The following is a 140,150-nucleotide window of genomic DNA, read 5'->3' on the forward strand; positions in this document are numbered from 1 at the left end:
ATAAATGAAACCATTTAGAAATCGATTTTTCTAGAGATCAACACAAAGCTCTTCAAACAGGCCCAACCCACACGGAAAATGCAAGTTGCTTGTGGATCAATAATCAAGCAACATTTTTCAAGGCTGTGCCAGAAAAACAGGGAAATGTCTCGCCTCTCGGATAGTCCCTTGCATCCTTACCTACGGAGGAAGTTTTTTCCACCGTCAGTTACTGATTCACTCAGCCCAGGGAAGGGCTGCTTTCCAGCTTGGTTTGAATGCTTGTCCTCTAATCGGCTGGAGAAAAGCAGTCACATAAGCCAAAGGGAAAGGAAATGCCTCTGTGATACTGCTCACATGAATAACTAGGACTGAGCAGTGGTGGACTCCTGAAGCCCAGCTTCTGCATCTTCTCACCCCGTTTCTTTAGAGCTGCCTTGACTGAGACAAGTGACAATTTGGGAGGCTTTCCTCTTTATTTGTCTGTCTTTTTCAAGGCAGTCCGTGAAGAAAAGCAGAAGGTATGACGCCCTCCTCAGACAAAGAGCTCAACGGGCTAGATAACCCCAGCTTCATGGTGAGTGTGCTCTTCTCTGAAGGTTAATTCTTGCATAAATTGGTGCAAGCCCTGCAAAAGGAAGAGAAAGGGAAAGCCAGGGGGTTTGGACTGACTGCAGGGATGCTTGTGGGCGGTGAACATCTATCTTAGCTCTTATCAGCAGGAATCTGAGGAATAGTTTCCTCACTAAAGCTTGCTAGTGTTACAGACCTGAGGTACTTTCTACTCTTTGGAGCTTATTTTTGCTTCTTTTCTCTCTATTATTTGTAAAAATGAGAGAGTAGATGAACGGCAGTGCAAGTGTATCTGTGTCGAAAAGGAACTGAACTTGTGGTTCCTTGTGGCTGTGTCCCTGGGTGGAGGATTTTATGTCATAATAAGTAAAAATAAAAGTAAAAGTGAAATTTAGACTGATGAGGAATGTGTTTCCTTGTCTTCTGGATCTATTTCTAGTGGGACAAATTGATAGAGAGGTGGACAAAGAAGGGATCTGGGGGTCAGCTGGGGAGAGCACTCTATAGGGTTACAGGATAATAAAAACACCTGCAAATCAATGTTATTGAAGGGCGCATGGTGCATGGGAAATATTGCAAAACACCTGCAAATCAATGTTATTGAGGGGTGCATGGTGCATGGGAAATATTGCACACTGTGCCAGAGCCATAGGGCCGGGAGGGGGGCATGGCGGCCTTGTTCTCATCTCAGGGCAGAGACAACTCTCACAGAAATTAGAAGAGTTGCTTATATGCCCTCAAGAAGGGTGAAAGCGTGGGGTCCTGCAACCCTCCGCCTGCCTCGGTGCAGAACCGGGGCCTTGGAGGAGTCATTTAACCTCTTGGTGCCCAAGTCTCCCATTTCTCCAATAACTCTTGGCCAGCTCGCTGCAAGTGGTGGAGATGGGGGTGCTGGTGTGGGCCAGCTGCAGGCAGAGCCTCCAGAGAAGTGCTCAGAGCAACGCAGAGGTTTTCTGGTGTTGTTATTAGTTGTCTCTGTTTCTGTCTCTTCCACTGTAACTCAGATCAGGTTTGTAACCCCCTCGAGTGGGAATCACCCCTTTATCCCCAATCTGCAGTTCCAGCAGTTCAGTTTCCTGTTGCTCTCATGATGTGCTTATCTAAAATACTGACGAGGGCCCTGATCCTGCGCCTGGCACCTGACAGCAGGCAGGGGACAAGCCGGACACCTGAGCTTGCAGCAATAGCTGGGCTGGGAAAAATCACCACAAGCTGGGTGGCTGCTGGGGGACTCGTCCCTGCCGAGACCAGCTGCTGCAGGGAGGCAGAGGGACGCTTGTCCCAGAAAAAGCGCTTACTGCTGCCTGCCTGACTTCTGATCCAGCCGGTGCGTGGTGGTGTTCAGGAATAGCTTTCCCCCCAAAAAACCTCCATGCATGGGCAAGCTTGAGTACCTTGTTGTGCATTTGCTAATCCACAGCTCAGGCTCTCTTGTTCCCAAATGAAAATGCCTCCACGGGGAGTTATTCAGGAACGCCTGTTACTCTTTAAATTCATTCCTGAGCCCTCTTTGAATTAACTCTGCCCTCACCTATCTGTTTTTAAGTACCTGTAATGCTCCCAGCCTGCCTAGGCTAGGTAAATACACTGTATTTTCAAAGGTATTAGATAGTGGATTTTTAATGGTGTGATCTTAAATGGGACTTTGGAGACTCAGCCATGACAGACACTAGAAAAATGGAGATTTCAGGCAAATGATGCAGTTCTCCAGGATTAATAAACTGTGGCTGCATATTTGCAACTGAATGTAATGTTAATTTTACATCCCTATTTCCTGATTACAGTGTTAGTTTTTGGCTACAGTGATAGGTAGGCTGTGACAGTTACTGCAGACACCTTTCTTTGCTAGGCATTTTGGGGTCTCTAGGTTCCAGTAAGACTGAAGGATAAAGACAAGAAAAAGTTTGGTACTGACAAACTGGTTGGGAAACTGGGAAAGGATTAGGGCAAGACAGGCTTCTGCCACTGCCTGCCAGACCCAGGCATCCCAGCCCAGAAAAGATCCTCTGCTCTGGGTGCGCTGGACACTCACTTGTCCAGTCCTCGGTGCTGCCATTGCAGCAGGACACCTTCCTTGGTGGCAGCTGGCCCTGGCCAAAGGCAGCACCCGCTGCACAGGTGCCCAGCTTGTCCCACTCCTCTGGGGCCACTGTGATCAACGGGCCTCCTGCAGCATGTGCAGGGGTTTCAGCAGGCCCTGCTTTTGCCTGTGTCCTATTTCAAAATGGTCACAGGGTCTCCAAGATCAGTGGTTTCACTGTGTTTCGCCTGGCTCCTCAGTATTTGAGAGGTTTTCTAGCATGACAAAGTGAAGGTGTGTTTATCGAGGTGGAAGATTTTAGTGTTTGATAAGGAGATTAGAAAGAGAAGACTGAAGAGAAGAAAATAAAATATAAAGCATGCTTTTAGTCTGTAATTATTTGCTGCCCACTTGTTTTAGGATATTTTATCAAAAACACTGCTTGTGGGGGACAGCCATAGACAGCAGACAATAGGGGACAATGCAGATTTCATGGATTAACCTGTTGCAAGCTCTTTCTTGCTCCTGGATAGAGTTACTCCATTGTCAGCTAAACATAAATGATACTAATCCATTTTGTCCAGATATGTCTTTGAGGCTAATTGAGACATCATCCAGCATCTCTTCTGGTCTAGATACACATGTGCCAATAAACAATTTCCATAGGCATTTTTACATATGTTTTAATTTCCCCCTCTTGTTCTTTTTTATCCTGGCCTTGTTGAAAGCTACAGATGAGGTGTTCCCACAAGACGTGGAGCACGGTCATGGGAGAGGCAGTGGCTCGGTGCCCACTGGGCCAGGCTCTGGCTAACAAGAGCTCTCTCCTGCTTGCCAGGGTGAAGATGGGAGCCACTACTACGCCTTTCCTGACCTCACTGCCCAGAGACCAAAGGAAGGCAGCGGTGAGGACCACAGCAGCAAGCTGGCGTACACCGTCACAGATGTACCGCCGTGGTATCTGTGCATCTTGCTTGGCATTCAGGTGACAGTGGGAAGAAGGCAGAGGAGGTGGGGTGGATGGGTGTTTAATGGCTTTTCAAACAGTTAATGGGGGTGAAACCTGAATTTGGAAGTGCTTTACATTCTCCAGGCATGACTAGAGCTGTGGGATCAGATCTCCATGAGATCAAGTCCTTCCCACCATCTCCTGAACACTGATCGTTATTCTTGTGCTTACAATTACGCTCTGCCCTTTGAAGTGCAAATGGGAAGGCAGAGTCCCAGGGTCAGAGCCAAATAGTTAATAAGAATAGGTTAGATACCTCTGCTAAAGTTAGCCAAACGTCTAAAGGCTCCAGAATTTCTGTCATCCCTATCTAAGCAGAGACAGCATGAGAAAGGCCCATGCTGCGTTGGTCCGTGTCCATGGCAGTGCTTGTTGAATGACCCAACATTAGCAATGCCATGCAAAGTCACTTGGTGTAGAGCCTCAGTGAAGGGACACCTCAGGATGATTAAGATAATGATGGACTGAGCTTGGTGGACATTTTGTACCTTGTTTCTTTAAATGACGATCTCAGATTTAGACTGTATAAAAAGGAGGTTTTATGAACACATCTCCATCATTATTTTGATAAAACATGCCTATAATGAGTACTGTGAACTATCAAGCACTACCAGTTCCACCGTTGCAACCTTGTGCTACAAGATGACAACTGGAAAGTGACAACTAAAATGACCTTGGATTAATCCACTGTTCACCACAAATAAGGTCAATATTTAAAGCAAAAGTATGTTTGAAAAATTATTTTCACATTTAGTAATTAATTGAAGGTCATTGTAGAAATATGTCTGTGACCCTTCTGAAAAGTACAGGGCCTGATTTTTCCATTACTTGTCATCCATTTTGGGAGTTGTTTATAAATAAATAAGTAAATATATGGTGTGAGAAATGCTACTGATAGCAAAGAATGGGTAGCTCTAGTTTGATAACATTTTACATTTTATTTTCTGGTGCAAAAGAGACGGATTGAAACTCACATTTGCACTCATCTAGTCTGGTAGCTCCCTTCCCTGCCCTGGAACGAGATGTCTCCACTCTGTAGAAGAGTGTCCCAGCCACATTGTTTGCAGGTGCTGGGGATAAAGTGGTCTCTTCTGACAGCAGTTTGGGGAGTCCAGAATGCCACAAAAGGTTTTTGAGCATGAAAAGTGGGGGAAGTTAGTTGGGGGCATTGCAGTTCTCATGGGTACTTTGAAACAGCCTCTAGCAGAGAATCAAAGTTGGCTAAAAAGCAGGAGCATGAATAATACTAGTATCACACAAGCACTGGCCTACGATTTGCTTTTAGATTTTCCTCAGTGACCCAGTAATAATACATGGCCAGTTCTGCATCCTTCCTTACCCAATTTTTCTTTGTGGCTCCTAGCATTTCCTGACAGCCATGGGAGGTCTCGTGGCCGTCCCTCTGATCCTCTCCAAAGAACTGTGCCTCCAACATGACCTCCTCACCCAGAGCCACCTGATCAGCACCATCTTCTTTGTCTCAGGGATTTGCACCCTATTGCAAGTCTTCTTTGGAGTCAGGTAGGCCAAATGCAAGAAACGGGACACGTGAGAAAACTGCTTGTAGATGCAGTTCCTATGTGCTCAGTGACCAGTTTGCTGTAGAGCTTATCTATCAATGAGGGTTATCTGCTACCTTTGGCTTATCAGGGCTAATGCTGAAGCATCCCGAAATCACTGTACATGATACTTTTGCAGGATCAGCTCACTGAGTGCTCTGACTTTTGTGTTTTCTGATGCACCTTTTGTTGTGCTAGTAAGGAATCTATCATACAAAACAGTAAAGCATTAAAACATGCAGTAAACAGTATTTGCTTCTGCTGTATGCCAGGAATCCTCCAGTTGAGGCAGGACCCTTTTGATCTGGGCCCAGGATCGAGGAAACACAGACTCTGTGAGGAACTCTAGGGCAGGGGGTAAATGGGAGTATATCTCAAGCATATACAGTTGTGTGATACCACTTCTCATGCAAGGTATTCATGGCACAATCTGAACTGAACTAAGGTAAATCCTCTTTGTTGCTGAGCTGTTGAAGAGCCAGTCGTGAGAAGATGAGCTTGCAGCTGCCTAGAAAATGAAGTATCTGATAAGAGACATATCTGCAAGCACCCTCCTTCTCCCGAAGATCTAGACTGCCAGTTTCACAAACTGTTTTTTACCCTTCCTGTTTCTTCCTCCACTGCAACTTTTCCATGTCTGTCTGTCATAAGAAATGGCTGTAGACAAACTTCATTTCCAAGAGAGCTCCACTTCTCATAAATTGAAGGTGTGCCATGTGGGCCAGGTCACCCTTCCAGGCTATGAAAGAGAGGAAATCTGGCTCTTCTCTGTTCAATTAAATTCAGGACAGAGTGGGCAACCATGACCTTTAGTATCTGTGACTATTTGGGTGATTCAGTCTGGAATTTCTCCCAGGCACACTCCCAAATGGCTCTGTGAATACCTGAGATCTGTGATGTCTTCTGTTCTCTGTTAGCCAAGGATGAAAGAGTAGGAGGGAGCATTATTTCCTGCAACTGAATAGCTAAATGAGAACAACAGATCCAGTTAAGCTTAGACGGGTTCTGTTGAGTCCAGGATGTGATTGCCTCGCTGCCAGCCCAGATTTTAAAGGTGTGAGGGCATTCCTGCTGGAAAGGTGGGTCTTAGGCTGTGGCCTGGCTAAAGAAGGGAAACCAAGCCTGAGGAAAAAGTTGGAAGTGGATTTTCTTTCTTACTGTTTTCTCAAGCCCTGTAGTAGTTGACAACCATGCGCCACCAACGGTGCAGTCAGGAAAACAATAAATGCAAGGTTGAAGGGATGTTTTTTTTTCCTGGAAAACATCAGTGCTATTGTCCAAGATCTTTGGGAGCCCTCAGCTAAGTACTGTGTACAGTTCATGGTGACCATATGTAAGAAAGACTAATTCAGAGGAGAAAAGGTATGGAGACAAGCCATTAAGGCAGCATGGGGAAAGGAGACAATTCATTTTACAGAGGCAGTCTGAGTGAGACTGGTTTGTTTAGCCTGGCAAAGTGGAGGCTCGGAGGGGTACGGCTGCAGCCAGTAACTAGACTGGAAAAGAAAAGGATGGGATCAGACAGGGAGAAACTATTTCAGCTAAAAGACAATGTTGGCATGTGAACAAATTGATAGGAACTGGCCATGAACGTAGGCATTTGGGAGGTTCCTACCAAAAGCCAGTGCAATTCTGGAGCAGCCCTCCAGAAGCAATAGCCAAGGGAAAAGCCTGACCCACTTTAACCTGCAGCTCGGTCATGTTATACAGCATGAAAAAGCAGTGACGACTCCCAGTCACTGAAGAGCCTGTATCCAAGTGGCTCCTGAGGGAGATACAGCTCGCTTATCATTACAGTGAGGCCCCTTAGCACATGCTGAGATATCATATAATGATGATCATAGCATACCATTTCCTCCTTTAAATCTACAGCATTTTGTCTTGCAAACCCCACGGGAAAGAAGCCAGCATGCCCCTCTACCTGCTACCGCCAGCACCGGCTGCAAAGTAGCTTCAGGGCTAATGCACCAGGAGCTATAAATCTATTGTTAATTCAACAGTGATGTCATCGGACCTTCTGTGTTTCTTTTTATTTTTTGCCTTGATCAGCAAGATTCTTTGAAAGCTGCAACATGTTCGACTGAATGCTATAAAGAAGTGATTCCATGGATGACTGATATTCAAATAAAAATTACTGCTGAAGTCCTGAACAATGGTTCAGATGTACATGGCATGATTAAGTGTAGTAGTATAAATATTTGTTTTAGATGATGGAGAGAGAGTGCTGATAAGGCTATGCCATCTTTTATCTTCTAATGTGTTCCAGGGAATGGTAGAAATGCCCCTAGTTTGGTGAAGTACATTCTCTGCAGAAGTATTCACCTGGGTCACCACGCCACTGGTTTCCTAAGCAGATGCCGTGAGAGTTTCTGGATCAAGGAGAGGTTGCTTTGGGGACTGCTCTCAGGAGTGGTCTCTAAAGAATGAGGATGAGGTGCGCCGACTTGTTCAGAGCTTGCTGTGTCAGCCTGGGCCTTCAGACAGGTTCTGATTTTTAAAGCGCGATAGAGCAATGGCCTCATCAACAAACAGCTCCCACTGAAATGGGGGCTTAGTGCCTTCAGTGGCTTTAAAGAGTCATTCGGGCCTTTTAAATCTCTGTTGCCATTTCTCCGTATGTGAAATAAGAAGTCTGGCTTAGCTCGTAACAGTGAAGGGAGCACTGATCCCCATGTATAAAGCCCTGTACCAAGCCACTTCTGGATGCCACTGAAGGAGCAAGCTCATTGCTAGCTTGGGTTTCAAGAGTGAGAGTTCCTCTAAGCTAGGATATGTGCAACATGTGGGAAGTGCTGAGCTCTTCCCGAGCCAGGGAGCCTGGACCTGCCCTTGCAGGTTTCCCTTCCAGTGTGGGTGGAAATAGAGCAGAGGAATTAGCTTTAAAACCCAGTGTACTAAAGGTAAGTCCCAGTTTCTACCCCCAGTCTGAAGATGGCAGGTCATGAAGAAAACTGAGGCAGATGAAGGGAACAGAGGAAGGGACTGAATCTTGGCAAGATCTGTGCCTAAAAGTCTTATCTGTGCTAAGTTTTTCTTGGCAATTTCACCCTCTTTCTTCCTTGGTCTTCTCTCCTCCTCCAGGTTTTCTTTTCATTGTTGTTTAACTATATGCAGCTCTGTTATCTGATCACACATTAAGACGACTATTTTTTTTTCCTTAAAAAAAAAAGTGTAGCAGAATTTGACTCCAGAAGCAGTGTCTCTTTCGATTTTCAGTGTCTGAACCTGGGCTCTTTCCCTGTGTTGCTCGAGTGCAGTGGGCAACAATTCCCAAGCATTGTCAGTGATGGAGACCTGCCAGAACGTTTCTAAAGACATTGCCAGAGGCCATGAACAGATTGATTTTTCATTTGTTTTCAATTTATTTTACTTTTCTTTCTCTCATTCCTACGGAGCTCAGATCCCAGCATTCACACTCTTCAGCCTTTTCCTCTGGCTTCCTTCCAGGTTGCCTATTATCCAAGGAGGGACTTTTGCGTTCCTGACTCCCACCCTGGCCATGCTGTCTCTTCCCAAGTGGAAGTGCCCTGCCTGGACGCAGAACGCCACCCTAGTGAATGCCTCTTCGTCAGAGTTCATCGAAGTCTGGCAGACACGGATGCGAGAGGTAATCCCTATGGACAGGCTGTGCCAAGACCAGCTCTAGAAGTATGATAAATGGTTCCTGAGCGGACAAGGATCTGGGGAGAAGATCTTCCCAAGAGAGACCACTGAGTCAGGGCAGCCTGAAGGCTGCATTACAAGCAGCTCTGCAGATGTTTGTGACAGGCGATTTGCATAGCTATATTATATTTTCAGTGATACCCGTTCTGCATCAGGACTGCTTGCTTTCACAAAAACTCCTGATCATGGCAGGGCCATAAGTGCTGGAGAACCCTCCACTCCCAGGTGACCCTGGTCCTCAGCCTGCTGCAGCTCCCTTGGCATCTATTCTCCAGTAGAAAAGCAAGTGCTTTGCTGCTTTTAAATGGGGGTCTGTGGGACAGGACGTATAGTCCTTGGGTGATTTATGGTCCCTGCAAAGTCTCCATTGGTCTAGCCAGATCTTTGCGCATGAAGTGTGGTTGGCTTTGAGGAAGGAAGGGAGAGAAGATGTTTCTGAGGAAAGGTCCCTGTCTATGCACAAGAAACCTAGTAAACGGAAGTGAAAGGGCAGAACTTACTGTAGATAGTAAGGAAAAGAGTATTGTTAGGTGGCCAAAGGAGAAGAGGAAGGGTCAGGGATCTTGTTGCCTTATTCTACATCTATTGCCTACTCAGAAAAAGTGGCTGAATTTGCCTCTGTTGATCTGTATGTTGGGGTGCTTTGAAAAGCACTTGAAAAGCATTCTAGGATCCTGAAGGCTTTGCTGTGCAGTGCAGAGTGCCATCCCTGTGGATACATGTAAATACCATTCTGTCACACAGGGACTACTGCCTTTTCTGTTCAGGCTGGGGCTTTATCCCCAGGCTGGGGGTATTTCTCTTCCCTCTAGAGCCAGAGGGAGAGGAAGCTGCTCAGCACCTCAGACAACCCAGGCCGGGACTTATCACTCCATCTGCGATGGCGGAGAGGAGCCTCACTTTCGAGTCTCCTGGCTGGAGGTGATGTGAGCATCAAACCAACTTTCAAGACTAACCACTGGCTACTTAAACAGTGATTGTCAAACACAGGGAAGCTCAGGGTGATAAATGTGTACCCTGGGGGAAACCAATACTCACAAAAAACAGAGGCCTGGCTATAACTGCCCTTCTCTCCTACCAGTGTGCTGCAATGCCCAGTCAGCCACATCCTCCTTTGTGGTTAGTGCTGTACGGGGGACTTAGATACAGCGTTGTGTTCACCTGCTTGATGTCTGCCTGAGCACATACCTCCTAGTGACCCCCAAAAGGCAGTCTGAATAGACAATGGGACATAATCAGTGTGTTTGTCCCCTCACCCCCACCAGCCCACTGCCGTGGTGCTGGTAGGGGTAACACGAGTAAGAGCCTACTAAGATGATTGAGGGACTGGAGCACTTCTCATATGAGGAAAGGCTGAGAGAGCTGGGACTCTTCAGCTTGGAGAAGAGAAGACTGAGGGGGGATCTTATCAATGTATATAAGTATCTGAAGGGAGGGTGTCAAGAGGACGGGTCCAGACTCTTTTCAGTGGTGCCCAGAGACAGGACAAGAGGCAACAGACACAAACTGAAACACAGGAAGTTCCACCTGAACATGAGAAAAAACTTCTTTACTGTGAGGGCGACTGAGCACGGACACAGGTTGCCCAGAGAGGTTGTGGAGTCTCCTTCCTTGGAGATATTCAAAAGCTGCCTAGACACAATTCTGTGCAGCGTGCTCTAGGTGACCCTGCTTGAGAAGTGGGGGTTGGACTAAATGATCTCCAGAGGTCCCTTCCAACCTCAACCATTCCGTGATTCTGCGAGTCTGAGTAACCAGGCACTTGGTTCTGGAGGCCATGCAAACCCATCAGCCACGGGAGAGTTGATGTGCTGGTGCTTTGGTGGCCCTTTTCCACACATGACATTCAGCCAGCTCCTGCTGTCATCAGAGTGAAGCCTCCATGCTCATCCATCACTAGGAGCTGAGCCTGGCTCTCACACTGGTTTTGCACTCACCTATTTAAGAAAAGGCTTAACAGCTGGAGCTCCTTTCAACATCTGCTCTTTTTCTCCATTTTTCCAGGTGCAAGGAGCTATCATTGTTGCTTCCTGCTTTCAAATCTTCATTGGATTTTCTGGCCTGATTGGATTTCTGATGAGATTCATTGGCCCTCTGACAATTGCCCCAACCATCACCTTGGTTGCGCTACCTCTCTTTGACTCGGCTGGAGATGACGCTGGGCAACACTGGGGCATATCTTTCATGTAAGTCTCATTTCTGCTTTGGAAAGCTGTGTGTACACAGACCATCTACCTCTAATATAAAACCAAATATCTGTAACAGGCTTCCCCAGGGATTGAGGAATTATTAGTTGAATACTAACACGTGACAGGCTTGTGCAAGACACCAGTATGGCCTAGTTTATTTTCCAGGAGCTTAGAGCCTTCAGCAACATCAGCAACAAAGCAAAAAACAAAAATGAGGTTAAAAAAATCTGATTTTGTGAAAACCCTGAGTTCACAGGTCAGTAAACAAGTCTTTTCTATGATGATTATCCCTATCATACACATAGTATCTAATACACTCAGAATTTAAGTTAAAAAGACATTCCTAAAATAACAAAGTTGAGTGCTCCAAGTTAGGTACTTCCCAAGTTAAAATAGCAGTGTATATTGTTTTCACATGACTAGGAGGAACTGTTTTCTTCTAGGAGGGCCTCGGGGGTCTGGAAATATCTGCATTGTGCACATGTGGCTTTGCAACATTAAGAGTGCTCTTTCAGAGACGTTTGTGTTGTGTGCCCTTATGATTGGTGGTAGAATTTCCTTGGCACTCCAGAAGCAAATTAAAAAGGTAGAAATGCCACTGCATGGTTCACCTGCAGATTTGACACTGTCAGATCCATCATGTAGACTTGAGCTTGGGATAATGTACAACATTAGTTTATCTGCCCTGTGGACTCTCACTGGTTTGCTAGTGGTGTCTGAGCTGCCTTTGGAGACACAGGGATGGGGTTTGACTCCAGCCCCTGGGAGGCAGTGTGCTTTTTGGGGGTGTGCTCCCTGCCCTGGCTCTGGCCCCAGGCTGGGCCTGTGCTCCTGGCTGTGCTCCTCCTGGTCCAGCTGGTCTGCTCTGCCTCCCGGCACCTCCACTCCAAGGCCCCATCTCTGCTGAAGCAGTCTGTTCTTCTCCTCCACTTCCTCACCTTATTGGTCTCTCCTCTCCCATCCCCTAAGACCCCAAACCCTGTCTGCTCCCCCAGGCTTCCCATCCAACTGTAGTTTCTCCCACAGCATCTCTGGCTTGTTGTCCTAGTCTCCAGCCCCAAAGAACTATCCTGGCCCCTTTCCTTAGCCTTGTCTGGACTATCTCCTCTTTCTGCCTCGCTTTTCCACTCACTGGCTCCTAACCTCAGGCCCTCACTTGACCTCTTTGTCTAACCCTGCTGCTCCATCTGCCATCAACGAGTTCCCCCTCCTCCAACCCAAGTCCTCCACCTGCCCTCAACCCTGGCCACCCTTTCTGTCCTTTTCATTTCTGTCCTATCTCCTGCCTGTGCTAATCTCAGTCCTTTCTTTCATGACTCATATTTCTTTGCCCCGGCCTGATCATTATGCTTTGAGCTATCTGGTTTGTGTCCTCTTTTGCCACGAGGCTGCCCCCTCCATGCTGTGTGAGTGCTAATAAGCAAAGGGGGAAGAGTCATGGTGGAGAAGGGGGAAGACACAAGTCCTGTGGTCTTGGCCCTGCTACCCAGCCCCACCACATTCCACAGCACCCATGGCAGGCAAAACCCGCTGTTGCCTTGAGTACCTGGGCTAGTGTGTGCTCATCTGCTCCCTGATGGTCGTGCATACACAGTTCATCACTGGGCGATGGGAGAGACTTGGACATACTCAAAAAGCCTGGCACCTCTATGGGCTGCAAACGCTAAAGTCAGAGATGGTTCTGCCAAGCACTTGGGACCTAGGATGAATGATCATTTTTACAGATTGATCATACTTGAGCAGATTTTCACGAGAAAGAGCAATATCCCTCACCCCAAAGATCAAGTCTGACTGAATCTTAAGTCTTTGCTCCAGATCGTAGGCAGACCCTCCCACTGTTCAAGGCAAAAATCGCCTCTCAGCACAGGCCATGCTATGTCTATTTCCTGAGTGTTATTATTGGAAATAGGTTTGGGATACATTTTTCCAGAAATATTTGGCCTGAGGCAGATGTTTTCCATGGAAAATTTCATCTTGAATTGTTAGAGTTAGGAAGAATTATAAGCAGCTGAAAATAGCATCTATTAACAGGATGTGTCAGGCAATCTGAATAATAAGCGGTGACACCTACCCAAGATAGAAGACTGCGCCTCAGTGATTCATAAAGCTGCTGAGCCCCTTTGTAAACGCAAATGCACAAAATGTGCACTGACGCAGCTGGCCTGAGCTCTGTTGCTTTAGAAACAAAGAACGCAAAGCAGGTCCTCCTCGAACTTTCTGCGTCCTCATTCAGTGCTTTGATTGATGATTCATAGCCTTTGGCTGTATGTTGTGGTGTATCTTTGCAGAGAGGTGAGGCTAGTGTTTCCTTTGCACTGCTAGCGTTCTTCCTGTCCTTAAAGGAAGAAGAGCCTCCATGTGGTGGAGAGAGCCTGGCTTTTGGAGTCCTCTAGAGTGCTGGGCTCCTCAGGTAGCCAGGCCTTGAATTAATGTGCAGGCAGGTGGGGAGCTGGGCATCCATGTTGTACCTACAGCTCACGTTACCTTTTCACTCATGGAAAACTACCATTTCTTCCCATCAGTGTGCAAAGTTACTAAATGTAATTTGGTGTAATTCACCAAATCCTATTTCAAATAATTCACTCGTATATAATTTATATTTGTTACGGAGCTGAGCAGCTGGGTGGGTGCCTGGTCCTTGGCCTCCCACTAGGTACCACAACCAGCAGCTTAATCTACCATTGGCCCTGGTTGTCCTTTCTGGGGTGAAGCAGCAAGGAGGGAAGAGAGGGCTTGCTGCGAGCACGCGCTCAGCCGTGCACGTAAGGCAAACCTGACACTGTGTGCGTGCAGCCCTGCACTGGGGTTTCCAGGAGGTTCAGCCCCGTGGCCAGGGTGGGAGAGGAGCTGCACCCTGTGGCCACCTCTATGAAAACGAGCCCCGTGGCCTGCTGGGGGCAAACAAGGCCACCGTTACATTGGACAACCCATCTATGGTACAGATGTGGCAGCATGGGCAGCCATGCTCTGCCCTGCGTGTGACCGGGAAAGCCGTGTCCTGCGAGGCGTCACAGGAGGGCTCTCCCTAGGGCCAGCACAGATGCTTCAGGAGCACTTGGGCGCTATTTTGTACCTGCTGAACGAGATCCCAGCATTAGGGAGGAGAGCAGCCCCACTGTCCTGCCACATTTTTTTTCTTCCAAAACAGGAACTTGCATAGGCAAATCCATGTGAGTTCATGCCCCCTTGCAATGTGAAATGAAACCCTGTGACTTCCTCTTTCTTCTCTCCTTGCTGGGTAGAAGCTCTTTGCAAATTAAAAGCAGCATAAGTAAACTTGAAATCAGGAAACCAACAAATCCTGTATTTCTACTACATCTAAATTATATAGAGGGGTTCAAGGACAGCTTCCTATATAGCCTGCCTGGGCCTTGCACATCTCTCATGTCTTTCTTTCACTCAGCATCATTTTTAAACTTCTGACAATGGTATCATCCTCAATGATTTACCATTGCAGTGATGTGGGTCTTGGAACAAAAAGGAGAAAAAAACATTTACAAGCACAACAAAACTCAAGGTAGCATATAATGGGAAGCTTGTTCCCCTTCAGCCTTGCCAGAGTGAGAACCCTTCCTGTAGTGCCGAGAGCCTGATTTTTGGGCGTACTTTCTGTCTCATGATCTACTTTTTCCCTCCCCCTAGGACTATTGCTTTCATAGTTCTGTTCTCTCAGTACCTGAAAAATGTGCCTGTGCCATTGCCGTCTTACCAGAAAGGCAAGAAGTGCCACTTCTCTAAGGTCTACCTCTTCCAGATCTTCCCAGTAAGTTACGGTTTCTGGTGATGGCAGAGGGATTGGGCTAAGCCAGTTCAGGCTGTCTGGGCTCAAATGCTATTTCCACTCACTTTCAGCACAGTAAGAGTTTCCCAGTCTCACCTACGCTGCAGTTTAATTTCATCTTAGTGTTGGAAAGCCAACTTTCTCTCAGAAACGCAGGCTGCTCACCACCTCAGTGTGATGGAGCTGGCTATCTCTGTGACCCCTACTTTCTCTGGGGTCTGTCCTTTTTTTCATTGTCTGGATAATCAGAAACAAGACACTTTCCAAATGCAGCCAGGTCGTCTTCAATTGCCCAGTGCACCTGCCCCCAGGACTGCTCTTTGCAGGGGAGGACACAAAGGGCAAGAAGGTACCACCACCCCATGCGAGGGAGGGAGTCGGTGCCACCGGGACAGGGGAGCACCCTGCTGGCACTCTTCCCCCATGCCACATGCACATGTGCGCGTGGGGAGAGGGCCAGACCAGGAGAGACCCTGCCTCAAATCCTGTACCACCATGCGGTGGCCCTACCGGCTTGCTGGAGATGCGGCCGTGCCCTAACGGGATGCCTCTGTCAAATGTGACGGACAGGTGCTGCTGGGGCTCTCCCTGAGCTGGCTGCTCTGCTACGTGCTCACGGTGACTGACGTGCTCCCCGTGGATCCGGCAGGATACGGCCACCTGGCTCGGACTGACACGCGAGGGGACGTCCTGTCCCAGGCTCCCTGGTTCCGGTTCCCCTACCCAGGTAGCATGGTGCCCGCCTCTGCCTCGCGACCCACTGCTCCTGCTGCTCCTGCTGTTCCTGCTCCTGGGGGCCTCACTGGCTTGTGCCCTCACTCACGGGCACTGTGGGGAGGTGAGGGGACCCTGAGCAGCCCAGCTGGGCTTGGCTGGATGATGACGCAAAACACTTGCAAGTGCCCCTGCTGCCTTGTCCATCAGTAGGTTTCAGAGCAAACCTGATGCCGCTGACCCTGAATCGAGCTCTTTCTTTGCAGGCCAGTGGGGAGTCCCAACCGTCAGCCTGGCTGGGATATTTGGCATCACAGCTGGGGTGATTTCCTCCATGCTGGAGTCGCTGGGAGATTACTACGCGTGCGCCCGCCTGTCAGGTGCCCCGCCACCGCCGAAGCACGCCATCAACCGTGGGATCGGGGTGGAAGGCATTGGCTGCCTTCTGGCCGGGGCCTGGGGGACTGGCAATGGCACCACGTCGTACAGCGAGAACGTGGGTGCCCTGGGCATCACCAAGGTGAGTTTCGCCACAGTGGGGCAGCCCTGTCATGCCACCCGCCGAGGAATGTCATAGCCTGCTCAGAGATATGTCCCGAGGGTGTATTTACAAACACGTTATCCACACTGGATATGTGCTGGACCTGGGAACTGATCTTAGCCCAGCTCTTGCTGGACACACCACTCAAAAAAACCATGTGCTTGCTGCCCATGGGCACTTGGTGACCATCTCAGCCAGACTGTCCAAATTATGTAACATAAGCAGTCATTCCCGCTCTTTCACCACATGTGATTTGAGTACGGGAGAGGTATACAGTGCTGTTACTCATGGCACCCGGTTTATAAGACTAAAGAGAGCACGTTATGCTGTGAGCTAATCTGGGAACTTCCTGAGAACTAAATTTATCAAAGCTGTTTGTCTATCCATCTGTCTTTGTGTCTATTTATCTATATATACCTACTTTCCTAAATATGTATAAGGAGAGGAGAGGGAGAAATATAAGAAATCTTTATTGGGGTTTCAAATTCCACATTTTTATAACCCAAAGCTGGCAATCTTGTGAAAGGTATACTGTTTCTTTGGAATTATAAAACGTGATGGTAAAGGTTTATGTTTTTACCTCTCTATAAAGTTTCAGGAATCCCTTCAGTATCTTATTGCTCTTAAAGGGAATGAAATTTCTAGAGATAAGCTTGACAATCAGATCATAGCTTTTCACTCAGTTTTATAGCCGGGGATGGGTACGTCCAGCAGCCCTCCAGAAAACATTTTTAAATCATTGTCAAATAAGCTGTTGCCATATCAGCAGAAGTGCAAGACAGTAAATAAATGCAGAAATTAACTTATGGCTCCCCCCCCCCCCCCCCATATTGCTTATTTCACAGGATTTTATTAACCTCCCTCACAATAACCATTTTTCACAGGCGGAGCCTTCAGTGTTTGAGTGAGGTGGTTGTTTCCAGCAGCGAAGGTTGTCTGGATGTCTGCGTGGAGGCCAGTTTAGCCTCTCACCCCGCGTACCTTGTTGCTATGTGGTCTGTACATACTGACCACATGCCCATGCTGCTTGTTTCATGACAAGTAGTTTGTGGTGTACGTTGTATGTATAGGATGTAAGCACGGTGGAAAAGTGCCCAGACTCATAATTATCAGATCAGTCCATTCTCCCTGTGTCCTCTAAGTCCTTCAGGGAGACATGCCATCCTTTCTGTTTAAGAGAGGTGTTTCCCTGAGATCCCACCTCTGGAAAAGTTACTCATTCATACTTAAGGGTCCAGAAAATGCAGAACCTCATTTCAGTCAGTCTTAAATCAGTGGAAAGACTCTGGCTGGGATAGATGGGGATGCTGAGAGCACAAGGCAGATTTCATTTCATTTGGGTTTTGCATGGGAAATGCATCTTTCCATAACGAAAGGAAACACAAGGGACTTGTTTCCCTGCTTGAATAGAGGTGTCCAGCACCATTTGAAATGTCTTCAGGTATCTCAAATATCTGCAGGGACTGGCAGACAAAGCAAAGGAGAAGCTGCCAGAAGCTGCCAAGATACAACCGCTTAAGAGGCACCAGACACCTATGCTTAAATTAGTGGGTGAAGTCCAGTATGCCAATACCGAGCTCTGGTTTTCAAGAAAATAAGATGAAAATTGTAAGGAGAGGTAAAGACCTCAAAATTACCATATATATGGTAGTACTCTGCACTTCTTCTGCCTTAAGAGAACTGATTTTCTTATTTTCCTGACATGATTGAAACAAACTCTAAACTACAGGCTGTAAAACCATATGCTCTCAATTGTGGTATCGGTGGATTAGTTACATCACTTTTAAGGCCAGCTCCATGTACTAGGTAATTTATCATTTTGGCAAATTAAGAATCTTAAACTCCATTCTTATCCTGGAACAAACAGATCTTTTGGCTTTTATTACATTACACTTTTGATAGCAAAGTGTCAGTGTTTATATTCCTTAAAGTGAAGGAATATAAAAAACACACCCGACGGCAAAGGGAAATGTATGTATAATTTTATTTTGAAACTCTCCATAAAATCTTGTTCATTTATCTTTTACAATCAAGAAATATTCAAAAAGGGACACTACTAGTTACTGGAAGTGTTTTTGTCGAAAGCATTGGCAAAAAGCCCTTGCTGGAAATAGGACATTCTTCAGACATTTGCAAGGAAAGATTAACATAATTAATTGAATTACAAAATATTTGCAGAGGATTACAGAATTCCTCTGCCTAAGACATGAACGTTGTAAATCTTAGCATGATTCTTTAAGCCTTCCAAGGTTTGGTGTGGCAAGACAGATCTTGGATTGAAAGTCTAATAAATGTTGCTTTTTCCCCCTAATTTCCATAACCTCTAAACATCTCTTTAATCCCTTTGTTTTTGTAGATACTCTTTTTCTTCCTGTTCACATACTCTAGCAGCTCTGCATAAAGGCCATGACTTGGTCCTTCACCCCATCTTTGTAGTAGTGCCTGACAAAGGAAAGGGCCCTTGACTTTCCCTAGGGGAAAAAATGAGACAAAACTGGTTTCACTGAAGCTAGATGGGTAATGACAGATAGGGGCAGACTAATGGACTTCCCCAGGTTTTGCTAGCCATTTATTAAATATGGAAAGAATATACCAGATCCAGGAGCTAGGGATCTAAACAGCTTGTCCAGCCAGCTCTGCTCTCCCAATTCTTGCTCCCGAGGAAACGGAGGCTGCAGTGCCAGACACCTGGCTGAAACCCATTTCTGAATGGAAATCTAAACCCTAGTAGAAATATTATCCAATAAACTAACTGGGTAGTTGCAACCCCAGCTTGTGGGTATACTGAGACATTTCTAGCCTGGAGCAAGAACAAAGCCATATGTGGGGGTTATTGCGCTTTTAGTTTAATGGTAAACTTTTGTTTAGCAGCAAACTGTTAAGGTCTTTGCCAACGGTAGGAAAAAGGATGACATAAAATAAATGGGTGTAGATCTGCAATTGTTCCCAGAGTGGCTTTTGTAATAACTCTTTGCTGGTCTGCAAATACAGAGGCTTCCCAAGCAGTGAGGACATCTCAGCTAGAATGCGCTCACTCAAGGCTGTATCTCAGCCTTGGAGCTGAAAGTGCTTTATCTGAGGAGCAGCGACTGCCTGCCAAGTGTGCACTTGCTGCGTGAAGCCATCCATCCTCCACCTCTCTGTACCATGCACATGACTCTGCCCTCTTCCTCTTGCCCCAGGTAGGGAGCCGAATGGTGATAGTCGCTGGTGGCTGTGCCATGCTCCTGAGCGGCATCTTTGGGAAAGTGGGGGCTATGTTTGCCAGCATACCTACTCCTGTGATCGGAGGAATGTTCCTGGTGATGTTTGGAGTTATCACGGCAGTGGGAATTTCCAATTTGCAGGTAACAGCTGGGTGAACACCATTTCATCCTCGGGGAAGGTGACTCGTTTGAAACCAGGTTCTTATCAGGCTGAGTCAAATATAAGCGAGTTGCAGCAAATGCAAACATTTGTGTTGGCAGCTCCTCGGAGAAGCTGAGGACACAATAGGCCCAAAGGGCTAAACCACAGAAGGGTTCCTGGTCGGGGCAGAGTTTGCTGCTGCTCAAGGTATCTGTGTTACTAACAACCCAGCAGGTTGGGGCTGCTCCCTCGGCTTCATTAATGCATGTAGTGATTTCCCTAGGGGGTCATTTTTCAGACCCTTCTCGTGGTTTATCTGGAGCAAGCTGTTATCAGCAAGGGGGAAGTTTCTGTCACTGCCTGTATGGCTGATTTGTTGCTATATCCTACGGTATAGGTGCAACCCGGGCTGTGTTGTTGCACGTGTCTGTTTAGGGGAGGGCACCTTCAGCTGCAGGACACAAGCCAGAAATGGGGCTCAGGTAAACAAGTTTCATTTCCAGCTTGCCCAGTGGTTTGCTGGGTGAACCCCATCTTCTTCCCGTGCCTCAGTTTCCCCATCAGTAAAATGGAGACCATGGCATGCTTTGCCATCTAGCTATAACTGCCCTACATAATTGCTACTATATGCATATACACATACACCTTTCTGAAAGCACTTGCTAATTTTGATTCAGCTTTAAACAACTTTTTACTGTAGCACCTGTCACTGGCTTTGTGTTAGTGCATGCATCCAAGAATGTCTCATTAACACCCATTATGGTCACCTAAACAGCAAGTAGTAATGTCTACAATTTCTCTGTGCAGTATACAGATATGAACTCCTCCAGAAACTTCTTTATCTTTGGGTTTTCTGTATTTGCTGGCCTCACGATTCCCAACTGGGCAAGCAAGAATAGCGGACTGCTGGAAACAGGTAAGAAGTGAAATCACATCGTATTTTAGAACCATTTTCTGTAGTATAAAACTGAAGCAAAGGCTGATCCCGAGACATCTTTCAAAATACAGTTTTCCAAAGAAACCCCTGAAGCCTGTGCTTTGACTGCTGCCTGTTGCTTTCGGGGTGTGCTCTTCTTGCCCTCTGCTCTCCTGCAGAGCTCTGGGGTGGAAATCTGCTACTGATTAGCCCCTGGACTCTGGACTCTGGCCAGGCTCCCGACTGGCCAAGGATCGCTGAGCATGCTTCCCCGGGATGGGCTCCAGGGTGAGGCCTTGGCCAGGAGAACAGCCCATGGCTGAATTCTGTTCAAGATCTCTGTGGAGGAGGCTTTCTTATATGCTCACATGCAAGAAAGCTTTGTGTTTCCAAACTGCACAAGCAGACTTATTTGCTAATTCATCAAGATAAGTTCATTGAAATTCCTAGTCCTAGAACAGTTAATCCTTCAGTGTATCTCTGGTGATTAATGTCTCTGTCACAGGTATATATGGCATGCTGGGGTGATGAGAGAGCTGAGCCCAGAGATCAGATGTGCTATAGGTGCCCTATCAGATGCTCTGTGTCATTAGGCTATTTTGCTCACACTTATCAGCCCTCGCAGAGAAGCAGTACACCTGATTAACTTAGAGTGAAACCCCATGCTAAATAAACCCATATTTCTTTGGGGAGTGAAGCTTGTGTGTTTGTAGGGAACGGCTTGGCATTACGTCATGGAGGTGCAGAACCTGTTTGGAGCAGAAGAAGGTTTTTTCCTGAGACAGTGCCGTGATGACTTGCAGTGTAGACAGGCTCTTAATGTATTTGCGAGTCATCCCCTGCCCACTGGCAGCTGGGTCAATGAATAATTATGCAGCATAAAACTATGGGTTTGAAATTAGCAGGAAGATCAATCTCCTTTGCATCGCCAAATGCTAGGCTCTGCTTTGGGATTTGCAAGTCTTGTCTTAACAGGCATTGCAGCTTCTTGGCACTGGCTACGTTGCTGGGCAAACATGTCTCTGCATCACTACCCAAAGCTGTTTTTCTGCTAGGAATCATCCAGCTGGACCAAGTGATACAGGTGCTTCTCACCACTGGCATGTTTGTGGGTGGATTCCTGGGGTTTCTCCTTGATAACACCATTCCAGGTAGGATTTGTTGCAAAGAGCTAAGCTACTAGGTTCTGCCTGCCCTAGGGTTTGTTTCCTAGTATTTTTTTGTCTTCATTACTACTGGATGAGCTCTGTGGATAGAAGTTGTGCTAGCAACTATGAAACACCATGTCCCTGAACTCCTCTCAGAGAGGGAGGAAGAACAGGAGACATGGCGAACCCATCACTGAAATGGTCTCTGGCTGAAAAAACAGCAGTTCATCAAAAACTGACTCATTTTTCAAGAGCAACCTGATCTGAAGAAAAGTTTATTTGCAATAATATCTTTTAGGGAAACAGCCTAAAGTCATGTTGTTAGTTGAAAGGAGAGACAGAGGCAACTGGAGGGAAGGACCCTTAACTTGATGATGGGACTTACTCAAATTCCTACCTCAGATCAGGCACAACACAGCCACTTTCATTTTGAGGGTAGTTTTTTTCCATCCTCTCTCTTTTATCAGCTTATTTTCCCTCTCTTCCTCCCAGAAATTCTCAGAAGGCCTCAGTCTTGTCCTGAGATTTCAGAAAGTGTTTTGGAACCTCAGGAAACATTGTGAGATGGAAAAAGAATAATTCTTGCTTGGTTGTAGGCGAAGTGCCAGCACATACCTACTTATGAGAGCTACTAGAATTGAGGCTGCCCTGGTGCCACAGGGGCAGAAAGCACCAGGAAAGGCTCACAGCCACAGATGGGATATAGCACTTGCTGCCAGTGCTCAGCAGAAAGGCTCCAAGTTCAGTCAAGCTTGGGGAGAGACAGAATAGAATAAGAGAGAAAAACCTCATTTCTGCAGCAGAAAAAAAAAAAAAAAAGCAGGAAGGACACACCATTAACTAGATTTTTCTGCTGTTCTCTGTCTCAGGCTTCCTGAAAAGTCAGTCTCCTTTCAGCCCTTTAATTTTCTTGTAACCTTTGGCCCTCAGTTCCTCCAGGCAGTACTTACAAGTGTCCTCACTCCCTTCCCCAGGAAGGACTCAGCTGCTGCCCACAATCAAAGGCACTTAGCAATGCCTGGGCCAACGTGAACACCTGTAACTCATAATTGCTAGTTAAATCTTGTTCCCCTGGCTCTACGGTAACTTAGCACTTGCCATCCAACCTTGTTTTTCTAACACTTTGTGACTCCTTTTGCATGATTCTTTGACTCTCCCATTGCTTGTGAAAACCTGTTTCTGTATACTTGATCCACAGGAAAAGCAGCAAAGACTGCTGATAGGGAAGCTGTAGCAGGAAGAAAGGCAGTCTAACAGGCAGTTAGGTAATCTTTGTAAAGAGCTTTGAAGCCAGAAGGGTTTAAGTGCGTGGGATCTATATGTTGTATTGGGACTGCGGGGATAGGAGGAGTGGGTGTGAAGCACACACAGCAGACTTATGTTTGGTACATCTGTTTCAATGTTTTCCACACAATGATCTTCTCCTTTCCTCTTTTGCAGGAACACAAGAGGAGCGAGGACTCCTGGCATGGAAGCAAAGCCATAAGCAAAAGGGGGACAACTCTCAGCTCATCTCCAATGTCTATGATCTTCCCTTTGGCATAGGCACCAAATACTGTGCTGTCTCTTGGTTTTGGCATCTCCCCACTTGCCCCAAAAGACCACCTGGAGGCAAGCAAACGGATGAACCAAAGGCTGCCGAACAGGAACGCAGTGTTAAAGCAAGCTCGGAAAGAGCTCCTGAGATAGGTGCCGACACAAGGATATAAGCCCTGGCCTGAAGGTGAACTTACCTTTGAAGCAGAGGTCTGAAAATTGTGTCTGTAGCCATCATTTGAGCCTTAGGTGGCAGCTGTCAGAGGCTGGAGCAGAAGAGTCGATAACATGTCTTTCTCTTCCAGTGCCACTGGTGACCTCGAGGGATTCACTTTTCTCCTCTCTGCTTTTTCCTGCCCACCTCCAGGAAGATCATAATTCTGCTTTGGAGAACACCGAACCCCAGGCAGTCCTCGGACATTTGGTTTCCCTCCTTATGCTGCACCCTGGGGTCCCTCAGCTGTTTAGCTGAAGCAGAGACCTTCCTTTCCCCCTTCCCTGGTGGCTCTTGGGGTCAGAGCAGGAGGCACCCCGATGTGGACCCTCTGCTGTCCTCAGGTGTCTCTTGAGCTGAGGCTCATCCCCCCCACCCTAAAGGTCTGCAGCAACGATGTTCACCTCGGCTTGTAGTTTGCACCTATTCTGATGAAGGGAAAGAAATGGGTACCTCTAGGTTATGATTTATCTTGTTCTCATGACATTTTAAAGAAGGACAAATGAATGCTGCTCTAAGAGAGGTGTTAGAGATTAATGGGATGAATTGTCTTCTGCAGGTGCCTCTCCCTCCTCAGACTGCAGAGGGAATCTAGAGACCTTGCTTAGGCTATTGACCTCACAGAAATAATGAACTTCACTGACATGAACCCTGCCTGGGGTTGCTGGGAGCAGGCTCAGGGGAACCAGCTTTCCCAGGAGACCACATCCTAGAAGGAAGTTTTCAAAGGAGTTTTCATCAAAGATGAAGGAGAAAACTCTTCTGCTCACAGACTGATGTATCCATGCTACTATTAAGTCCCATGTGTCTCCATGGTACCTGTTTGGTCTGCTGTGGTAGTTGTGCAGTGAGGACCACTTCTCTAGTAGTCAGTTTGTAGATTCTTCCTCCTTTCCACAATCAGTGGAAACAGTCTTAATCAATATGGTCATATATATGTGTGATTGTATGTGGTACGGGTTGCTGCTGACATGTAATAACATTGTTGTTGTATCATAAGCTTGTGTTTCCCTCCTTGAGATTTATATTAAGATATTTTTGGAGAAAATCAAATAAAAATACAGTGTAATGATATATTCCAAGGTGACTGTCATAACAAGTGCCATGTAGTACGATTAGAATCACAGAATAATTCAGGTTGGAAGTGACTTCTGGCAGTCATCTGGGCCAAGCCCTTGCTCAGAGCAGGTCCAGTTAGATAGGTTGCTCAGGGACTTGTCCAGTTCAGCAATGACTGGCTCCAAAGATGGAGATCCACACCCTCTCTGATGAAGAGTTGGTTTAGAGGAGAACAGGATACAGCAGTTAATGAGTGAAGCACATGACCAAGAAAGGGGTGAAAACTGCTATATTATGTAGCCTTCAGATGCTCTGTCTTCCATGTTGAGACTTCCCTTCAGCACTGTGGCTGGGATCCCCATATGGCGAAAGCAAAGTGGGAAGCACGGATGGGGAACCTCAGTGTTTTTGCTGGCTCCGTGTCAGTCTGTGGAGACTGCAGCCATTCCTTGTTTCTCCTCGTAAGACGTGGTAGAATGCTGGCAAGTGCCAGGTTTATATTTGGTTTAGATCTGTTAGAAAGAAAATTTGACATGGGTTTCCTATAAAAATCTGTCCTCAATCAGCTTTTTTGTTCCCAACCATATGGACGGGTCCATTGCTCATCTGCTCTGCTGTCATCTCACACTTCCAGTCTGCTGCCATGTTCCTGCATCCCTGCTTGCATGTGGCTCGTGAGCTCCCCGGAGCAGAGCTAGGCATGGCTTTACCTAACCGAGGGGGCCAAATCCTTGCTGGAGGCTGATCCACTACCACAGCCCATTTAACAGCCCAGGAGGGACAGGCGGCCACGGGGAAGCGTGCTGGTGTGGTGCGTTAAGGCTTAGAGGCAGTTTTCAGAAGCTGCATAAGTCCTGACTTCAAGCCCAGGATCTTTAACTGTCCTTCAAAACTTTCTCTTTGGTGTCTTTGTTATATATAAGGAAAATCCTTTTATTTGCCTTGGGAGAAATTTCCAATTTTTTAAAGTGAAGCAGGTGGGGGTTAGGCTGCAGGGTCTCCACTCCTCCTCGGCTGCGTTCGGCCACTTGAGGTTTGGAGGCAGCTTTGGCCTTGCAGCCCAGTGACACGGCTTCTCTTTGTCTCCTACTTCACGAAAATGAATGAAAACCAGAAGGTACTCGGACACAAAACTGAGGATTGCCTGGCAAACAGCGAGCTCCCTGCCAAGTGCATTGCCGGCGGTTCCCACTTCGTCCAGTGGGCTCCCGGGTGTGGGGCTGCAGCGTTGCACCGAGGTGGGCAGCTCCCGGCGAGTCCAGGCAGACGCTCTCGCTGCTCTGGCTGTGGAGAGCTGGAGAGCAGCATTTGCTGGTACCTGGTTGCACTGGCTCCAGAAGCGCTCATCAGCAGTTCATTTTCACAGCTTTCCAACAGGAACACGTGGGCTGTACAGCAGGGCTGACAGATGCTGTGCTTGCCAAGGACTCAGAGCATCTCCCTGCTGCAGCAGAGCAGACCTCGTGCGGCTGGGCAGAGCCACAACTGCCTGTGCGGGGTCGGCTCTGCTGGGGACGAAACCGTCTTCCCACGGTACACACTGGCCTGCACGCTTGTCAACTACGGCCATTCGACAGGAGGAACCAAACTAGCGCGCTCTTCATCTCAACTCCATAGCACATCCCACAAAGCTTGCTACCGACTGCAGGGTGTTAGTATTTTCACCCCGGCTGAACACATCTGTCGCTTCCCATTCATGTTCATGCCTGTCCTAACCTAAAATTCTCCCTGCGAAGCACCAGGGGTTTCCACGTTGATGCTCAAGGAACTGCATCTCCACTGCTTATGATGCCCCTTTAAAGTGGTCTCCTGCGGCCGGCAGCAGGCTGTAAATGCCTCCTGAAAGGGGAATACGCTGCTGCTTAACTTCTGTCCTAGGCTGGGCTTCAAAAGGGCGGGCATGAAGCCCAAATTAAAAAGGTTGTTAATCCTTGCTCATCCTCTGTGCACATGGTGCTCCTACAGGACAAGCCAGTTTTGTCAGGTTTGACCTCAGCTGCTGCGGTATTTAAGCCGGACCTGGTGAGAGACTCGCTGATGTAACCAAACTGATGTCACACGGCAAACGGACCTGAGATTACCCAATCTGTCCTGCATTTGCTGGTGTGACGAGGCAAGGACTAGGACAAGGAATGAAAGGGTCTGCAAGACTTGAAAGAGAAGCAATAAGCTGTAGAAAAAATAGCTAGGACACTGAAAAATTAACCTATCCCCCTCCTGATTACAGAACAATAAGAAAACACAGGCAGGACACTTGAAGTAAGCATACTACTCTACATACATCTGCACAAGCTAACGAATGGTTTGACCTTGGATTAACTGGGAAAGTCTGCACAGCTATTTCAACCAGCATGTGTCCCTAGACTGTCCAGGGGATGGATATGCTTAATATATTGGGAATGAGAGGCAGAGGAGGAGGCGGGAGATCCAGCCTTGCTCTTAACATCCTCAAGCCTCAAAGCTGTGGCAGCCTGCACATGTGAAACGTGCCAGGAGGCCCGGGAAAATGAGATTGGAGAACTCATGGGGACTCTTAAACCCAAACAGGATCTGCAAAGTAGGAGGACGCCCCCTCCCCAAAACCACAACAGCCTGTGAAACACCCCTTTGGGAGTGCTACCACAGCCTCAGCACCACAGGCAGATGGTCTTTCATAGGAATTATCTGGCCCTTGCACTTTGATGCCAATCCCCACGTTTGTGACAGTTGTCAGCATGACCCCTGCTAGAGCACCATCCGTCTGCATTTGCAGAGTGCCTCTAAAGATAGCTCAGAGATGTGAATGAACTTATTTATCTTCATAGTGTTTTTAATTCCTAGACACCATCTGAGCACCACTATCCATCAAAAAATAGGATGTGGCAGAAGAGCATGAGGGGCCTCGCCCTTGCTCAAGTTTACACACTATGCAAAAGTAAATACTCCAAAGTTTATTACTGTGCCTCCACTTCTGTTGGCAACTCCAGAGTAAGTGGCCACTGCTCTTGTCCTCATAAAGAAGATGGAAGAAACTTGCATCCCTCTCTGTGCCTGTCTGGAAAGGAAGAAATCCTTCTGTCACTACCAGCCTGAGCTGAAAAGTCGTACAATAAAGGAATTACTGCCAGGGTGCTGGGAGGCACTTTGTGATTTTTGCAGGTCGCAGTTTGAGACCTGCATGTTAAGGGAGTGTGCAGGATGTCACCGATGTGGTCTACTTTCAGCTCTGCCACCACTTCTACTAGGCAAGGTCACCTATCTGCATGTGCCTTAGTTTACTTGTGAAACGACGTTAAGCATTACAAAGCAACAGACAAAAAAATCTTTGTTATGATTTTATAAATAACCTAAAACCTATAACTTTTAAAGGTATAAATTACTCAACTGATATATCAAGAAGCACTGATGAGGGAATGGGAAATCAACAGCAACAAATCACTTCAACAGTGTCTCCACACTCCCCTCGGAGGGGCACTCCGCTGAAAGAGGCGCAGTCTCTTTGCATATCTGGTGTACCCAGCAATGCTCGGCAAAACATCAGCAGATACTATTTACAAATCTTCATCATCGAAGGTCTCAGTGCACCTCAGCATCACGGTCTCATAGTCGAACTGAAGAGCTTCTTCCTGAAACCACCCCAAGCCCAAAGAAGGTTAAAAACCACAAGAGTTGGTTGTGTTTCAGATAGAGAGTTGCTCGTTTGGTCAGCACCGGCATGTGTCAGCTAATGAGCCACGAGCCCTCCCTCCTCTCTGAATCAGCAACAAGCACTGGTCAGCAAAGTGCCTGAGGTGCCTGAGGAAGAACAGCTCAAATTTTCAACCAGGTTCTTTCTAAAATCATAGGGCTCCATCCCGTTTCTATTTACATCATTTGGATAGGTATTAGACTGCAGTAGCAATGGGGTCACATAACAGGCTCTGAAGACACGAAGGCTTCCCAGAGCCCTTAACTTCCACTGACTTCAGGCTTTGCTGCTCTTTTAGCAACAGAAGGAAATGGCCTTCTCTTTGACCAGCTTACAGAGAATAAGTGGCTCTTGAGAAATCAAAGTCTAGGAGATGAAAGAGTTCATCTCTGCAGTCTGACTGGTCAACCTTCTGCATTGATGCAAGACTCAAGGGTAAGACTGCTTTTGAAAACTGGTGCTTTTTTTAAAAAAATATACAGCTTACAGAGCACTAAATCCCACTTGCTTGCAACATGACTCATCTAAAATCCCTTTTTAAAAAAGAAAGTATTTGAAGATGCAGAAATGCTCAGTACAATTTAGGAAAAAAAACTGACTTTCACTTAGATACTTTTGAAAATTTGGACCTCAATCTAAATTAATGCTTTACTGCCTTTGCTGCTAAGCATCTCTTATGATGTGGCCTCAAGACAACATCTCTGGACAAATGACGCAATTGCTTAACTGATCTCATGCTCAGAAATATTTTTCTACCACAAAAACTTCCATGCTCCTGTTCTCACTTCTGGGTCACTGCTTATTTAAGAGTCCTCCTCTTCTTTGTGTAAATGATTTCTTTCCTCCTCTTGTGTGGTTCTTTCTCAAGCATTTTTTTACCAGTGGGGTATATAGCCCTGACAGCTTTGAGAGCAGCAGCTCAAAAGGAGCTGCACTTGGTGGGTCTGTGACTATGAAATCGTAAATGTACACAATCCAACAATAGCACCTAACTAGACTGTTAACTGGAAATGGCATAACAGAGAACTGGTATGTACTGACCAGCAATAAAACCTGTCATCTCATCAGTTCTGCTGAAGGAAAGGAGACCACAGGTTGCCTTTCATATTTCAGTCAAGTATGCATTGCATGCCTTGCCTTACTATTTTATCTGCCACCCACCTCTGTATCTTCTACAAGGTGCATGCACAGTGCACCAGGACACCACTTTATCCTTGGGATGTTTTATGCCTCCAGCACTGTGCAAACTCCCAGCCTAGTGTAGCGCCAGCAGGGGTGCTCTATCAGGGGAAGAACGGTCTGCTGGGATTCAGTCACACCAGTGCAACATAGAGAGTCCAGAGCTAGCGTCCAGCTAGCTGGGGGGGGGGGTGCTCTGATCCCAGCCAAGAACAGCAGTCTGGTGCTCTGTGTAACTCAATTACTGGAACAAATTGCATAGCCTACACTGAGCTCTCTGCCACTGCCTGAATTAGTGCATTTCAAGCTATCTGTGATGTCTCCTAGTCCTACTCTGCAGCCACTTCCATGACTGCCCAAATCTGTTTGCGATGAGATAGAGCTGAATTTCTGCCCTCAAAACCAGAAAATCTTGTCAGTTGGATTTTTTTGGCCTCTTGACAGAACTCTCCAGATGTGCTGTACTGAAATTATCTAAACCAAAACAGATTGTGACTTTCACATTATCAGTACTCTACAGCCTGGGTGATTTCTGCTCAAACTCCCTTTTGATTGTCTTCTGTTATCACAGAAAACTGGAAGTTCCTGCATAACAAAGGTGCACACAGCCTTTTGTTCCCTTTGGGATCCACAAAAGCTCAGTCAACTGCCAATCTGCAGTATCTCAGCTTTTTCTCCTGCTGCACATCTTCTCATCATTCCCATTCTCCTAGTCCTATTCCAATAACCCTTCTTTAAAGCTTGAAAGAGACACAACCTCTTTTCACACCATCTGGCCTGGGAGCTGTGAGATGGACTTGGGCTCATATACGCCAATGCAACACCAAGCGGAAGGACAAACTGGGAGTGCTAATGCTGCTGGGCATGACATTCACAAAGGATATTTAAAACCAGAAAATACGGTGTCTTGCATAAAGCTGCTCTTTCTTTTATAGCCAGCCTTAGTTCATGGTCATTTACATAAACATGGGAAGACCTCTCTTCTGAAGCTGAACATAGCTATTCACAGACTACAGGGCTGTGTAGCTCTGACAACGGCCAGGAGCGATGTTCAGACAAAAAGTGCAAGAATTGTGAGTGGAGTGGGCTCTGTCTGATAGTACTTGCTGCAATCTGTGGTGGACCTTCTGATTGGGAAATTGTACCCAGACATTCAAGTTTATTAGCCAGCAATGGATTAATCCTTCAGGAATCGTTCTAATCCCTTTTTGAACCTTTCAATCTTTGTTGCACCACCTAGCAGAAGAGTTCCTCAAGTTAAACCTGATAATTTCCATGAAGAAGTTTTTTTTTTTTAATGTGCTGCCTGTCATTTCATTGGATACTTTTTTGTTGTTTTTAGAAGCTATCTAAAACATACTATGTTTACTATCTCTACACCACTTAGTATTTTAGAAAATTTTCCCATACTACCTCTCAAGTGTTTCTTTTTTCCATGCTTGAGAGTCCTACTCTAGCTATTCCTGTTTAATACTTTTTGTTGTGTTTCCTGTCATCTCTCTGCATCTCTTCTAGCACTACTGGCTCTTGAACTGGTGGGACCCAAAAGGCAAGCAGCAGTCATTATGTGATAGAGACAGTGGTGCAATAAGTTTCTGTTTTGTCTTCTGTCCCATTTCCCCTCATCACTGTTTCCTTCAATGGAGCACGTGCTCAAGCAACAGAGACTGGCAGAAGCTAGGCAGTAACAGAAAACAGAAAAACCATGGCCACTGTAGAGGTACAGTTGACTCTGAGCCCAAACAAACATCCTTTTGCTGAGGGATCTCTCCCTTTTGTTCCTCTAATCCTGTGCAAGTTCTAAGCTCCCTCCCCAGCACTGGAGCAAGAAAGGGAGGAAGAACACTGCAAATCAAATGGCTTCTGGCACAGCAAACCTGCAACAGTAGGCTTAGGGTTAGAGGCAACCCAGCAGATGTTTATCAGGTCTTTTGAGAACATGAAAACTTTATTCTTGAGGCCTTCGCACAGAAGTCTCAGACTAGGGAGCCTGGCACCAAGACAAAGAACAAGGTGGTCCAGCTAAGCTCAGGATCAGCAGCCTGTGGGTAATGGAGAACGGCAAAATGAGCCGGCACTGATTTGCCTGCTCAGATGAGATCACTGAAGCTTTTCCACGTGGAAATTTTATGCAAAGAATAATAAAAAGTTTTCCTCATGTCACTGCCATTTTGAGTAATGCTCTACATAATACTAACCCCTCAAACCTTGCCTCTTACATAGTCAATGCTGCTGAACTTTGGAATGGCACATCTGAAATAACAAACCTCAAGTTCTTGTTTTAATGATGCTGGAGAATAAGAGGAAAAGTGCAGGAAAAAGAAATCTCTTTCTAATAATGAGAGAAATATGCTCCTCCTCCTATAAGGAATCCTTTGGCAAAGCTTACCTGACAAAACTGTGTATTAGCAAAGAAAAGACTTTTTAGGAAGTCAATGATCTGCAGATAGAGTCTGTGGTGATCCTCTGGATTTTCAGAAGTGCAGCTTCCAAATGCTGAACTGAAAATGGAAACACAAATTATATTTAATTTCCTGTTCTGTCTTTTCTCCTCCTTCTTACTTTCTCTCCTCAACCTTTTACTTACATATCAAAAAAGATTTGGATTGTTTTCAAAATGAATCTGATATTAAATGCAACAGCTGAACAAGACAAAGAGGGGTGGAGGAGATATTGTCTAACAAATGCAAGGAAGATACTTAACTGCAATACAAGAAACCATTATCACAACAAAGAAATCCACTGATACATGACACGTGGTGCTCACACAGTTTTAGGGAAAAGTATGCATTCATTATAATGGAGAGCAACAGTGGATATTTGGTAAGGTATTTTGTAGGGTTGTTCAGAGGAACAGCTTTGACTTCTTCTGTTACATTTTTGAGTGAATACAACAAATATGTGGTAATGGTCTGACACATTAGCTATCATTAGCAGCTCTGTACTCAGGTAATGGGCAACTGTGGTAAAAGGCTCATGTATTCACTCTGGGCCTCACCTCTATATTCTCCCTGGGATCTTACAAAGTTCTGCCCAGGCACCTCTGCCCTGAATTACAAGGTTCAGCATGACAGAAAAAGGAGGAGACAGGATAAGTTTTGCCTACTGAAATACTAATCTAATTTGGGGCTTACACTGGATTTTTTGGTGCTAATCTCCAAATTGCAAAGATGACAGCAAGAAATTGCAGCATTAAGGAACATTTTTTCTTATTTCAAAAGCAAACAATGTTATTTAATTGTGATTTAAACAATCAACATTATTTAATGGGTTTGTGTTTTGTTAAGCTTTATTGTGTATTCAAGTGTATTCTGATCAACAGCCAAAACAACCTTATTTCCATTCATGCTGTTCTGGAAGCGCAAAGCAGAGTGGTGGTAAAAGGGAGAACAAAATTCATACTAAAGAACCCTCTGAATATGGAAAAATATGTAGAAAATTGGATCCAAAAAGTGGGATTAAAAGACTTCTCGAAGAGAAAAAAATCCTAACCAAATATAAAGAGCAAGTGAGAATACATAAGACATGAGTCACAATGCGATTTTCCTCTTGAGGAAAACAACTCTTGTCTTTCTCCAGTCTACTGGCAAAATCAAACGCAGTGCCAATTTTGTATCTGACATGTTCTCTCTTAGGGAACTGTGATTTGACCTGCAGAGGAAAGAGATGTTATTATTTGACAGATCTCACATTTCTTCAATGTTACTGTTCCAGTCAACCACACTTCAGCTTGATCACCTTGTGATTGTGAAACCCCTTGTGATTGAATTACGGTACTTGAAAAAGGTAAGGAAGGCAACATTAAAAAAAAAAGATAATTTTTTCTCATCAAATAATAGTACAGTTCACAGTCAGCTAGCTTATCCAGGGAATGCCTTATGGTCCTCATAGTCCTGTCAAGTAAAAGAAAACAGGCAAACATTGTGAACCTTGCAATTAGATAAGAGAGAAAGCTATGAGGAGCGGTGAAGAAAACCACTTGGACCCACTATTATCTGGAACTGACTGAGCACTCTTAGTAAGCAATTCTTCCTTGTTCTGCTGTAAATGCCTATTAATCATTTCACTTCTACACCTTAGGAGATAGCATTCTTGTGAGCACACTGGCTGGAGGCTTCTATTTTAACCATGCACTAAAAATGAGGCACAAGAAATGAAGTTAGTCTATTGACTTGCTCCAAAAGGTGCATACACTATCTAGGAGAAGGGGTGGGTTTATAAATTTACCTCTGACTAGACATTCCCTGAGTCTCATTTCTGTCAAGGAAACCAGAAGCAACATCAAATGCATCTTCAAACATTACCTACCAAAGAAAACACTTCAGATGTCAACACATCCAGCCACTTCAGAGTTTTACCTAGGCTATAATTTTTAGTAATTAAGTCTTAAAAAACATGAAATTCTTTCCATTTAACAGACATGTTTACTGTTTGAGTAAACTCACAGTGTTTTGTGGAGACAGGAATAATAAGGAATAACAATATTTCATGACTAGGAGCACAAGATTAGTCCATTCCCTTAGGCCTGTGCGTCAGCCTCTAGGAATCAGGCTTACTTAAACTCTCCCAAAACATCAGGAAAAAACATGGACTGTACCAGTGCTTTCCAGCCTTGACTGTGGGCTGTTACTGCTGTTTATGGCCCGACATCTCAGCTGTAGCAGCCACTCTTACCAAACCTGACTTGAGCGTGTGACCTGCCTTACAATGGAGCTTGGATTCTTCATGTTACGGACCCATAAACTCATTAATCCACTCCATCAAAATGTAGTTCATACAATTTTCTGTGCCAGAAAGTACCGTATGCGCAACATCTCCATGATGCTTCCCAGTAGGTCAGCAATACGAATTGCCTGAGTACCCTGTGACTCAACAAGAACTTGCCAATGCAATTTATCTATACAGCCAGGGTGGACACCTTCCCTGTCCCCCACAACAAATAAAATTACCCATATGCCTTTGAGCAGCTAGCGGCTTAGGTAACCAGTGCTGCAAAAACAGTTTACAGTGAGTTACCTTTTGCTTAATCTATTTTGAATAAACGCCCTGAACTACTGAGTCTCTGACTCTTGGCTCTGCAGAAATGCCTGGAATGGGCAATCATTTACCCTGTACCACCTGCAACTGGTCTACGAATACTTTTGCTTTGTTACAAAGTGCTTTCATTAAAAAAATGCAGGCCTTGGGAAACTGGGTATTCCTCCTGGGTTCAGCCCATTTGTGCTCCTTGGAGAGTTTGCAGAGGACAGTAACTGTATAATCCTTGTTCTTGCTCTTTCCCCCTGGAGTAAGTTATGAATGTGACTGTCATTTAGCACAGAAATGCTACAGGTCAGTGGAGATTAGCAGGATTACTACCACTGCCTGCTTACAGCTTGCTACATATCTCACTGAAAGAGAATTCAATGCAGACTTTTACTCAAAGACTGCTTACAGTCTCCATTCACATGTTCAAGTGGTCATGGGCAGGCTTAATTACAATTACTGTATGTCTTCAATGAAAAGCTGCACAGCCAATTAGCTTGGAGCCTCAGAGGCAGTCGGGCTGCATTACTGAGCACTTACTTCCTCCTGTGTGGAGACCAAGGAACCACTGGCTTCCTCACTGTTACCTCGGCTGTCTCTCACGCTGCCTTCAGCACATGCAAGCTCTTGGCAGGGAGCCTTGGGATCCAGGAGAAAATCTCTCTGACTACAGTACTGCAAGATGCTGTCTCTTCTTTCTTCAGAAAGTTCTTGCCAGAGGTGGGAAATGGCAGTGGAGACTACAGGAAGAGGCACTTCTTCAGTGCAAACTATTCCATGCTCTATCAGCAGGTCCACTGTGTGCTTATAAAAATACAGATACCTGTAATGAAAGGAAAAGGAGCATCTCTTTAAGAGTAGGCTCTGATGCAGTTATCTACCGGAAAGCAGCATGGGACTGGAGAGCAGCTCTGATTCATAACTGTTTCACCGACTCCCTGCTCCCAGACTTCATACAATTAATGAAGGTTGTCCAACGTTGTTTGAAGACTTTAGCAACTCTATTCTGCCAAGATTTCATCTGTAAAAGGCGGGCTCTAGCCAGAGCCTCAGCACGATTGCCTCACAACTGAAGCTCCAGGCAGCTGCAGGCTCTACTTGTTGCAAGGCAAACCTCGTTCTGGCATTTCATAAATTTTTAGCATCTGCCTTTGTATCCTGAGGCTTTTACACTGTAAGCCACTTTTTGTACTTTTATTGGTATTGCACTACACTTAAAAGCCTTGGCCGAGGTCAGGACCCTGATGTATTAGGTACCGTACGTAACGGGAGGAAGACTACCCCAGGCCTGAAAGCTCCGCTTGAGTGAGCATGGGAGCTCAATCTCCTCCATTTTCCACATCTGAGGAATCATGTCCCTAAGACTGACTTGTGTGAGGTCTGTAGTGAACCCAGCAATTGAACATAAAATGTCTCAATTTTAATCCAGTGACTAAACCACAGAAGCAGCCTGCTGCTTCTGTTAGCACTGTGTGACACACTGAACCAGGGATAATGATGTCGACTACAGAAAGCAGCACTGAAGGTTACTTAAAGTTTATTAAATGCTTAGAGCATTTCAGATGAAAAGAACACGTTTAAAGGAATACGAAGCAAAGTTCTACAAGCAGAAACCACTGTTACTGTGTTTGACTGCGCTCAAAATGATTCCTTGAAAGATGTCTCAACCGAGCACATTTCCTGGTTAACTGAAGAGTATTGCATGAGAAGGTAAATCAAAACTATTCAGTCTTTAACTTTTAATAAACCAATATTGAAAGTCTTAAAATAATCCCACATGTAAGCATAAACATGTTTACCCTTCTACTTCCATGCTCTGAAGCTTTTGCCACCATTCCTGGAGACAAAAATGTCCTAAAGGAGATTAGCACTCTCATTTCAGCTATTATGCTCACCAAGGACTCTGAGTCCAGCTCCAAATGAAGGATCTGGAGTTTCTCAAACAGAAGAATATGAATTATTACCATTAGAGTGCTCTGCGAAAGAAATTAAGCTCAAATCACAATCCATCAAGTTCCCTCCCAGAGAGTAAGAGGCAAACAACATTTTGCAGGGGAGAGAGTACTGTGCAGTGCTATCATTGGGGTACCTGGTGCAGGACATGGAAATACACAGTTCTTCAAAACCCAACGCATTTCTCATGCTGCCAAAATAACGTGATTAGACTATCACCAAGAGGCGGTTGTTTTCTTTGCTGGGTAGTCCCTGCTGTTTTATGCCTGTTATCAAAGATCATTTTGTGGGAAGGATTAGCTAATACAGCAACTGAAGTCTGCCATAAAACTGTAGGGTAAATGCCAGAGTCCACGCAACACAGCAAGGGCACTGGTCTATCTTGTCAGTGAAGAAGGAGAACACAGGAGTTTATGGTTCTGTTGTGCAGTCTTTGATGAAGTAGAGCTTACTTGTCCTAGAAAATCTTGATTCAGCACATTCCAAGGTCTTGCGAATGATACCTTACTACAGACATCTCTGTTCTCACAGAAGCAAGAGCAGGAACAGTGGTAGGCTGGAGCCATCTGCTGGCACAGCTGCAGTCTCATCTTAACGAAAAACTCGATAATCCAAGGGAATTTCATAAAAATTATGAAACTCAGATTAAGAGAGAAAAACTCAGATTAAAAGAGAAGACGGAACTGCGGAAGTTCTTCTTTAAGGTGGTGCATCAGCTCTGGAAGGGGATGTCAGCTCCAGCTGTGGAGTCTCCTGAGCTGGATGTTCTGAACTCAAATTTGACAAATGTCTACCTAGATAACTGGGGTAAATTTGACTCTGCCTGACAGTATGGAATAGATCAGATGAGTCGCTGTTTCTTAAGCCTTTATAATGACATGATCATTGAGCCTTTTTGAAAAGCATTCATGACCCTGAAGTACATCTTAGTGCTGTCTGACAGCAAGGGGAAGAATGTGATGAATAATGTACTTAGTCTTAAAATATGAGTATCTTAGACAAAAAAAAAGTAATTTCACCATTATAATCCCAGATTAAAACACACAGATCATTGACAACAGAACTCTGCTCTTTGATTCTTAGCTCCTGCATCAGGCATTTAGGAGCTGATCCCATGGGTCTCACACCTTCTTGCTATGGGAAATGTGTATGTAAGTGTTTAGGTTACCTTCCTCCCTCCTTATGTTGTAGTCATTTTGAGTAGTGCCTTCTGAAGTCTTCTAGACCACTGCTCTTCTGCAGACCACAGGCTGAAGGCTACATGATCTTCACTTTCCATGGAAGGAACAAGGGAATGTTAAGGACCTAATTCTGCACAGGACATCAGTGCTCAAGCTGCTCATACCTATGTCAACTAGAGGCAGGATGAACATCATTGTGGGGAAGACATCTGCCCACATCTGCCTACGTCTGGTTCCTGCACCTCCCCCAGAACACACAAAACTTGCAGCTTGTGCATTTGATCTGGTACAGCAATTTCTACCTTCCTGAAATATGGTCCCACTGTGTAGACAGAGCTTGACAGCAGCACTGATACCACAAACCTACAGGGACATGCACCAGGATAAATCACGCTCGACAAATATACCCTTGCTCTGTTTGAGCTTGCCCCTTACACCACTGTCAACAGGTATGTTGCATCTTATTTTGCAAGCCACCTAAACAGTTGGAAAGCACAGCCACACAGGGACTGACACATGAATGAAAGTTTTATCTCTTTCTTGAAGATGGATGAAAAATCTTCAGGGATTCTCCAAGGCCTGTAAAGCTGGGGACAGCAGAGACAGGGTGTACGGTTTTAACGCAAACAAATGAACAAACTGAAGGCAACCAAGGGTGCACCTACCGTTCAAATTCCACCAGATCAGGCGGCGAAGTAGTTGGGGACTGGATAAGCCCCAGCTTCCCATCCTCTTCCATTGTGTTTTTTTCATATTCTTGAATCAAACACCAGACCGTAGAGCCACTCTCACTCATGGTTTCTGAGGGTGATGCAGTGCTGGAAAGAACACACAGAAAAAAAGCCAAATTAATTCTCAGCTGGATTAATAAGGCCCTTGTCACAGCCACTGTGAAGTCCAAGGCTATTCTTCCCAAGTAGGTTTTTTTCCCCCTTTTTGCTCTGCAAGCAAATGAGAACTCCTTTGTGGAAATGAGCTACACAGGAGGGAAAGGACCAACAAATGCATAGGGCATCAATGCACTGAATGGGATTACAAGGGTCTAGGTGAAATTTCTTTGTCTTTCCCTCATGACAGGCCTCTGCCTGGTAATTCAGTAACATGGACAAAGTGCTGCAGAGATGCTGGAAGCAGTGTAAAGCATTATGATCGTTCTTTGCTTGGTACAAGTCTCTACCTGTGATTGCTGAAGTGCCTCTTGACATACTGCTCCCTGACTTCCTCCAAGCTGGACGGGCTCCCATCCTCCAGGCTGAAGGACTCTGTTGAAGCAGAAAGGTGACCATCGTGTAAGTGGAGTACCTGGCTTCCCTCTCCCTCCCCGTCCCAATCAAACAGAGTAATTCTGACAACTGGTCCTTTGCTGTCACGAGCCAGAGCTTTTGATTAGGCAAAAACGATGTGAGACGAGACACCTCAGCCTCTCCTACAAGGTAGCTAGCGTGATTGGCAGCTTATGATCACTGAGGGAGTTAGTACCACTGCTCCCTTCCTAATGCTGGTCAGACAGGAAAACCAATGGTGAAAACCACCAGCAAATCAGAGTCCAGGCAAGTACCAGTCAATACAGCATTTTGTGATGGTTGTACAGCCAGCAAGCTGCGTGTAAAAACCCCAGACAAGCAAACTCTGCAATTCAGAAGCAGTACGAGCTAAACACACGTGCAAGGGGACATTTACCTCAAAACTCTCCTTAAGCAGCTCCACTGCTTGCAATCACTTCAAACCTCCTCTCTCTGTCAAACTATTTGCTCTACCTATCACTGCATTTCACAGGTTATCCGAGGGTGGGGGTTCAGAGGAGTTGTCTCATTTCAAGCACCGGGATTTTCAATTGATGCCAATGAACTGAGGTGCAAGTTACATAAATAGCACTATTTTTTTTTTTTAAGGTGACAGTATTTTGGACACTGAAGGGACATAAATATGCATCCCAAGTCTCTAGCACATGGACTCCCAGCCCTGTTTCTGCCACGGGAGGCCCTGGCCAGTGTCAGCGTGCAGCAGGCATGCTGGTGGCAGCAGGATGCCAGGCAGTGGGAGCTGCCTCACACTGCCCGCGCGTGCCAGATGCCTGGGACACATGGCATTGCAGGAGCATGCAAAGGCAACCTGACTTTCTGTCCTTCTCCTGTACCTCTGCCTCAAATGTGGACCCCGTGGCAGCCCTGGGCTGGCCAAGCAGTAGCCAGCGGAGGCGAATCGGCAGCAGGGCGATGAGGGTGCAGCCCGGACATGGGACGGCAGGAATTGCTGGTGTCCTTCCCCAACTCAGCCTGGGCTGGGCAGGGGGTAGGAAACACTGTGAGCCAGAGGGGTATTTCTGGGGTACAGTGCTTTGTGGGTTGACAGCCTTTCACACTGTCCCTCGCTTATGGCTGCAGCTAAAGCCGTGGCTGGCTCTAATGCTTTAACGGGCTCATTGCACACCCAGCTATCTCTGTCAAATAAATAAAATACAAGCCCAAGCAAACTGTGCAAGGCAAATACTTGCATACGGTACCTTTCATCTTCAGCAAAGAACCCAGGGTTTGCTCCAGCTCCTGGATATAGTTCTTAGCCTTACGCAAAACCTGACACTAAACATAAAAAGAAATCAGAACTGATTGCTCTCGGCTCTGACTGGATTCATGTTTTAACATGCCTTGGTTGTTTTCTATGCTTTGCTTCATTTTGACCTTCAGTTATCTCAAAGTCTCTGTGAAAACAACTGTGTTGTTTCACCATCTACTTTTATCCCTTTGAAAAAAGGAAAAGAACTAATATCAGAGCAAACTTAAATATAGACTACAAATATTAGGGTACATATTATGTAATACATACACGTAATACCCAATCACACAGCCATTTGCTACTTAACTCCGATCTTTTCATAAGCAACTGTTCTTGTTTGAATCTTTCTCTTCTTGGAGCATGTCCAGAAACACCACACTGTGAAGTCTTGATGGATGTCTACTGACACTAGGCATAAGACTTTACTAATCATTTCCCGTGAGAATTATGCTAGGAAAAGCCTTTGCCATGTCTGCTCTCAGCTACGCTGAGGCAAACTAGAGCAACTTCACTGTGCTGCACATCATCCCTTCATCATTTATAGCAGGCATAACTGAGAATATTTGGCCAATACATTTAAACATACACAACTTAAAAATATTTCAAGATTGACATGATCATTCAGACCATTCATAGCCACCTTAGACAGGAGGTCTACCTTCCACAGCTTCCACACTGGATGTTTTAGCCAGGCAGTAAGCCCTAGGATGAGGTGAGAACCAGTCTAACTAAATGAACTGGTGGCAGAATCAAGAGTAAAAGGACTCCTAATGCTTATTCCTCCACCTCGAGCACATTAACATCCATCTTCTCAGTAGCATTCCAGGCCAATTTTGCCTTTACAGACAGTATCTCTTTTGGTTAAATGGTTTCTTAGTTTAGTAAAGTGCAGCAAACGGTAGTGGCTGTTGTCTTTTTTCCTGACTTGTTTTTCCAGACTGTCTCCAAGACAGAGTGCAACTGATAACGCTGAGTAAGTTATTCTCTTTTCTTCCCTGCAACTTCTGTCCTTGAACTCACTAGCTCTGATTTCATAGCAAAAAGCTGCAAAATCAGGATACTTTCATCATGGGATTCCTTGATTCGTTTCCAAAATACTGCTATTAAGAAGCAGCAAAACCGCCACAAGAAAAGTGCAGATGAGCCACATGATAAACCCATGACACTGAGACAAGAAAGCGAGCATTTTGCTCATGCTGAGCTGACAGCTGCCAAGTAAGAGGGATGCAGGGAAGCTGCACGCAGGGAAGTTACACACACGCTGGCACCCCTAAAGGTACAGTGGGCATCACAGTAAACCTAGTTAGCTTTCAAACACACACGTAATGGTGATAAACAAACACAGTGCCTGCTCCGCACCTTTGAGGCAGCGTTGTCTGATTGAGATAAAACAGTTTCCCGCAAGCTCTTGAAGAGTCCTGCCAGCTTGGCCCGGTGGCGTGCCTGCGACAAGCGTCTTTTTACCACGCGCAGCTCTGGCTCGAGCTCTTGCAGATGTTTCAGGAAACCGGGGCTCGCTCTGACGTGTGGCTTGCTACAGTCATCAGCTGTCTCCATCAAAAGCTGCAATGCAACATTTATTTCTACCAAATAAAAAAAAAAAGTAAGTGAAGGAAAAGCAACCCTACAGCATGGGTAGTGGACAGATAGAGAAGTTCAGGTGGACATACAAGAGTGTTCATGTCTGGTAGGAAATCATAGTTTAAGGTCATGATATTGGAGTAGAATTGAGAGAGACAGCTCCATAAATGCCATTTTTTGGTTAACAGATAAAGTGCAGAAAGAAAGAAATCACATTAATGAAATCATCTGCTACCCAGTGTACTTTGCTGTCACTAGGCCAGTCAAACTTTTGCTGAAATGACTAAAAAGACTGATCACACCTGACAGAGATACGGCAGTACTACAATTTAAAAGTCACTAGGCAGCACTCACACAGTAAATCTAGTACTGAAACATTGGGGAGCAGCATAAAGGTCAATTAATTACCCCAAGCAATACACATGTGCAGTGTATTACAGAATTGATCTGTTTGCTCTTTTGATATACCAGATTTGAGCAAACACGTAACTAAGGATTATCAAAAAGGCTTGCGCTGCCTATTCTGCTAACAACTTCCAGGTTTAGCTTTGGCCCTGCTCCGGCAGCCGGTGCTGGTCGCCATTTCCCGGTAACCTGATGGGGGGCGGGGGGAACCTGGCTGCAGTCGCAACATGCCCCACCCCAAGCGGCATGTCCGAAACCCTCGCACGACGGTGGGGAGGGAGACAGTGTTTCTCCCCCGCACTTGCAGCCCGGGGGGCAGGAGGGAGAAGCCCCCAAACCCGAGCTGCTGCCCCCGTTACCCACCGGCAGCGAAGCCTACACACGGCAGTAACACCCGCCCCTGCTTTTTCTTCCACAGCCGGGAGGAAAAACACCCCGGCGGGTAAAAACAAGTAGCGCGCCGCCCCAGGACCCCGCGCGACGAGGCTCCCCAGGCGGAGAGGGCAGCCCGAGGATGCCGCTTCGCCCCGTCCCACTCCCCCGCGGCGCGGCGCGGCGCGGCGCGGCACAACGCCCGCCGTCCCGCCGTCCCGCCGTCCCGCTCTCCCGCTCTCCCGCTCCCCCGCGCCCGCCGGCGCGCTCCTGTCCGCCCCGCGCCCAGCAACATGCGCCGCACGTGGCGAGTGGCCAATGGGAGCGTCGCGGGCGCCCGCGGGCGGCCAATGGGGAGGCGGGGAGAACGCGGGCTGGCGCCGCTGGCGGGGGAGGGGGGACGAAGAGGCGGGAAAACGCGGGCGGGCAGCCGGGGCGCCGCGCCGGGACGGGGGGGAGGAGACACCACCCGCAGCGGCTCTCGCAGCGCAGGGCCCGCGCCGGGGACTGCAAGCCCCGGCGTGCTTTGCGCCGCGCGGGCGCGGCAAGGCATGCCGGGAGTTGTAGTCCTCCGCGGGCTGGGCCGGGCCGTTTCCCGGAGGGCCGCCCCCGCTCTGCCCCCCCCCCCCCTCCCCGCCGCTGCCCGCCCGTCGGCGGGCGGAGCCGGCGTCGCCGCGGGGCTCCCATGGCGGCGGCGGCGGAGCGGACGGACGAGCTGGTGCGGGAGTATCTGCTCTTCCGCGGCTTCACCGCCGCCCTCAAGCAGCTGGACGCCGAGATCAAGGCGGACCGCGAGAAGGGCTTCCGGGTGAGCGGCGGCGGCGGCGGCGGGTGCCCCGCAGGCCGCGGAGGAGCCCCCGGGGCGGCGCCCGCGGGTCGGAAGGGCGCCGGGATGCGGGTTCGGGGGCTGCGGCCCGGTGCCTGGAGCTGCTCTGCTTCCTGCGGCTTCTGTCCGGCCGCTTGGCAGTTCGGGTGTTTAGCGTGTCAGCCGGCTGGTGGGTGCGAGGAAAGCAGAGCGGGGTTCGTGAGCCTCGGGCGGGCGGTTTGAGTTGAGTTTCTGTCCTTTGCGCGAACTTTATGTGATTATAGCGGCGGCTGCGGGCGCCAGATGCGGTGCTTGCACGGGCTGAGTCCTCCCTTAGCTAGCGGTACGGCCGCTCTCTCTGCTGCTCACAAAATATATTGCTTTTACCTCTAAACCACGAGCACTGTACTGATGTTAGGGGTCAGCAAACGGTTGATTGAACTGAATTATTACTGCCCAAGCCAAAACCCAGACGGGGCTGCTGGGGTCACGGGCTTCTGTTTCCTGCAGCTGTAGGAAGCCACAGAAAGGAAGGCCGGGGGATGTCTCAAGAGGTTGGCTTGCTTCCTCCTCATCAGTTAAATACCAAAAAACCCTTTGGTAGTTGAACTGTGATGTGTATCTTGACCATCAGAAGTCACTGAGCTATAAATCTCTTCCCACATCACCATTCTGCATTATTCGTATTGCAGAAGTGATTTTTAAAAAGACCTAATGACAAAAAAACTCCTCTGTTGTAAACTTTTACGCCTGCCTTATTAATAGGTGACATTATTAAGGATAAAAGGACTTCAAAGATCACAGCCCAAGAGATCTTTTTTCCCCTCTTTCTGTGCTTCTTCTCTGCTGGCTAAATACAGTCTTTCCTTCTGGTCTAAAAATAATCTTATTTTCCAATTCCTGCACTTGAGTTTCCAACACTTAATGACACTTGTGTTTCTTCATTATCAGCTGACTTTTAAAAGAGGTGGGAATGTTTTGCTTTTTGCTGTAAAAACCTTGCGTTTAACAAAATACAACCTTTATGCCAGAACTTGTTTGGCCGTGTGCTTTTGCCTTTCTTTCTATTTTATTTGGAAGGTGCTGCAGAGTGGACAGCGCTAGTACAGCATGCGGAGCGTTTCCTGGCTTAGGAAAATGGCTAATGCAAAAGTATTGGATTGTAGCACTATTTGCACGGTTAAAGCTTCTCGGCATTAAGTTGCAGAAAGTCTTGTGTGCCAGAGGAGCCCTCACGTGACTGGATTCTTCCCCCTTTTGCCTTCTTAGGTGGATAAGATAGTGGACCAGCTGCAGCAGTTTGTTCAGAGCTACGATCTGGCTGCCCTGCGGGATTACTGGGGTTATCTGGACCGGCGCCTTTTCAGCCGTTTGGAAGACGTGTACCGGCCGACAGTGAACAAGCTGAAAACCAGTTTATTCCGCTACTACCTCGTCCATACTGTTCAGGTGGTCTTTGGTTTTTAGGCTTCTGTTTAAAAAACGTCCCTGGTGGGTTAAACCAGAGCACTGACATACCCTCGTGAGCCTCTGACAGGCCTGGTGGCAATTCATGTGTCATGTGTCAGGAGTTTGGTAAGGAGCTTGACACAGACTCGCATGACAAGCTTGTAAGCCGGATGGGGAAACTCAGGTTAGAGGGAGCTGTGGTTAGCTGGCAGCAGGAAATCCACGCTCAGACATAAAGGCATGTCACCATCAGATGGGATGGCTGTATTGCAGGGTGTTTTTTGAGTACCTTTTCAGTCTCTATTAGAGACTTGAATACCAGGAGAGGTCATGAGTTTCATAAATGCTTCCATGTGTGGAATGGCAGTGAGAACTTGGGAAGACAAGATCAGTGTTCAAAGCAATCTTCAGAAGCTGAAGAAACAGCCAGAAAAAGAACAGGCTTCTATAGATGGGTAAGACTGCACTAAGACTGCACCAACTGCACCTAGTACAGGCCAAGGAATGACGGGGCAGGCAGCAGTACTGCAGAAAAGGGTCTCAGTGCAGCACTAGGTGATGGTGTCAGTGTGGTAATATTTCCAAATAAAGTCAGACAGACCCTGCACTCAGATGAATAAACAGGATTGTTGTCTGTATTCCTTCCACTATAATCTCCTGGCAGGACTCAGCCAGTCCTAAAGGATCAAGGCAGTTGGAGGGTCTAGAAGAAAGCAAGGAGACTTGAAGTTGATGGAGTTGAGCTGGGTTTTTTTTTTTTTTTTTAGTTTATAAAAGAGAAGACTGAGGGGAAAAGTGGCCTTCAAAACTGTACAAGGTAATGGGGGAGAGAAAGGGAATGAACAATTTTGTCTGCTATGAATAGAACACAAAATAATGAGCATAAATTAGAGCAGAGACTCTCAGTGAGACCTTAGGAAAGTGAATGGGATTTATTACAGAGGGCAGACTTCAGGAAGCAGAATAGATAAATACCTGTCAGGAATTTGAGTTGTTTTTTTACAATTTAGGGGCAATATATCCTCCTTGATTCCACTCCCTTCACTGAAAATCTTACATTATGGGTATTGATGGAGAAATGAGAATTAACTCTACATTGCTGTAAGTGTGGTTTCTCATGTTTTGTTCTTTTGCCCTCCGCTCCCTGCACAGCATAGAGCTATCCTGTCTGGATAGTGCATTGGATGGGATTCCTTTCAGGCTACATCCATTGTAGAGTTATTGAGTAATTTGAAGTATACTTTTTCCCTTAATCCTGTATGCAAACATTTATGCCTTTATGTAAGTGTGCAATCTGCACTGGTTTCACTAGAATTCAGCATAGGGAATTTTCCTGGTCTGCCTCGGCCTTTAAACGAAGCTGTGGTGACTAGAGAGGTTAGGTTAAGTGCATTTGTGAGTGTTTCCTAGTGTATTTAAGATTCTTTTGTTCCCAGATAAATCTGTTAACTAACCACTTACTTCGTTGGCTGGTGAAAGTAGTTATTACTATGCTTATAACATAGAGCAAATGTTCCTAGAACCCATGCGGTGGCATAAATGGCAATGTGAGTCCTGTTCTTGCTGTGTTTCAGACCGGCCGCAATGACAAGGCGCAGGAGTTCTTCCTCAAGCAGGCCTCCGAGCTCCAGAACCAGGCAGAGTGGAAGGATTGGTTTGTCCTGCCCTTCCTCCCTGCCCCAGACTCCAACCCCACCTTTGCTACGTATTTCTCACGCCAGTGGGCAGATACATTTATTGTGTCCCTGCACAACTTCCTGAGCGTCTTATTTCAGTGCATGCATATCCTTTTTTTGCCATTTTGTAGTTAAATCTCACTTGCCCTGATACTGTACTTAATGTTAGCAACAGTGCCAGGAATCTAATATTATAGGACTTGTTGCTCTCAGATGATTGTTCAGAGCCAAGACTTAATAGGAAGCTGTTGTTCACCAGAGGATGTCAGAATAGTAATTGTTCAATTATATGATATGTTATATTCCCTGGGCACAAACAACCGTGGTTATTGCTAATGCTGAACTCATCCCTATGTTAGTGAACAGAATGGTGGTTAGAGATCTTGTGCACATTTTCTTCTGAAACTCTTTTCCTCTTTCCTTGGGACAGTACAGACATGCAAGCTTGGGTCACAGTCCATAACTAAATTAGGATATCCCATTAGACACTTGTCTGGGTACCTCTGTTCACAAGGTTGTCTAGTGACAGACCACTATGATAGAGAAGTTTAGTGTTAAGGGAAAGAACAGTATTTTTGTCCGCTCTGCAGCGTTCTGGCCATCTTCATTTGGGGATGGGCAGGTGTATGCTGCAGCTGAAATACAGCTCATCTTGGACTGTCTACTCAGCTGTTGCACAATCTTTCTTGTCCGCCACTTCCCATCTATAAAAAGGAACAGTCTAAAATCCTTGCAAAGTCAATGTGAAATGGTGTTTATGAGTCTGGTTTATGGTAACGAAATACAAAGTTGGTTTAGGTAAATAAGCTGTTATCAATCTTCTGGCCTTACATGTGCTTCTTGCTAGAAGGACAGACTGGGCAGCTCTTCTGTTTTACAAGCAAATGGTCATTATGAGTTGGTTGTGTTGACTGCTTTTTTCCAGCTATTCTAGCTAAGCTGGGTAGACATGTGGTATTGCCTTGTTTTTCTTTAACTTTCCTCACCTGTTCCAGTCATTTTGAACTTTGAGGCTGAATGTCACAGGAGCAGTCTCATACAAGAAGAAAATGAATCACTGCGGCATAAGGTCAGATCTGAAGTCACTCTTTGCTCACTGGCTGTATAACATTGTAAGTTTTGTAAAGTTGGTTTGCTATTCAGAAAGGTAGCAGCTCTTCAACTGAGTGCAGTTATTCCAAGGGAGACCTTTGTATAAATCTTTCATTATTTTCATTTATCTTTGAACTGTTTCCAGCAAACTTAGGGCTGTGATCATATGTATGAGTGAAACATCTGTTCAGGACATTAATGTCCCTCTGCTGGAGCTTGCTGTCCCTCTTATGCTATCTGACATGTGGCTGGATCCTGTATGAACTCCTCTTCTGCTACAGTGAAAGTCAGCCAAGCAGAAACCAGTGGCAAGTTAAGTGCATATATAGCTGACTGCATTGAAACCTGTAAAGAGTGTTCGCAGTCACTTCCAAAATTTAGGTGATGCAGCAATAGAAATGGGCAATAACTTCTGGCAAAGAGGCAGTAACAATTGCTTCTAAAATGACCATTTAACCATGGTTGAAGTGCACTCAAAGTAATTTAGAGCAACTGATGCAAATGTTGTTGTGGATGCTTATTTCCCAATCCTAGACCTTACTGTAAACTATAAGGCTGGTTGACCTTTGGTCAAAATGTCACCCAACCATATCTTATTTTCTGACAATACTGTCAGCAGATGCATAGAGGGAGGGTGTAAGAATATACAATACGGGTCAGTCCTTTCCTAGTATAATATCCCATTAGAGAAACTGGGAAAAATCTACAACATGAGAACTTTCTAAACTACAGATCACATCTGGGTGATCATGTACAAGTGGGAAGTCTTATTCATGTAAGCAGGACTTTAGTTTTACTTCCTCAAACACATACCAAGTAAAAGCTCTGCCTAAATGAATGCTTTTCAGTAATGTAAATTGTGTGCTTTACCTCCTGTGTCACAAAACGTTATGATGGTATGTTATACTTCCTATTAAAACTATTTTTGGTAGCTGAATAGCATTGTGTTCATCTCTCCTAACATGTTGAAGTATGACAGATGAATTGATTTCAGAAAGGAGGTGTTATGACTCAAGAAGAGCAAGGTTTGTCACTGCACACTAATATGGAGTTGCTAGAGGAGAACAATTTTGCCAGCAGGGATCCGTAAAGATGGTCAGTGAATAGGGAGAGCAGGATAGGGTATGTTTTGAAATAGGACTCATTTCTTCCCTCCAATTTTATGTTTTGCATTTCTGGTCAGACTGAAGCTAGTTTTTCGTCATGATGTGTTGACTGATCTCACTTACAGACTGGATGAGTGTCCTCCGTCAAATAGTGGGAGGTAAATAGACCTCCCTTTTTGGAGAGTTGCTCAGGTTAGAAAAGGAGCAGCTACCTACTGAATACAGATTTAAATTGAAAATGATGTGAATAACTAGTGGAATCTGTGGTAGCTGGAATTAAGTAGTGATTCCAGTTTCACTGTGGAAACTGAATGCATGTGTGGATAACATGCACAGTAAGCTGGATTTCTAAAGCTCCCTTTTTTTTTTTTTTTTTGTCATTTGTTTCCTTAAATGTTACAATAGAAGTACAGGGAAGAACTGTATCTGAAAAACAAAGTACTGCAACAGAAAAACCTGAGGAACTCTTCTTGTGGCCCACAGTCACAGACATAAACCACATCCCTCTCAGCTGCTTCCTAGAGTTCCCTTCTGCTAAGGGGAAAGAGAGAAAGATGTTTTCTCCTCTTTAATGAGGCAATAATTCTCACTATTGCTCTCAGGAGGGAGCTGAGCTGAGTGTGCAGCTGGGTCTGGGGGTGACCTGATGGCATTGGCCATAGCACACCTTGTCACCTCCCCAGACCCTTAGCACCACTGTTGATCGCGTGCATTGCCCTGCCTTGAACTGCCTACAAACAGCATGGGGTGACAGGCTGATCGGCTCTGCCCTGGCCAGCTTTAATTTCCCAGCACCATTAATGCCACTAGAGCAACAGCCCAAGGAGAGGAGTGAAGGGTTTTAAGTAGGCTCCAGTTTCACACATACAAAGTACTGATTGTTTTTGTCTACTTGGACTATGTGGTGCTCAGCTGATCAGAGCAGCTTTCTTCCCCACCCTTTCTGGGGCTGTTGAAATACAAGGAATAAACAACTTCAGTGAGTGGGAAGAAGGGAAATTGCAATTAAACCTCTGCTCACTAGGCTCTGCTATCTTGTTGCAGCTATTTGCCTTACAGGCTGAATCCTCCCGCATGAAGAAAGAAGAACTGGAAGTGGAAGAAGCAGTTGTGCATCACAAACTGCCTGCATATGTGGCCAACATGGACCGTCTAGGGGACTCTGAGCTGTGAGTGCCTGCAGGGGAGGAGCAGGGACAGTCCCTGCTGCGCTTACTGGGTTAGAGGGTCATTTTCTTGTTCCTCTGCCCTGAGAGTTATTGCAGAAAGGCACCCAAGCACAATTTCTGATGGCCTAATTGAGCTTAATTGGAGAATTCATGACTGATTTCTCTCCCGCCATTTAGTGGGGAAGGACAGGCTGTCCTCTGGATCTGTGAGAGCCCAACCTCGTGTGGAAGTTATTCTGCTGTGGTCTCAGTGTTGCACCAGGGTATTTAGGACAGCCAGGGCAGGGCTTTTCTTCTCGGAGATAACCGTAACAGTGCAATACTCTGCAGTATTGCTCAGATTAAGTGTGTGCTGTCAAGTCTCTTGGCTCCTTATGTATTTTCTTTAGGGCCTGTGGTGCAGTAGGTGAGCGCCCTTTGCTACCTGTAGACACTGCTCCTGTGTGACCTAAAGAGATCATCATTATGCAAAGAGATGCTTTCTTGCCCTTTCCAAGTCAAGTGAAAGGGACTGTCTCTTCTGTGGGGCTCAGTTACGCCTAATCTATTTAATTCCTATCTGTGGAGATTAGGCAATGTATGCAGTGATACAGATTGTTTAATTGTTAGATTTGTGATTAAATCCTTATTTTCTCCAACTCTGAAGTAAGTCTGCATGCTTGAATTCACTGTTTTATTGAGGTCTTTTTCGTTTATTTTAGAAGGACCTGAGAGCAGGAGTAGCTTAGCCACAGTCAATTAATAAACACTGCTAGAGCTTTGATTTTTCTTATGTGCTTTTCAATTCCACTTAGACATGAGGAGGATTGATCAAATTATGCTGCTGACAGAGACAAAGAGAAGCTGTGGCAGAGGCCACACACAAAGTCTTAGTTTTTGTCTAAAATTTCCTTGAGTAAATAGACTAAGTGAATGGACTGGTGAGCTATCTTGGTAACTGCTCTGCACTGTCTACATAGGACAGCCCATAAAGTTTAATCTGAGGTCTCTTCAGTTTAAGTATTCTGTGAGGAAGCGTTAGTGTTCATCTTTGCACGTGGGATAGAGTGATGTGAGGGACAGAGGATAATGCTTTTCCATACTTGTTTTTGTCCATCTGTATTAGAAAAATGTGACTAAGAACTTTTGGGGTTTCTTGTGTGGGCAACTCAGGTGTTACCCTGGGGGTGATTATGGTTGTTTTTTCCATGTCTATGTTCAACCCAAAGCCTAGAAGAGTTCCCTCGTAGGGGAGGTGATGAGACAGTGGAGGAGATCATATGTCCCTTCCGCTGCTGCTTCTCTGCTCTCAGAGGAGGCTGTAGCAGGGTGAGGCCACATAGTTATGTTCTGGGAAGGAGCTGCTGCTCTTGGCATTGCGAGCTGAGAATGGAGGTGTGCATAGCCATAGAAATGGACCTAGCCTTTCTTAATTTCTTTGGGTCCCACCCAAAGGTGGGAGGTGTTGGGCCTGTGCTTTAGAATTGCTGAACGTGACTTGCTACTAATGATGTTGAGTGAAACTTTGGATACTTAGAGCTTCTCAAAGGGGGTCTATTTGGTGGCTTGATTTGGGAGCCCAAGTTGAATATGTTCTCTAGAAAACCAGGTCCCCTTCCTTTCCCCTGGAGTCTTTCTAAACTAACCAGTTGGGATGTAAGGAGTTTGGGGTAGCCCTACAAGGGATTTAGCCACAGCTGGGCCCACTGTCTCCACAGTGCAGCATCTCCAAGAAGTGAGCTTTGTCTGATTAGGGTAATTATAATGATCTGCTGAGGTCACCAGCAGGATGTTCTAAAATAGTTTTCTAGTGCACAGTGGTCCGGCAGCAGTTTGGGAAGGAACCTCTGTCCTCTAGTGGTTCAAACAGCTGGTGCTTTGCTTGCTGGGTCTTTTCTGATCGGGTTGTCTGGCTGCGCTTTCATGTTTTGTTTATTTCTTTTGAATCAGTGATATGACCTGCAGCCAGAGGAGCACTGCACACTCGCTTCAGTCCCGGGGAGGCTTTCTGTCCTCTTTCCTCTCCCAGAGTAAAAAGGGCCCTTCCAGACCAACGCAGCCAAGCGGGGCTTCTCCAACACAGACTAGCAGTATGCTGCTAGGGAAGAAAGAACCAGCAAATCATCAGGTGATTCTCGGATGTGTTCACTTGGGTATGTGAAGGGTGCTCAGCAGCCAGGAGCTAATGCGCAGCATGATGCTGCTCCAGGCTTTTGCTTGCACCTGAAAAAATAAAATGTCCTTTCCTTCCTGTTAAGTGTACGCTGGGCCTGAATGCAACACAGGAACAGTTGCTGTTGTCTGAGGGCTTGTGGAGCCCTTGCAGCTGCTTGGTCTCTTTGCCTCCTCTTTCGTGCTTTGTTCTGCAGCCTGGCACAAGTGTAACTTTACCAAATCATTCCTCTGCCTTCCAGAGTGCCAAAGGAAAGGAAGGATCAGTGAGCTGCAAGGATGGGAAGAGTCACTTCAGTGGGTTCGCAGCAGGCGAGTTGAGCTCCCTGCAACAGCGGCAGAGGCGCTTGCAAGAGCATGGGAAGGAAAGGAAGGAGCTGCTGTCGAAAGGGACCTCCCAGGTACTGGGCAATGGTGTGAGGCCAGGCAGCAGGGAGTGGAGGGCTAACATTTGTGTAGTTCATTGTACTAGGTAGTAGAACAACAAGGGCAAGTGTTCCCATTAAGCTTCTGGACCGCTACTCAAATCAGCTGTATCAAAGGTTAATCTCTGTAGTTAATCTGCTCTTTCAGCACTCATATTGTTTCTGTGTCCCTGGAGCAGACCCAGTATTGGGATTTCAAATCGAAGATGGCGACTTGTCTTTTTGTCTTTCTCTCTTCAACAGGCCTGGTCCCGTGGAGTGTGTTTTTTCACTTCAATGGCTTCTATGTTCAAATATCCTCTTATAATCCGCCTTCCTTAGTAGCAATGAGCTTGGCTCACCCATCCTACCTAAATGAGCAATTGCAATCTGGATTTGAAAGCCTTGTCTAAAACTATGCTATTCCAAACAGGCCTGCAGTATGGATTCCAGAATCAGTTTTTTACTCCCTGGCAGCTAGGTTCTCATGCTGGTTTCTGCAGGGTCTGTGTGGGACAACTGAAAATTGCTAGCAAATTTTCCTGGAAAGGAATGGAAATTAAGAGGTGGGAGGCTGTAAATATCCTTCATAGCAATTTTTCTTTTTGGGAGTTGCACTATATGGTGCCGTTTTGTGTAGGGTGTACCCTGCTTCCTAATCTAGTGAAATAATAAAACCGCGTGTCCTGGATTTTATTCATTGAAGGTCAGTGAACTTCTGTTCACCTGCGTGTTGTCTGGTTTTCAGCAGTCATGTGTTACTGGAACAGGGAGAGAGTAGGGAGGACACAGTGGCAGCTTCTCAGCCACATTTATCTTGTCTGTCTGAGACACTCTGCCTTGGGAGAGTCTCTAAAGGACTGGTGAGGGACTGTTGCTTATCAGCCAGTACATGTGGCTGTTCTGCATGCAGTGGGAGGTGCCTTGGAGAGGAGATGTTTCTGCACCACTGATTATTCCAGGCTATGAGGGAACTTTGTTCTTCATGACTGTCTAAAAAAAATCTTGATTAAACATTGGTCTGAAAGTTGCAAACCCCAGCTGCCCAACAAGTATCCTTTGGCTTTCTTTTTGCTGTGATGTTCCAGGTTAGGGAAGTGTTTTCCTTCTGATGCTCTTGGGAAAGCTGATATTGCAAAACTCTCTGTTGTTCTCAACATATGTGAGCAAAAAGGAAACTGAAAAGCAGCACTGTTTCTTTCATATGAGTGTCATGGGTTGTTATCACCCACATTAACTGACACAAGGAAAGGCATTCTTGGATTTATTTCCCAAGCTTTTTCCAACTTTGATTGCAGAGGATTTGATTCTGTAATGTTTGACCTGTTGCTGAAGATGTGGTACTATTATAAATAAGGCAAGATGTATGGGAGATAGGGTTTTAAAACCATGCAAAGCTTTTGGTCCATTTTGTCTTCAGAGGATGGTGTAGCAAGGTGTTGCTTGCAGGCATTTTACTCACTAGTGTACTGTGTCTCCTCCGTGTTCAGCTCCTGGTGGCAATGAAAGACTAGGCTGCTTTGAAACAACTGTGTGCTGCGGTGTGGCTTTCTCTTTCAAACACCTTCACTTCCTGAAACTCCTTTTCTTCTAACGTCTGTCTGTCCTGTCAAATTGGGTTTTAAGCTCTTGGACTCACGTGATGAGTTTGCAGTTGTCATCAGTCAGCTGGCTGTGGTGATTGTCCTAATGTATGCAGACTAACTCCGTGTCAAACAAGAGGATAATGTGTCCACTGTGGCTTACCCTCCACCAAGAGGTTCTGTGCAGACTTACTGAACTGCCTGTTACACAGGCTTAACTTGCATTGCTAAATGCAAGAATCTGTTAATCTGTGGTGACTTGATTGTGAATCTGTGCCCAGATGGCATCAGAATGGGTCTATGACATCAGCTGAGGTTTATGGAACAGAGATGTGGTAATTCCTCTAGTTCTTACTGTAAAGCGCATGACTGGGCACGCAGCAGGGATATAGGGGACTCAACAATCAAGAAAGCCGTATTAAAAGCCTTGCCTTCAGGAAGGTAGAAGGGATACTGAGATGACCAGTACTTCTGTCCTAGTGCAGCTTCTTGGTTATTTCTCCCACCAGGCTTGGGTGGTTGAAAAGCTTGATCTAGTGCTACCATTTCCTTGCATTTCACACAGCATTTCTTCCTTCAGGGCCAGAGTGCTGAGAAGAAAGCTGATATTAGCACAGCTGAGACAGAGCCATGCTCAGAGCCACACACTGAGCAAGCAGAGACTTCAACCAAAATGCCTGCCAGCAGCACAGAGGCTGTAGGGGTCCGGCAGGAGCAGCCCTTCATTGTCCTGAGCCAGGAGGAGTATGGGGAGCACCATTCATCCATCATGTACTGCAGGTAATGGGGTGGCAGGAGTGAGAAGAGTGCTTTCTCCTAGGAGCCTCTTCAGAGGAGCAGCTGTGTTTGGTCTCTTTCTGCCAGCCTCGGTCCTGCCCAGGGCATTATGCATGTAACCTTGGTAGTAGGGCAGTTGAGTTGCTGTGACTGGAAATAGCCTGTGGCTTGTGCAGTGAGAATGGATAATGATTCTGTGTTTGGAAGATACAAACCAGGAGAGATCTCTCTGGCAAGACAAGATGGTATTGTTCTAGTGCATTATGCTTTCCACGTGGAGCTTGGTGTGTTTCATTGCACCAGTTCTTGGTGTGGATTGAACGAGAAGTGGCGCAAGGAAGGTCTGATTATTCCTGCAGCAGGGATTGGTGCCACTGTGCCCAGGAGAAGAAGAATTACTAGGGAACCTGCTCATACCTAAGAACTCTAGGGAGAAAAATACGCAATCCATTTCCTTCTGCACATAGGGTTGATTGTTCTGGACGGAGGGTGGCCAGCTTGGATGTGGATGGAGTCATCAAAGTGTGGTCTTTTAACCCCATAATGCAGACCAAAGCTTCATCCATTTCCAAATCTCCACTGCTGTCTCTGGAATGGGCAACCAAGCGGGATCGGCTGGTGAGTAGTGTGTGCATATAGAGATTCAAGTGTCACGGCTGATGATTTGCAGTTGTTTTGCTATGTGTTGCACATTAACTTCCAAATGGCTACATTGCAGATAAGATCAGAACAACCGCTAGTTTCCAGTTTAATGGGACATAACGAACTGAAGCCTTAGGGTCTGATAAATGCTAGACTGCAGGGACTCTGCGTATTGGGCAAGGCATTCACCACTACTTGTGCAGAGACAGGTTCCCAAGTTGCAATACCTGAACAACTGCGTGACAAGCAGCTCCTTCAAGAAAAATGCTTCTCTGCAGGCAGCCTGGCACAGCAGCCTGTAGGAGCCCTGTGGTGAGAAGCTGTGGAGCTTCACTTACATCCTGAGCCAGAAATGGAGAAAGGAGAACAGGGCTGAGAAGCTGAGTGTGCTTTTGGAGTTTTGCTTGTGGGAGTATGAAATGAGCTCAGTAGCCAGTGGTGCCATAGGCATTTGTTTAGCCATGCTGCTGTGGAAAGGGGTCAGTACTTCCACAAGGACTTGTTCAAATTTCATGACAGTTAAATGTCTTCAATAGCCCTTTTCCTCCAGTTCTGTTACTGGAGAGTAAGTTAAATGCCTTTAAATTAAATACCTTCAGAGTCCTTGAACTGTTGCAGGTATTTCATGCCGTCCCCTGGTGAAGGAACAGGGCAATGTGAGATGGAAGTAGGCCTGTGACTGAGGGAAAATGGTTCATATTCTGGCACTTCCGATGTGTTGCTGCTAACCCCAAAACGTCACTTGTGAAGAGCTGGCACTGCTGCTTCTGTCTTTCACTTCTTTTGCCCTTAGAAAGGAAGTTGTACATATAGTTATTTTGATGTTTCTTCTGCTTTATGGAGTTTTTCCTGCATGCTGATAGAAATATTCTTCTTTCTGAAATATGTCAGAATTTGGCAGAAGATCAGGCTCCGAACTGAGAAAGATCTGGCTATCTTCATTTTCTTTGTAATGCATCCCTCCATGGTTTTACTTTTAATTTAAATTCTAACATCACTGACAAAGCATTCACGAACCCTGCTGAATAACTTCTTCCTTTGCTGGACAAAAGGAGGTGGCTTCTGCTAGGCTTTTTCTTAAACCCTAGATTGTTAATTCTGTGTTGCTCTTTCCTTACTCCCCTAGATAATGAGACTCCTCATTTCCTTTACACCCTATACTGTCAAGCCATATTCTAGAAAGTGGCTTTTACTCCACCTTGGTGCTTGTTGGATCTTTTTCTTAAGATGCCTGGAATGTAATGCTCTTACCTTCACTCCAGTGGTACTGGGATAGTCCTAGTCAGTGTGATAACGCACAGAAAGACAGGATATACCCTAATGAAGTGATGTATAATCAGAACGCATGAATGGAAAAGCAGTTTGACTGTGTGGTGTTGGTGCTTGTTGGACAGCGTCATTGTACTCCTCACTTACACTCCTTCTGTCTCTTCCTTGCTGGTTTCAAGCTGTTGCTTGGCAGTGGGGTTGGGACGGTTCGTCTTTATGACACGGAAGCAAAGAAGAACCTTTGCGAAATCAGCATTGATGAAAACATGCCCAGGTAGTAACTGGAATACTCCTGATTTTCCCTCGCTCTCTCTCTGACCCCCCCCCCCCCCCCCCGCTTCCCTCTTTCTTTTTTATGACTGGAGAAAGGTAGATGAATTCTCTCAATGCTCTGCTGCTTTCCTGCAACTGAAATTCTATCAAGCCCTCTTCCGAAGGGCAGCATCTGTCTGAGCAGTGTAAAGATGCTCAGTTACACTGGAGAAACAAAATCAAAATCCATCTCAGCACTTTAATCCTGCCCTCCTTTACAATATGGCTGAGATGGGAGGCCCTATCTTGCAGGGTGTCTACGGGAGAGCTAGGAGTGGAGAGTGGTGTTCTTGCGGCAGCTGCTGGAGAGAGACAACTCAGACTGTTTGCTGTGTTTCAGGATCCTCTCACTTGCCTGCAGCCCAAGCGGCGCCTCCTTTGTCTGTTCTGCAGCAGCCCCGAGCCCCATCTCCCACATGGACTTCTCAGCAGTCAGCTTTGGAGGCAAAAGCATGAACCAAGTTGCTGGGAAACTGCTGCTATGGGACACTAAAACGATGAAGCAGCAGGTACTTCCTGGCTTTCTTCCCTTTCTGAGTCTGCTTGCTGAGAAAGTGTTTTCTGTTCTAAACAGTGTGTAAGAGTTCCCTTTCTAAATTAAGGGAAGTAGCTGTTGGGTTTGGTGGGGTGTTTTCTTTTTTTTTCTTTTTTTTTTTGTTTAGGATTTCTTCAAATTAGTCCATGACTTTTTTTCTCTTCTGCCTTCAGAGTTTGTCATCACAAGTACATTGAAGGATGCTTTGCTCAGGCTTTCTCCAGGGGTTCTGACGGGGTTTCTTTGCTGCTGTTTCCCCTGCCCTTCTTCCCCTTCCCATAGAAGCAGGGACCCAGTTAAGTTTCCCTAGGTAGCACTGTGCTGTGAGCACCATGAACTGTGGCTGTTAGCCCCCAGCCTAGCATGCTCCACCTGCAAGAACTGCTGGAGAAAGCAGGTATAACTTGAGCATGTATATCTTCAGGAATCCTCTTGCTGTGTTTGAGTGCTGCTTTTTTTTTTCTTTTTTTAATCCTGCTCTAAGTGAAGTGCTTCTTTCAGAGGCTTAGTCTGTCATCTTTCTTCTCCATTGTTTCTGGTTAGATGGCTTGAATTCTGTGCCTTTGTCCAAAAGGAATGATTTCCCTGCCCTGTAGGAGAAAGTACCAAACTTGGGTTAATGTCTGCCAGAAACTGGTTTTGCAGCTTTGAGGCCATCTTCGAGGGAGCTCTGATCTGGCTGGGGTGAATTGTTCATTTAGTGTCACAGGAAATGCAGCTCCAAGCCTTGAGGTCTGTGGGCCTGAGAGGTGTAGGGCTGCAGACAGGGAGGAGTTCTGGTAACTAGGCACTGTCTTCCTTCCCTCCCATGGGGCTCAGCTCCTCAGCACCCCAGTGCAACCTGAGGTTTCCAGGCATTAATTCAGACTTTCCCTTACAGCTGCAGTTTTCCCTGGATCCTGAGCCTATTGCTATTAACTGCACAGCCTTCAACCACAACGGCAACCTGCTAGTCACAGGGGCTGCAGATGGGATTGTTCGTCTCTTTGGTACGTTGGACTCGGGCGCCGAGGTGGCTCCTTGGGGTCCCTTACTGGCTGCCCCCAGCACCTTCCCTCTGCCAGCAGGAAGGCAGCTGTGGGACACGCCTGAACACCAAGGTGGGAGCTACCTTCCCCCCTCCCCCCCCCCCCCCCCCCCCCCCCCCCCGCCAACGGTAGCTCCTAGGAGTGAACTGGCACAAACTTTTCCTGGGGGTTGTTGTCTGGAGGCTGTGGTAGTGCTGCTGGATGTGTTGTTCCCCTCCTCCTGTGAGGAGCGCAATAAACCTGCCCTTGAGCCATGTGGCCTTGGCTCTACTATAGGGCAGTACCACTGCCCGAGGCTGAGCCTTGGAGAAAGGTGTTAATGTGTGACCCTTCAGTTTGAAGGCAAGGGCTGCAGTTCGGTCCTGATTCACTGAGCATTTTCTGTCCCCTTCAGCCTGTCCTTGTGGTAAAAGCAGCCCAGGCCACCCTCTTCTGTGAAGGAGGGACCTGCCTTTGCCCTGGGTACTGAGCTGGTGGCTACAGTCTCAGGAGGGCAGGAGGGGATAGCAGGGGAAGAGAGGGGAGGAGAAGAAAGGTGGCAGTGGGACTTGGATGCAGAACTGTGGTGACACAGACCATGCAGCAACATAAAGCTGGAGGGAGAGGCATTTGGTTACAGGCAGTAACTTTGTGGCCGGTGGAATTAAGAAGGCACATGTTGGAGACCAGGGACAAGGTGCTGAGATTGAATTGGGCTCCCCCAGGTGGAGCATCAGGACAGAGCCCTTACCAACTTTAAGGGCCCTTCTCTTCGCCCTGGTTCTGAGTGCAAGGAGTGCTCAGTACTGCTTCTCCCCTCAGATATGCAGCAGCATGAGTGCGCCATGAGCTGGAAAGCACATGATGGGGAAGTCTACTCTGTTGAATTCAGCTATGATGAGAACACAGTCTACAGCATAGGGGAGGATGGCAAGGTAGGCTCTGCGTGACCTTCCACTGGTCAGTTGGTGGGGAAATTCCTTCTGGAGACTTCTCCATGTGGTGGGGTTAGCAGTAAAAATATCATAAGAATCTGGAAAATTTACAATCTGCAGGCTGCTAACTTTCATCATACACCCTGCTGCATTTGGTCTCTGCAGAGAGGGTGGCCAGAAATCTAGCAACAGTCATGGATGACTCGGACCCCGTCTGCAAATTCTTCTGTTGGTGACCTCCTCTTCCTAGGAAATTCATGTGAAGATGAGCTTTCTGTGCCCATGAGATCACCACATTTGAGATGTGAGGTTCACCAGGGAGCAGATCTTTGATCCCTTTGCATAAAATTAATTGCCAGAAACTTCCTATTACTTACAATAAATGGTCCAATTTCTGCAGCTCAACAGTCCTCAGCAGTAGAGGTGTGTCTCAGGGAGGGAGATTGGCTGTGGAGAGTTAAGTGAAATCCCAACAGGATCCTGCTTGTAATGTGGAAGTACACATGGGAGCAGTACTTGTGGAAGGCAGGCATATACCTGCCTGGACATGAGGCACTCCTACAGCCTTTGCAGCCTGTGTATTGTAAATATTGCCCCATAGCTTTACAAGTAGAAATGCCATCTTATGTGCGTGAGAAATAGTCACTTCTCTTAAAATATGTGAGTGGGCCCTTCTACTTCTATTCCAGTTGATTTAACGACAGGCTTCTGTCACCTGTTTTTTGCCATTCTAGTTTATTCAGTGGAATATTCACAAAAGTGGCTTGAAGGTGTCTGAATATGATCTTCCCAGTGAAGCTACGGGTCCCTTTGTGCTGTCTGGGTACAGTGGATACAAGCAAGTCCAGTTCCCGCGAGGAAGGCTTTTTGCTTTTGACTCTGAAGGAAACTATATGCTGACATGTTCTTCTACTGGGGGAGTCATTTTTAAGGTAAGTCTGAGAAGTGACAGGGAATATCCTTATGGATCCATACAAGCACTTTTAACAGTAGCAGCCATTGAAAGTCCCCAAACAACACCTGCTGACTCCTGCACTGTGAAATTCCAATTTGATCCTATGCGCATTTTAGCAATATGTAGTGTTTTGGGAGTGTTTGCTCTAGGCGCTCTGTGTGTAGCTAGAACATGTGTGGTCCTTTGTTCCTAAAGCCTACTTGCAGCACTTTTTCGTACTGTTTAGGAGGAATTCATAAATTTCTTATACTGACGTGTACCAGCTCAGTGCAAAATGTGTGGTTGTTGACTGATGCTCATCTTTAATCTGTCTCATGTGCCTGCCAATGCTTTGCTAGTCCCAGTCTTGATTCTCTCCTCTTACTGTGTGCACAGCACTAAAATGAAATGAAGGGCAAGGCTGCATGGTTGAAAGTAACCAAATTATCGTTGCTGTGGTAGATGGTCACCGATTGCATCCCCCTTGCCTGTCTCCCTTTGAGGCAATGCACGTCAGTATAAGCCACTGCAATGTTTACTGACCTCAGAGGTAGCTTAAATGGAATTATTTTTACTGTACATCTGCAGCATTCAGAGCACCCGCACTAACGTAACTGTGGCTTAAACTTATGTGCTCTTCACAACTGTGTGCTCTTAGCCTTCTGTGTTCAATTACAGTACTGCAGCTCAGCTGATGTAAAAAATTCAGCTGCTTGAGATCATGTGCTTCTGTCCTGAGAATGAAAGTTTGCTTCTTTGTGTATGGTACCTAAATCTGTTTTCCACTTAATTATGTATGCTTATTGAGATACGGAATATGTAGCAGGCTTTGGATTTTCCTGTGGGTACACTGCTCCTATTGCAGAAATTTGCCTTCTTAAATTCTTATGTTTTCTTATTTCAGTTAAATGGTGAGGAAAAGGTCCTAGAAAGTTGCCTTTCTCTTGGAGGACACCGAGCTCCTGTTGTCACAGTGGACTGGAGCATGGCCATGGACTGTGGGACCTGCCTTACCGCCTCAATGGATGGGAAGATTAAATTAACAACTTTACTGGCTCAAAAGTCTTAACCTGGAAAGTGCTGATGGAAAAGAACAACAGACTTGAGGAACAAATAGTGTTAACTCCACAGGAACAAACTGCATGAGAGAGAAGGCAAACCACAATCACTCTTCTCGTTTTAGCTTTTGACTTCTGACAAACGTTAAATGTACATGCCAAACCACTGTGCAGAAGAATGCTGTTCTGGGACCGGATCAGCAGCAGCACTGAAAAATATGCAGTCTTCACTGACCTGTCGTGGCAGCTGGGCTCCCTCCATTAGGGAGTCTTGAAGTAGCATGTGGCTAGGTGGCTGCTGAGGTCATGTCCAGGGCTGTGTGGGAGAAGGCAAGGCTGGAGGAAGAATGCACGAGGCAGCGCAGTGCCTGGGGACACAGACGGCTCAAGCTGGAAAGGCCTGTGCAAAACCAGAGTATTCCTTGGGTATAATGTTTTTTTTCATAAAAAGAAAATATTCCCTTGCACTTGATTCTTGTGCTCTATTCAGCAGTTGCTGCGAAGTGTGGAGGATGGCTGAGGCAGTGATGTGCCAGGAATGGTCTCCTGCATGGAGAAAAGACCTTTGTGTTTTCGCCAGATGCTTCCTGCACTGAGAACACTGCCACTGGGGGGGGACCAGTGCAAGTCATCCAGGAACAAAGTGTTGGTTGAACGTTTTGTGTTCTCTAGCAGTATCTTCCATAAATTAGAAGAGGGACCCTAAGTTAAACTTTTTGAAATGTTTATATTGGAGATTGGAAGAACTAGATAATTCCTGGTACCTGATGGTGGATAGAAGAGAAGAGGGCCAGAGCCAGTCTGGTTCTTTATAGCTCTCTCACTACAGCTGTCTCATCCCCCCCATCTGCCTTCAACATTAAATCAGTATCAGTTGAGTCATGGAGAACAAGGCTTTGCATGGGAGGGCGGAACTGCTTCTGGGTCCTCCTGGTGTGATATAGACAGCTGATGCTTTTGGAGGGGGCTCATAAATACCTGATCTATCAACCCAGAGAGGGACTTGAAATGTGGAATGTGTTGATTTGAGAAAATGACCTGGCTACAAAGGGCTGTTCTGCTGGGATGGTGGCAGGAAGCAGTTTTTGGGTTGATTAGAAATTGCCAGTGTCTATTGTTGAAGGAAAAAAATGCACTTTCATTCTAATTTCTGCCTCTCAAGTCAGAACATCTTTGTGCAGTGGAATAGATGAGATCTTCCTGGGGTGGCAGTGCATTGGATGTGAGTGGAAATAAAAGCCCCTTGCTGAGCACCTTTGTCATCTTTGAGCCCTTCCAGATGTTAAGGGTGGGATTCAGTCAGAGGTGGAGATGCCTGCAGCGTACCATAGGGTCTCTGAGCTGCCCTTGGAGCTGGTGGGCTGGCCAGCTGCTAGGTGTCTGTTTTGTGTTGGAGATCAGCTCAGGCTGGAGCAAGGGGGCCTGTCTGAACAGCACTAACAATAGCTCCAGCCCTGAGAAGAGATTCAGGCTGTGCTGGAGACAAAACATGCAATCTCCTTTGTACACCTGGAGCAGCTTCCCTGTGAACTCCCAGTGACACTGATACTTTGCAGAGGCAAGCCACTGTGAGCCCAGGGTGCAAGATTTTACCTTTACTTTTTTTTTTTTTTGAAGTCACATTTATTCAGGCTGGGCTAAGTTGTTCCTATGTTGGGACCCTGTCAAATCTTGATAGGAGGTGGGGAGGGTCTGTAATAAATAATCTCACTTTTGTGTCATTGGGAATTGAGGGACAGGACTGCAGGCACGTCCCAGCTCTTGTCCAGGCAACAGCAATAATAGCTTTTTCATGTGGACTGTTTCCTAGAACCAGTAACTGGGGAGGGCATGGCAAAAGGTCTTTAGCCTAGTTTTTGGGGTGGGCATGGCAGGAAGGAAACATGAACATATGGCACTGGGATGCTGAGGGGGAGAGCTTGATCTGTATGTGGGAGTTGAATCTCTCACTATCTGAAATGTGATGTGGGCTAGAGGGCCCCAGGAGATCAGGAATGAGTGCCTGGAGCAGCTGGAGTTTCACAGGACTGTTGAAAAGCCCCTGGCTGTGTAGCATTTTATGGGGGACTTTTTGAGGGGAAATTGCAGGGAAGCTCAAGGAGGCAGGAGAGGGAGTTCCCAGCATCCAGTTGCCTGAAGAAGGGCAGCTTTTTCTAGGAAGGCTGGCCATAGGAACACCAACCCCATTCTTGCTTATCCCCTACTGTGAAAAAGGCAAAAGGGCTGGAAAATGGTTTCTTATCTCCTAGCTTAGTCCAAATAGCCCATGGACTCTGGCCTTGATCGCTTCCCCTTCTCCCCATCTTGTTCCTTAGCTGTTGCCTTCCTGAGGGCCATCGTTGGGGAGGGTTGTGACAGGGGGTGACAAATACCTCCCATGGACTGCATGTGCCACCAGCAGACTTAGGGCCCGGAGGCTGATCCTTGGCTGACCTGGGGCTGCCAGCGTGTGAGTGTTGCCCTAGGCTTCGACCGTGGTGTCCTGCCCTCCTCTTTCCTGGGTGTCTGTGGCTGTGGCCTTTGGGGATGGGGTGGAGGACAGCGGCTCTGAGACAAGGTCTGTCCGGGGGTGTGAGTCCCTGCTGGGGCAGTGGCGGCTTTTCCAGCTGCTCGCTGGGCTCTGCAGTGGGGAAGAGCTTGTGCTCTCCTTGTGCCTTATTCCCCGCATCGAGTGCCAAAAGCTGGACAAGGTACACGGCCAAAGCTGGGGCTTGGTAACCAGTGCCCAAGGTTGGGTCGAGCACAGGGACGGTGGCTGGACCCCCTGTCCCTGATGGCTGGGAGGGGCTGGACAACCAGCCGGCTCACTGTGGGGCTCACGGTCAGGCAGGCTGATCAGGGGGATGTGGCCTCAGTCAATTGGGCTGAGGCCATCCCCCCGTGTCCTGGGCTGCTTGGAAAGGCAGCCCCAGAGCCTGTGCCAGGGAGGCCTATGGTGTCGCCAGGGTGTTTGTTCAGGGATCACGTGACCAGGGGACAAACTGACGCCGTTGCTCCAGCCACCTCTGTGGGCTGAGTTTGGCCAGGTCGTCTCAGCCTGTCCCCTCAGCTTAGACAAGCACAAGCAGGGAGGCCCCTTTGAAGGTGTCCGAGAGTAAACGGTGGCTGAACAAAACGTATTTTGCAGCATTAGACTGAAAGATTTTTCAGCAGTGAATGCCTTCTCTATAAGGGGCTATAACGTCCTTTTTGTTTTTCCATGTTGCTGCTGCTGGGACGAGCTCTGCAGTACGAGCAAGCTGACAGGTTTGGGGAGAGCTGAGGGGGCACACGAGCAGAGCCCTGCGGCATGACCCCAGCTGGGCTCAGGATACCTCCTGCAGCCTTGCCATGGTATGAGGCAAGGCAGGTCTGTGTTGCCCAGCTGGGCCTGGGGTGAAGTTGTTTAGGGCAGGATCAGCTATTTCTGGTCACAATTCACAATAGGAGGAAGCCGAGGAAGAGGCCTGCTCCAGAAGTGGGAACTCCTAGAGACGCCACTGAGCCTCGGGGAGGGCACAGACCAGGCAGATTGTTCTCGGATGAAGTCTCTCTTCCCTGGTGGCCCAGATGCACGGGGGCTGTGTAGTGGGTGTCTCCTCCCATGGTGCTGAGGACAGACCTGGGCCTGCCCCCAACTGCAGGTGTACGGGGGTCTGGAAAAAGGCTGGGGCTCCAGGGGAGGACAGCCCAGTGTCTCCTTCCTGACTGAAGGGGATAATGAACAGACCATGTGAGACTGGGGCAGGTTGCAAGAGCCTTTATTGCAATGAGGAATCAGTCAAACCAGCCTCACCACCAAGACCCTGGGGAAGGAGAGATGAGAAGATGGGCCCTTGTGCACCTAGAGGGGCAGGGTGGAAAGCCAGTGCTGCCTCACTCTAGGTTATGGATTTGGCACGGCACTTTCTCCCTGCTGCCTGGGTTCCGTTCCTTCACCACTCCTTGTTGCGGAAGCCCTGCTGGCAGCCCGGGTCGAGGGCCTGGACGTGGCTGTGGTGTGTCAGCATGGCTGGACAGGAGTCACTCATCCTGCAGGTTGATTTCTTGCTAAAAGCTGTAGTGGGATTATTTGATTTTTAAAGTGCAGCCAAGCAAGAGACAAGGTCCCTTCTGCTCTCAGTCCTCATGCATGTCTGACCTGAGGCACTTAAAGGCAGTGAGAGCCTGAAGCAGCATCAGGATCAGAGAGAAAACTAGTGCTAGGAAGGCATAGCTAATGTCAGAGATAAAAATCCGATCCCAGACTTGGTGCAAAAACAAGAGAAGACCAACAAGGAGCAGTGTTGCACTGAAGAATGGTGTGATCCAAACAGCAGTCCTGTACTGTCTTTCAAGAGTGCACTCTTCAAATGAGATGAAAATAATGTAGAACAGGGTGAAGACCATAGGTGAATATGCACAAAAAATAGCTAACTTTATTATTTCTGGATTGACAGCAATGCCCTCTAGATCTGCATATGCCAGACAGTGTAGCTTTTGAGCTGCCTTATTCCATAAGCAGGTGTTACAGAAACCAAATTGTTTGTTAGGGAGATCGACAAGGTTGCCAGCTTCCCAGAACAGGGCATAAAACATCAGGATGAAAGATAACATGGACTCGAGAAGCATCACTGTGCCAAGCCATCTGTCTGTGGGTCTCCGCCACATCGCACCCCTTGTTCTGTCCATGCTGCCTCCTCCTTGCCTCAAAGCTGCCTGTGGGGAGAGATGGAGGGGGAGACACCATTACTGGGGTGTGCTCTGCAGCGGGCTCCACGTTGCTCAACGCTCTCTGTAATCCTTCCCGTGGCACCTTTCTGCCAAGGCTGACTTAACCCACCTCTGTTATTGTCACCCACTGACAGCAGGCAGTAGGCAACCCCAGCCTTTGGCTGCAGTGCTGGTGGCTTTGGCAACCCTCCCAGATCCCATTCCCCTAGGGAGACCCCACAAGGGGATCAGGACTCCGGTTCCTCTCCCCCATCTGGGTGGTATACAGGAGGAGCCTGACCCTGCCATGACATGGGGCATGCACCCCAGCCCCTGCTCTGTCCTGGGGGTCCTGTGTGGCTCCTTTCCATGGTTTTCCATACAGCTCTTCCTCACAGCAGGTGCCTGAGGTGATCTGAAGGTATGTGGGACATCATGCTCTGAACCTGCCGCAGCGACAGGGGTGGACCTCCTGGAGGAGGGGGCTGCTAGGCACATGTGTCTGGCTCAAGTACGGTTTGAGCAAACCTTTCATCCCTGGAGTCCCCTCTGTAGCCACTCCACCCACTCCCTAGGTGTGTTTTGGGGGCAGTGAGTGCTGTCAGGGTTGCTCTGCTTGGTGACCCCCTCCAGGGCTCTCCTGATCTACTTCTTGAGCCCTCAACCCTCAGCCACTTTCCCTTTTCCACGGGTTGCAATCTGTGTCTGTTCTTCACTGTGTTTCTTCTTCCCCTAGCCTTTTCCCTTCCCAGGAGGGCTTGAGGGTATGGTTAGGATCAGGCCAGCCATGGGAACTTCCACTTTGTTCAAGTGGGGAGATTATGCAACCCCCTTACAGATGCTATAATGCCATAACACCCCTGTCTAGAAACTTGTGCACTGCAAGGAAGAAAAGCAGAAGTAGTAGATGTCCATCTTTCTTGTTTTTCATCTGACTCCTGCAAACCTGTTCTGGTGAACTCTCTCAGGAAAAGAAATTGCTTTCCCAGCCCTTGTGCTGTGACAATTTCTCACACAAATAAAAGACCCAACAGCTGAAGTGCTGCTGCTAAATGTTAAGTGAAAGAGGCAATGGGGTAACACCCTGCGTGGGAGAGCAAATGGGCAGCAACAGCAACATGCAGAAGCACACACATTTCCCCCAGCTCCCTCCCTGTCTGCGGTGCTCCTTATGTGAGTGGCAAGGAAGGTAAGTTAGAGCAAAGGAGGAATTAAAGGTTGAAAAGGCTCCAAAGAAAATCCCGAGGGAGATACTTACAGGTGGACGTCAGGCTGTTGATGGCAGAGCCTAATGGAGAAAATCCGTGAAAAAGGCAGGCACCTAGTCCTGCTGGTTTGCTCCTTTTTGCAGACACTGGTGAGGCTGATGTGCTGGGGTAGCTGCTCTTGAGCACAGGGCAGGAATGGAAGCAACCTCCATATATATCTCGAGGTTCATTCCCACCCTGACTTCTGTTTCCTTTGGAGTGTTGCATCACAAGATTATATCAGCCTGAGAGAGTTGCTGTTGACCATTTTAAATGCCACCTGATTCAGAAAACCAAAACACACCTGACCTCAGAAACTAAAGCGGAGGTAGATCTTCAGTCTTCTTCATTCTGCATGTAATAGCAGGGTGGTTGTCAAGAGCAAGGCCAAGATCTGACTTTGAAAATGTGCCATTTATGACACACTTGCTGTTTGGGAGTCCCATCTGCTTGCTTGCTAGAACAAAATATTCAGGGATGTCATAGGGTGAGCCTTTGGAGCAAAACATGGCAGGAGTGGACACAGATGGGTTTGGTGACTGCTGCTTTTAAAACCTTCAAATATGTGGCAAAGCTTCACCCATTGCCACCTTCCCACTGGTCCTGGACAAATGGGAGGAAGTTTGCAAGTTCAGGCTGCAGCACAGTAACACTGACTTTCCCGTCATCCAGCTGCGGTTTTCCCTGGAGGCCGAGCCTATCGCTATTAACTACACAGCCTTTGACCACAATGGCCACCCGCTGCGCATGGGGGCTGCGTGGGACGGCGTGTCTCCTCGGTACATCGTGTCTCCTCGGTACGTCGGACTGGGGCAGCACGGCGGTCCCTCGCTGGCCGCCCCCCCCCACGCCTGCCTCCAGCCCGATCTGCTATAGTGTCAGCTCCTGCTCTGCCCTTTTTTCGCTGCTCGGCTTTGTTGGAAAAGGGGCTGTTGGCACCTGCAGAAAGCGTCCCTGGCAGTACTGCTGGCCCAATAAATTGGCTGCAACCAGGGAAGTGCTCTCGGTTCAGAGGGGAATCCCAAACTAATGCTCTGCCCCCACAGATGACATCTTCTTCAAGGAAACAGTGTGTAAAGTGACAGGAATGGGTCTATTCGCCTAGATAAGAGAAGGCTGGGGGGGATCTAGTTGCTATTCCCCATCTAAAAGGGGGTGATAGAGAAGATGGGGCCAGGCTCTTCTCCGAGGTGCACAGAGAAAGGACAAGAGGCCCCAAGCGGCAAGGCAGGAGACCCCCGGGGCAGGTGAGGGCGTTTCTCCCTGCGGGAGCGGGGGAGCGCCCAGAGGAGGCGGCGGCGTGTCCGCGGCTCCCTCCCGAGCTCCGCGTTTCCGTGCCGCTCTCCAGCGGGACCGGAGCCCCGTGACAGGCAGACACGGCCGAGCGAGCCCCGCCGCCGCCGCAACCCCGCGCCCTGCGGGGCGCCGTGATCTCCGCCGCCACTGGCCGCCCCGCCCCGCCCAGCACAAGATGGCGGCGGGCGGGCGGCGGCGGTTGCTGCCTGCCTGGATGGCGGCGGCGGAGCGGCCCGCGCCCCCCTCCGCGCCCCCCCCCCCGGCCCGGCGGCGGCGGCGGCGGCACCGGCAGGCGGCGGCGCCCAGGTAAAGCCCCCTGGCCGCGCCCGGGGCCGCGGCGGCTGGGCCCTGCGTTGAGCGTCTGCCCTCGCTCCCCAGGGCGGCGACCGTCTACTGCATGAACGAGGCGGAGCTGGTGGACGTGGCCCTGGGGGCGCTGGCCGAGGTGAGCCCGGCGGCGGGGTCCCCCGGCCCCTCTCCTCGCTGCCTCCGCGGCTGCCGGGGGCAGGGGGGCTCTGCCCCGGGTTGTCCGTGGTGCTCCCAGGAATGAGGGTGTTTACAGCAGGGTCCGGCTGTTTTCCCTTGGTCAGAAGTTGCAACATGAGGAAGCGGAGGAGAAGGCCTGGCCTGGAAGCGAAGAGCAGGAGATCCCGCCGACACGGAGCAATCCTGCGGGCAGCGCAGCCGGCACGGAGCAGGGCAGCGACCACAGTCCGGGTCTGCCGTCCCCTCCGGACGCCTGTGCAGAGAGGACAGGCTGGGAGGACTCGGAGGACGATGTTCTGAAGTATGTTAGGGAGATCTTCTTCAGCTAATGCCTCTCATCGCCATGTCTGCAGGCGGCTGGGGCAGCGTGGGTGAGGCCTTGGGGTGGCTGTGCATTGGCCATGGCTGGTGGCCTCTCACCGCAGGGCTGGGAGGAGGCCCGTGCTGGCCAGGGGGAAGGGGAGCTCTCTCCTCACAGCGTGCGCTGGGACCAGCAGGGTTTGGCTCCACGGAAGGGCACGCTCATTTGTCTGTCACCTCAGAGCACAGCCAGATTAAAGAGGATTAAAGAGGCTTCACCTGTGAATGTCCAGTTTGCCAGGGGACATTGGGACAGGGTGGGAGCAGGGACTCACTGGCCTTGGCCTCCAGAGCTGGATGGTTGTGGTTCAACATAAACGTTGAGACCATGGGGCTGCCACCCTGGGGCACCCCTCACCCTCCCCAGTGCGGCTATGGGACAGCTCCAGAGCTCACTTGGCTTTGCTGTCCTTCCCTGACAGTTGCCGTGCAGCCTGGCAGACTGTGCCTGTCAGTCCTGGTGCTGAATTTGCCCCCAGCCTGGGGCAGGCCCCTCTCAGCTGGAGGAGACATGTGGGTGGGAGCAGCTGGTGGGGGACAGGGACTGTCCTGAAGGGGCTGCCCCCGCTGCAGGGTGTATGGGGGCCTGGGAAGGGTTGAGGGCTCCAGGCAAGTACAGCCCAGAAGGGAGTAATGAACAGAATGCGCAAGGCTGGGGCAAGGTGCGAGAGTTTTTATTTAAATGAGGAATCCGTCAGACTAGTGTCACCAGCCATGTCCTTGCCAAGACCCTGTGGAAGGAGAGATGAGAATACGGGCCTTCGTGTGCCCAGAGGGGACAGAGTGGAAAGCCAGCGCTGCCTCATGAGAGGTTGCAAATAGCTCAGTGACCGGCTGCCTCCACCCAGGACTTGTCTCTGCTGGAGCCTCTGAGGCTGCTGGAGTGCTGGGCTCAGTCGCATAGTGTCAGTGAGAGCCTGGGGATCTGCACCAAAATCCTCATGGAAGCCTTCCTCATTATGGCTATGTTCAGCAAATGATTAAAATGCCCTTCCAGGTGCCGTGCTGCTCCTGGGGTTGGACATGGGCCACTTCACCCAAATGAACTGCAAGCAGAGTCACCCTGTAAGTCCATGTTATTCCAGCAGACGAGGTGCAGGTGCTTCTGCTGAAGAAAGCGTTTCCATTGCATGTCTGGGGCTTGCACTGCTGTGATGGCAATGTGAAGACAAAGTTCCTCACTCATGTTTGCTTCTAAGATGGCCCTGGTTATCCAGGAGGTGGAGAAGCAGCTGAGTCTCTTTGGGCAACTCCAAGAAAGCAAGCCTGTTTTGCCTCTCTGGCTGTCTACAGTCAGGCTAGATATGGCCAGATGGACATATCTGCCTTGTGCTGGGTCTGATCTGTCCTCTTTGTTGTCTTCAGGGTCAGGGCCAGAAATGCTGTCGCTCTGGTGCTGTGTCCCAGGCTGCACTGTGTGCTACGTGCTGCTGTTCCTAGGAAGCTCCCACGCTGTGCTGTGGGTGTTGGTGCCTTTGCTGCAGGAGTGCTGCCAGCATCTGGCTTGCAATCACAGCTGTGTGTCCCAGAGCATGGCTGGGCATGAGCACCTGGACTAGGGATCAAATTCCTGCCAGTTACAAAAGCTGTGGTGCTATTTTTATTCTAAATCAGGCAATTCATAGCTCTTGCATCTTCTCCACCTTCAATGGACATGGCCTCCTCAGGGAAGGGGCTTTAGTATGGATACTTGTGCTTGGCCCAGCTGAAGTACATAGTGGCAGTGAAAATCTGGAGCAGTAGCAGAGCCTGAGTCCCAAGCAGTGCCAGGAAGCCCCCAGTGAATTCAAAGAGGTGAATCCAATGGAAGGTCTGGAAGAGAAATATACCCAGGCCTCCAGACAGTATCATCACTTTGATGATGAGTATGATGAGAATCGCCTTCCAGCCCTCTGTGTTTTCCATGCACTTCACGTGCGCAAAGAAAAGGGGATAGAAGATGCTGAAGACCAGGCAAGAGTAAACGCAAACCCTGGATAGCACTATTCCTGATAGGCTGATGCCCATCACCTGCAGATGCCTGTACTCCAGGCACTGCAGCTCCCCAGCTGTCTCGTTCCACAGGCAGAAGTTGTAAAAACCAATGCGCTTGTTGGGGAGGTTGACCAGGTTCCCGGCTTCCCACAGCAGAGCATAAAACATCAAGGCCAAGACCCCTGCAGCCTCCAGGAGAATCAGTGTGCAGAGCAGGTGCCCATTGCACCTCTGTTGCAGCAGGCCCATTCCCATGCCCGTGTGCTCTCTTGATACCACGGTAAAGCCTGCTGTGGGGACACCAGCTGCAAGACAGGAGGGCAGGAGACCCCTTGGTTATTGCCTGTATGGCACATGTCTCAGGGTGTGCTCTGCATCTGTGTCACTGACTGCTCGTGGTTCCCCTTGCGCACAGAGCGAGAGTGTCTCAGTCTTGCCCCAAGGCCAGGGTGGCCCACCTGAACCCAGAGCCATGCCAGTAGCTCCTGGCCAGTGGTTTGGACAGGGGAACGAGGTCTCTGTGAGTTACCCTTCCCACACTCAGATGTTTGCTTGCTGCCTCCTGGAGCAAAAGGGCCTGTCATGGCCAGTGCTCATCTCATCCCGTTGTGTGGAGGGGCCTTGTCTCTGGAGGGAACGATCAGATCGGAGCATCCCGGACCCCTTCAGTGCCTCCATTAAAACCTTACAGCCCAGCCTGGCAGGGTGGTGCCCCACAGTGGAGGAGAGCAGAGGGCTAGTGCGGAGGGAGCTGGCTGGACAGCCCTGGCAGGTGGGCTGCAGTGCTCAGAGCCCCAGTCTCCGTGCCCGCAACGTCCCACGTGCCGCCAGTCACACCAGAGTGGAGGGGTTTGTTTCCCTTGGGGCACAGCGTGCCCTGGGAAAGTCAATAATCTCTGAGTATGATGTGCGTGTCCTACTGGGCTGCGGGGAGGGGCACTTTTGGTCACAGCAAAGGTGGCTTAATCATGCCCTATCCGTGGACCAGTGCTGGGAGGGAAGGGGATGAGCCCAGTGCTTTCCTCAGCTCCAAACACACCCTACACATGCCACGGTCTCATACTGGACGGGGCAGGCATGGCAGCAAAGGGGCCTCTGCGCAGTGATGGCAGAGAGGGGAACAAAACGCTGCTGTCTGGTAAAGATGGGGTTAAGAGCTATGCTGGGAAAATGCTTTTCTTTCCATTCTGGTTCAGCGAGGACATCCCTTGTGATCTTTGGACAAGCGAGCAAAATCTAGGCACGCACAGGTCAGAAGTGCATGACCCCCTGCCATCTTGGGGCACTCAGTGCCATCGGTGCCCCAGGTTTCCGATGCCCACTTCCCCCCAAGGCCTACACATCCCCATATGTTTCTGGACATGGCAGGGCTGGTCGCCCCTGCGCTGAGCCCACCTATGGTCCCTGCCGAGGCGGTGGGCAGGGTGTCAGCTGCGACACCACAAAGGGGCTCCTCACCCTTCTCTGCCGTGGAGTCAGATGGGTCTCGAGCCACCCTCCTGCTTACTCCTCTCTCCAGCTGCGTGGCAAAACTGGCTCCCTGCTTCTCCTCTAGACATGTGGCTTGTCCTCAGCAGTGCTGCTGCAGCTGCAAGCTGAAAAATAGGGATGTGAGATCAGGACAGGGAATCACTGGCTGCGGAGCCCCACAGCATTAACAGCTGGCTATCCTGGTCTGCATGGAGACAAGGAGTCTGGAGACCTTGTCCTGAGGCTCTGCCTCCCTCCTCCCTCTGCTAAGCAATATCTCCTGTGTATCCTTTACCACCGTTTCCCTAGAAGTACGTAACGGTAGCCCCGCTAGCTCCACTCTACTGGCCATTACTAATAGTGTATCATCCCCAGGTCCTGGGCATCCCAGGCCATCTTCCCTGCACTTGCTGATTGCAAGCAACTGCTTGTGGGTTTGGTTACAGCCTTCCAGGCTTCTCAGAGTGCCAGGAGAGACCCTGCTCACATCTGCACCCAGTACCTGGCTGCAGTGCTGGTGACTGCCGCCCCTTCATCATCCCCCTCACACTCCTGTCTCCCTGGATTTAATGCGCACAGGGCTAAAGCTTCTCTGCCCCGAATGTCCTCATTCTCACACTAACACAGCCAGGAGGAGCTGGAGAGGGTCACAGGATCCAGGCACCAATCTGTCCCCCTCCAGTAGCAATACCTCACTTCTTAGAGCCTCTCTTGGAGACCTTCTTCACAGCAGGCTTCTGGAGAGGTCTGAAGGCCACATGGAGGATGTCCGTTGCTCTAAACCTGCCATAAGGACACAAACAAACCAGGAAAATGTCAGTATCTGTGCCTAGACCTTGCTGCAGAATGGGACCTTCTGTATGTGTGAGCAGTTTGACTGGTGTTTCTCAAACCTCTTGCCCGTAGCATATCCTGTTGGTTTGTCTGTCTTTACACCCACTCTCCTGCAGCCAGCCACTGCTGCCTTTCCTCTCCCTGTCCCTGCAAGGGATTGTGCCCTACTCACCCACTGCTCTTGGCATCCTGCCTCGCAGCCCTCACAAGGAGTCCAAGAAGCACTTTGAGAGAGCTCTTGATTAGCTGAACAGGTCCATAATTATTTCTATCAGACTCAAAACTACAACCTGTAGTGCCCAGCCAGCTCCCAGCCTGTGCCAACCAACCAGCCATTACTATCTTGTATCTCCAGCCTGATTTCTGAAGAAGAAAGGCTTATAGAAACACAGGCTTTTGTTCAATCACCTCTGGTTGCCTTTTTTTTTACACCCTCCACCCAGACCCAAAAGCAATTAGAAGTTGTCCTTGTACATGTTTACCAGAAAGGGAAACAGAGAATTAAATTCCTGTAAGGTTCATGGAAGTATGTTGCAGGGGTAGAGGAGAGACACTTTAAGACACCCTGTGCTGACAGAATGGCTGTTATGTGATCTCGGCATTTATGAGGCCCCAGAGCAATCCCAAGGTTTCTCTGCCCCCTCCTCTCCTTCGAGACCCAAACCTGTAAGAATGTACCTTCTTTCCCAGCAATGCTTTCACTCTTTACACTGGGGGCACTGGAGACAGATTTGCCTCTTGGCCTCCAGCTCTCTGCCCAGCCCAACATGTAATCCCTGTGCACAGGAAGGTGACAGGGACAGAAAGCTGCTGGTGCTGGTGCCCAGTGCCCAGTGCTGGGCCGGGGCAGGGAGCACGCAGCTGGCCTGGAGGCTGCGTCACTGTTCAGCTAAAAAAGCCGAGAGCTGCCGCCCTGCCAGCAACGCAGCCTCAGGCGCAGCATTTGGGAGCTACGCTGGCTGTGTGATTCGGAGCTCAGCTCGGAAGCAGGCTGGCTGGGAAGGGAGGGATAAACAGGAAAGAGCTGTCAGCCAGTGTCCAGCTGGGGCCTTTCCCAGGCATCTGCAGTCCCTCTGCCTCGAAAGAGATGCCTGTGCCTTTGGGCAGGAGAGTTTGCACCTCTGCCTCATAGGTGCAATGAAGAGCAGCCCCAGCATGGTGTGGCGAGCCGCAGCCTGGCTTGCCTGCCTCATTTAAGGGCAGGCATCATGGGAAACGCTGAATGTCTCCGTGGGAGCCGATGTCTCAGTCTCCAGGGCAGAGAGAGGCTGCAAGCGTGCATCCTGCCTGGGGCGCCTCGGCTGAGCTGCCAGCTAAGCCCAGGGGTGAGGGCAGTGGTGGGCTGGGAAGCCAATATGCAGCTCTGGTAAAGGGATCCAGCCTCGGGGAGGTGAGGGCACGGGCCGAGGCCCCAAGGGTCACTCGGCAGGAATAAACAGCTGTGCGGACCTGCGTGACCCAGCTGCAGCAGACAGGCTGAGCACCAAGCGGCAACAGGAAGGACAGTTTCTCTCCTGCTGAAAGCTCCCAGAAGACTTGGCTTTCCTGCATTCCCCCCTCCCCAGCTGCTGGGAAGGTTAATGCTGTGCAAAAGCAGTGGGAAAGGGAGGCAGCTCTGGACTTTTCACCTCTCCATTAGCCCACTGACTTCCTGCCAGGATCCCTTGGCTAAATCTCTCCTACTCTGGCAGGATCTGCTCTCTCCCTGGCTGCAGGGAAATCACAGGTGACAAAGGGCCACCGATAAGCTGAAGTTTGGTGGCAAATGGAAAGCAGCCAGCAGCAGGTGGACGGGGCCATTTGGGACTGCCCCACAGCTGGAGAAGGACCTGCTCCCTCCCAGCCCTCTGCCACCAGCGGGGCCACCTCTTCCCACAGCAGCTCCCCCGGCGCAGTGACATTGAAAAGGTGGAGGACCCGGCGGGAGGGTACTCACAGGGTAGCCATCAGGCTGCGTGCCGTGTCCAGAGCCGAAACACACTGGGGAGGGCCGAGGTACAGCCCTGGCAAGCCAATCCGGTCTGCCAGCGGCACGTAGCAAATGCAGCCCTTGTTGTTGTCACAGGCGTCTGGTCCTGGTTTCTGTTTCGGTTTTGAGGGCCATGAGGTCCTGGTGCTGTGCTCCTCCCTTGCTACTGCGTCATCTGAATAGGAACAAGAAAACAACCCGAGCAGGCCACCGCAGTCCAAGCTGGGTGCAGATTTGCATTTTTTTCTCCTGGATGTGATAACTGATGTGAATAAGTGACAGGGCTGAGTTTGCCTGGGAAAGTTTTGCTCCTGGAGTGGTTTGGGCATCAGTGGGGACTGAGACATGCTTGTTTTGTCCTGGCACTTCTGCAGGGGAGACAAGTCCAGTCCGACCCAGTTACAGCAGCACTATCAGAGTTCACTGACAACTTTCTCCATCCCCCACCTTTAAATATCGTTCCCTGTCCCTCTGCTTTCCGGACCACGCTTCACCTCAGCTCCCCTCCCCGTGGATGTGCCTGTGCACGCACGGTGCAGGAGAAATGGCAACCTACGTGCTGCAACAGGAAACCTGCTCCCCTGAGGCCCTGCCTGAAGAGAATGAGCAGCCCTGGCTGTCATTTACCAGCATGTCGAAAGCCGTGTGAATGCGCGTATGGGCGTGCACAGCTCCCACTCCTTGGGCCATTAAGCCACGGGACCCCTTCTCTACTGGTAAGTGCTAAGAAAAATCTCCCTGCTCAGGCAGCTGGTGTGGAAGTGAGTGTGACCAGCAAGACTTTCCGGAGGCTACATTTCCCTCAAAAAGCTGTCGTGTGACTCAACTCATCAGTCCTCAGTGAGGTTAGTGTGCAGACAAACACTGAGTATTCCCCGCTGCCCCAGGACTCAGAAAAGAGACATCCAGAGCCCCAGGAGCAGGCAAGCAAAGGTCATGCTTGCGTCTCTCGCCTCCCTTTTTGAGTCGTTGGTGAATCACTGCAAAATGAGCAGAAATGAATACTAAGTAGGTTCAACAAAATGGGATATTTTAGCCTTGTGCCTGTCCCTAGTTACTGAAGGGAGTGTATGCAGTGGTGGTCTCCAGCATGAAGGATGTTGAATGCTTTGATGGCTGCACTTTCCACAGCTTTTTTACTTGAAGAGGTGGAAAAGTGAAATGTCCTAAAAGGAAACTGAATTTTTAAATTCTCTCTTGTGTGGTTTTTTTGTTTGTTTGTTTGTTTTTTGGTAAGTTGCCAGAAGAGAGAGTCCTAGGCTGAACTGAGGCAGGAAGATGAAGTAAAAATCCAGACTTGTATGAGAGTGTACAAAGGTAGGGTTGTGGCTGGACTGTCCTGAGGAGGCAGGTAAGCCAAGGTTTTGAGCCAGAGGTCTGGAGAGTGCTGGTCTGGCAAAACGCAGGTACCCTCGGCACATGCCTCCCTCGTGACAGCAAGAGAAGCAGTGATTCCAGCTGAGCTCAACCAGCAAATGTGCTCTAGCTCTGCCATCACTCCATTAATGTTTCCACAGTCTGAGCGGAAATGTTAATGAGAAGCCATGGAGTCGAGGGGCATGGAAGAGGGGCTGTTTGCCCATGTGGAGTAGGGAATGATAGAGAAAATCTTGGTGGTGAGGGGTTGTCCTGGCAGAGCATGGTTGCAGAGGTCCAACCTCCCTCCCCATATGCCCAGCCCTCCAGGCTTTAGGGGGAGGGCAGCTGTGACTTGGTGGCTGTTCAAACCACCCATACTCCCGACACAATCCCAGCTGTGACAAAAAGGCAGCGTCTTACCTGGAGGAAGGAGCCAGGCAGCTTGGCTGAGCCTCATGTGGGGTGGTATGGGCAGGGGAAGAGCACTGCTATCACATACGTATCCTGGAAAGGGGCTGCAAGAAAACTGGCAGGTTTTTGCATTGCCACAGCCCAGGAAACAACTCTCACAGCACATGGGTGAAACAACAACTTTCTTCCCTTTCTTCTGCCACGTTTCTGCCCCTTTTCCCCTCCATGCTTCACTCAGATTTTGGGTTGCAGCCCACCTCCCTGAGTGACATGTTCTCTGCCAGACCAAATTTGCAGACACGCATTCAGCCCCAGCCACCGCACTCCCCTCTGCCTGGACAACATACAGTACTGGAGCATGTCCATGTCTCACCAGCTCCTAACACTGCTGCTAGCTCTTTGGCAGGGGAATGTCCTTTCCCAGGAATGGGATGGAAAGGGAGGGCCTTCCCCAGTTGACATATCCTCCCTTGTGTGATGGAGGGGACAAAACTCTCCTTTCTTGAGTCTTCCTGGCCAGACCCAGAACCATTTGTCCTGTCCTATTAGCAACCTTAGTGGCAGGTGTGTTAGGTGAGGTGTGGGAGGGACATCTAGCCATGAAGCAACTCACAGAGTCACACCTAGTAATTCCACTTCTGGCAAGGCCTGAAAACCTCCAGGTGATACACACATTGTGAGCCCGTAATACATAAACTGCCCCACCACCATGCAATGCTACAGCACTCAGATTCAAGAGCACAAGGTAGGTGAAAGGAAATATGAGAGGAAGCTCTGAGAGAAGGCTGTGGATGGACCCACCAGCCAGACGGCAGTAGGAAGGTGCGTCCCTATCTGGTCTGTGTGCATGGAGTAACTTTAACATTGAGAAAGACAGGGATCTGGGTTGAGGCGGTCCAGACAATGGATGGTTTGGGCATAGGTTATGGCTGGAGAACTGTGGGGACTGGAGACCTTCAAGAAAAAGTGGAGGGAGGTGAGGACTGCAGCAGATAAATCATAGCAGGCCATAGCTGCTGAGCTGAATGTGGTAAATGACCAGGACCTAGACAGAAGCCCTAGGGCTGACCATGGCCATCATATTGGGGCTGCTGGTTGGGAAACTGAGCAACGAGCAGAAACCACTGAGGTGAGGCCACTGTTTCAGTGGGGGAACATGCACTGGCAGGAGGCATGTTTGTGCCCCAGGAGGAGTGGCCACACAGTTTGGCCTCAGGAGACTCACATAATCATTCAGAAAGGCCAAGTCCATACGATTTGGGCCTGGTGATCTAGGCCAACTCCTTAGCTGAGACTACCACAGGAAAGGACGCAAGAAGGTCCATCACAAACATCCTCATCTTGCATCAGGATCCTGTTTGCTGGGGCAATCAGGACAACTGCCACACTGGCCCTGGACCCGCAGCTAGCCAGGCCATGCCTGTTCTGTCATGCCCCACTTCCCTCTGAGCCACTGTCCCCCTAAAGATCCAGCCAATCCCATTCCCATCTCCTGCACCTCAGCCTTCCTGGGTACAACACATGACCACACATTCTGACTCTTTAAGGGCCTCTAGATATGACATAATTTTAAAATCTTGTATCTCCTAATGGCCACTTCTATTTTACTTATAAAGCCTAAATAGATTAAAGGGAGTTTTTCTTTTTGAGATTCTCCATTACCTGATCTATACATCAGGAAAGTAGGGATGGTTTGTATGGATGTATCATAAACAGCATGTACATTCACCAGATGAAAGCACTGGAAAAACTGGAACTCCAGTATGCTCATTACACTGAAACTCTAATAGGCTGCATTGAATGCCTTGAGTTTTCTGGGGTTGCCCAGATACTGTGGCTCCAAAGCAATCCCTCTGTAGCTTTTCCTGTCAGAATAGGTCGTTGCCTAGTGGTGCAGGTAAAGTTTTGGGGAGCAGCGAGGACCAACTGCTCCCCAAAGGAAGGCGAGTTGGGAACTGAGGTTGACCTCAGCACAGGCAGTGCCCTCACCGATGGGGCACAGTCCACATCTGAACACGGTGGGCAGAGCCAGGTCCATCCTAGAAAAGGCAAGCAATGAACCAGGTCTGCGTCCGTTCACGGAGGCCAGTCAGGAAGAAAAGGAGACAGGGCCAAAGACAGAACTGGAGACAAGCTACAATGTCTGTCCAAGGGGTCCATCCAGGAGACAAGCATCCTACAGTGTAGGTTCAGGGTCCATCTAGGAGGGACGGCTGGAGACAGGTCCACCTGTGGTGTAAGTTCAGGCAGGGGCTAGGGGCCCAAGGCTGAACTCAAATGGGGCTTCTGGGCCCTGGGCAGGGGTTGAGTGGGATGCCCCTTGTGCAGCTGGTCAGGGCCAGTAAGACCTAGTGGTGCCCTCAGGATCCTGACGTAAAGATGAGTCTGAGTCACCTCAGAAGCAGAAGAGGATAAATGAGGCCTTTGTACAACTGGTTCAGGAAATGTGCAGGTCTGTTCTTTCCCCAGTTTTGGAGTATCAGTCAGTATATCACACCTGTTAAGAGTTATACTGTCAGTTATAATTAATACCTAGTTGGTCCTCACCCTTCCTCTCCTGATAACCAGCTGTATTTCTAAATCTCTATGTTTGTGTGTGCTGCTGGCAAATTTCCAGCAGGGCCATAAATGGTTTCTTTGCAACATTCATCAGTCTTTTCACAAGGCATCTCAAACTGGTAATCTTATCTTTAGCAGAAGGCAACAGAACCCATAATGCAGGGCAGTTCTGTGACAGAACAGGCACAATATAGAGAGATTAACAGCACTGGAGAGAGAACTTCTGGTTTTAGCACTGGTATCCAATCTGAAGGCACTGTGCAGGCCATCTCAGAGAAGGAATATTCACCTGACATACGCAAAATGGGTAACACAACACAGCAACACTATCAGCACTTCTACTCATATTAGCAATGACAAGTAAAGCATGGCATGAGCTGGGAATTTCAAAAGTGTTTTGCTTATTTTATCCTGCTGTTTTAAAATTAAACTACTACATTTGCTTCCCAGAAAATAGTCATGACCCTGTTCCTCGTTCCTGAGGGAATCTCCACAGAAGAACTGTGTTTCCTTTAGTCACTCAAAAAGCTATACTGCACTCATAGCTATACTGGTGAGAAGGACTGGACTTCACATTTTTCTAAATTGTTCAGAGATTGCTTTTATTCAGAAGCAACTGTATGACTATTTTTTTTCTCATTACTGTTGACAATTAGAAATAAATAAATTAAATGAAACCAAACCAACTCTACACTTTTCTTACTACAACAGTCATGAGGAGGTCCCTGGCAATCCAAGAGCCACAGTCCAAGGCAGTGCAAAGCTAGATGGCTTTGTGCTGTCTGCACAGATGCTGCATTTAGGACTCCACAGGACAGCATCCTAATCCCCCAGAATATTGGACGTGAGGCTCCCAGAACTCACTCCACCAGACTGCTGCCCAGTCTGGCTGTAGACTTTAGCTTGGAATGTACCATTCTTTACAGTCCTTGCATCCATTTCTAACCCTGACAGAACACTGGTTCAGTAGTCTTCTGGGAGGCCTTGTAAGGACAGCCTGTGCCCACATTTCTTGTCCTGCTTACTGCATTTGTCTTGCTGTAGCACAATATGATTTCATCTGTTGTCTCCTGTATAGCATACAACAGAGAGGCTGGATGTGATGTTTCTTTCTTGTGATACTGGGGTACTAAAATAGTCCTGTCTGATACTGTAGACATGGCTAGGTTCCCCTTCACATTTGAAAGAAGATCTAGGTCTGATCTGTGTGGAAAAAAAGACTTGTCAATTGCTATCCTGTGTATACGTCATACTATTCCACTTGCATTACAGCCATCACTGCAAGATGACTCAATGGTTACACTTGGCAGTTCCACCAAGTGTCCTGGTATTTTAAGCACTTGGCCAATTCTTTCTTCTAGCAAATTAGATTTTATTTATTACTGGCAAAATCTAGCATGGCCCCTCTCAAATACTAAAAATGTGATGGCCCTGATTCTGCAGCAGTAGGCTCTAGTTTTGGAGTTAAAGTGTAATATGCTGTAGAGACATACAGGAGGTAGAGAGAGGAAGCCTACTGAATGGCGTACTGGACAGTTGTTTTAGGAAATTTGAGAAGCCAAAATTCAACACCTGTCTTAAGAAGGATATTTGTGTAAGAAGCCACAAACTAGGCAAGTCTATGACTATAATGAATAAACATAAGAATAGCCATTCTGGTTTAGACCAAGGGGCTATCTTTCACAGTATCCTGTCTCCACAGTGACTTGGATGCCCAGGTTAGAGTAGGAACAGAATAAACACATACAGTACTCCTCCCAAGCACTCTCCTAGACTCTCACTCTTTTCAGCTGAGAAGATTTCCCAAGCCACATGTGGCCTATCTGTTTAAAAATTCCCTCCCAGAGGCCTATCTTCAAAGTACGTGTCCCCTCAAATCCACATACATTTTTTGCCTCCACAATGTCCATTAGCAAAAAGTTCCACAGACTGACTATTTGTGTACAGATTTTGTCAAATGTTTTTGAATGTAAAATGTATTTGGTTCTTGGGTGAAGGGGCTCATGACTCTCCAGTTATCATGGCTTATGACTTTCCAGTTACTCTACTATGAGTAGGGAATAATAGTTTTAGCTGCTCAGTGAATAATCCCTCTCCCTGAGAATCTTAGGGAAACTTCCAAATAGAGCCGAAGAAGCAAAACAGAAATAGGGACTTAGCTCTTCTTCCAGCTTTTTCTGAAAGTGGACTCTGCCTCACAAAAAAGTATGTATTGTTTAAGACAAATGATACTCTACTACACTGAGGAGACACTCCCAGCTAAACTGGCTCAGAATGTGGGGAACTTCTTCATGTACCGACAGAAACTTGATGTGCTCACTACCCAACTGTGTGTGAACTGTTTTTCAAAAAAAGGAGCAGAAAAAACTGTTTTCTGCAGATAGCTGCACCCTCCCTGGTAGAGACATAATCCATAATCAAAGTCTTAAGAATTGTTTAGGCAAATCAGATACAGGACACTCTTTCAGCTGCCTTCATTGGCTGAAGAACTGAAGTTCCAAAATAAATCCTGATATTTTGCAGTAGATTGTCTGTCCTTTGCTTCAGGCAATAAGGGCGGAAAGAACTGCAAAGTATTTTGAGCCTGGCAGGATTTACTCTTCCTAAAATTTACATCTTGGTTTGCTGTCTTGTTTTTGCTGGGCCTTGTGGCTTTTGAGGGGAGCCTCTCCTTCATTTTTCTTTCTTTCTTGCTTGAACTGCTCTTTGGATTAGGATCATGACCTGAGTCAAAAAGGAGGAAAAAAACAAATCCGTATCAATACTAAGGAGTTACCACTTGCTAAAAAGTACAAGGCTTTGGTTTCATTTACAAGAAACTAGTATTCTGGCAGGAACATGCATTTTCTTTACTACAGGAGAGCCACAGTATAATTCATTATCTAATATTACCAGGTAAAACCTCCTGCCATAGGCACAGGACCTGGTTCTATTGCTCCAGGCATTATGATCTTCTATTGACCCTTATTAAAGGATTACTTCCAACGGTTCACAGAATCATAACATACAACCCTTTAAGGCGTGCTGACACACATGACAAGCTATGAGCTGATGGCTAGAGCCTCTCCCACCAGGAACCGGAGAAGAATAGGACAGGGTCAGAGGCATTATCCTTTGCCATTAGGTTGGTATTTTTCAACTCCTCTTCAGTGGGCTGCTCAGCAGGAAGAGGTTAAAAAGCTTTTGGACCTCAACTGTCTCAGCTGGAAGGCTCAATGAAATCAGTTCTGATATCCTCTAGAATGTGTCAGCTGCTTCTGAGCACACAGGAGTTTTCCAGCACTATTACTGGTTACTGCTACCATCTGTCTTAGGGCTTTCAGTACCTTGAGGTAGCTAGACTAAGAAACAGAAGCAAATCCTGTTGTTTTGTGAATCTAGAATAGAAGAATAACTGAGAAACCTTTTGAATATTGAAAAGTCTTCTCTGGAGAGCTGGAGACACTTTTGCTTTCATATTTCTTCATCTTCTGGGAGATCAGATTAAAGCTGGATGAATGGAAATTTTCTCCTGTAGCTAGGACTACAGCATGGGACACACTTTTTTTTGACTCCTGTGACACAGATGGCTTTTCATGATTACCTTCAGCACCACGGGTAAGTCTCTTAGAGCTAAAACACACAGAGGTCAGGCCAAAAAAATATTTTATCTCCACATAAATTCATGACAAAATATACATAAAGATGACAGCCTAGAAAATAGAACATAATTACAGTTAAAATTCCTGCTACTTTAGTTTGAAGCATTTCCTGAGGATCATAAAAAAAAAAAAAAAAAAAAGGGAAGGAAATGATTTACTATACTTTGAAATACATAGAACCACAATGCCATCACATTACCTTAAGGACACTAGTGCCAATTTCATACAGCCACTATACCACTATCCCTTCTGAGTCAGATAGAAGCGTTCACGATAGAAGCTGCGGAGGTTTACCTTACCATCCTAAAATTAAACAAAAACGCCAGACACATTTCTCTCCTCTTTCTCAGGGGAAAGCCTAAGATTTTCAAGTTTGAGTACCAAAGTCTGAGCTGTAAGGTGCAAAGCAGTAGTCTTTGAATTATTTTGTGTGAACAAATTAATACATCTTATTTCATAAGGTGCTTGTGGCAGTCTGAGTAGCTAGCCAATTCCACTTTGCTCTGACTGCCCAGCAACAGCCAAAGGCACACTGGGCAAGACCAGAGCATTTTATCCTATCAGTAGGTGGGCATTTATGAAAGTAATCAACACTGATCATCAGTGTTACTGCCACAGGATCTTGCACACCCATAAGAGAGCACAGCCTTCAGTGTTCACTGCCAAAGAACCAGAACCTGGAAGTAAAGGGAATGCACTAGCAATGAGCTACACACCAACACCATAATGCTATTTAGATTTTAAGTATAGTAGATATCAAACCATACTAAAACCAGTAGATGTCCTGTTTTGGACTGCCTGTGCCACCTAGCCCAGCACATCCTTTGTTCTCTGACCTACACCCCTGTGTCTTAGTAGCAGCACTGCCCTATTTTCTCCTTCCCTCCTAAGGCAGCAGCGATCATCGCCTCCTCCGCACAGTGCCAGATCAGTGCCTGTGCTCCTGAGGCCAGCAAGGGTGGGGAAAGAAGGGCTATGTACTGAAGGAGGGGGTCTGGCGCTCCAGATGGGATGGAAAAAGAAAGGTTCTCTGCTTCGCTAGCATCACCTTGCACTGCAGTTTCCACAACGGGATGAAGAGGTCAAGGACAGCTGTTTTAGTTTGTGGGGGAATGAGGCACCATGTCTCTAGAGCACAAAAAGGAGGAGGGTGGATTCTAAGAAATCAGGCTGGGATCATTTTCTCACCCCTACTTTGTGTGAAAGGCTAGAAACATTTCAATATAATACTCTCCTACCTGAAGCACTCTCCTTGCTTCACAGAGGCTGTAAATGGCAATTTTACTGTAAAAAAAAAAAAAAATTGAAAGTGCATGTCAGCTCTCTAAAAAAACCACAGCAACACAATGAAACATGCAAATTTTATCTTGGCTAGTTCAGGCTCAGTGGTTGGCTGAGGTGGATAGGAGTTACAGTAAGTAGACATCTCTGGACATCAAGCCACTTACTCAGATACCTAAAATATAAAAAGGCAGACAGTCCTGGGGGTTAAGACTTTCATCACATTGAGCAAATTCAAACTCACACTCCCACCTCCCTGTCTTCTCCTATTGCCTAACAAAGGCTTTTTGGGATGGTGACACTGCTCAGCTCCCACTGCAACTGTTCTACTATGGGCAAAACTGTAGTCAACAAGTGAAGGTGCCAAAGGCAATGTGATTCTCTTGCTCCGGTAAGGATGCAGCTCTGTTGAGGAGTGTGTTCTCAGTCCTAGTTTCTGCTACAGTGCAACTGTGTTTGACATTCAAATGACACCAGACAAAACCCAATCTTTAGAGCAGGGACTACTCTGCAGAGGATGGAGTTAGACTAGAAAGTCATATACTCTCCTGTTTTCTCCTTTCTGTGTTTCTCTTTTTTTGGACTGCCTGATTCCCTGGTCAGTCTCAACAAGTGGAAATGCTTTACTGGACCATCAGAGAAGAACAGAGATCCACAACTGAAGAGTCTGCATCTTAAGGACTTTCACAGGGAAGTGGGAAAATACAGGTTTGAATCCCCTGGGCTGAAGAAGAAATAATACTCAGCTGTCCCTGTTACTGGTAAGCACTCTAATCACTAGGCTTCTAGTGAGGACGACAGCTACACTCCCACTACAGAAAGTGATGCACATGGTTGCATGGCATGTGGTGTTCACTCTGATAAAGTCATAATAGATGTCTCCAGAGCATGTGTACAAGGATGGGAATGGGAAAGAAGAAGAGTTGGTGCCAGCTTATTGATATTGAAGGGAGATGTGTGTTCATGAGCTGCTCAGCTGCCAGTGATCACTCCAGGATAGCTGGCTGTGATAAGAATGAGGTGCCCCTGGGCAGCAGTGTAAGAGTGCAAGCACCCAGTGAATCTGGAAGTAGCCTGGCAGCCTACAGAGTGTTTGTGCCGCTGCATTGAGGCAGCAGCAGAACAGAGATTCCGGTGCAGGTGAGATAAAAGTGCAGGAGTCAGAGCAACCTTTAGGCTACAAATCATTTCCTTTCAGGTACATGTAGAGCACCTATCTCCACTACGCACTCTGCTAATGTAACTAACACTATTTAGACTCCCATAATCTATGGGATTTGGAGACTATCAGCTGTATGATCATCTCTGCTTGCAAATGTTGGGCAGTTTTCCAGACCTGTTTAACTGCAATTTCTTCTAGTCTTTACCTCTGTGCTGGATCTTTTCTTCCTTCTCCCTTGACTTGCTCTCCATCTTTGGGGAATGACATCCAGAGACTGGCCTGACTCCTCTTTCACTTGCATAGCACATTTCTTGAAGAGCAGTAGGAGGAAGAAAAAGATTCTGGGATATAAAGTGTTCTGCAGGCTGGGGGATGGTACTCCAGTTCAGATCTAAAAATATGTAACACAGTAATAAGAGCAGTGAGTCAGACAGGATTTGTCTTCTTCCTCTAGGCAATGTCAATTCCAAGAAAGCTAGAAGAATATAATCTGTTACATTTTTTCCCTTGGGCATCCTACACAATAGCTAGGAACAGCTGCAGCTGGGGAAGAAAGTGCCTGAAAGTCTCCCAAGACTGCAAAAACCTTTAAAAATTCATGTCATTAGTGAGTACTCAAGTTCATTATTAACCTCTTCTTTTGCAGGCAAGCCTTGAGCAGTCACAGCACTTACATGCACTTCACCATACAGATACCGACTGTCCCACAGAAGTTAATTACAGCTGTAATTATTTGTGCCCAAAGTGAGAGAATGGGGAAGGGAGAGTCACTTTTTATTTCATCATTCCCTCCACACTGCAGATGATCCGTGTGTCTTGTTTCTCAATACTTGGATTCTCAGTGTGTTGGCTGTGTGACAGGCAAGGCTCCTGGCACTAAGCAGCAGATGAAGGCCACCTCTTCTTAAGTGGCAAAATCACTGCTGCAGCCTTGGTCCCTGGTATCTCTCTAATGTCATGACCTGGCAGATGCAGCTTACCAGCAGACTGTGGACTAGATTAGCCATGGTTGGCTTTACCACTGCACTGTAAACACCTTATCTGAAGCACAGTGTGAGGAAGAAAACTATTGTATAAGTTTCATGATCTGTAGGTGAGATGAAGCAGGCCAGACAGTCTATATGAAGGCATGTCCCTTGGACATAAATACAATTACAGTATTTTGAAGCTCCTTTTATTTTGAAACTCCTTTAACAAAAAGGTGCTTTATATAGTTGATGCAGAATTTCATTAATAACATTTAACCCACAAACAGGCAAAACACAGGAAAATCCTCTAATTATCTTGTTTAAAAAAAGTATGTTAAGAACACAGGACCCCCTCTATCAATGAGTCCAGTCTGACATCTCAGAACAGTTTTGTTTGTGATAAAACACTGAGGCAAAACCAAAACCAAAACATTATATTTCAATGATTGTATTTGGATGTTCTGCTGAAGATAGGTGTTTTACCCTGCTCTTGGGAAAGAAAAGAGTTTTCTTTTCAAACTGGATTTTGTCTGGAGCATTACTGCAATGAATATTTTCTCTTCTAGTTTCACTAGGCCAATGAGCACCTTATTACAACTGTGTGCATCCTACTGCCAATAGCAGCAAATATTTATTTTTGCACCTCTCTGGAAGTTGCCTTGGGTTCAGTTTTTCCCCAATGAGACTGTTCCCAATCGGTGAAGGAGAGTGTAACAATGTGATGAAGACAGTTTAAACTAAGGAAAAACAAGCACTTCCAAATACTGACACTGAGTGAAATCCCAGCCAAAGAACTCTGTAATTATCTTTCTAGAATACACTTTTTACTGGGGTATGAGATTATAGAAAAAAATTGGCTTATTGGGATTTTAAGACTTAAAAAAGCATACAATGTTTACCTCTGCCTACTGGGTCAAGTTCTTGAAATAGCTTATGTAATGTTTCAATGCCTTGAGTCTGTGAGAAAGAACACAAACACAAAAACATTAAGTTCCAGGAGACTGAATGAGCAAAAGATATTATTCAGCAGCCACTGGTGCTCTGTAGTTTGTTCAAGGCATGTAAATTACATTAGGATAGGGGAAACGTGGTAAGGGATAACTAGCTCAAGTGGAAAAAGGCTAACATGTAAAGGTGAGGCTGATTATTCATTTATTTATTAAGTAGGAAGCAAGCTAGACATTCAATATTTGGCTGATTCCCAAAAGCTCAGAAAACTCAGCAACTTCTGTTGACTTTGTAAGCTTCTGGGTGCTCAGCATTTTAAAAATATTTAAGTTAAATTCCTTTTCATGAAAGTAGGAAGATAATATTAGACTCTTATTTTCATGCTGGATTTTCAAGTGCTTTCCAACTACAATCAGGGTCATATTTTTCTAAATTGTTAAGTAAAATGCTGAACAATTATAACGGAGAAGTGAAGTGTTAAAAAAAGATTTTATACCAATTATACCAACTATTCTGACAATGACACTTTAATAAAATGAATGCTAGCAGCTAGGTCAGCTAATAAACGCTGAGCACCAAATTACATCTTCTGAAAGGTAAGAAGGGATATGACTCAGTTTTACAAATACTGCCAGTGTAAATATTTCAGAGCTGGAGCTTGGCAAAGAACCCCAAATTAATTAGAAAATTTGCTGCCACTGTTTCCCTAAAATACCCCACGACCTTCTCCTTTCTCTGCTCTTTGCAACACTCTTTTGGACTGAAAAACACAACAGAAGATGTTTTAATAGATTTGGCAAAAATCTTCTTCAATGAAATTAGAAGGGAAACAGGTCCAGCTGAGGGAGTGAAGCGTTGGTAGTTTCAGAGACTGAAGAGGAGCTGGTATAATCTCCAGCTCCAAGGCACGCTCCTTGACAGAAAGATCTAAAAGTATTAATAATACATTAAGAGAGATAGGATTTGACCATTTGTTCCTGCCCCAGACTTGTGGATGTTGACACTTCTATTTTAAAAGAAACCTGGGGCATAAATTAGATACAATTGTCAATAAAAAGCAATGGCCTTTCCAGGTCAGTGACTTTTGGTGACAAAATTGTTTGTCCAGGTTTACAGAGGTTGAATTAAGCTGTCATATATCACTTTCTGGTCCGAAAAAGAGTATAACATGTTTCCACTGGGATGAAAAATGCTCACATTTTTGCTTTCATGACTTCTGTTCTTAGCAATCCTGTGAAAATGTTCTCCTGATGTTTTGGTTTTGTTCTGCACAGAAAAAAGTATGTAACCATTTTGATTCATGAGGGAATACCACAGTTACGAAAAAAGAGTTGTAAATAAGCATGATAATCACAATGCCAGAAAGAACACATGCAAACAAACCGCTCAAGACTGAATTCCTTATGTTGTTCTGTTCAGCAAATATTTATGAACCTGGACACAAACATGTCATACTGACAAGGGACCTCATTTCCTACTCAATTTGGGATGCTTATTTTTAGTCTGGGAACCTGAAGAACCAGGGTTTCTCAGTAGTATTAATTGCCACTGTTTTTCCAATGCAGGCGCTCCTGAAAAGAAAGACTGGCATACAACCCAAGAGGCCTGGGAAGCAGTGGTCTCTCCATTGAACCAATGAAAGCATTAATAAATTGGCTAGCGTTATAATGTACACAAGTACATATAAAAAAATCCATGAAAATATTAATGTGACCTTTTCTTTCCAAATGACAATTTGCTTTCTCTAGGCAACCATAGTAATGCTCCTGTTTTACATCTGGGGGCCATATTCTAGGCTGAACATGAACAAAGTGCAGTTGAGCATTATAAGCAGCTTTAGCACAGATCTCTGTCAAAATATCTCCTATACCTGTGATATTCCTTGCCATTCACCTTTTTCAAAAGCTTTTAAGAACTTCTGTGGAAAGTTTATAAAGAACAACAGAAATCTGGGTAAGTCTTCTCATCTAATCACCTGAAATAGTCACTGAAGTAGATCCACAGAGAAGACCCACATAACCAGGAAAAGGACAAAAGAAGTTTCTTGCAGGAATTGTGCTATGCTGCTCTTTCAAACTCCTTTGATAAACTGTTTTTACTTTCTTTAAGTAGTAACAGTATCAGTTTGACATGTTTTGTTCCTATTATACATACAGCAAAAATTCTTTAATCCATTTGCCTAAAAGCTATTAGTCTTTGTCTATATTTCAGCACAGAAATTACAGAAGAGGACACAGTGAAGCTCCATTTAACTAATAGTTTTGCAATATATACTGGTGTTTATAGGTACTGGCAGAATGTGAAGCTCAAGCACAGCCTTACAGGACCAAGCTCTTATGTGGCCCAAGCCCTGTTCATTCCAAACATGCTCATCACCTCCTAACACAGCCACGTGGTGGGATGGGCTCTATACCCAAAGGGATCTCTGTTGGTGAAGCCTGTTCTTTATTTTGTATTAAATTAGTGCCTAATTTATAAAGTGAAGTAACTTTAAAAACAGAGAGGTTCAAGTAATCACCTAAAGCTGTGCTTTCACAGACAGCTGAGATCTCCTAATGGCTTCCTGCTGCTGAAGGAGAAAGACTCATTTCCTTTGCCCTTGGTCCTGCCTCCCCTCCACTCCCCAACCTGCCACTATAGTCATCCTTCCCTTAAGCCAGTGTTTTGCTACAGCTTTCAAGCTGGCTTTGATACTCAATAAAACCTTCCATGAGCTGATTTAACACATTAACCCAGCAGAAAATGATCTCATTTTTTTTCTTCTGGGTTTGTTTGCTCTCAGATTACTGTGTTAAATCAGGTCACAGAAGGGACTGAGAGAAGTGGAAGGAATACACAGCTAGGAACGTGGCAGGAGGAGAGAAGGGAAGACTGCAAGTGATGAACTATTAAATGGCTTATCACATCACGTGAAAAGTCCTTTGGGTTGGGGAATATTCTAATCCACTCTTCAACATGTGTATGGCCTCTAAAGTAATTAAACTTTACCAAATGCTCTTGTGTGGGTTCCATATGGCTCTTTTCAAGTGTTTCTAGGAAGGCATTTCTGTCTTTGTTTCTGGAGGTTTCTTTTTGTTTATTACCTAGCAAGTCTACCAGGCTTTTTGAGCCTGAAAATCCCCTGCAATCATGATTATCCAAAAGGGTTCCGCAATTCCAATATCATCCGGGTAAGTCACCTTTCATCCCAATCCATGGGATGACTACCAGGCACGCTTGTCTTAACTCATTTAGTTCATCATTGCTTATGGTATGTGGCAGCCAGCTCAATCCACTGCTGTATCATAGACTTCAGGCAAACTTGTATGCTTTGTTTTGTATGTAGCAGTTATAGACTAAAATAAAATAGTGCTTACAGACATCAGAAAAAATGGGAATGAGTCCCACTGACTGGCATGGTGAGTCTTTCAACACAAACAAGGTTATTTTTAGCAAATCAAATGGAAAGACTCAGCATTTTAGGCAGATTTTTCACACTATTCTCAAGTTGCCAGTCCTCACAGCTGCCAGTCCCTTGTCACACCCTTACATGCACAGGCATACTGCAAGCCTGATGGGAGGAGACTGGGCAAGAAAGCATGCAGGGCTCAGAGGTACTAAAAAATACACCAGTACACTTGGAGTTAATTGCAAAATGCTGCTAGCTTTAGAGTCTATTATTCATTCATATCATGCTGAGGTTTTCATGAATTTTTTAAACCCAGTGCTGGGAAATGTGCCTACATGGATTTACCATTCACATATCAGTAAATTAAATCCCAAAGGAAGCCTTGTAAGAACAAGCAAGAATAAGGGTACATTAAGGAAGAAAATCTCTCAATCAATACTCATCCCTTCTCTGTATATTTTTACTAGCCCTCTGCTACTAGGCATTCTGCTGCACAAAACAGATTTTTGGTCCGACCCACTGTAGTTGACATTCTGTAAATAATATAGCCCTGATAATAATAATAGAATAAGAAGAAATTCTGTGACATTGCTTGGTTCTTTAGCACAAAACGAGAACTTTCAAACTATGGTAAACAATAAAAGCCAACACCACTATCATAACCCTTCCATCAGACATTATCACTTCCCCAGGAGAGTTGGCTGAGTGGAAAGTTTGTATGGACCTCACCTCCCTTAAGTACAAAATCCAGTAGCATTACTTAAGCTCTGGATGACAGCAAGACTAAGTTGAGCTGCTGGACTTTTGCACCATGGTGCTCACCATGTAGCTCTTCCAGAGACACATACCTGGGCAGAGCTCATAAAGGAGCCTGTGGCAGCTTCCCTCACCACAATTGAACTCATCTGACTACAACCTGTTTCAATCTAGCATCACTGAAACTAGATCTAAAACTCCAAATCATGCAAATTGTCAACCATCTCAGTCATCTGAAATGCCTATCTCCCTATGTTTTGAAAAGTGCTACAGGTGGTCACTTCAGTTTTACACCCCTTTGTCTTGGTATGACAGCTTCCTCTTTTACTTGTGTATATTTACTGTATTTATGTCACAAACAGGAACAACTTACAGGAACTGTTATTGTTGGCTAAAATTCACTCACAACAGTTGTTTTTGCTCATTTGCAGCAAACATCTCAAGTACTATTATGGTAATTCCAGGCACCAAAGAAAAAAATAACAAGTAAACAAAGACAAAAAAAATTTTTTTTGATCTGTTCCTGTTTAGCAAAACAAGTAAATACATGCTTTAACAAAATAAAATGTCTCATTGCCTTCAAGTTAAATCACTTTGTAAAATCTGGGGCCAAATTTGCCTACCAGGATGGAAGCAGGCAATGGGGCAGGATCAGTCATATGCTGACAGCACTTAGCACCAGTGTCACGGCCTGTGTGTGTGTGTGTGTGTGTGTGTGTGCAAAAGAGGAGAACACAACCCCTAAACGCTCTGAACTGAGTAATTGCAAAATATGGCTGACATCAGCACACAAACAGGCATGATACTTGCTGTGCTAAAAGCTGGGGTCCTCATCCTCACTCTGAGGCTCTAAATCTGCTACATAGCTGTACTGTGGAATCTGATAGGTAGAAAGCTGTGTTCTTTTGAAACTAAAACACCAGCTTCTGGACAATCTTGGGTGGAGCTACAGGGAAAAATAATAGTATTGCTCTGCACTGTTAATTTGGACTGCATCTCTATAGACTATATAGATCATTTACAATTATCAGTTACTTAATTGATTTGTTAACTACTATTCTGACTGATTTAATCCCAGGCTTTTCAAAATAGGGCCTATTAAACTCTAGTAATTCCTTCCTAGTGGTATTCAGTAAGAGCTGTAAACAGTCAAGAAAAATTGATAGCATACCTTAGTACCTAGTTTTAGCTGGTGTGCAACAAGATTACAGGATTCTGAGCTGTCAGAAGTCTGGGTGCTGCGGAAGATGAGCATTGTTTTATTTCCAAATCTGGTGACTGCAAAGAGTTTTTTTTCTAAATTCATAGCAACCACTAGGAGGTGTTCCCTGTAGTAACCCTAGCTGTAGAGATGTACATATGTTTTCCATGTCTGTCCTTCAGATCTACCTTTTAGTTTTACAGACCTATAGTTAACTCACAAAAAAGTGCACATCCTCATTTTAGAGGGAGGCTGGTTATTGGAAGAGAGTGGATCTATCCAGATGGCACCTCCTGTTTATAGCTAGCTTTCCTTTAGTTCTACTTCACATATCTTCCTCCTCCCCTCTTAAACCCTCTCATAAGGCATCATACTCTTTGTGCCCAGTGCACCTTGTATTAGTTTTCTGATGATGCATTAAGATACTGTGTCTCTCTCTATTTCCTTGCATTTCAGCATCAGTTGTGAAACTCAGCTGTTGATTTCTATATTTTATGCACCTGAACTTAGATGAGAGGGATCTAACTCATTAATATTTCCCTAAAAAGAATTCCACAAAAGTTTTATTCCCAGAGAAATGACCTTAGGGCCCACAGCCTTTCATAATACATAAATGCCCATCCCTCACAAATCACCTGCACAACTGGTCCCGCTGTCTCTCACAGTCCGTACTGGCACAGAAGGAGCTGATCGTTTTTAATGAGAAATGTATTGCTTGGTCAGCGTGCAGACTCTTGCACTGCTATCAGTTACCCTGAAATTATCTCCTTTGGCTAATTGCAATCAGTCTAGCATCTTCCCTGATTAATGAAATTACATATAAACAAACAAAAAACCCCAATATATCTCATACTATGACTAGACTGTTCTGCAAAATGTCAGGCTGAAAAAGAGCATACTGATTTAAGTGATGCAACAGACCAAGGTCTATACCAGTGCAGGTTCATCTCTCCTCAAAAGCCCTCGCAACTGCACACCACGTGAAAGCAGTATAGCTTTTCTTTGAAGGATAGGGTCCGCTTGGGCAGATACAGAGCTCTATTCCCAACTAACAGGTTATTAAGGTTCGCATAGTAAGATTTACATGTGGCCATCTTATAGCAGTGCAAATATTAAGGATCTAATTTTAGTAACACTTCTAGCATGTATTCCAGCACTCTTTGGGGGTGCAGAGGAAGATATAATAAATTGTGGCATGTCTTAATAGTGCTAACTTACCTGGAATCCCTGTCTAACACATCAGAATTCAGGCCCTCAGAGTTCACCTTAGCTTGCTGTTTCACCATTTCCTCGTGTTCCTTCAGGCACAGATAATACTAAGAAACACCATACATGTAGTTTACTGCTTTACTGAAAGCCATTATCAAATTTAATATTACTATAACCCTACAGAGTATCATATTTTGTCACAGTAACATCAACTGAGGCAGTAAAAAAGCCCTAGGAGGGACTTTCCTTACCTTCATGTTAGGAACACAGTAGTCCAAGAGAGCATCACAGAAATGGTGTCCTACTGACTCTAAGTCTTTTGTATTGAAATGGGTGCTTCGTCTCTGGCCTGCAGCATCAATAGGGGCAAGTCAGAAATGCAAATGCCAGTTGTATTGCTGACTGCCAGCTGTGTTACATTCAGGATGGTGGTTGACTGCAAACTTGCATATATTTCATTGAATGATGCTAGACAGGTCTATGACTGCCACAGTTTCATACAGATGATACTACAGATCACTGTTCTAACTATATAAACAAATGTATCCACTCAGAGGGGATTAACTATGTATATGACTTTCAGCACCAATTCTCTGTCTCACCATGCACCCACACACCAAGGCTCTACCTTCTCTTCCAGACAACTGATTCTCACACAACTATTTTCACTTACTGCTTTTAATTTGCCATCCACTGATATGTAATCTGTATTTTTAAGATATATATGTAATAACAGTAGCAGTGGCCTGAAAGGTCACTAGGTGGGTGCCCTAGTTTTGGTGTTTTTTCCAACTCCCACCTTCGATCATCATTCATTTCTACCCAATAAGACAGAACACCAACAAGTGGACGGTGGCTTAAACTACCATTTTCCCTGGAAAAACAAAAATACAGGTCTTGTTTGATGATTCCTACCAAACAGCTATGGGAAAACTGGCTCACCCAACTTAGAACCACAGACAGAGGCTTCCAAAGTGTAGCTGTTGCTGATGCCCATCTTCCACATTACAACTCGACCTGTGCCTTCTTTGCTCTTTTGTACTCTGAAACGGCAGTCTGGGAATGAGAACTTAAAATAGAAGTACAGCATTAGCTTTTGAAGTAAAATGAAGATGCAATAATGTCATTTTAACCCTGCAAAGTTTTCTGTGTCTTTCTGTCAGGTAAACAAATGCAAGTTTTCATGCTACCTTACTTGAATATCGCACTATATTCTTCATAATAATCATTGTCATTACTGGTATAATGGAGATGTATGTGAAATAACAATTCTTTGATTAGAAGTTTATTTTACTTTAACGAGGACTTCTGAGATTTTCACAAATAATTTTTTGGGTGTCTGTATTTGCTGTTTCTAAATGAGCCTATATAGACAAATGACCTGCTGACTTATCACAAATCCTGATTTATACTAACACACATATTTAATAAAACTCTTAATAGCTCTTCTCTCACAAATTAATAGGTCAACAGTTTGATAATGTAACCTATCTAGAGCTCACAATCACTGCTTGATATCTGAGTATAACAGCATTAGGTGCAAGTATGCCAGTAGGTTAGTTTGTGGGTTGTTTTTTTTTTTTTTTCTACTGCTGAACCTTTGCAACCTGTCTGGTTTAAAAGCAACTTATTCGAGTCAGATTTTGCTGGAAAATGGCATAGCTTAAATGTAGTAATTTCCTACTAAAAAGTTATTTCTTTTCCAATTGAAATATCTTACACAAACAGGGTGATTTTGACATAACTTTCAACAGGAAAACTTCAAAACTATTCAACCTGGAGAAATACTTTCTTTCTTCCTTAGTTTCTTATTTGCTTAGTTGTTTGTTTTTACTTTTACAATATATTATAAAGCTATATCTAACATATAAATATGTAATATTTAATCTTAGCTTTTTACATTGTAAAAGCAAAATGCACAGTTTTACTTTCATATTTCCAAATTATTCTTTTTCATTCTTTAAAAAAAAAAAATCTTAAAAAATGCTAATTTTTTGTCCCACTTGAGCATGACACGCTCCAGAGTGCTGGAGTTTTCAAAGGAAATGATATTTCATATTCCTACAACCTGTAGTTTTAACCAACCAAAGGTTATTTTACTGGACAAAGTGCAGCTTTTCAGTGTATATGATACCTTTATAAAAAACATGAGATCCCAGTGGGTGTGTGAAGTTTTAGGTGAAGCTTCTAGCCAGAATTTTGCTTACCTTATCTGGGCAGATCTTGCTCAACAAGAGCGGAAAGACACGTGGATGCAAATTTGGTGCTTTTGCTTGCTGCTTTCTTTCACAACCATACACGAAGACATTCTTTTTTCTGTTGTGACCATGGAGATCACAATACAAAAGAATGTCACGTTCCTCCATCACTCTGTAATATGGGACAATATAGAATATTTTTCTAAAAATGTATTTTTTTCTTTCATTTCTGAAATATTAGTCTGGGCTAATATGTTACAGAATAAACACCCTCATGTTTAACAGGAAGAGCAAAAAATTGGTGAGTTTTATGTTCTGAGCTTTAAGTTAAGTCTTTGGTATGCTAATCAGAGCCAGGCTGCTGAGTTTTATGCAAGATCAAAATACTTGTCACAGTACAGTATTAAGATAAAAGAGTGTATGCATGTGCAGGTTTTGTCTATGTGAACATAAGTTTTCACTGGTTAGCTATCTTCATGAATTTCAGAAGCTGGGCACCACCTTTCAAAACAACAGGTCCCCGATTTTGATTTTTCTTTTTTGCATGTAATTTCCTTGATCTCCTTCTGTCGAGTAGCTGCATGCACAGTGTTTTTCTTCCACTCTGCTCTTCCCTCTCTCCTTTTAATAACACCCTATTCCTGTCTGCAGCTCTTTTGCTCTGTACATATGCTGAATCATATATGCTTTATAATTACGAGACTGAAGCACAAACAACCAGCTCAGAACGATGGAACGAATATTCTCCCCTTATTCAGAGCAGAGACATTAATTTTTACCACGTGTCGACATTCTGCAAGGTACTGTCACTTAACTAGCTTTCTAAAGAAAATTTGCAGGTAGACATGCTCAGATTTAGCTACCCACACCCCCAGCGCCCAGTTCCTGTTGAAGCAGAGTTTTATGGGGAGGATGTGATGGCACCAGAGCAAGTCATCTTGGGGCTTTCCTCTGGGTGGGAGTTGGAAATCCTTGGAATTAAAAAGGAAGCAATAATAAACACACCTGTCTTAGCAGACAGTAGCGGAACACGAGTCTGAAGATCTGTAGCATTTCAGCACAAATAATTAATGTTAATTACAGTGTGCTCTGAAGCGCAGGCTCTCTTCATATAATAAACTAGAAAGAGGGATTCTCATAGAAAAGGAGAGGCACAACGCTCATCTCCTTTATGCTACCTACATGCCAAAATACTTATTTGAATGAACACAGATCTTATTTAAAACAGGTTGTAACTGGCACTTCATGAATAACATTAAATCTACTAATTCTGACACTGGCTTCTCACACAATAGTTTATTGTGTAATAGTTTATTGTGTGAGAAGGTTTTATTTAATACCAGAAGGTTCAGTTTAATAATCAAAGCATTAATGTCTATGTGATTAGAGGTTTGCATCAGAAATCAAACATATTCATAGCAAAACATACAGCAAACTTGACAATCTTTTCTGTCAAATGGACAGCTGGGGTCTATTCTGAACCTAACTGCATTCTGGGACATGGCTGTATGCCAGAGAAGAAGAAAATGAGAGAGAAATTAGAACTTCAATTAGTAGATCCTGGCAGCAGGGAGAAATATATTGAAAATGTACTGAAGAAACCTCTTTTACTTCGGAAAGAGAATGTATACTACAGGAAAATGTGCACAATGCTATAGGAAAAGAAAAAAAAACACACACACACTCCGAAATGCAACACAATGTAAACAACACAGGCAGGAATGCTTCGGCACAGAGCAAATAATACCAAAACATTACAGGACAAAGAGAAGTCACATTAATATGGAAACACTGGAAAGAAAAATCATTTATTTTAAAGGGAAAGAAAACCAAGTTACCTTTTGATCATGTTTCGGGTATACCAGATGGAAGGATAAAATTCCTTCAGGTTAGATTTGTATTTGCGGTTCAAGTCCTGTCCTGCTAAAGAGCAACGCTGATTTCCCACAATCACACCATCTGGATTCAGCATTGGTACCACTTTGAAGACAAAATTGTCCCGGAGCACTTGAGCATTGCCTGAATTGCCAAGAATGTAATCCAGAAAGCCTTTCATTATCCAGGAACTGTTAGTTTCCCCTGGATGCACCCTTGCAGTTAATATCACAGCCTTCCTCTTTGTGTCCTTGTCACCTTCATGGGGGTTGGTGATTGTTAAAACATATACTATGTTTCTTGCCAGTGAATGGCACAAGATGTGGATCTTGCAGAATTTGGACTTCACTGGATCTTTAGAGATGGCTACCAGGTATTCCTGTAGGTTGGAGTAAGTATAAGGATAGCAGTGGGCAAAATAGCAGGTGTCTCTGTTGTGAGGGAACTGGAATGTCCAAGTGAGTGAGAAATACTGCTGTCCACCTTGGCCCACATTGTTTCTGTAATACTTAATTTCATTCCCTGTCCTCTGCCAGCCAACGTTGCGTTTCTTGGCATCAGCTTCTGAGTACAAGAGAGGGCGCATCCCACGCTTATATAGGCTGTTAGGCTTGGTGAAGTTGATAATGGTGAAGCGATATGGCATCCCTGCCTGAGTGTTGCTTACTTGGAAGTAGTACCACTGCGTGTATTTACTTGTGTAGAGGTCAGTGCGCAGGGTCAGCTGGTACTCAAATTCATTACTGGCAGGCAGGAAAAAGACAAACAGTTGTGATGGTGGTTAGCACTGTAGTATGATGCAGTGTCACATAATGCAGACTGTCATGAAAAAGCACTCTGCAGTAAATCAGGCACAAATCTAGCAGATCTCCACCATCAAATCAAAGTCTAAGCCATGGCCAGAGAAGGATGCCTAATTGGATTGAGTCTGTCAATAATGGAACTGCTGTCTTCCTTAGGTCTTTCAATAATATTTGGACTTACAAAAAAGTTCTCTACAGTATGCTTTAAAAGGAAGGACTTAAAAAAGGTGTGTGAGTTTGCATAGGTGATTATCAGCTATAGAAACCATTCAGCACTATGCAATGGCTATCAGATCATTTCATATGAAGACTATTTGAAACTATTTTCAAAACTTATTCAACTAGTGTAATGGTTGAAAATAAACCCAGAATATCATGCTCACAAACTGATAGCAGGCCACTGATAATAACAGCTCTGATAATAACTGTCTTAATAAAAGAAGAAAAGATTAGAAACTTACACTTTGACCACCTTCTGCAAATTCCCACTCTCAAACCGTGCTTCAAAGATCAATGTGTTGTCCTCGTTCTGATGGAGGATCTGCTTTGAAGGGCAGAGACCTCTCACTCGAGAATACACAAAACCAGAGTATTTGTTAGCTGGCGGAAAAACAGAACAGATGCCTTTTATTGCAGTCTGAGTCATTTTAGGGGATACTTGCATCCTTCTAGAACTTCCCTCTAGAAATGGACAACTGCATGCAGCTGAGCTTCAAGACACATCTTGGGTAAACAAAATAGAAATTATACAAAGATTTTGCTGTCCATTCCTACTTGACTTTATGGATTCAGGGCAGCCTAAGATCTGACTCTGTCTTGGATGTGCCTGTGTCTCTGTATGAGCTAAGGGCAATTCATATTCTGTATTTAGGCAAGACAGCTAAGTTAAATGGAAAGACCCTAGGTCCTAGCTCCCTCAGGCCTCATCAATCAAATGGGCAGCTTCTCAACTCAGAAATTACATGCAGCTAAGAACTGTTGCCATCAGTTTATTTTTAAATCTCTATATTCAATTCTTCTTGTCTAGAGGAAAAAAGATGACTCCCAGACTCAACAGCCATCACTTCACATTGTAAGTGATGTTTTCACATCACACTGAGCATATAGTTTGAGCCCATATCTGGTTCTGCTACCTTGTTCATCGTTCCTCAGATGAGAGGCTCACAGGGGCACAACTGAACTTTTTACCACATTCTTTACTACCGGAGTTCATTAAAAACCAGAACTGTTAGATTTGTCATCAGCAAGACTTTGCTCTTGGATGAGAAGTTATTTAGGTTCCAGAATATTCTTTGCTTAATTTTAAGGGGCAAGGATCCTCTGTTTACAGAAACAAGGCAATGATTACTTTTAACATTCATTTGCACTCTCCACGTTCATGCTCACTGTAGTGCCAAAGCTGTTTGCCATGAAGGTGTACAATTCTGCAGTAATCAAAGCTTCTTCTCATCTCCAGCTGTGCCCACAAAATGGACAGAGAAGATGCAGCTCTTCTGCCAAAAGCCAGGAGCCCAGAGACCTTGCTGCAGAACTCAGTGTACCCACACTTGTGACTCTGGCTTGACTCAGACAGCACGTGAGCTGCACTCTGAAACTTGGGTAAGAACCAGCTCAGAGAGAAGTAGAAGGACAGGTGAAAGCTGCAAGTACTCCGGGCTATAACTGTGTACTGTGAGAACATCGGTTTCACACTGCTAACAACGCACTGGCCTGTCTGATCTTACAGAAGTGGTAGAATTTCCCTGCTACTAAACATTCTTACTGGCATAATGGAAGCTGTATACCGGTAGCAGGGCACCGATTGCTAAGCTGTTGTATTCTGAGCTCTTGTATTCTGGTTTCTCTTCTAGCTCCTCAGTACCAGATGCAGCTGATAAGAAACTGCTGCCTTACCACACTGTCAAATAAGGGGGACTGATCTTGTACCATACAACATGGCTAAAGCTGTGCAGCCTCCATTCAGATCAGAACTGTGTCTGCCCTTGCTTGAGGTGATGAGTGACTGTGGCTGTGCTACAGAATTATTCTGCAGCAGTCTGTCTTATTCTCTGCTGAACCACAGCAGTTCTAGAGAAGTGCTGCCTACACAATTCAGAGAAGTTACATGAAGCCAAGACTCCCACAAGTCATTTATTTATCCTTGAATCACTGTTGCCACACACAAAAGGTGCCATATTCAGTGTATTGTTCTTGGTGACTTAAGTTACTACAGACCCATATGGTTTTTCGCTAGACAAGGAGTGTTCCGCTCTCCTGGCTGGGAAACCCACTTGGATGATTACTTTCTGTTCAGCTGAAATTCCATTCACAGTTTCTCTCCCCTTTACTTCCTGCCTTATGCTCTTCCTCAACATCAAGGAAGAAAAGTGTTTCAGTAGTAAATCCAGTAAAATTGTTTGTGGAAAGATCTGTATCAGTCATATGCTACAGAATGAAATGCATTAAAAAATCCGAGATCTCTATCATGGTATTTTGATTTTTCTGCACTGGAGTCACCACTGAACTGTATTCTTCCTTCCCAAATTAGACATTAGGAAGGCTGTAAGAGCTCAGCAGGAGGTAGTTCCTAGTCACACAGTAGCTCCCAGCTTCTGCTGAATTCAAATTGAGCTGGAATCAGGAGATGAGAGCTTCTGTCTCCCCCAGGATGCGATGGCTCCTTGTTACACATCAGTCAGTCTGTGGTACTCATGACATAATTCCGCCTAAGTGCAGATCCCTGTCCTACCCTATAGAACTCCCCTGTAAGGACAATTTTAGGATTTTTTTAGATTACATTTATTGGCTATGTAACTTAGATGGCAAAGCTACCAACCTGGAGATTTCCATCCCAGGAATAGAAAGGGCAACTCCTCCTCCTTCCACCCACACCTGTTCCCAGCTGGCCAGAGCGGGTGAGGAGCCTCACAGCCCAGTTAACACAAGGCAAGAGGAGAGGGGGAAGTCAGTGCTCCAAAGCCCTGAAGTTCTCTGCTTCTCTGTGGGTCTTGCTACCAGCCAAGCACAAGACTAGGAGGAAAGCAGCTCTAGTTAAGGGCTGCAGGTACCTACATTAACTGGGAAACTGGAAACTTCAGCTTGCTAACAGTAACTGACAGGAATGATTTATACTGCTTCTGAAATTACACTTCATACTCAAGGCAGCGAAAGTACAACTAGTACAACTACAGTCACTTAAAAATCACCCTGTAATCAATAGAAGTGACTGTTACAGTCCACATGCTTAGGTACCCAGTTTTCATAGTCATAGCAAAAAAAAGCAAGCACTGATTTCCTGCTGCTGCTGAACATTTGCTAGTCAGGAATCTGCTAACTGCCTGTAACTGCCTGCAGGAAAGCCATTCCTCAGGAGCAGGAGGGGGAACTGGCCATTCTTACAGGCAGAAGTTTTCTCTTTCTCAGCTGGGAAGTTTCATTAACATGGTCTGAGAACCATGGTACCAAAATACATTAGAGAGTAATATAGGCCAAAATAAGAACTACTTCCAGTTGCTTGCGTGTGAAGTTCAAGTCAGTAATAAAGTATATGGAAAGTCAGACATTTAAAGAACAGCAACTGACAGTCAGCAACAGAAATCACTGTCCTCATTTTCAAAAAAGGCAGGAAGCTGAGACTCAGTGTGTTTCTCCCTACCTTTATCCCTTCCAGACAAATAAATTAGCAAGCCAGTTGCAGAGGACAGAGGTTCTTTTCCAGCCACCGAGCAGTTACCATTTTTCTTGGCCAGAAGTAGCACTTAATTTAAAGGGAGGAAGTGATGGGTAATACAGCCATACTGTAGAAGCAGGAAACTTCTAAATAAACATGATAGCAAAGAATACTAGTGCTTTTCAGTATACTGCAGATCTTTACCAGGTGTGTTGATGACCTCAAGAAGGAGGCCAGCTCCCCTTCAGTTTTGCACATCTGAAAATTCTGTTGCCACATCCAGTTAGGCTAGAATTGCAAAACTGTATCATCCCTTCTTGTCTAGGTACAGGTGGTCCAGGACCAAAATCAACAACTGGCTAAGTTCCAAGTTCATTCAAGGCAATTGCATCAAGTCAGAAAACACAATAAAGAACAAAGAACTCTGATAATCAACTGGTAGAATATAGCAACTACCTCCCCTTAGTTCAATTAGTCCTTCCCAGACCTAGAAGCCTGTAAGCAAGCACTGATCCAAACCGGACATATTTTGTTTTGTTTACAAGGCTTGAAAAACCACTATAGCAAACAGGATAACAAAAATCTTCTCCCAACACAGACCTTAGTTTTGATCCTGCAGTTATGCAGTTCTCATCTTTTTCACTTTCTCTTTCGGATGGACGTTAAGTAATCTTTCTGCACTCATATTTTCATAACAAACTTGATCAGAGTGGTTCATACTGCTATTCACTGAGAACAATGGCTTGAACTGAACTGCTGAGATAATTACTAGTACGAGCAGAATGTACGGATGAAAGGACAGCTGTATAACTGAATTCTTTCCCTAATGATAAGAAAAGGATTTATTCCCCAGTCCTGTTGATTTCAATAGGCTTTGAGTTAGGCTCCCAAAGCAGCTACATACAAGTGATAGCAACATTTCTCAGGGTGCTCCCACCTTCTTCTGTCAGATAAATCACAGTGCCCTCGCTAGCGGGTTGGTATGATGGCTTCATCTCCAAACCTGTTGGAGTGTACAATGGCTCAGGCCTAGCGGGTGTCCAATCTGAAAAAGAGGAGACATACAAAAGGAGTACCAGCAGGGAGATTTTGTTAGACTGTTTGTAAAATGAACGAGACACTGAAAATTTAGCAGTTCATCCTATTTATTCCAACCTTAGATAAAGGACTAGGGAGGCTCCTTTCTGTTGCAACTGGTTTGGATAATGTCTTCAGAATAGCATAACCCACATGACTTGCAAGCTTGGTTAGTTTGGTACTTCATGCAGGATATAAGAAAGAGCATGTGTTCAAAGTTCTAGTACCTGTCTAGGGTCATTTTGACACCAGAGCTGGGGAAAGACTCATATGACAATTTGGTAAATATTTTCTTTGTATGCCAGCAAATACCAACAGACAGACTTGAGATGGGATGGGTGGATTTCAACAATGATATATTGTCTGCCACTAAGTTCTGAGGCTGACAACTTGTGTCAAAGATGAATTTATAAAACAATTAACAACATAACTGAAGGATTTCAGATTTCTGTGTAATCAGTTGAATGTTGCTAACAGCATGTTCATATGTAAAAACAAAGATCCTTAAATTCAGCAGTAATGCAGTACTTCAGTATATTAGTGACGTTCTAACAGAAACATGACATGCTTCAACCCATTTTCACTTAACAGATTAGTATTGGTAACTCATAACCAGGCATCTCAGGAGAGATCTCTACTATTTCTTCTCTACCCTCAGCAATAGCTTAAATAGCCTTATCAAAAAAGGACCCAAATTTCCTTTATATTATTGTGTTCAAATCAAAAAGGAAAAAAGCAGCACTGTTCCACAAGGCTTCCAAAACAGAATTTTTCATTTTGGGTAATTCAGAGATGCATCAGCAAACTTGCTTGGTGATGTAAGGGTAAAGTCATAATCGTGCACTGCTGATTAGTGGCATTAAAGGACATTTAAAGTGATTAAAGACATCTAGAACAGTGATTTCTCTTCAGCAAGGCTCATGTCCCTGCTGAGTTTCTTGGATTCAGCTGCAGTTTGAAGGGATTCAGACTCTGCTGATCTGTGTAAAGGCTGCATGTGCTCTAGCTCCACAGCTTGACTTTTTGATGAAGCTTGAGGGGTAAGGGAACAATAGCAATTCTTAGCCAGTCTACTCACTGAGAGTACCTATCTGAAGTTTTTCACAGTTGTTTTTACATATATTCACATCATGATCTTTCCTGGATATTTTGATGAACTGTGAATGAGCCACGATCATCACTGAAATATTATCTTTGGGTATCTCAACTGGTGCCCTTAAGAAAAAAAATGAGGCAGGTCACACCTTTCAAGTTTTCCATTTCCCAGTCTGCAAGTATTCTTTTTCCCGTAAAACCTATGACTGAAGTGTATGTCCAGATACAAAAAGAAGAGAGAAACTGTCCCATTTTAAGAGGAAACTGATAATACTACAGAACCAAAACACATTATGATAGAAGTCCTGATATGCTGTATTGCCATGTATTTAGCACAAACACCAGCCATGACTGAACAAAACCAAACCTAATTATAATATGAAAAGAAAGTGAAAGATCATGAGAAAAATACAAACATTACTTTTTTGATGTGTCTATTAATCTCTGCTTCCCAAAGCACACTTGTTCGGTTTTTAATAAAAACTAACATCTTAACTGTTGAGTTTTTGTGAAATTCCCTTCCTGTATTACTCACAGCAGTCCTATCCCATTCCACTCAAGATCCTATGATTTATTTTCAAAGAAAACAGAATAAGGGCATAGACCTTTCAGTCCCACCTCTATGCACTTCTGATTGTTACAGACCACTTCCAAATCACAACAGGTTGTATCTATAAAGCACAGGGACTGCTCTAGTCTTCACTCTCTCCTAATAAGTATTGCAGAGTCTTTTGTATAGACTGCATAAAAGCAGTTACTAGCTTACATTTGTACGTAACCATATAGCCCTGTAATACAGGATTGCCACGGCTACTAACAGGCCCCACTTAGTTTAGCTGTGATAGCAGTTTCTCTAATTGGCCAGGAGCCTTTGGATAATTTGTTTTACTTCTTTTCTTTTCTTTTTTTTTTTTTTTTTTTTTTTTTACCTTTTGTGTGGTACAACCATAGTTTTATACAGATAGCAGTAACAAGCAGTTATTCTGTGTAGAATAGATATTTACAATTCTAACACAATGATGTAGCATAGAGAAATACAGGCTTGCTACGACAGCAGAGGCCTTGAGAAGTGGAGACACAGGGCACGGCAGAGGAGCACAGGCAAGGGATGATAAGAGATGGGGCACAGATGTGGCACTAGTGACCCCATGGTTTTAAACAACTCATCCACAGTCACTTAAAGAACTGTAGACCTGGAGTTGGACAAAACTGGTTGGACAAAACAAAGAGAACAAGGAAATAGCATTTAACATATGTAAAGGGCACCATATACAGTAAATTCAGATGTAAAATGGAGCTGCAGACTGATGAAGAAAGAGAAGATATAAAAGCATGTTAGCAAACACATAAAAATGACCTCAAGAGGACCATAAAGTGAGGAAGAAGAAATCACCAATATGAACATCATATTCCTCCCAGCAAAGGACTCCAGGTGTTGACGACTCCCCCCATCATCAGAATGAGACCACCGACCTTAAGACTCAGAGAAGCAGTGGAAGGATGAGCATAACACCAGGAAAAGGGTGCAGGTGAAGCATGTGTTTAATGACTTTAATGGCATTATTATTCTTTTTCTTTCTGCAGCAAGTAGATCTGGACTAATAATGACTCTTAAGATTTCAATTATACTAACAATAAATTCTTGGCTTTACTTTTACATTTCAAGTGTACTTCCTCTTTGCCCATAAACAAGATTTTGAGCATTACGCACAGCTTACCAATGTGCTCAATTCTGTCCCTGATGACTTCACATTGGTGTGGCCAGAGCACTAGGGAAAGCTGACCTGCAGATGATAAACCCTGAAGATTTTGAGGCGCATGAAGATGGGGTAACATTTTCTCTGAACCAGATGATAGGAGAATCTGTTTTGTCTTGGAAAAAGATGAGCACAGACAGAATCTGTAAAAGTGAAAACTCGCTCACGTCAGTTTCTTCTACTCTTGAAGTAGAAGCAGAGTGCAGAGATTACCTGCATGAAATTAACATAATTAAACACGGTATAATAAAATTACATCCCACTGAAATGTAAATTCAGTGCTCCATCCTATAATTCACAGTGAATTTAAAAGTAGCATTGAATAACCAGTTAATTCATTAAACCACAAAGCACATCAAATATTTAACTGTAAGCAAGAAATAGTTTCTTTGGGCTCCTGTAGAAAATGCTGGCACTTTTCAATATTATTAGTGCTTTTATTACTAGTGTGTTATAGTAAGGCCTACAATCTCAATGCCTGAGCCAAAATCTGTACTGTGCAGTGTTATATAAATAACAAATACAAATACAGAACAAAGCTTATTCCTACAAAACTTATCACACAAGGAACAGCACATAATTGTAGTCACACAAAGTGTATGCAATAATGAGATAGTACTGGCTAGCATGACAGGAGAGGTAACAACCTGATGCTATCAAGAGTTTTGTAAAGCATCAGAGATAATGGGAGGAGGTGGGAGGTCTTGCTTCTCAGCAAGAAATTCCTCAAAGCTACGAAAAGCCACTTGAATGAAAACAAGATAGGCAGAGAAAAAGCTTTGAAAAATCTAGTAAGTGGATGATCGGGATTAGTACTGTGCACAGACTACAACACGGCCCAGAGTTAATTAATTGTCTTTGTCATAGATATGGAAAGAGTCACTTAAAGCATTCCATCTATCCTTAACTACTATCTGCCCAGAGCAGACCAAAAGATAGGAATCTGGCTATTTTATTTATTTTATATTTGCTTTGGGTCTGCATCAGGCACCAGTACCCATGAAACCTATCTTGACAGAAAAATTGCTAATCAGTTTTAGACCTAGTTTCTAGACCTACTTCTCCTCACTACAAAACACCATCTTAATACAAAAGCTTTTCACCATAAGGATCTGGTTTCAAATGTAGATTTTATCATACATGAAAAGGAAATGAATTAAAAACTAAAGTGCTGAACCCATTTGTAAACTCTAGTTGATATCTAATTCTAGCAGATACCTAGATACTATAACACAACCTGGCCAAAACAGCAATTGCTGATCAAGGACAGGCTGCAAGAGGGGACTGTTCATTTATGTTCATATTAAGTTCGTATATACGTAATTACTTATCTAGGTCAAGAACCATACAGTTTGACTACACCTAGCTCAGATTCTGTTTGGAGTTTGGCAGTTATGTGAGCCTTAATATGTCTTTCCCTCTTCCTCCTTCTTTCACCTGTGTGGTCGTACAGTGAAAATGTAGGGGAATAAGTGAAATGCTCCTAACCTGTAATAAATGCACACTGCTGAGTATCTTCTATCACAAATGAGTTAATGAGATGTTCATCAAAAAAATTAAAGTACCAAAATAAAATAAAAATTCCACAATAGGACAGCTTGCTCCTGTTTCTTTTCAGAGAGAAACGACAGCCTCTGTTTTGGTTTATGTCATAGCTCAAATAAGAACGAGGCTAAATCTGTGTGGTTATTTACTCTCGCATTATTCCTGGTTGCCTGTCTAAGGAGATGGGCTTTCCCTTGTCTTCGTTTCTCAGCATCTTATTCCCACTGCTTCTCTTGTACAGTACTAGTATCCATACTATTGTGTGAAAAGCTAGATCAGAGAACTAACATAAGAGAAAAACGTTTAATTTTCAGCTGCATTAATTAGCATTTTGATCAAACTCATCAAACAAGTCTACTAATGTAAGTGCAGAAGAGGCAATGGAAAACAGTAGCTACGACAGCCCTTTTGGCGGCAGCTCAGATTTATACTACAATTATCCTAAAACAACAATGACTAGAATGGGAAGAAGATGAACCTGATACTGGTGAATTGAGGCTTAACATTTGGCAAAAATGGAAAAAGAACCACTCTGAAGCCAAAGTGCACATGGGCCATGAAAAACAATCAGCTGCCCTGGGTTGAATTTGAAACACATTGGCACAGCAACACAGAGAAACAGTGCTCATCCTCTTCACAGTGCTTAACATAGAAAATTTATTTCCTGGGTTTGCAATCTAGCCCCCTTTCATTAACACCACATTTAATTAAAAATCCATCTTCCTTCCTGAAATATGAACAAATGTTGCTAACATTAAATCTATTTCACAGCTGGTGACAATTCTTCCAGCTTTATTTATTGCTTCTATTTACATTCACTACATTTGCATATTGAATACATTGCTTCTAGAATCTGCTACTCCAATGGCAGATCAGGAGCTTGATTTTTACAGGGAAAGAACTGAGAACAGTTCACAAACCAAAACACAGATGAAAATCATAATTTAGAGAAGGTAGAGAATTTTACTTTGCTCAGTACTGTAAAACTACATTGCTCTGAATAACATGCTTACTGCTAGTGATGAGCTCTTAGGACAGGGCTCTGTGTGGTCCTATACACAGCAAGGTTCCAAAATGTAGTGTATGGACAAGGGGTGCTCTGTGAAGCATTTCAGGTGCCTGCAGAGATGGTTTGTTACTGGGACTGTTTTCTGACTTTCTCCCATTAAACTATTTTAAAAAATTCAGAATAGGATCAGTGTTAGACGTTCAGAATATTTTTGTATTACTTTTTTCCAACAAAGCAGTTGGTTTAACTATCTGAAGATATTGTTTATTATGAGGGAAGACAGTACAAGCAATCATGAGCACTGGAGAATTATGCGCAGGATGTCTCCTTGAAGATAAGGACAGCCTTCAAAAACAGTCTAAAGCCTTCTGTGCATGGCAAATGTGAAGATATATTAGAAGCTGTAAAACAATATATGGCACAAGAGAAAAAAAAGAAGCCTTTGGAATCCATTGAAGGTGAGAATAAGAAACAGTTATTACTAATGAATTACAGTAGAATTGTTATATCCTATGACTGCATCACTACATTTGTGTAGTATGAACTGAAGTAGAACAAATAATGTTGCATTTTAGCAGTTTGGAGAAACCAGACTCCCTGTACAGATTTCTCACGCAATCAGTCTCTAAATAAAATTGATGTCTGAATCCTTCTTTTCCACTTCATTGATTATTTTGGCTGAAAATTGGTTTTGCTTGGTTTCACTGCTATGTTTTCTTTCCTACCTGCACAGGAGAGTAGGAGGAAAAAAATTAAGAATGGTAAAAGTGATCATTAACTAATTCAAATGAACAGCAATATTCAGGAGTACCTTGAATTATTTTTACAGGGCTAGGCTGCAAAATGAAATTGTCCTTTTAAAATAAGGAGCATAAACATAAAGATTCATGGAGTTTTCCCAGAAAGCAGTACGAGTTATTACATCAGTGACTTTATTCTGAGCACACAGATAACGAAAATGAACCAAGGGAAACTTACTGAATTGTACTCCTCAGAAACTAAGTGAGAGCTCTCTTTGGCTTACTCTTCTCCCAATCTTCTGACATAATCTTCAAACACGCAAACTTGCTTTTCTGCAGAATAAGAAACACAGTGCTGTTTCAAAACGTGCCGCGGGGTGGGGGGACCCTCCTCTCCCTGCAGCCCACTCTCCTCCCCCGGCAACTCCTCCCCACGGGCAGCAGAGGCTCTGCCTGCCCCGCCCCCCCCCGCTGCCAACCGTCACAGGCGGGGGGGGCCCGGCCACGGCCGGCCCAGCCGCACTCCCGCTCCGCTTTCTCTAACAAAACCGGGTCGCAGGCCGTGTGAGGGGAAACCCTAGCGGAGCGAGACTGCGCCGAGAGCAACCTCGGGGGCGACGGTCGCGTTAGCCTCCCCTCTGAAGGACCGCCGCCATCACGCACGCGGACCGCCCCCCTCCGCGGCGCCGCCAAATGGCAGCTGCTCTCGGGCCCTCCAGGGGAGGCGCGTCAGCGACGGCGCCTCTCTGAGGGGGAACCCCCCCCTCCGGGCGGCTCTGCCCCGCCGGGACTGCTGCCGGGGACCCAAACGGGACGGCGGGGACCGACCCCCGCACCCCTCGGACCTCCTCACCGCGCCCGCCCCGCTCCCACGGGCGACGCAGCCCCCCACGAAGCCGCGCCCGGCGGGCGTCCCGTTGCCGCGGCAACCGGGCTCTCTTCTCGCGAGAGTTAGGCGGCTCCGAGGGGGCGGTACGGCGCCTGCGCGCTGCGGGGGCTCGTTGCCATGATACGGCCTTTGTGGGGAGCCATGATGTGCGTGTGAGGAGGGAGCTCTGCCATGGCCTTCGCGCTCTTGTAGGGCGCCTGGTGTTTCCGCGCTGCATACGGGAGGCGGAAATTTCCCTTCTGTTAAGTGCCACACTTAGTCCTGTGACTCACACAGAGAATACAAGCAGCATAAAGCATTGCAGTAAAAGTAAACATAATGCTTGTGAGTCCTCTGCATTCGTACCAACAGGGCAACATCTCCTGTCCTGGCTTCCTAATAACCACAGTATTTATAAACTGGCCCGTAAAAGAGGAGTAGCCACTCATGAGAGACAGAGCGAGCTACAGACAGGAGAGTCCATTCATGCTATACCTTCCTATGTTATTTTTGGTCATTTTCCAGTCTTTCTGTTCTTATTGTATAGTACCACATTTTATTTTTTAGATTTTTACCAGCCCTTTGATGGACCAAAGAAGTTCTGCCCAATAGTCTGCTTTCAAGTCACTTACATTGTATACTGAGTACCACATCACTTCAATTGCATGGCCAAAATAATTAGACTTCCCACTTTTTACAGCATTGCTTCTGCCTAAAATACGTAGAGAGGGATGTAGAAGGTCCCCCCTGAGCCTTGGGTGTCATTGCTGGAGCTACAACAGGCTTACAAACATGATGGCTGACATGAAGATTGTAGCCCCTTCCTTAATGTCCTCTATAAGACAAGGCTGCTGCCTAATTTTCTAATTTCCTTGCCGTAGTTCTTCACCTTTTTTAGTGCTGAGATGGCCAACTCTGAAATGAGCTAGCTTCCAGAGCAAAGTTTCTGCGCAAGGCCCAGAAAAGTGTCCCATGACTAGAAATACATTCAGAGCTCAGAGCCTGGGCAGATGCCACCCGGGCCCAGGGAGCAGGAGAGTGAAACTCTGCTGACCAGTGACAAATGTGTTTCAGAACCTTGCGGCTCACTGTTGCTGGTACCAGCCCCATCTTCTCACTGACCATCCTGGCAGAGGTGCCAGTGGTTCGCCATCCCTGGCTGAGAGGACCAGAGCATGAAGGCAGAGAGTGAAGCAGTGCACACCTGGGCATTGGTCTTTGAGCATGATGATGGTTGAAGAGAAGAATGAAGGCCCGAAAGAAGGGGAAATTTAGACAGAAGTTTAGGAATAACTGTGATGTTGGAGGTTGCAATGAAAGAAGGGTATTCCTGGCATCCAACATAGGTCACTCATACAAACTAGGTAGACTCCGTCAGCTTTCTCTGTTGTCCGGGAAGATAGGTTCTCCCAAAGAACAATCCACAGTGCCAAATTTTGGATCTGCTTGAATTTGCCCTTTGGAGGACCCGCTCTTTCTCCAGCAGTTACAGAGGAGGCCTGTGGAGAGTTATTTGGCAGAACTAGGGGCCCAAGGTGGTTGCATGTGAATGTCCATCCCCAAGGGCTTCTGTGAATTACCAGCAGCTGTGGCTGGAGCCCTCCACCTTGCCCGGAGTAAGTCACAAGGGCGATATCCAGTCACAAAAGGGACTGCGTGCGGTAAGCATGCTCTTTTACCTGAGCAGAGGAGACAATATTTGGACCTGCTTCTTACAGTAATGACTTGGTATTGTATAGCTAGGACCTGTTTCCTGTTATGGAAAATTAGGCTCGCCGGCCACCGTAACAGGGTCCGACCCTAGGTTCCTGCTGAGAAGTTCAGAGCCAAATCAGAGCAAAATTAAATAAATAAATCTTAATGATGCATGTGCAGTAATTACAGCTCGAGCTGGGTGGGTCCCTCTGAAGAGGGACCATGAACAAAGAAATCCCTGATAATTATACCCTGACAATCTAAGTTCCTCACCCCTCACGCGATGGTTCGGACCAATCGTAATATTTGGGTCTGGGGTCTTACTGTTCTTCATTGGGTCCCGCCGTTGTCTCTAGGCAGGCTGCTTTTTCCTTATCTTTACTGTGACGGCTTCTGCTGATGGATGTACCTTCCTTGTAATCTTCCTTATCTTTCTAGCTTGAACTGCCTCTGGGGCCCTTTCTTACTGAACTAGGTGAAAGTTGCTCATGTTATCTGAGTGCAGCCTAAGGCTTCACCAAATTTAGCTGCTCATGCTAAGCAAGTTTTGTGTAAGTAGTGCTAACTGCTTAACTCTAGACAGCTCAGTATTTTTTGACATAGCTATGGAGCAGCTGTTAGCGCCAAAAGGAGTCTCCAGGAGTGAACACTCATGGGATCTTTGCTGTCAGCTGCCACAAGAGAAATGCTGTGTCCTCAGCATCAGCAATATGTGTCATGGTTGTTTCAATTTGTGCATGAAATGAGACTCACTGCTGTTTAACCCATAGGAAAGATGTTTTCCTTTATAAATCATGTCCTATGTATGGTTTTATAACCCCCTCTAGAGTAAGACCCTGTATCTTCAGTTCTGGAAAGGAATACATATTTTTTTCTCTAGTGAAGCTGGTCCTGAGATGTGTACGCAGGTGGAGAACATCTGTCCCACACCATGAAAATACTTAAAAGAAGTTAAGTCTCCCAGAATAGTGTTTTCAACCATAATGTTTTCCTGATTATGATTGAAAATTAAGCATTTAATGTAGACCTATTTAGAGTAACTACTGTGTGTCCCAAGAAAGGCTTTGTAACATGGGCAAATAATTTGAAAGCTCCTGAAACAGGCCATAGAGATGATTCTGTTTTGTAGGCTGAAAAATAGCATTAACTGATGAATATCATGGTATTTTCATAATAGCTTGCTTGCTTTGCTAAAATGCCAAATGAATGATCAGGAGATTTACTTCCCTTGTATAAACAGCCATCTCTGGGACCTAAGCACAAACCAAAACAAATAAAAACAAATAAAACAAACTCTACATTTTTATGTCAATTATTCACTTTTATTTCTATCACCACTGTGCTTAAAAAACATCATCTCTGTCAGAACTGTGTTGTATTAGGTGCTATGTGTTGCTAGGAGTCCGTCGTCCCTTTAGAGAGGTCAATAGGGAAAGCAAGAAAGGAAGGGACAAGAAATAGAAGTGATTTTCTCCAGAGGACAAGAGTGGCAGAACTGAGAATAGAAAATGTGTTATCTATCCTGCACCGAGCAGCACTGTCCTGACCTGTGACCACTGGTCAGCTCCTGTGCCTAACAGGAGCTCAAAAGTGAGCTGCTCGGTTGGCAGTGGGTCAAGTTCACAGACTAAACTTTAGTGTGGGGTCTCTGGGAACCTTTGGGTACCTCTGGTGAGATGTTATGTATTAAATTATATTTTTTCTTGGAGAAAATAGCTGTGTTGATAACAGCTTAGTTTAAAATGTTTACTGTTAGCTTTATATTAGGGAACATTGCTCTGTGTCAGTGTTAAATTGTTCCTGAATTAACCAAAGATGCCAGGATTTCAGAAATGAGTACGTTAAGTGTGTTTGATATTAGAGCAATTGTTCTTCACAAATAGTTCCTTTGTTTTTAAAATATCCATGCTGTTCTTCTTTAAGGGTTTTATCTGCATTTGCAGAATGGAGTTCTAGGTGCTATTTTGAGATCCTTGTGTAGACTTTAAGAAAAATGTTTTTAATATATTTTTCTTTATGTTACTTTTTCTGCAGTGACACAGTTCTCCCACAGACCTCTGGGTTTTCTACTTTTTTCCCTAGGAAATATTTATCACCAAAGGAACAGCTAGGAGAACAGAAGAAAATGGACTAATTGTTAAAGCTTCAGCTGCTTGTGTCAACATATAAAACAGAATGACCACAAGATGGTAGTAGTCTGTAAGGAAGGGCGAGGAGATGCTCTGAGCTTTGCTTAATGATGCTTGGAGTCAGGTACTCGCTGGGACTGTCATGCCATACAGTGGAGCACTGGTGATATTCCAGCAGAGTTATTTGAGATCTATTTTCTGTATGGTGTTAATCTGAGGTATTTCACCTGGAGTTAATCTTGTGTGAGGTAGAGCAATGGGTGATAACATTCACATCATCATCTCTACATCAGCTTGCTGATCACTTGGGTTGTAGCGTCTCTCTGCCCCACAGCCTGGTGGCACATGCCCTTGCCCAGGATGCCAACCCTGTAGCATAGATGGCTGAAAGGAATATTTTAGGGTTCCAGGGCAAATCCATTTTAAATTGTCCGCTTAGGCTAACATGCTGAATTCTGTGCTGCGGTGTCTGAGCCTGGTAGGACAGTGCAATCAGTGTGCCTTTCGGACTCACAGAACGGCACCCAGAATGGCACAGCCATGGGTTGCAAAGCGCTCATCTCGTATATGCTCATTCTGCCAGCTCAGACTGGTTCAGAGCAAGGGAATGGGTTAACTTTATACTGTCAGGCTTTATGGGACATCAGACATCACCCAGCCTCCTGGGGCTGGCACGAAGTTCGTGTCAATGCATCAAGGCAGCGAGAACTCTATCATGTGCTCTGTCTGATTTGACAGAAATGCAGTCATATGCCCACACGTGATCAAGATTAAAATTGTGCTGTGGAGTGTTCTGGCAGTGCACAGATCCATATTAATGAGCATGAAACCACAGTTTCAGGCAAAAAATGCATGTGTACTTCTGCTGCCCCCGTTATGAGAGGGAAGAGGAAAAGAGGGAGCCTATGACAGGTAACTGGGGCAGGCAACTGCGGGGGTCCCTCTGGTCTGGGTTACAGTTATCAGAAGAGATTCTCACACTCAGTGGTATACGAGGTTGTTCTGTAAACGAGGTTTAGTAGCATTAATCTCTTTTTATAGCCTATCTACTTTACATCACACTTGAGTGAAGGGTTTTTTTGTGTAAATAGAACTTAAAATAAAGGCAGTTATAACATTCTAAAGTTAATTTAACTCTGCAATGAAGATAAGCCCTGGGTGCCAAAATCTTGCTGTATTTCTAAGCAGAAGTGCTAGTTGTGCTGTGAATAGCAACAGCTTCATTTAGTCATTTCATGCTGAGACACTTTGCAGCACACAGTTTAAACCTTTTAAAGCAAAAAAGGGCGGTCAGTACTAGTATGTACTTACATTCGTTGTCATTTGCTTAATAAAAGCCATAACCTATGGTCTAAACTTGTTTCCTCTGTGGAGCCCACCTTTACTCTTGTGCACGTCTTTCTGTTCAGTGCTAGTGATTTAAACACCTATTCATTGCTCAGTAAGACTCTCTCCCTGGAGGAGAAAGAGGAGTGAAAAAAATGTCAGTTAAAGTTGCACAAGATGAAATCATGATTTGTATTAGGTCCACTTTACCCAGTGCTGCAAATGTGCACGCATATCTTAAATTTCTCTTGATTTAAATGGGACTGTTCTTAGCAGGTAAAGTGAAATGTTCTGTTAAACATAGAACAGGGAAGTATATAAAGTAAATCATGTCCTGAATTGACCTAGTTTTCTTCATTGTTGTTTTCCTTTTGTTGAAATATAGCTTACAGGGTGATAAAATGACAAATGAAGTAACTGTCGAGTTTGTATAGCTGATACAATTGGTACATTTTTCCAATTCTGTGTGATTTAATTTCCACATATTTCCTTTTATCCCATAGGTCTCAAAGGTTCATCCTCCATTTAACAGGTAACAAACTGTTCAAGAATATATATTCCAGCTACTTTTAGGTAATTAAAAATAATATATTCTCTAGATACTTATACAACTGTCTCACTTACAGGATTTAGCAAATCTATGAATTTTTACAGATACTTGAGAAGCTCTTTCACAAGCAAGTTCCTTTAAATCCAGTTATTTCCTCTTCTTTGTTCTTTCCTGTTCTTTCCAGATATTTTCTTCTCTCAGTCCGTCTCCTGAGAGTCATATCCCTAGCTGCCAATAGATACTTGTGTCCATGCTGGGGCTTCTTTTTTTCATTTTCCCAGCTCCAACTTTAATAAGCCTCCTGGGCTTTCTTTGAAAACTTCAACTGCAAAGGAAATAAACCCATGCATATCTCTGATGTTGCTATTTGGATTAAAAAGCCAAGTGACCTTATTTTAAAGACTGAACAAAAAACTCCTGATCATACATGGAGACAAGTACTCAACATATACCTGAAGTTAAACCTGGAGTACAGAGAAAGCAAACACGTTTTACATTTTTTCTGCCTTCATTAACAAATTGCACTAAGCCTGTCTGAGTATTTAAGTTCCTTCCTGTGTTTATGCAGTTAAAAAAGGAATTCTGTAGAATTTATCATTAGAGTAAGTGCATTTCCTTCATGTTTTCCTCCAAATGCTCTGGGTTTTGTACAAAAAGGAAATAACTCACTAACATACTTGGGGAATATTTCTAATATTGTTCTTTGTTACCTCATTCTGTTGTAAAGTCTTGGCTGATGCTCTTGAGACATTCTGAAACACCTGAAAGGAAACCTGAAATGTCATGGTATGAACCTGGCCTTGGAAAGTCAGAAAGTTTGTAAACAACAATATGTGCCCTGTTCTGAGGCAACCCAGTTTAAATCCAAGTGCTTGCCAAAATTGTGTTACTATGTTCCAGCATAACCTCCTGGGAGAGATGGGCGATGGTGTGAACCCCATGTGAAATGGAAGGGAAAGAAAAAAGTCAGAAAATGGATGGCAACCCTGCACAGATCTTACTGCTCCTGCATACATTGTCCAGGGATAGGGAGTGTCTTTTTGTGATATGGTTGTACAGTGCTTAGCACAATGAAATTTTGAACCCTGCTAAGGATTTTTGGGTGATTTTGGAATGCCAGTCAAAATTATGCTGTTTAACTAACAGTCATTGTAGTGGTTTGAGAATTTGGTTTGTTCCCACAAGGTTTATTTTTGTTTGTATTCCCCGAGTACTTATTTATGTGATTACCACTGTCATTATTGTGCTAGAATTGGTCCTCACTGAATTCTGAACTACCTTATTTTTGGATTCTTAGTTTGACACTCACGTCTAGTAACATGCAAGTGTCTATATCTGGGCTAGACACCTTAGATTTTCTTGTTAGTCCGCAGAGATTTAGTCAGTATAATTGGGTATGGGTCTAGGGTATGATCCATGTGACCGTGAAGCAGATGTCTGCATTGGATCAGATGAATCTCTCCTCAACCCCTGTTGGCTTTATTGATCCCCATTGGCAGTTGTGCTGTAGATACGTAAAATTAGGAGAGATGAATCCCACCCTTAGAGACCTCTACCATGCTCTGGTGTAATTAGGCTTAGAAAGCTGGTACGTAGATGGTGCCTAACATGACCCCTGTAAGAGGACAGGGCCTTGGGGAGGCTGGGGGCCTGGCCCAGCTAAGGGGCTCCTTTAACATTTTCATTATTGCGTGGCTCTCCTGTAACCAGGCCCACAGACTCAGCCACATCTGGGCCTGAGCTTGAATTCTAGATTATATAATAAATAAAGTTTCTGTCTTTTCCCTTTGGTCACATCTTCCCTTCCCTGTCCTGCCCTGTCCTGCCCTTCCCTTTTGCTGGTTCTCTGCTGGCTCTGCCTACTGTGGCTTCTACCCAGCACCAGGGCAATCTGCCAGTTCTAACGTTTTTCAGTAGTTTTTTTTTCCTGACTGTTGGGACATCAGAAGTAGAAGTTCTTTCCTTAGCTTTTGAAACATTCAGCTTAAGGCATTAAGACTAGCCATATCAGGTCAACTCAAAGGTTCATATACCTACTGTCATTTTTCTGATAGATACCTATAGCGAATGCCAGGGAAAAATGCAGAGCGAGCCTATGGTGGTACTTCCAGCCTCCAGAGGTGTGGCTCAAATGCTTACTAAATCAAAGACATTATTTTTAAGTTTAAGTAGATGTGTTTTCACAAACAAGGTAGCAATGTGGCAGTGGGTCTGAGGTAAGCATGTCTACTCCTTCCTCTCTGCTCCACACACTAGACTTAGCATTGCTCGCTGTCTTGCGCATGTGTGACTATTTCTTGAACATGGGGTTTACTTGCAGGCACCAATTCAGTTGTTTTTTCTGATTTTTTAAAATGAAATAATAATTAGGTTGTCCTGAACTGTGAAATTCATAGAAATTGTCTATAGTCAAAGAGCAGGTAAACAGTAAATGGAAGTACTACAGCCTAGGGTGATAAGGGTCTTGTGGCAGGCCAGTAGTAGAAGGGCTAAGGCTTCTAGTAGTAGTGAGACAGAAATGTGAGTTTAGCCTTGGTCCAGGCTTGAACTAAAGATTGCCTCCAGTTTAGTACACAGTCATCCAGGATATGAACCCAGTGGGATAATCAGGCTTTGAACAGCCTTGTGCCTTGGGAAGACCTCTATAAGAAGCAGTGCAGCCAGAAGGTTCCTTTGGCTCCAAGAATACATTCCAAAATTGCAAAGTACAAGCTGGTCTGAATAAACCGTCTTGCATGTTACCACGTTTCTCCCAGTGCTGGGAGAAACAGTGCCCAACTTTCCAAAATGGCACAGAAGGAGAGGAAGAAGTGGGGATGAGGGAAAATGCTCTAGGAAGAGAAAAGTTTAGAGACCTGTTCTATGAAAGCGAAAACAGGCAGACAGTATAGGCTTACTGACAGCAATATCTGCTTCTACAGCAGCGTGTCAATAAACCAGAGCATTTAGAGAACAGCTATCCTAAATACATACATTGTTAAGAAGCATGAGGCTGAATTTATGTTTCCACAGCATGCAGTGGCAGCCTAAAAACAAACCATTCTGAAGCTAACAGATTTTTGCAGTCTGCTTTCCTGCCTAACTCAAGGTGGGAGTTTCACCAAATGATCCCCTGGTGGAACGGCAAAAAGACTATCTTCCTGTACTAGCTACATTTCTAACAGTACCGTTAAGATGGGCTGTGTTACGCTGCTGCAGCAGGGAATGGAAAATATTTTGTTAAGCTGATTTATTTCTTTATGCAAACATTTTCTCTAGAGGTGATGCGACCTGTGTAAAATATTCAGCATCCTTCTGCAGTGATTTCTGGAATTTCTCCAGTGATTTCTAGAATAGCACATAGGTGGCATGTCTAAATTTCATAGTACAGATGTCTTGGAGTTGGCTCCAGGCAAAGCTGGAACATCTATGCAGTGCTATGCAGAGATAGCAATTTCAATCCAGAGAACAGTACAGCAGTTTCACTAGCGACTCCGTCTCTCTGTAGGGCTAAATTAGCTGGGCAGACTGCTGTGCTGAAGTACTAGACTGTTTCTCAATCCAGAGCTATCTTGGTGGGCATTAACTCTGTGATCTGTGCACAGAGAACACATCTGTTGTACAATGCAGATACACTCTGTTGCCTGCTTCTGCACCAAGCAGATCTGTGATATGACAGGCAACATGACAAATGTTAACCCAGCAGAGTTCACCCAGCTGAGGGGTTTTTTTTTGTCTGTCTGTCGCAAGGTGGCTGTACCCAGGCTGGGACACTATGGAGTGGACCTGGGGATGCTTAATGAGTCAGGAAGATTCTGAGCTGGCTTGGTAAATCAGCAAAACAAATCTACAATGCAGGAACAAAGAGTTCAATAATGTTCCTTCTTGGAACATGAAAGCAGAGCCCCTTGACTCAGACAAATGACAACAGCTCAGATAGAGTAGCGCAAGAAAGGTGGTGAAACCACTGAACTAGCTTTAAACTATCTGGTGTGGATGCTGCTGAGAAAATAGCTGCAGTAGTGAGAATTCTGCAAGGGCTGCAAAATGCTGCTGAGAAGCAAAGTACATTCACCAGAGTTCCATGCTTCAGCTGATTGGAACGCTTGTAATCCAGAAAGTGGTATGTGTGAAGCAGGTTCGTGCTCTTTACATGGGTGCATGGACTTCTCTAGACCACCTCTAACCTTGGATGATGTCTTTTATATTTTTCCAATATGTTTCCAGAAATTTTCTAATGAAATATGAGTTCCTGTCTATCAAATTAAAGCCTAGTGACAAGACTCACGCTTGCCTTGGTTGTTTTTCCTGGATCCTTTAAAAATAGGTCATGGAATCCCTGGTGACTGTAAACCACAGACTGAAAATCACTTAATAGTTCTTGTTTTCCTGGTGCCTTGCAGATTCGTGGGATGCAGCATCTCATTCACCACTGAGACCAGGGTGATGCATCCACATATGCAATTGTAGCTTATTTGAGGAAGAAATCAACATTTTTAGATCAGGACACTGGGGGATCAAAAAGAACCTGATACAGAGCAAAAGGGGTAATTGTCATTTAGTGTATAATAATGAGTTAATTTATTAATATACTTTGGCATTTGAAACTTCTTTGGGAGGTGAGGTGAGATGAGGTAAGTGAGTTCATGTTTATAGAGTAGAAAATACTGGTTAGATTTACTATGCTGTGGCTAGTTTTATTTTGACTTGGGATTAGGAGCAGTCTGTGGCTGTTTCTTCTTTAATTGTATTTTTAACTTTTGGCAAAGTCACACGGTCTTGAAGATGCCTATTTTTATAGAGGTCAGAAAACAAAATAAATAAAAATAAGCTATTTGTATCTCTGTGCTTGTGTCATGCAAAGTCATGACTATGATTTCACTGGCCTAAGCAGGACCAAACTGCTGTTTGTTTACAACTGTGGAGAGCTCAGATAGTACTTGATAGTGCTAACAATATGATTATAGTTCCCGAAAAGCCTCCTGCCTTTTCTTCCGGTAAGAATAAGTTCTTATTTATGTGACAGTATTGAAGTGAGTTACTACAAGATGAAATCTGTTTTATAAATCTGCTCTTTTGTGAGTAAGTTCACACCAACAGGTGGCATTTACTTTAGTACAAGTCACTGTTTGCGTGTGGGGAGAATTTGTCCTGAGATAGGCACTGTGCACTGTGGATGAGTATCCAGCTTCCTTTGCTCTGCTCCTGGCCCTGGAGGGGATGGTATTGCTCCCATCGCACATGCTGGACTCAGTGGTAGGATGTAACAGGGCTTTCCCCAGTCAACATTCAGATGTCAGGCATTAATAACCCTGCGATTTTTCAAGCCGCAATGTTCTAACCTGGAACTTATCTTTTATTGTTGATAAAGTGGCCAAACAATGAAAGGCCACAACATTCACTGCCCTGGGGCACTGGGAAAGGAGGAGTAGGAAAACTTTGCTTTGCCCAGCGTATTGCTACTGTCTTTCCCAAGGCAAGTATCAAGGAAACTTGCAGGTGACAGGTGGGCAACAAGAAAAATATTTTTTTCTCTATATTTAGAGGTACTCAAAAAGAGACCCTTCTTTAGTTCTCTATCAGATATGAACAAGTATATTGTGTGAACTCCTTGCCTTAGGATATTGTGGATACTAAGGGTTTATATTGTTTCAGCAAGTCTCTGGACTGAGTCATAAAGAAAAAAATTACCAAGTGCTATGAAATACAAAGACATCCTCTCTGGCTTAGGATCTCTTTGAGTGCAAATTGCTGGAAGCTACTTGATCATGTTAGCGACATACTGTTGTATTTTGCTGTCTTCTTGTATTTTCCCCTATGCATCCATTACTGACCACAACTGGAGAGAGAATATTTGGCTTGAGGGATCTTTTTTTTTATTTGGTAGAGACATTTTTGTCTTCTTATGCTTTTCCATTTAATTGATTTAAGTTGGGCCTGCAGAAGACAGCAATGAAGTCCTATTCTGTCTGTCCCTTAGCAGCAGGCTAGAAATTTTGCAGGGTCTATGTCACTCAGTAGCATTTGTATAATGTATGTGCTAATATCCATTTTCCAAACAGTGTTGGAGCATGTATGTGTGAATATGAAGGCTATCACATCTAAACACAGCTCTGAGTGGCTTCTGGGCTCCCGCTGCTGCACCAATAGGTCAAGACGGGCGATAGATTATCAAGACCAGCTGGGATCATCCTAGTGCCCTCCTGTATATCACTGACTTGAAAACTTCTCCAGCAGCCCTGCACAAGAGCTTTGAACTCCTCCCTGAGCCACAGATGTCAGCCACAGCATATTGTCTATCCTGTCACATAGTCTTGGTTTGAAGGCATGTAGGGCACAGATCATGTGAAAAGTTGTTTCTGAGGTTCATTATTTCCTCTGTCAGATATGAGCAATGTGGGTCTTATCTGAGCTTGTCAAACACTAGTTTCCAGCCACTGGATCTGATTTTACTTTCGCTGCCAGGAGGAAAAACTCTTCTCCTATCAGAAATCTGTTTCCATGAAGACATTGCAGGCTCTGACCAAATAGCCTTTTAACCATCTCTTTAGTAAACCGAACAGAGGTTATAGATCAGTGATTCAAAGTAATCAAGCCATTTCAGGTTACTAAGTGCTGCTCAGCAGCTGAGCTGCAGCAATGGGCTGTGCTTGGGCTCTGAGCCTGCTGCAAGTACAAAGGATGCATGCAAGCATAAGCCACCGCAGACTGTGTTTTACTTTGCATTTGGAGCAGCCAAAGAGGTCATCTGCTGTAACCCAGTCAATGAGCAGTAATTTTTTAAGCGATGGCAACTCTCTTGCTTTGGATATGTGTCCAGTCCTGAGCTCATTTACCCTGTCTGTGTGCACACTCAGTGCCTCACCAAAAATGCCAAGTGACTGAAGTGGCCGTGGAGACAGGTCTCTGTTCTCATTTTTAAGTAACGTCAAACTGAAGATACATGAAGGGCAGTGAATAGTTGTTTGCGCTATTGGGTAGCCCCCAGCTACAATTACAGTTTGAGAGCAAACCAGAAGATTTGTACTATTGGGACCACCTGGGACCTTTCTTTGCAGCTTAGAAAGAAATTCCAGGTGGTCCCACAGTATGACTTTTCTAAGTCCTTCAAGAGAAGCGAGATAAAATTTCCTCTATATAGATGGCAGAAATTTCCTCCTGCTTGCAAATTGGTTCACATAGTACTTGTTCTCCATCATTTTCCTCCGCACAAACTTGGGAATCTTGTTTTTAATTGATTTATGTAGATAGATCAAGAGATAAGGTTCTTCTGGGATGAGACACACAAAGGCTCCAAAATTCTGTTGAATCACTGTGTCAGGCCAAGGGCCACAGCAGGCAGGGTGAGAAAATCCTTCCTTCCTGCAGGGTTACATAAGAGCATCTTAGGTATCAGGGTAGCTAATTATTCAGGCTAAACACTACTTGAATTTTTTCTGAATGAAGATTTTATATACGTAGGAACAGCAGAAAAACAGATGGTCAAAGCTTCTACAGAACAAATCTGAGAAAGTCTTTTGGGTGCCCATCTTAGGAATGGTAAGAGAAAGGGGGCCCTGGAGCTTGTGGCATAAAACAGCTGAAGAACATAAAATAAGTGTGTTTTTTTGGAGCCTGGTCTGATCCAAAGCCTGTGGAAGTCAGTGGAAAAAATCCTGAGAGACTTCTGGCTTTGAGCCCAGGAATTAACCTGTATATCTTAGTCCATAGGATATCATTGCACTAAAGAGTTTTTTAAGATTAAAAGGGGGATTAGGCATTAGTGTGAATGAATGCAAACAGGTTACGTGGCTGGGATAAAGCTGCAAAGCTTTATTCCCTATTTCAGAGGAATTACCCCAGACTGGAGGCAAGGAAAAACATTACATAGCATAGCATTACATACAAGGAGGTGCATTTCCTATCTTCCAAACAGGAGAAATCTGGCACTAAAGATAGGATATGGAGCTGAGATCCCACTGGTTTATTCCAAGAAACAGTTCTTGCTCATCAGTAAAATGAAAATGTCTCGTGTATCTCAGGGCTGTTTCTTTTGAAGTGTGTGTGTATGTGTGTGTGTGTGTGTGTGTGTTTGAAGAGCTTTGGGCTTCATTTGCTCCCTTTGCCCTAGAGAACATCCTTTCCCTCCTGCTGCTGCTCCCCCAGCATAGCAAAGGCCCACCAGCGCTGCAGGAAAGAGGCCTGTAGAAGAGATTAGGGATATGGGTATGTGAGGAGAACTAGGCTGGCTGTTATCAGTGGCAAGCTGTACTGTGTTAGTTGGCAGAAAAGAAAGAGGTGAAGCATGCAGAAGGGAGGAGGCAGACGTGGCAGGAAAGGGCAGGGGGAGGCAGACGGAGAAGTGAGAGCAGACAGTGCGCAGGCAGGGAGCATGCAGGGAGCATGTGGCTGACATGCAGAGATGCAGAAAGCCTGGCAGTCTGGAGATGACTCTGAAAATGAGAGAGTGAAATGCAAAAGCTGAAGTCTCCTCCTGCCACGTTTGTGGATTTAAGCTACTTTTGGTGAGCAGAGACCCACCTGCAGAGAGGCTGGAAGAGGGCACGTGAAGATGATGCCAAATTGTCCTGTTACTACTGGGCCCTGGAAGCCTCTCTTTGTGGGGGGCACTGTGCTAGCCCTTGTGGGCATTGTGCTAGCCCTCATGGGCGCCATGTTAGTCCCCCAGCAAGGGAGCAGCGCTCTGTGGGGATAGCCATCTAACATCACTGGACACGCCGGCCTCACCCCTCAGAAGGGTTGCTGAGGGCTGCAAGTTACTACATGCATGTCTACGTTATGCTTTCCTAGCTCATGGCAAATGGGAGGTCATCTGAGCCAACTCTGCTCTTCGCAGTGAAATGGGAAGTGTGGGTGAGCAACCCTGCAGCCATGGGAGGTGATCTGAGCTGTTCAGCTGCGAGTAAAGGGCAGGTTACCAGTGATTCCCATGGCTCCGAGGGCTCATTCTGTGGGAACAGAGGTGTGTGTCTGAGGCAATAGTCTCTATACCTGCTATTTTGGGTTTCCTGAAAACAGGAAATCCCGATATGTAGCAAGGAGCAGGGGTGAAGCCTTACCTCAAAGTTTTTCTTCAATCACATTAACGTGTTTCTACTTCTTTATTGGTCTGTTTGTGTCTTATTACCAGAAGCTTACAGACAGCTGCTGAACAGAGTTACTTGTGTATTTAACTTTGATATTGTAATGAGTAAGCATAAATTTCATATGAAAAAAACCCTTATTTTCTATACTTTCTATACTGTATAGCTTGAGAGAAAGCAGCAATGGTGATGGACCAGTGTGACTGCCTACCGTTGGAATTATGCCTGATCCATTCCAGATGTTCTCTGTAGGGGATTCTTGGATGCTTTCTACAGTACTGTTGCAAATGTCCCAAATAACACAGCTTCCCTGCTTCCCATGGGAGAAGAGGCCAGCTTTCCCAAGGAAGGCATTTGTTAAGACTTCTTGATGACATCTAGTTTAAATGTTACTGTCTTGTTAGGTTCAGATGCCTTTTCCTTGGGTCATCCTAGGTAATATTTGTCTTCCTCCTTTGTTATTTGTGCCCTACACCTACCCCAGATGGGAATCACAATTCCACTTGGCTCTTTCTGAGTGCTCTGCATACTGGAGCAAATTCTCTGCTTCTTGTGGATTCCTTGCACCTCCTTTTTTTCATCTTTCTATCTGTATGTCTCCTTCCTCTGCCTACCCCTTATATGTCAGCTTGATATGCTTTGCAAGTTTAACAGTTTATCAGCCTCCATACTCAAAATGCCTAGAACTAAATGCTGCTTTCTGGATGTGGAAGCAAGCGTGTTAAGTTTTTCTCAGATTTCTCATAATGTAGCTCCTTGTGGTGCAATTTCTGTTTAGGTAGCCTGAGTCCATAATTGCTTCATTTGCTGACCATGTTTCATTACAGTTTCATTGCTGACTTGCTTTCCCCTTGCTCTCCTCTGGAACTGGTGCTTACCAGATCTTCTCTGTGCTTAAGATTCACGTTTGAAAGGATTGCTCCCTGAGGCCTCAGTGTATGTGTTCCCCATCCCGACTGTGTATGTAATGTAGCCATGTACCAACATCTCCAACCATTTGTGCCTTTTTTTCTGAAGTTCTCTCTCATTATTAAAGTTCAATATCCACAGGCTGAGCTATCACGCTGCTTAGACACCAGAATTACTACTAATTCATTAGCTCCCAGTGATGTCTTTACAAAGTCCCTAGCATAGAGAGTCCTTGATCCCAGCAAGGGTCTCTGGTAACACTGCAGTGGTTAAAGCCAGATCTAAAACTGATTGCTGTATCCCAAGTTGTTGGCCTGCTGTTATTTTTCTTCTTTTACTCTCAGACCTGCAGCCAGCTCCCCTAGTGCAGACAGATGCAAGCTGGCTGTGCCGATGCCTGCAGCTGCAGGGATGCAAGGTGGCTGTCTGGGGTACATCTTAGAGCTGGTTTGTACCCAGCTAGCTTGGAAGATGACCAGAATGAGCTTGCTTTCACCTTGTGCATAAAGGAACTAATGTAGGATGCTGTTGAAGCTAAGTGAGTTTGTCTCTTGGGTCACTTGTGGAGTAGAAGCCACTGTGCAGCTCAGGAATTGGCACTATCTCCTGTCTGTTTATAACCTTCCATGCTCCTGTTCACCCTCTGTAAAAGTGCAGAGCTCATTCTCCCAAAGTAATGTGAGCTTAGAAGCCTAATTAATTGGCTATTAATTGTCATTGGAGAGGGCGTTAACAGGCCTGAGACTTCCATCCTTTGTTCCTTCTAATGCTTCACTTCTCACCACAGTGGGTGGAGGGCAAAGTAAGGATGGAAGGAGGAATCAGGTTCTTGAGTTCTTCCTGCTGGTCTTTTTCTAATAACATAAGCTACAGATTCTCCCACTGATGCTATTTCTGGTTACCTACTCTGTCACCTGTGGTGATGTGGCTATTGTGGTTGTAGTCTGGAGCATCCCTTGCTCCCACATCTTGACGTATTTCTCCCTGAGCTCTCTTTCTTCCTGGATGCTTTGGTCACTGCCTCCCAGCTGGAGCTAGGCCTGTTACAGAACAAGTTCAACTGACTCAGTGGGTGCCCTGTGTAGATGGTTTGTGCCTTGTGTGGATGGTTTTCTTCATTAGTATGATAGGCTTGGAGCTCCTGCAAGTGCTCCTTGGCTGTCTGCCATACCCTGTCTGACATGTTCAGCAGGACAGGACTGGGCATGCTGCTCTGGCAGGCAGCTGATGAAGCAGGGCCTTCACAGCATCGCTTCTCCATGCTCACTTGATGTCCTGGTTGCCTTTTGGTGGCCAAAGTGTCATCTCTCCTGTGGTATTTGGCTATTGTTGGAGCTTACACGGGCTGTCTCCACCTAGTGCACTGCCATATTCTTAAGGAACTCTTTCCTTCCTATGTGCATTTCCAGTGCCTACATCCTCACCACCATCTTGAGCTAGCAGGGTGCCAGAGGCCTTCTCCACTCTTACATCAGACAATGGAGTTCAGCTATTTGTGCCCCTTCTCTGGTCTTCCCAGCCATAAGGCAGGCTGGTGTACGCTGCATACATGCTAGTGACTGCTATGCTTAGCCCCATCATTCACAGCTCCAGGAATATGAGAGAAGCCCTCAGAAAAATGCTGGAGACAAGAAAGGGTTTGTAAATGCCTGAAGCCAGTGAGCCTTCAGAGTGCAAGTATCTGTTTCACACAACAGGATTAACAAGGTCTAAAAATCCTCCCATAGTTGTGTTAAACTTCAAGGAGGGGAAGGAACCATATAAAAATGAGAGAGCTTTGTAAGAGAAGCTAAAAGTTGCAGCTGATAGAATTAAATCCTTGTGGTTGAGGTGGAGAGGTGCTGTCAGCACAGTGGCTTCAGCCATTCCTGCCCCACCTACAGGTGGGTTACGGCTGGTTGTGGGGAAGCATGAGAGCCATGAGCGCTCCTTGCCTTGGACAGTCAGGACAACCACCGGAGGTGCAAGTTCCCAACTTCAGTGTCCTGAGCTGAGCCCACTTTGAACAACCCCTGGCAGCACTGTTAGAGTTGCAAGGAAGATTTCCAAGTTAGGCAGTCTGGTATTAGGAAATGCCAGAGGTAATGTTGCCTGTGCAAAATAAATTCATAGCCCTGTCTCATATTCATAAGCCCGTGATATCATCTTTAATTTTAATTGTATGATCTTATATCCTTTTTTCAACTCTCTCCAGATGGGCATTACAGTGATGCTGTGGTACTGAAACAGTGTTGCCTGGAAGAGCTTGCCCACCCTAAGTGATGCTCAACAAGTCATTCCTGTTAGACACTGCATAAGTGCTCTCAAAATATACAGTCATCACTTCTTGGATGTCCAGGCTGAGGCCCTGAATCTCACTGACAGAAATAGTGAGTACTCACAGCTGCATCCAAAATCTGTGAGAGCTGCATTTTAAGCATCAAGACATGATGCTAAGTACTCTGAAAAAGCAGGTACTGGAGATCTGAAGGTAATGGATACTTTTGACATCACTCTCTCTCTCAGTCTTAGATTCACATTTATATTACAGAAAAATGCCCCAAACAGCACACACAGCTATTGTCAGAGTACATTTGTTAGTGTTTGTGGGATACTTCCATACAAGATTGATTGATATCATAGGAAAATGTGATAATGACTTGGTACTGAGTGAGGCACTGATTTGCACATGGTTGGAGGACGAAAATCTTGCACTGAGCATTTCAGATCTCCTAAAGAACCCAACTTACACTGAAGATTTCTTTAAAAATTGGTATCCCTGAGGTGATTTAGACATTTGGGAAGAGGAAAAGTACGAGACATGTTTCTCATTTTTCCCAAAGTTCGTACTTCTTTTCCTGCAAAGATTTAGATTTACTTAACTGCCTCATTACCCTGTTCACTGTTCACTGCTGTGAAACTGAGGGCAATGAGGATGTGACTCATCTTCTAGGGCACTCTTCGTATGATGCAGAATTTGTCCAGGCATCAGCTAAACCCAGCTTTAAAGTCGGTCCTATTAAGTAGCACTAACCATGTGAAAGGAGGTTTTACTGGCTTTCAAAGTGCTGTTAGGAAAGGAATTATGCAAAGCCAAAAAAGACTCCTGGCTAACTGCTGTTTGTGCCTCACAGGATAGACAGCATTCAAAGCCAGAAGACTTTGCATTAGGCAGTCAGTGATGAAGTGCAAGAAAAAATCTCCAAAGATGGCACTAAAGAAAACATTTTCTGAGGCTGACACCTAGCAATATGTACCAGCAGGCCATTGATGCTAACCAGTTTCAAACCCATGTGAACATTTAGAAAGTTCAACAACAATAACAAGCAAAGGCAAATGATAGTTTGCAGCTCTGTCTCGCAGTCACAGGCGTTGAGAAGGAACTGAGTAGTATTCACGTCTCTGAGTCATTTATTGCTATGGGGTGGAAACATGCTGACATCTGACATTTGGTTGGATGCAGGGTGCCTACAGACCTAACTGGCCAAAGATTTCAGCCTGAGAATACACAAAATATCAGTCAGAGAACATCTGCTTCTCGGATGATACCACAGTTAGACTTTATTGCCTATTGTTTGGGGATAAAGTAGCTAGTTTTCTGTCATGGTGAGTGATTGCCAGAGCTTTCCCAACGACAGGATTTTAGAATGAAAAGTTAAGTCATCTGACTTTCTCTGGATATATTTTGTAAGTAAGACAAACTACATTTTTAGGATTTTTAAAACAACTTTTATTATTTTTTATTGTTTTTGGCTTGTTTTATAGTAAAAGAACAAAGCGTAATGTATTACAGTGTATATAGACTGAAGACCTTCAAAGATCCATTTAAATACCCTTGCTTCCTTTTATCACAGCCAACTCTCACTGCTTGAGAAATTAAATTCGGTTAAGGTTCCAGGGAATATACCTCTCCAGAAAAATCCTCAGAACCTCAGACAAAATAATTGTGAGGATGTTTTAAGACTCCACTTCTAAGTCTCAGAATTCCTTACAAGAAACAAATGTAATCCCTTTCAATGCATAGAAAAAAGAGTTTAAAAATAACTAACAAGCTGTGGTGACTCAGAACTTCAGAAAAGGCTCTTCATTCATGCGTGAAAGCTGGGGTATATGTGTACTATTAGTCTGCCTTAGGAAGGAGAATTGAGTAGTTCTCTGATGGGAGCAGGGAATATGGCAGTCAGAGAGGTGGAACTACAGTGGTACCTTTCCGTTTGCTGAAATGCTTCAGTCCCTGGGATAAGGAGAACTTTGTTGATGCCCCAGTATCTTCTGGCAGGGAATCTCACTATTTTTGTACTGCTTTCCCAAGGCCTGGGATGAGAAAAGAAGTGGAAGGACTAATTCAATGTTTCTCTCCTTGGTATACTCCTGCTTAAAAACAGAACAACTCAGTGATAACAGAGGCAGCGAGCAAGCTGCTTGCATGATCTGAAACTGGATCCAATGGGTCTTTTCCCAGATAGTTTGTAAGAAGAGAACAGACTGAGAAGGTGAAATAAGGATCACATACCACAGGACAGTGTAACATGAGGGAAAGCACAAGAGCATTGACATAAGAACATGCGCGTTTAAACACAAAAGGAGAAGGCTAGGACATGAGCTTGAAAAAAAGATGAAATCAGTCTCCTACAAGTAAAAACTAAATAAAATGCCACTTTTACACAGAGCACACAGGGAAATAGGAAAAGCTTTAAAAGGCAAGAAAGATGTGAGAAATTAGGAGAAAGCAGAGAGGGCAGACTGTCTTTGCCAAAGGAAATAGCTATGCACCGCAGTTAGCCAAGTGACCACACCTGACTCGTGTGCAGTGATTGTGCTGCTGTTCTGAACTGCCTCTCTGTTTTTTGCTGTTTCTAATGGCAGAAGTGCGGAAAAGTAAAAGCTGTACTCTGGACTGCCAACAAGAATTTCCTTTAGGTTTTGGTGTTGAAGCTATTTTTTAAGCGAAAACTGCTAGCTGTTATTTATGGAATGACAGTAGCTGATAACTATAGAACAGCCATGGATTTATAGCAATGCTTTACAGGTGAGGATCGATCTTTCCTAAACATGACTACGAGCAAAGGAAGGACTTGCTCTCCTCATCACAACCATTCCTTATTCCCACGAACATGTTCAACACATGAAAGATAAACTGAGGGAAAGTCGTTTTTATACAACGAGCTTTGTGAAGCTGAAGGCAATGACTAAAAATATCATCTCCTCTTATGAATATCACATAGCTACAGCAATGCTTGCCCCTCGCCTCCGAACAAAACGAAAGCCCTTCCTTAATGCAAGGGCAGCAGGGAGTCTTGGGGCCTTCCCTGATCATTTAAGCGGGCATGAGTGCCTCACCACTCACCAGCACTCGAGCTGCCAGGGACCAGGAGGTACAAGTCAGTCAGGTTAAAGGGAATCACTCTCATGTATCAGTATCCCAGCCTCCCCCTGCCTTGCTGCCTGCTCTCTCTCCTTGGGAAACAGCCATTCAACTGCTTCTGCAAGACAGCTCTAGAGCATGAAGTTGCCAGAGGGTGAAGAGAAAAGCCTCCCTGTTCTGTGGTGAGTGGGAACTGGCATGGGTGCGATGAAGGGAGACTTGCCCCATGCTAAATACAAGGAAGAGGAAGCAACTAATACAACACCATATTGTACAAGATAAGGTTGGACTACTGGCACTGTCTGGTGACAAGCTGTAATGATTCTTTGTCTTCTTAATCAACAGCAAATATGTCCTGAGGAGGAAAACACCTCATATAACTACGTATGGGCATGGGGACAGTGCAAGTGTTTCACAGAGGCATCCCACTGGAAGAGAGGGAAAGCGATGTCCTTTGGTGAGTCTCTTTAGAATTGCAACCACTCATGAGTACAAGAGGAATGACTGGTAGGATTAATTCATTTACTTATTGATCTCGGACACCACGAGTTTTCATTTAACATTATTCGAACAGGCAGAATCTCATGCTGCTGACTAGTCAATGAGTAGTACAGCAGAGGGAACATTTCCAAGCCTTTTTGCTGATGAGGTAAATCTCAGTGGTAGATTGCTTGTGGTGATCCCCTGGGGAAAGGTCTTCAGCAAAATGGCCTCATGTCTGGACTGGTGACTCTCTAATTCTGTTCTCTCCAGATACATTCTGAGCAACTAATTGATGGCTCAGATAACATGGGGACATACCTGCAGAAATCCTATATAGAAAGCTGTCAGGGAAAGAAGAAAGAAAAAAGGATGGGCTTGGTATAATTAGGCCAGGATGTACATGCACACTTATGCACACAGTGTCTCAGCTAACCAAGGGAAAAATTCAAATGCAGTATCCCATTTTCTCCATACACATGAAGATCTGCAACAGTGGGAGAAGACAGGCTATTTTACAGGGAGGCATTGAAACATTTTCAGTAGTTTCACCACATGAAGCATGAGGTCTGTTCAAGATCCTGAATAACTTCTTTGCCAAATTGATCTGCAAAGAAATTGCTCATAGCTAGCTCTTACAATGGCTTACATGGGCTTACTCTGCCCATGAGCAGTAAAATGTCAGCAGATGGGTGTAAGGGCCAAAAGTAAGTGTCAAAGGTGATGAAAACCATGCTGGGATTTGTGGAGTAACCAGGTGACAGCAGGAGAGATGCTGGGGCTTTAGATGATCCCAAACTGGGCCAGCTCGTGCAGTTCCAGATGGCTGAAAGCTTCCCATGGGCAAATCACTGTGATATCTGCAAAACAGAGAGAATGAGAAATGGGTTCTGGTCACTGCACATCTTGGATTTCTTCTGTATGAATAGAAAGGCTTTTAGATTTACTGAGGAAACATTAAGAGATGGGAAGAACAAGAAAAATGAGCCTCTACTGGAAGATTAAATGGGCAGATGAGCCCTTCAAATCTGGCACTATCAGACTTAACCAGCTCATTGTATTTTCTTCTGTGCCATCTTTCTCTGTGAACAAGAGGAAACCAACATATCCTATAATCTCTTCAGTGACTGTGTAGACTGGTGTGAAAATTCATTCCTGTTATGTGATTTCTCCTTTTCTTCTAAACTGCCTGTGGCCAGACTGTGATCTCCTTGAAGACATGTGTTACCTTAAATCAGATGCTGAATAATTTGCTCTACAACATTCAAGATGTGTAACTCATTGATAGGTGCAGCTGTGATTGAAGCTGTGATAGAAGCTGTGACTTGTTACAGGTCATCCAGTGTGTGTTTCTCAACCCCAAGTGGGTGCATAAAATTCTGAAAACAAGGATTCTGGTGATAACTCAAATACTTAATCAACTGAGATTTAGTTCCTATGATTTTCCTGTATTAATAGCTTAGCATTTGGTATTTCTTTGAAAACCTCATGCTGCTGAAATTTTTGGTCAGAATATTAGCAGAAAACAAAGACAAACAAGCACATTTGCAGCCAAGTCAAAGTATTCGAAAACTGAAGTGTGCCTAAACAGCCTTTCTGTCTTGTAGTGTATGTGAGCATATGCATGACAGCTTGTGGAGGGAGTGCTAGACTTCCCCCACAGTCCTGAGAGCTACAGAGAGGCCAAGGAGCAAGGCTGCTGCCCGATTGCAGATTGTCCTCTCTCATGCAGAAGTGTGATTGCACTTGCTGTTTTAAAGAGATCCATGACAACAACATCCTGCAGCACCTACCTGTCCCCAGTCCCTCCATGCCTGGGATGTCATCTCCAAACCTATGGGAGAAAAGAGCAGACAAGGGGTGAGCTTGGACCACAGCAACCAGGGGAGGGGAGTCTGCCCACGACCCAAGTTACCCTGCCTGGAAAGGTGGCTGGGTGAACAGTGGGTCAGGAGGAATAGCTCTGGGCCGGGGCTGACAGCAGGGACCTTCCCCAGGGCTGTGGGGAAGACTCCTGACTCCTTCCTGGGAGCAATGAGGCTTCAGGAGCCCTGCTTAGCAGTGACCAAACAAAAATGATTTCTTTTCATTGCCAGAGCTCCCCCTGTACAGAGCCCCAGGAAATTGGCTGCCACTGCTACAGTGCCCCCAGACTCTGCAAGCGGGCAGGAAAGGCACCCTTGTCTCCCTCCCCTGGGGATCACGAACACCGTTACCCTTTTACTCCTTTTTTAGGAGGCTTGCTCTTGAACTGCCTTGTCTGTCTCTGCTTGAACTTGGGAGGCCCCTTGCGCGGTGTGGTAGGACCAGTCGGAGCATCTGCAGTGTTCAGAGTGGCGGGGGGGTTCTCACTCATCGCTGAGCTGCTGCGTGTGTCGGGGCACTCCCCTCTCAGATCCCTCGCTCTGTAAGATAATTGCAAGGACTGAAACAAAGGCAGGACACTTTGCTTATGATTTTAGGTACCAAAAATCAGATGGCAGAATAATTATGGAGAGTTGAATAGTGACACGATTAAATATACGGAAAGACTCAATGCATACAGAGTAACATGACAGCATTGCCTTTTGTTCTGCATGCTAGAATTAGGGTGCCAAACCATAGACGCTCCAGATAGGGACAAAAAGACACTTAATCCCACAGTGTGATGACCTCTGAAGTAGCGGAGACTTTTGCCTTCTTCTGTCTTAGACATAGCTGGACTCTTGGAGATGGGTTGCTGCAGCAACTGGTCCAACAATTTGGACAAAATAGGAAGGCTAATGCCAATGTTGCTTGTCTTCTAGTTTGTCCTGCCACAGCAGTGTTGGTGTTTTTACTCATTAGTTCAGAATGTGGCTACTAAGAGCTACAAAGACACACTTCTGGCTCAGAGAAGTACCCTATCTTTGTGAGTCATCCTGATATGCTTCTCTTATTTTTATACTGCTGCCTAAACATTGCCTTTTGGATGCTGGTGGAGATGGGATGCTGAGGACCCTTACTCCCTGGACCCTTAGTCTGGATGCAGCTGCAATTGTGGCCTCATATTTGTCAGTTTGAACCTCTTGGGAAATAGCAGAGGATGCTTGACATTGTAAAGAGGGCTAAGGCAAAGCATTGGAAACTGTAGTTTAAATAGCACTTCATTTCTCAGGAGTTTTCTCAGGAGAGAAAAGCTTGTAACTTTCCCCGGGATGTGTTATCCATTTTGATGATTTGAAGCATCGTATTACATGCATTGACCTCCTCAGCACCACAGTGCATGTGGGTCTAGGCCAGCTCCACTTTGCAAGAGATCAGTGGTTATCAAGGGGCAGTTCTCATGTGGGAGATACCTTTCTGCTGCCTACGTGGGCAGAGCTGCTGCCCTGACAGCTTTGATTCCTTCCCTGGAAGGACCGCAGTGACATTCACCAGTGCCCAAGGGGGAGCTCCCAGCCCCTCATCAAATTTCATGCTAATTAGTGTGTTAGAATGGTTTGCCCAAGTGCATTTGTGGACAAAAATAATTGCCAATTTCCCCCGACCAACTCCTTGAAGTCTCATTCTTCCCCATGACCATTACATAACTCCTTTCTCCCAGTGTCTGTCCCTGTGCAGCCATGCTGATAGCTGATGAAATTAGCTTCAGGATTTTGGTACTAAAGGCCAACTAATCCTATTATGTCACCACAGTGCTCTGGCCTAATCCCCAGTCTCACCTCCAGTGACACTTCAGACTTTTAATCTCAGAACCACACATGCCATCAAAGATGAGGTAGCTCTTTTCTTAGTTTGATGTTCATGTCTTTGACAGTGCCTGAAATGGCCTGAATGGTGGAAGGCAAAGCTGGAGGTGCAAGAGGAAAGAGCATCCAAGCAATCCCTCTGTGTCACTGTGAATCCAGTGCAAGGCCACGAGCCGTGTTACTGCATCTGTGGCATTCTGGGAATACTTCCCCCTTTACGTCTTTCCATCTGTGATGGCATTAGGATGGATCCTCGCAATGCACCTAGAGGCACACTAGTTCTTCTGCCGCTTGTGGTAGAGCTCCTGCCTCAGCTGCAGGAGGCTGGATGGGGTCCAGCAGTCGCGAATGGAGCAGCAGATGGTTGTGTCTGCAGCTGAAGTATGCACAGATGCTATTCCCCGCCTGTAGCACACAGTGCCCGGGAAGACATGCTTCCTAAGCGCACAGCATGCCCACAAACCCAGGGTTCAGCCAAAATCATAGAAGTTACTTACGTGGCTGCCATCTCTCAAGTACTTGAGCAGTTGCCCAGTATTTACCGCTTTATCCTCACAGAACTGTACAAACAACTTTATCCTCACAGAACAGGCAAACACTGTTACCTTCATCTTTTACAGAGTGGGAACAGAAGTGCAGTGATTGGTGTGACCTCGATTGCACTGCTGGGAGTTACTCCAAAATCTCTTGGATTCCATTTTTCCGGGCCGCTGGTTTGAAGTCACACAGAGCTGTGTGAATCTACATCAAGAGAGAATTTGGTGCCTCACTGTTCCTCAGGACCAGGGAGGAATTTTAAAAGTACTGATCTACAACAAAATGCTGTGCACAGGAAACCTGTGCTCCATGGGATGTCTGCAGTATGCCTTGGTCTCAGGAGAAATTTGAGTCAGTAGGGTGCCTGGTTGCAGTGCTACATACCCCTCCTGAAATATAAGGCCACACACCCACTTCCAAGCACCTTCAGTTCCTCTGACATGTGAAGAGCCTTCGGACCCCTCTCAAGGGCTATCCCCAAGAGTGCAACAGAAGGAACAAAAGGGCTAACTTTTCCAACCTTTAGCCTGATGTCCAAAATTTGTAAGAGACAGCTAAGCTCAGTCTTCAAGTGATTTCACCCCCTGCTTTGCCAGCCCCTGTTTTCTGCCAGCGCAGTACTTTAACCACATAAAATTCTTCAAGGCAATTCCTTTTAGTTTCTTAAGTCCGTGTGTTGCCCCAGCCATCAATCAGTTGAGAAATAGCTAACAGGAAGACTCAGTCCTTAGAGTTTCCCTCTAGCCCAATCCTAAGGAGTTGTATCCACCTGCCAGATATTGTATAGCTGGGATTTGGTAGGAGAAAGAATCTGATCAAATCACACTACATCCTCTCTCCCGCCTGGATGAATCCGAGAAAGGGCATTCAATGACGCTAGAAAAGACAATTGCCTCTTCTTCCATACTAGCCTCCCTGTACCTATTCTCCCCACTTATTGCTAAACAAAGGCGGAGGATGGAAAGCAACCCTAATGCCACAGTACAGCCTCCAGCTCACAGCAGGAATCAAGCTACCCTCCCACTGGTGAGCTGGTGGGACTCACTTTCCACCCACACACGCAAAGGCATTTCTGTTCATGCTGGAGAGGGTGCTGCCCAACAGCACCAGAAGCTGCCCCAGTCCCACAGCTGGGGAATCAGCCTGCACATGGCCAGATGTGAGTAGGCAGACTCCCCAGGATTGCAGGCACAAATGAAACACCCACGGCAGCTTCCCGGTGGTATTTCCCAGCCTTCTACCTCCCTGTACCTGCGTAGTCGTATAGTCCTTGGTACCACACCAGATGGCTTGATAAGCGTTCAGTGAGACTGGGTCTCCTCCTGTAGTGTTCTGCAAGTGCTATGCTGCCTCACCTCCCCGTGCCTTCCTGGGCTGTCACCAAAGCTCATCTGCTGCCGCTGGCACTGCGATGCAGCTCCTGGGTGAGCGCTGTTAGCTGTGGACACAAAGGCTGCTGAGCAACAAGATGTTCTTCCACACACTTCCTCTACCCCTTCCTCTGATAAGGTGTTAGCTAATTGTCCCTGACAACATTTCTGCTCAGTCCAGGGTTTAATCCACTGGGTAATAGCGTTGCTTGCATCCAGATGCTAATTATACCTAATACACAGTAATGTTCTTAACTCAGTTGCGTCAGATATTCCACCTCTGGGTTGCTGGCCAGGTTAATCATCCTTTGACTTTTCTTTGGACTTAAAGAGGCTTGAGTACTATTGACAAATGTCATGTCTTTAATCTTCCCCCTTCCCCCCACCCTCTTAATCTCTTATTCTCTATGGAAAATTTCCCTGACAGATGACAAGGATGCCTTGCATGACCTTCAGAGAGACTGAGTGTGGGATTTGATCTTCCTCCCATCTGAGGCCTTCAAATACAGATTTCTCCATGTACATTGTCATCTTCATGGTGTCTCAAGGGTGCAAGATACAGAACCCACATGAGCTGTGACCCTCCATGCAGTGCTATGCTGGGAATAGACAGCATCCAAGAGGAAATACCTTCTTTTTTACATTCCTTTAACGGGGTTCTTGCACCCTCAGGTGTTGACCTGATGAGAGCTGCTGGCCTCATCCTTGCAACCAGGCTCTTGTCAAAAAATATTGTATCCAGTGTAAGATGTCTGTGAGGTGTAAGGGGTCCCACAGCTCCAGCCTCAGCTGCTTGAGCTGAATGGAACAAATGCATGCAGGTTCAACCGTTTCTGATCCTGTTTTACACAGCATCTTGGACCTTTTATTCTAGCAATAGTTTTAAGATCAAGAAGAAATAAAAGAGGATACATTTGAAAAGACATAAACTAATTTCAAGCAGAACTATGTTCACAATATATTAACACTATATTCACTGTATTCACACAACTGCTTCCTTGACGGAAATCATAGGAAAGACTGTCTAAGGTCTTGGTTAAAGAAGGGATTCAGTAGCACCAGAGATGTGACATTGCACAGCATTAACTCCCCACTGATGTGATCTGCTCGTGCCCTGGGCACTTGGGCAGGAAGCACCAGCTACATACCCAGACAACCATGTGCTATAATCAGCACTCGTCAGACGTCCCCCTGGCACGGCACTGTGCACAGGAAGGCTTGGCCAGCCGAGTCCACAAACCCAAGGGCCACCAGTGAGCCCCAGCTGAAGGGCTGCCCTGCATGACAAACCAAGCAGCCCCATGCAGGACAGAGCTGGCTGCTTGCAGAGCCACAAAACTTTGAGACAAACCATCCCTGCAGCACCTGCTTTTCCTCCAGGTAGTGAGCCCTAATGTTAAGATGGAATAGAAAATGACCACACAAAAACTACAACTCCCTCTCTTAGTTATTGAGTCCATTTACACTTTCCAAACACAAAAATCCAAACTTTTCCCCATGGGGTTTTATCAGGACTTTCCTCTCTGAATTTTGCAGCCAGTTCCTGCTTCGTTCCCCCTTCTACCCTCATTATTGCTTTGAGCTCCTGGAAATACTCACAGTGCCAAGTGCTCCCCTTGCAAATCATTCAATTCCCGTCCTCCAGCCTGTGTAGAAAATGCCTCAAGGTGTCCCTTCCCCTCCAGATATACCCTGCCACCAGATGACATCAAGACACAGGGTGCCAATCAAGGATGGGCAGGACGGGGTGGGCGGGAGATGTGTGGGGACAGCTCTGACCCCGGCTCTTTGCAGGTGCAGCTCCAGCCCTGTGCTGAGAGTGACGAGTCTGTTTGAGTGAGTCACAGGACACAACGCCGAGACATGCTGCACAGCCCTGGTGAAGTTAGCTGCACCCAGCAGATGGTGGGGAGAAGAAGGGGGACCCTGCTATTGCATGAGGTTAGGCTAGCTGGCGGGGTGGCCTGTTCTCCGGCCCTGGGCTAAGGGTAACAGCTAGGTCTCTTGGAGGTGTCCTGTGTCGAGCACAGGAGAATTAGGTCTGTGTCTCACAGCGGCAAAGGCGGCAGTCAAGGAGTGAGAAACCAAAGGCCATGCATGGGTATTGGTAGCGTTACAACTGTAAGGATGTTATCTGAGAAAGGATGCCTCAGGCTGAATTCA

General features: G+C 45.6%; 7 protein-coding genes across 21 annotated transcripts; 3 read left to right on the forward strand and 4 right to left on the reverse strand.

The window, feature by feature from the left end:
* Nucleotides 1-201: 201 nt before the first annotated feature.
* LOC112988781 (solute carrier family 23 member 1-like) lies at nt 202-24,283 on the forward strand. 3 transcript variants are annotated; one of them, XM_026109499.2, is made up of 13 exons: nt 203-556; nt 3,411-3,557; nt 4,945-5,102; nt 8,588-8,747; nt 10,808-10,989; nt 14,635-14,755; nt 15,344-15,500; nt 15,754-16,007; nt 19,211-19,375; nt 20,184-20,292; nt 21,348-21,443; nt 22,881-23,163; nt 23,282-24,282. In XM_026109499.2, exons 1-12 carry the CDS (start codon nt 503-505, stop codon nt 23,147-23,149), a joined length of 1,872 nt encoding a protein of 623 aa, XP_025965284.1. In that variant the 5' UTR covers nt 203-502; the 3' UTR covers nt 23,150-23,163; nt 23,282-24,282. The 3 variants fall into 3 exon arrangements, with proteins under 3 accessions (XP_064366856.1, XP_025965284.1, XP_064366845.1); XM_064510775.1 differs by having other exon boundaries at nt 22,881-24,282; XM_064510786.1 differs by lacking the exon at nt 21,348-21,443 and having other exon boundaries at nt 202-556; nt 22,881-24,283.
* A 3,267-nt stretch (nt 24,284-27,550) lies between these two features.
* Nucleotides 27,551-42,159, reverse strand: STRA8 (stimulated by retinoic acid 8). Its single transcript, XM_064510807.1, has 8 exons — nt 41,167-42,159; nt 39,758-39,833; nt 38,432-38,516; nt 37,920-38,072; nt 34,661-34,943; nt 33,323-33,399; nt 31,485-31,596; nt 27,551-27,854 (listed from the first exon to the last, which is right to left on the reverse strand). Exons 1-8 carry the CDS (start codon nt 41,362-41,364, stop codon nt 27,780-27,782), a joined length of 1,059 nt encoding a protein of 352 aa, XP_064366877.1. The 5' UTR covers nt 41,365-42,159; the 3' UTR covers nt 27,551-27,779.
* A 629-nt stretch (nt 42,160-42,788) lies between these two features.
* On the forward strand, nt 42,789-62,319 carry WDR91 (WD repeat domain 91). 2 transcript variants are annotated; one of them, XM_064510793.1, is made up of 15 exons: nt 42,789-42,973; nt 44,240-44,419; nt 45,994-46,200; nt 47,081-47,164; nt 49,338-49,462; nt 51,392-51,569; nt 51,856-52,014; nt 54,181-54,380; nt 54,845-54,995; nt 56,468-56,562; nt 56,941-57,109; nt 58,016-58,124; nt 58,965-59,077; nt 59,812-60,009; nt 60,916-62,319. In XM_064510793.1, exons 1-15 carry the CDS (start codon nt 42,851-42,853, stop codon nt 61,078-61,080), a joined length of 2,256 nt encoding a protein of 751 aa, XP_064366863.1. In that variant the 5' UTR covers nt 42,789-42,850; the 3' UTR covers nt 61,081-62,319. The 2 variants fall into 2 exon arrangements, with proteins under 2 accessions (XP_064366863.1, XP_064366870.1); XM_064510800.1 differs by lacking the exons at nt 54,845-54,995; nt 56,468-56,562.
* A 3,917-nt stretch (nt 62,320-66,236) lies between these two features.
* CYREN (cell cycle regulator of NHEJ) lies at nt 66,237-69,343 on the forward strand. The gene is made up of 4 exons (XM_026117060.2): nt 66,237-66,251; nt 67,660-67,784; nt 68,662-68,728; nt 68,874-69,343. The coding sequence occupies exons 1-4, from the start codon at nt 66,237-66,239 to the stop codon at nt 69,096-69,098; spliced, it is 432 nt and encodes a 143-aa protein (XP_025972845.2). The 3' UTR covers nt 69,099-69,343.
* Nucleotides 69,344-69,787: 444 nt separating this feature from the next.
* On the reverse strand, nt 69,788-75,855 carry TMEM140 (transmembrane protein 140). Of its 2 annotated transcripts, none has more exons than XM_026117058.2 (4): nt 75,344-75,855; nt 73,270-73,356; nt 72,562-72,698; nt 69,788-71,408 (listed from the first exon to the last, which is right to left on the reverse strand). In XM_026117058.2, exon 4 carries the CDS (start codon nt 71,356-71,358, stop codon nt 70,807-70,809), a length of 552 nt encoding a protein of 183 aa, XP_025972843.1. In that variant the 5' UTR covers nt 71,359-71,408; nt 72,562-72,698; nt 73,270-73,356; nt 75,344-75,855; the 3' UTR covers nt 69,788-70,806. The 2 variants fall into 2 exon arrangements, with proteins under 2 accessions (XP_025972843.1, XP_025972842.1); XM_026117057.2 differs by having other exon boundaries at nt 73,265-73,356.
* A 4,425-nt stretch (nt 75,856-80,280) lies between these two features.
* AGBL3 (AGBL carboxypeptidase 3) lies at nt 80,281-110,947 on the reverse strand. 11 transcript variants are annotated; one of them, XM_064510841.1, is made up of 17 exons: nt 110,853-110,947; nt 110,246-110,340; nt 106,675-106,856; nt 103,722-103,829; nt 99,597-99,735; nt 98,296-99,075; nt 96,467-96,629; nt 95,202-95,328; nt 94,511-94,608; nt 94,269-94,366; nt 93,021-93,087; nt 88,903-88,971; nt 87,657-87,714; nt 85,995-86,180; nt 84,585-84,630; nt 83,109-83,317; nt 80,281-82,429 (listed from the first exon to the last, which is right to left on the reverse strand). In XM_064510841.1, the coding sequence occupies exons 3-17, from the start codon at nt 106,790-106,792 to the stop codon at nt 82,170-82,172; spliced, it is 2,526 nt and encodes an 841-aa protein (XP_064366911.1). In that variant the 5' UTR covers nt 106,793-106,856; nt 110,246-110,340; nt 110,853-110,947; the 3' UTR covers nt 80,281-82,169. The 11 variants fall into 11 exon arrangements, with proteins under 11 accessions (XP_064366911.1, XP_064366902.1, XP_064366923.1 ...); XM_064510832.1 differs by lacking the exon at nt 110,853-110,947 and adding an exon at nt 110,615-110,713; XM_064510853.1 differs by lacking the exon at nt 110,853-110,947 and adding an exon at nt 110,487-110,713 and having other exon boundaries at nt 106,675-106,828.
* A 19,341-nt stretch (nt 110,948-130,288) lies between these two features.
* On the reverse strand, nt 130,289-134,767 carry PDE6H (phosphodiesterase 6H). The gene is made up of 3 exons (XM_026117074.2): nt 134,587-134,767; nt 134,164-134,204; nt 130,289-133,230 (listed from the first exon to the last, which is right to left on the reverse strand). The coding sequence occupies exons 1-3, from the start codon at nt 134,724-134,726 to the stop codon at nt 133,154-133,156; spliced, it is 258 nt and encodes an 85-aa protein (XP_025972859.1). The 5' UTR covers nt 134,727-134,767; the 3' UTR covers nt 130,289-133,153.
* Nucleotides 134,768-140,150: the final 5,383 nt, after the last annotated feature.

The sequence above is a fragment of the Dromaius novaehollandiae genome, chromosome 1 (genome assembly GCF_036370855.1).
Source record: "Dromaius novaehollandiae isolate bDroNov1 chromosome 1, bDroNov1.hap1, whole genome shotgun sequence".
NCBI lineage: Eukaryota > Metazoa > Chordata > Aves > Casuariiformes > Dromaiidae > Dromaius > Dromaius novaehollandiae.

Coding starts and splice junctions, on each gene's coding strand:
- LOC112988781 (XM_064510775.1), top strand. CDS start 503: ATGACGCCCTCCTCAGACAAAGAGCTCAACGGGCTAGATAACCCCAGC. Junction 557..3,410: donor TAGATAACCCCAGCTTCATG/GTGAGTGTGCTC, acceptor CCTGCTTGCCAG/GGTGAAGATGGGAGCCACTA. Junction 14,756..15,343: donor ACCTCTTCCAGATCTTCCCA/GTAAGTTACGGT, acceptor TGTGACGGACAG/GTGCTGCTGGGGCTCTCCCT.
- STRA8 (XM_064510807.1), bottom strand. CDS start 41,364: ATGGAGACAGCTGATGACTGTAGCAAGCCACACGTCAGAGCGAGCCCC. Junction 33,400..34,660: donor TGGTCTCCACACAGGAGGAA/GTAAGTGCTCAG, acceptor TTTCTTTGGTAG/GTAATGTTTGAAGATGCATT. Junction 27,855..31,484: donor CTAATACACAGTTTTGTCAG/GTAAGCTTTGCC, acceptor GGGTGGTTTCAG/GAAGAAGCTCTTCAGTTCGA.
- WDR91 (XM_064510793.1), top strand. CDS start 42,851: ATGGCGGCGGCGGCGGAGCGGACGGACGAGCTGGTGCGGGAGTATCTG. Junction 56,563..56,940: donor ATTGATGAAAACATGCCCAG/GTAGTAACTGGA, acceptor GCTGTGTTTCAG/GATCCTCTCACTTGCCTGCA. Junction 59,078..59,811: donor GCATAGGGGAGGATGGCAAG/GTAGGCTCTGCG, acceptor TTGCCATTCTAG/TTTATTCAGTGGAATATTCA.
- CYREN (XM_026117060.2), top strand. Junction 67,785..68,661: donor CGGTACATCGTGTCTCCTCG/GTACGTCGGACT, acceptor CTCGCTCCCCAG/GGCGGCGACCGTCTACTGCA. Junction 68,729..68,873: donor CCCTGGGGGCGCTGGCCGAG/GTGAGCCCGGCG, acceptor TCCCTTGGTCAG/AAGTTGCAACATGAGGAAGC.
- TMEM140 (XM_026117058.2), bottom strand. CDS start 71,358: ATGGGAATGGGCCTGCTGCAACAGAGGTGCAATGGGCACCTGCTCTGC.
- AGBL3 (XM_064510841.1), bottom strand. CDS start 106,792: ATGTTACCCCATCTTCATGCGCCTCAAAATCTTCAGGGTTTATCATCT. Junction 103,830..106,674: donor GGACAGAATTGAGCACATTG/GTAAGCTGTGCG, acceptor CCTCTTTTTCAG/ATTGGACACCCGCTAGGCCT. Junction 99,076..99,596: donor TTGCAGAAGGTGGTCAAAGT/GTAAGTTTCTAA, acceptor CCTGCCTGCCAG/TAATGAATTTGAGTACCAGC.
- PDE6H (XM_026117074.2), bottom strand. CDS start 134,726: ATGAGTGAGAACCCCCCCGCCACTCTGAACACTGCAGATGCTCCGACT. Junction 134,205..134,586: donor CCTAAAAAAGGAGTAAAAGG/GTAACGGTGTTC, acceptor TTTCTCCCATAG/GTTTGGAGATGACATCCCAG. Junction 133,231..134,163: donor CATGGAGGGACTGGGGACAG/GTAGGTGCTGCA, acceptor TCTGTTTTGCAG/ATATCACAGTGATTTGCCCA.